Below are 144,179 nucleotides of genomic sequence, written 5' to 3' on the forward strand. Positions count from 1 at the left end.
GAGAGAAGTTACATTTTAACTCTCTTGACTTTATGGGGTTGTTCACTTGATTTTCTGTGCATTCATTGTATATGCTTTCAAGAAACATTGGGTTGGCCAAAAAGTTCATTTGGGTTTTTCTGTAAGATGGTATGGGAACTTTTTAATCCAACCCAATATTTATTGAGCCCTTTCTATATGCCGTCAGGCACCATGAAGGTGCTAAGGATAAAATGATGTATCCGGCACGTATACTTGTCCTCCTGTAACTTGTAACCCCAACTATTCTCTCTCAGTAACCCTTTTCCCTTCATCTGATCTGGGGGCCAGGGCGAGTTTCTTGAGTGCATTCCCCAGTGCTGGCAATCTGGGGTCCTGCAACAGGCCATAAAATGCATGGTATATGGGTTTAATAATGTCAAGGGAAATTTTCAGTTAATCCCTTGGACTGTGGGTACACTCAGGATTCAAAGGCCAGACCAAAACGGCACGAAGAGAAACAGAGAACTGGTAATTATCTGGTGAATTTGGGTCATGTGGAAAGCCAAACCAAATTACTTTAGCCAAGGAAAAAATGATTTTTTTTTTCTCCTCGCATGAATTAGTCGTTTTGGTAAGATTTTGCTGGGGTCTCCCTTCCCCTTTTTGCTTTATTCCACCAGATATTTCCTAGAAACCAGCTCCCTGTGGGAAATATGCAGACAGGACTTAGAGGGAAAGGACCACCATCCACTCACGGGAACCCTGGTTGTATTCCCAGTGCATCTGTAGATAGGAAGGTTGAAGCAGGATTCTCGGCTGGACTGAGCTCTAGGCTGGCAGAGCTGTCACAGACCCAGCCAAGTCTTAGGTGCTCGGATTGTGAACTAGATCTGACAGCCTCTCTCAGCTTGTGAAACAAATGTTTTGAGTTAGATGCTCTCTTATGTCTCTTTTAGTTCCAAATTATCTTATATCATGAATTTGTGTTTCTAAGGCAAAAGTGAATGAAGAGAACATGCTTTAATTTTGATGTTTCAAGTCATTTATTACCCTTTTAATAGAAGGTTTCAATGCAGTCCCCCTCCAGGAAATGGTAATGGAAATTGCCTACTTCCAGGTGTGATCTATAAAATCTCGTTAAGTAGTATAAAGAGAATTTGTCACTTTGTCACCTAACTGACCTTTTACAATGCTGAGACCCACAGTGATGTGACACCCTCCCCAACTCAGATGAAATGCCCACATATTTTACTGTGTTCTCACCAAGAAAAGCCTTCAGCCAAAATTTCAGCTAGTCCAAGTCAATTTTCAAGCAAAGTGCATAACCAGAAATTGGCACAAACATTTGTGTATCATCCTTTCCATATTCAAAAGCTGTCTGAGACTCATTTGATTAAGCATAAAAATAACTCTGTGAATGTCATTAGAAAGGCTGATGAACATTCCATGTCTGGTCCCTTGAATTTGTATTCTGGAGATGTATTATTAAGTCACCGCTAAATAGTTTCTCTTGTAAGAACCTGATCATGCTCTCTAGAGTCTGAAGGAATTATTTTCATATTGAGTTTAGAAGGTTTAATTTTTCTATTTCCACTCAACAGAAAGGAAACAGCTGGTAAATTAAGGAAGGCCGGTATAATTTATTTGGCTATGTGGCCTCCACTGGCTTCTTCGGTTAACAGAGCATCTTTATTCCAATGAGGGTCCCCTCGCTGCCAAATCTCCTCATTAAACTGAGTTGTGATTAGAAAAGAATAAATGACATTTCATTTCATATGCGATTCCTTCCAAACTTCCATACTCCTCTTTAAGTTTTCCTCTTACACAACTTTTCCTTTGCCTGGCATTTCTTCTCCCTGGCAGCTCTTCAACACAGACTGTGCAAAGTTCTTGTCCAGTCCTGTAGACGGCTACTCAAGGCAGCATCTCCTCAGCCCTTCCTTGGGTTCAGTTGTTATCCATTCATTTGTTTCTTCCATAAACATTAATTCTTACACACAACATGGCCTTGTGTTCTTTAGACTCAAGCAGTCACCTCTGAGGATCATGTATTGGTTCAGAAATGGAAACCTCATTTCACTTCCTCAGATTTATTTCCCTGTCATGCGGTGGTGGTGGAGTGCTTCTTTAAAAGTCAGGATCCACCACAATATACCTTGCATGTGGAAGTATATGTTCCACATATGGGCTGATGTTGACTGAAAAAGTGCCGCTTGAGGACCTTGTTCAAAATGGGAATTTTAGGAGCCTAATTTCAGAAGTTCTGAAGCAGTTTAGGTAGAGCTCTGAGAATTCTCATGTATAGCTGACTTTGGTCCCTGTACTATGTAGGGCTAAAGCAATAGAAGTGGTTATGGAACAAGAGGAGACATTGCGAAAGGATGGATCTAGAAGGTAGAATGGGAAGGCTTGACTATTACAGGTGGTGAAGGGAGTGAAGAAGAGAGAAGAGCCTTTATACATATTGTCCTCAGTTCATTTATAAAAACAAAAAGAATGCTTCTCATTTAAGGGATGGAGAAGCTTCCAGAACAGCTTTAATAAAACCATACCAAGGAGTATTCCCTATGTAATTCTTTGACCTCAAAAACAAAACACCAGTTAGAATGCACATTTTTTAGGAAGAATTTATTTTTAATTGAAGGATAGAATGCACACTTTTTGACTGACTGTAAGGAGTTTACTGGAGGTTGAAGAAAGTAAAATTTAATGCTGTATTTAACAAAGACTTTGACCTTTTTCTCTAGTATATGCAACTGATAGCAGTAGACAAGTGGTCACACTGGTATCGCTGTGTATTTGCAATTATCATCTTCAAACAGACATTGTCTGCTAATGCGTTTCTCTCCTGTATGACCTTCTACCTTCTGCAACAGATAGATATCCCCTAATTACCCACCACAACGAATATATTTTTTACCTTTTATTCCCACCTCAGACTTCCACCTCCCCTGCCCCCTCTCCCCATCCCACACTACCCTCAATTTAAATGATGATCTTGAATCCTACTTCATGGAGAATATAAACATCATCAGATAGGCACACCTTTTTTTTTTTTTTCCTACAAATTTATAAACCTACCTGCAGCTACACATTTTTTTTCTTTTTCCCTGCATTGTTATCACAGAGGAAGTATCCTTTCTCCAGTCAAAGACCTTTTTTTTTTTTTTTCAATCTGTTGGGGTCGGTCTGGATCTCATCTTCATGTTTTCCCTTTTGTCTCTTTTTCATTTTAAACTTTTACCTTTTTTACTGGGTCATTTCTATATGGCTGCCTCAAATTCATATGATGAAATCTTAATGCCCAATATGATGGTATTAGGAATTGGGGCCTTTGGGAAGGGCTTAGGTCATGAAGCCTTCATGGATGGCATTAGTGCTTTTATCAAAGAGACTCCACAAGGCTCCCTACTGTCTTACGCCATGTGAGGACACAATGAGAAATGTGCAGTCTGGAAGAGATTCCTCATTTGACCATGCTGGCACTCTTATCTCAGACTTCCAACTTCCAAGACTGTCAGAAACAAATTTCTGTTGTTTGAAAGCCACTCAGTCTATGGCATTTTCTTATAGCAGCTCAAATGAACTCAGATATCTGTCGTCTATCTATCTATCAGGCTCGTGCAAAAGTAATTGCAATTTTGCATTGCTGAACTTCACTGATATTGGAATATATTCTTAAATAAATGTGGTTATGTTATACATCAATTTAATGCACATTTCTTGCTTTATGTTTTTTGCTGATGACTTATTACTTGCTGTTTGTCCTATATGTAATTTAGACTATGGAAATGATGTTAGACAAAAAGCAAATTTGAGTGATTTTTTTATTCGAGTTCAAAATGGGTTGTAAAGCGGTGGAGACAACTCACCAACATACAACGTATTTGGCCCCGGAACTGCTAATGAGCCTACAGTGCAGTGGGGTTGGGGAAGCTTTGCAAAGGAGAGGAGAGCCCTGAAAATGAGGCGTGTAGTGGCAGTCATCAGAACCTGACGATGACCAACTGAGAGCAGCCACTGAAGCTGATGCTCTTGCAACTACATGAGAAGTTGCTGAAGAACTCAACGCTGAGCATTCTTTGGTCATTTGGTGTTTGAAGCAAATTGGAAAGGAGAAAAAGCTTGATAAGTGGGTGCCTCATGAGCGGACCAAAAATCAAAAACATCGTCATTCAGAAGTGACTTCTCTTATGCTATTCAACAACGAACCATTTCTCTATCAGATTGTGATGCGCGATGAAAAGTGGATTGTATACGACAACCAGCGATGACCAGCTCAGTGACTGGACTTACAGGAAGCTCCAGAGAACTTCCCAAAGCAGAACTTGCACCGAAGAGAAAGGTCATAGTCACTATTTGGTGGTGTCTGATCCATTACAGCTTTCTGAATCCCAGCGAGATCACTATACCCGAGAAGTATGCTCAGCAAATCGGTGAGATGCACTTAAAACTGCAACGCCTGCAGCCAGCATTGGTCAACAGAAAGGGCCCAATTCTTTTCCATAACAACGCCCGACTGCACATCACACAACCAATGCTTCAAAAGTTGGACAAATTGGGCTAGGAAGTTTGCCTTCATCTGCCACGTTCACTTGACCTCTCATCAACCGACTACCACTTCTTCAAGCATCTCAACAACTTTTTGTAGGGAAAACATTTCCACAACCAACAAAATGCAGAAAGTGTTTTCCAAGAGTTCACTGAATCCCAAAGCATGGATTTTTATGCTATAGGAATAAACAAATTTATATCTCATTGGTAAAAATGTGTTGATTGTAATGGTTCCTATTTTGATTAATAAAGATGTGTTTGAGCCTAGTTATAATGATTTAAAATTCATGGTCTGAAACTGCAATTATGTTTGTACCAACTTTAACATCTAACATCTGTCAATCATTTCCATAGAAAATGTCTTTTTTGCTGTTGTATACATGATATTACACATATCTTTATAAATCTTGCTTTTTTTAATTTAGCATTATGTCTTGAAAATCTGATCATATATTTCATAGAGATCTGCCTTATTATTTTAACTGTTTCATAGTGTTCATTGCCATGAATACATTCACTGTTATGTAATTGTTCCTCATACTGTGGACATTGATATTATTTACAGATTTTCGCTCTAACAGACAACACTTCAGTGAATATCCTTGTTCTTTCCTTTGTGGACATACATATAAAAGGACTTCCCTAGGGCAGAAGTAAAATCGATGAACCACAGGATATGGGCATTTAAAATATTAATTATTATTGCCCACTTGCCCTTTAATGAACCAGCTTATACCATCCATAAGCAGGATACACATGAGAATATCTGTTTTCCCATACTCTAGTCAATACTTGGTATTACCAAACTTAAAAATTTTGTCAATATGAACAAAAATTCTATCTCATTGTTTTTTAATTTTTCTGCTTATAAATGAAATTGAGTACTTTTTTTTTTTCAAACGCCTTATTTTCAACATACAAAAGACAGCCATTTGTATATTTATTTCCATGAGTTCTATGTTCATATCTTTTGCCCATTTTTCTGCTAGGTTATTTGTATTTTTATACTGACTTACAGGAATTTTATATAGATACTGGATACTTCTACTTTTTTACATTTCGTATTTTGTTTACTCATTTTTAAATTAATTTTTATTGGAGTTTTGTTGCCCTACAATGTTGTGCCAGTTTCCATTGTGCAGCAAAGTGAACCAGATACACATATAAAAATACATTCCTTTTCGGATCTCCTTCCCATTTCCTTCACCTCAGAGCTCTGAGTGGGGTTCCCTGTGCCATACAGTAGGTTTATACATAGTAGTGTGTGTATTAATATGCTAGGCCTAGTCTCCCCGCTCATCCCACCCCCTTCTTCCTCCCTTGCTAACCATAAGCTTATTCTCTGCATCTGTGACTCTATTTCTGCTTTGTGAATATATTCATCTGTACCATTTTTCTAGATTCCACATAAAAGTGATATTATTCAATATTTGTTTTTCTCCTATGACTTATTCTGTATGATGATCTCTAAGTTCACCAACATCTCTGCAAATGGCATTATTGCATTCTTTTTTTATGGCTGAGTAATATTCCACTGTATATATGTATCACATCTTTGTTATCCATTCCTTTGTTGATGGACATTTAGATTGCTTCCATGTCCTGGCTATTGTAAATAGTGCTGCAATGATTGGGGTGCATGCATCCTTTTGAATTCTGGTTTTCTCCAGATATATGTCCAGGAGTGGAATTACTGGGCCATATGATGGCTCTACTTTTAGTTTTTAAGGAATCTCCATACTGTTCTCCATAACGGTACCAATTTACATTCCAACCTACAGTGTAGGAGTGTTCCCTTTTCTCCACACCTCTCCAGTGTTTATTATTTGTAGATTTTTAGATGATGGCCATTCTGACTGGTGTGAGATGATACCTCTTTGTAGTTTTGATTTGCATTTCTCTAATAATTAATGATATTGAGTGTCTTTTCATGTATTTGTTGGCCATCTGTATGGCTTCTTTGGAGAAATGCCTATTTAGGTTTTCTGTCCATTTTTCAATTGGATTGTTTGTTTTTTTGATATTGAGCTGCACAAGCTGTGTTATATTTTGGAACATATATAAAGATATAACATATATATCTTTAACATATATAGGTATATATGTATCTATAACATATATAACATATCTATCTTTATAACATATATAAAGATATATGGGGCTTCCCTAGTGGCTCAGTGGTAAAGAATCTACCTGCCAATGCAGGAGACATCGGTTTGATCCCTGGGTTGAGAAGATTCCCTGGAGAAGGAAATGGCAACCTGCTCTAGTATTTTTCCTGTGAAATCCCGTGGACAGAGGAGCCTGGCCAGCTACAGTCCAGGTGTGTATACGTGTGTGTTAGTCGCTCAGTCATGTCTGACTCTTTGTGACCCCATGGACTGTAGCCCGCCAGGCTCCTCTGTCCATGGGACTTTCCAGCAAGAATGCTGGAATTGGTTGTTATTTTCTTATCTAGGGAATCTTCCTGACCCAGGAATTGAGCCCACATATCCTGCATTGCGGACAGATTTGTTACCATCTGAGCTACCAGAGCAGCCCATGGGGTTGCAAGAGTTGGACACGACTTAGCGACTAAACAACAACCACAACTACAACATGAGGATATATATGCAGATAGTGAGAAAGCGAACTTCGGATATATTTGTAATGGAGAGGTAATGGGGTTTGCTGATGAATTTGATTGGGGCATGGGAGAAAGATATCAAAAAGAGCTTAAGTTTTTTTACCTGAGTCCCTGGGTGAGTAGTGGTATCATTTCCTGATATGGAGAGAATAGCAAGTTTAGGGGAACAGGATTATGAAGACTTTCCCCATTTACTCTGATAATACAGCATAGAAATTAAGAGAAAGGCCTTTGGGGTCAGACAGGCCTGGGCTCACAACTGGTGTTGTGTTTTAGGGCATTTACTTCATCTCTCTGGACCTTGGGATCCCTATCTGCAAATTGGGTGTATTAATAATATCTCCCACATAAGGCTGTTGGAATGATTAAATGTGACTATAGATGGACATGAGTTTGAGCAAGCTCCAGGTGTTGGTGATGAACAGGGAAGCCTGGCGTTCTGCAGTCACTGGGTTGATACGACTGAGTGACTGGACTGAACTGAGCTGAGATGTGAGGTACTTAAGCGTTCAGGGCAAATAGGCAGTACCCCCTCTATAACTCTTATCTATCCATTATTTTGAGAGGATCCCACAAGGATGCCCAATGTTCCTTCAGTTGTCACATTCTTTGATTCTGTTATCAGTGTGTTAGATTTGGAAAACTGATACAGCATCAACGTACAGGTTAGATGGGAATGGGGAGATTTGTTGTTGTTTATTTGCTAAGTGTGTCCTACTCTTTGTGACGCCATGGACTGCAGCACACCAGGCTCCTCTGTCCTCTAGTATCTCCTAGAGTTTGCTCAAATGTATGTCCATTGAGTCTGTGATGCTATGAAACCATCTTATCGTCTGCCACCCCCTTCTCCTTTTGCCGTCAATCTTTCCCAGCATCAGGCCGTTTCCAATGAGTCAGAAATGGGGAGATATGGAAGTGTACTATAGCCACAGCCCTTAGCATACGGCTGTGGCGGTGCCCTATTACTGACCCCACCCCCGTTACCCGGCAACAGTTACCCAGTACCATTAGTAGTCCTGCTCCGCCATTGGTCCATGCCTGTCAGAAGACCCCTCCCCAAAGCAACCAGCTTCAATGAGCAACCGCTAGTGGTCCTCCTCAGTCACTGGTCAGGGCCACAGTGGGCCCCTCCCACAAGCAACAAACTGTCAATGAGCGACCATTAGTGGTCCCATTTGTTGGTGGAATAGTGGCCCTCAAGCAGAGAGTGAGGTAAGAGGCAGATCCCGACTTTCTCCCCTGGGGCCCCCAGCTCATCGGGCCCTGGGCCAGCAGCGGAACTGGTGTTTCAGGGAGCAGGCTGGGACTGCATGTTCCAGCAGCACGCGGCCCGCTGGCCTTGGCTCAGGTCTTGAGGGAGCGGTGAACCTCTCTTCCATCCATGTCTCTGTGACCTAAGGGCAGCAGAAGTCTGCCTGGGTCGCAGTCTGTGGGATCTGGCCATCCCCCACCTCCCCTCCCCGTGGGGTGGCCTGTGGAGTCTGAGGACCAGTTGGGTCCTGGGCACTGCTACAGTTGGGCAGGGTCTGGGGGCCTGGCCCTGAGGAAGCTGCCAACTGAGATCTGCCTCCTCTTAGTTAGGACTGGGCCATCGTGGGGTGAAAGCTGTGCCTTGGAACCTTGCCCTTTCTTGTTAGAACAGAATAACATTTGTTTACTGGAGGTTTACAGGAACATCATTACCTGATCATGACCTGACCTCAAGAATAAAGGATCTGACAGGAAGAAGTTTACAACCCATGTGCCTCCATCACCTTTCCTAGAAAAGGGCTTTGCTGGAAGCTTGTGGGGAGTTCAGGGATTTTTAAGGCATGAGCTACAAACCTCCTTGCAGGGCCTTGTTATAAATCTTTCTCTGCCCCAAAGTCGGAAGTTTTGGTATCGCTTGGCCTCATTGTTCATCGGGCACACGGACTTGTGTTTCAGTGACATGAGCAGCATGCAAGCTAAGTTACTTCAGTCGTGTCTGACTCTTTGTGACCCTATGGACTGTAGCCCACCAGGCTCCTCTGTCCATAGGGTTTTCCAGGAAAAATACTGGAGTGGGTTGCCATGCCCTCCTCCAGGGGATCAAAACCACGTCTCCTGCATCTCCTGCATTGCAGGCAGATTGTTTACTGCTGAGCCACAAGGGAAGCCCAACAGGAGCAGAAATCACTAAATTATTCTTCGAGAGACATCAACAACAGTGGTGTGGGAACAGAAGGGAGGGAGGAAATAGAGACCATGCTACAGAGGAAACATGACAAGATTTGGTAAATGATGAGCTGTGAAAAAAAGGATAAGGATACCTGACTTCCTAACTTGGAAAAGTTGGAACAGAATCATTAACAAAGGTAGGAAGGCCAACATATCAGCTTCCCAGGTGGCACTAGTGGTAAAGAATCCACCTGCCACTGCAGGAGATGCGAGAAATGAGGGTTCGATCTCTGGGTAGGCAAGATCCCCTGGAGAAGGAAATGGCCACCCACTCCAGTATTCTTGCCTGGAAAATTCCATGAGCAAAGGAGCTTGGCAGGCTACAGTCCATGGGGCTGCAATACAAAACACGTATAATACATAGGAAAGCCAAAATACAGAGTAGCCTTGGGGAAAGGGAAAGACACCTTCAGTTTGAATTGAAGTACTAGCAATACTAGAAGTTAGGTATCAAGTAGAATCATGCCTAGTATACAGTAAGTGCTCAATATCTATTGAATGTTTTGTAGATCTTCTGGGTAAGCACTGTCTGATAGAAATACAATGAGAGACACAAATGTAAGCCATGTGTCATTAAAAAATTTTCTAGCAGTCACATTTAAAAAAGTAAAGAGAAACAGATGAAACTAATTTTGATAATATATTTTACTTAATGCCAAAATATTATTGTGCCAACACTTAGTCAATATAAAAATACCAAAAATACTAATATATTTTCACGCTTAGTCTTTGAAATCTAGTACATGTTTTATACCTACAGTGTATCCCCATTTTGACCTGCTGTCCAGTAGCTGCTGTACTGGACAGTTCTAGGTGGAGGTGATTGTCAGTGGGTTATAATGACTGAATTCCAGAAAAGAGATCAGCCTAGCATCGTCTTCATGGCAGAGAAAACCAGATGACAGGATGGGCTCTGTTAAGGGAGAGAATGCTAGAGGAAAAGTGAACCCAAGGCAAAATGGGATAGTAATTCATTTTGTAAGAATTCGACTTCTCCATTGGATTGCTTGGCCCCAGAAAAGAGATGAATTAGTAATACTGATTCAATCCACGTTTTCTTGAATTGCCCTCTTGTTTTCTCTACTATTTGAAAGTATCTTGTTCATATATTTGTCTACTCTTCACCTTCCTCTTATTATAATGTAAGTCTTTTTTGTTCATTATTATATTCCCAGGATAGTATTGCTCATATTAGGGCTCAGTAAATACCTGTGGGTTAAAATCCAAATCTCTGCCTTCAGAGATTTACAATATGATTGATAGACAAGTGTTCCATAGAAGAAAAAATAACATCATGATAGATTAGTAGAGAATTAAAGTCCCAATGAATAGTACTGCTAACGTGAGGTCCAAGAGTTCAAAAGAGATAGATTTATAGGGTTTCAAGTAGCCTAGAAAGACAGAGATGAAATATGCACTGTGTCTTTAATGGTAGCTAGCCTTTGGATATTTAGAAAAGAGGGGCATATGCAAAGATGGGGATGAATAGAAATAGTTTAGTTGTAATAGATTTTGGGAAAATGTAAGATATCAAGTTGTAACAGTAGCCACTGAAGTTTCTGAGAAGATGTACAAAGCAGAATTTTACAAATGGTCTATAAAATGGATCAGAGAAGCAAAAGCTGCTAGGCAGTTATTATAATATCCAGAAGGTGATGAGATTTGGATTGTGGTGATGCTTCTGGCGATAGGCAGGAGAAGAGATATGAGAGATGTTTGAATAAAGGCCTTAATGAATTTCGTTTTGGACTAAATATGCGTTGGATGGTCAAATGTGTTGCTAAGGACAGCGCCAAGTTTCTGAACTTGGTTGACTGAGTGATGGTGCCATAAACTGAAAGTTCCAAATGGTAAATTCCTTTCAGGGGTGGGGGCTGAGGGAGGAAAATGGTTGAAGTCAAAATGATGGAAGCTATCCAAGTGGAAATTTCCAGTAAGCCTTCAGATGACTAAGGGATTCAGAAAATGTAGGCACTTTCCAAAACGTCTGTTCTTTTTGCCTATATACAAAGTGTTTACTTTATGTGTTTCCCTGTGGCTCTGTTGATTACATTCTTAAGTGTGGTTTGAAGCGCCTCTGGCTTCAAACTTGTATTTGTTTTGGGCATGGTTGGAGTAGAGTGCTAATGAGCACAAGGTCAGAGGTTTGATCCCCAGAAGGGCCAGTTCATTTCATGGAGAGGAAAGTTGTGTTCCATGGTTCACAGACCTTACTCTTAAGCCTGTCTGCCTGTCTCTAAACTATGCAGCATGGGTCCCCAGAGGGCCCAGTGAGAAAGTGTGAGTGGTTGTTTGCAAATCATTAAAACTACTGGAAGAATGGCTCCACGTGGGTTTATCTCGGGTGCTCCTTCAAAAAGCTTAGTCTTCCTTCCTCCCTCAGCTCGTGGGACAGAGATCAGATTTTCAGAGGCAATAGCCCGACGAAATGCACATGAAACTGTCCTGTTGATGGCCACCCACATCTGTTTCCCACATTCATTTACTTCTTAGGTAAAAAGCAGTGTACTGATCCAGGAATATGTGGTACTTCAGTGCAAGAGTTTACTTATGAGTTTTGGAGTTTTATATGTTTGACTTTTAGAATTGGCTTATTAATACTATACAAATAAACCCTGGAGGGCTTGAACATGCCCCAGAGCCTCTAAGCAAACCTTTCACTGACTGATTTTCCTTATCTTATCCAGCTGCTTTTAGCTTGCTATGTATTCTTTCTGGGAAATACAACTCTACAGTCAGAATTCTTGCAATGGTCATACAAGGATACAGCATAGAATGTGCTGTGTTTAAAAGAGTGATGGTCTCCACAGACAGCCGCTGGGCAAACCCACAGAAGGCATCTTCCACAGAAGTGTAGAGTTGCCAGCATTTGCTGGGATAGCATCTGAGGTCTGTTTCTGTGGATACTGCATTTTCAAAAATCAATCCCAGAGATTCTCAAGTTGCTTTTCCAGTGACTGATACACCCCCTGGGTCCTGCAGGAGCAACCCCAAAGAGGATTCGGAATAATGTTACACATACAACGAAAGATAAAAACTAAATTCTCACAGCTTAAGAAGGACTTGAGAATATATTCTCTTCTCTTTCAGGGATGTGTTTGCCTCATGAGGGATATTTCTATTATTTGATATTATGGAAAATGGAAAAAACTGAGAAGTAAGAGACCAGGCCATCTAATATCATTTAACAGCAATTGCTAAGAATAATTGTGATGACTTAGAAGAATATGGATTGGAACAAATATGACTAAAAGTAAAAGGCAGAATAATTGAAGTTGTGTGTTGAAAAAGCCAGTAAAACTGGTTGAGAAATTATTGAAAAATACAAAGCCAATGGAGATTTTGCATGATGACAAATAACTGACTTATTTGCATTGTTTCTTTGAATTACTTAGATTAAATGTTTTGGTATTATTTAGGAAGGGCCTGAAAATACCATATAAATAGTTAAAAATCATTATATGGAAAATCTGTAGCTGTGCTGACTGGGATGGGCTGGGCTAGGGAGAAGAAAGAGAAAGGATTAAAGTGACACAGCAAGAAAATGCTAGACTTGAACTTTTACATTTGCTTTTGTAGTAGAAGGATTTTTTTTTTTTTGGCTCAAACATTACTTTCCCCCTGAAATGCTAAGTCAGAGTAAAATTAGGTGAGGAGGTGGTCACTTGTTCAGAATAGTTGGGGCCAAGAGAATTGTGCCTTGAATATCTTGTATCCTTATAAGTACTGTCATTCCTAATAATAATAATAGAAGTAGTGACAACAGAAGTATCAACAAGAACTGAGGAGCAGACCAGTGCTGGACTGTGCCAGAGTTTTCAACCGTAGAAAAACCAAAAAGATGAAAGGAATGAATGGAGATGATGTGATGTTTTCCATAAAGATTAATTTATTAAATTTAAGAAACTGCTCTTAAGTCTGAGATTATATTCATGTCATGTTTTCAAATGATTCTCTTTGAATCACATGGTGGTAATGATTGGTTTTTTAAAATGTCCTTACTTTAACCAGATAAAGACTTTGCCATCCTGTTTCAGTTTCTTGAAAATTTTACTCTTATTTTTGGAAATTTTACAATTTTGAGAACCCTAGAAATTTAGGAACTGTTACATGATAGTGTTTAATCCTCAAATAGCAGTAAGAGGTAGATATTGTTGTTGTTAATACCATTTTACAAAAGGGAACTGAGCCTCACAGAAGTTGTTTGTCTAGAGAACCCAGCTAGAAGGGTCAGAGCCACAACACACACCCACATCTGCCTGATTTTAGCACCCATGCTTCTTACCTCGGTGTGATTCCTGCGGGTGTTAGTTAAGGTCCAGAGAGGGGAGCAGAAACGATTCTAGGTATTTTAATCAGAGGATATTTAGTACAGGTGATGGGAGAAATAAGTAGTCAAATAAGAGAAGGGAGTCAATCTAGAGATTAACAAAATCAGGAAGTCACAACCATCTCTAGAACAAGGGAGACACAGAGAGGAAGTCATGTTCCCATCTGAGAAAAACCATGTGGATGGATCTAGGTCCACCGGGGGGATAGAGTGCTGCTCCAGGTGGGAGGCCAAGACTGCAGTTACTGCTGAAGATGCTACTTGAAGCAGAGAAAAAAGGGAGGAGACCCCTGGCTCCTTCCTTCTTCCTGATCTCTATTGCTGTCAGTGCCTCCTGCTAGCCAAACCTGCCTGGAAATCACAGAAACAGGAGCTAGAAAATGTGAAACAGTGCAGATAAATAGAATGTTGGGAAATGGATATGAGAGCAAATAGATGAACATACAGTACATTCTAGCATACATATATATTAAATTATTTCACTGTCTCTTTTATTACTGCAGTGAAGACTAGAGATACCAGAAGAGACTTTTCAATATTAACTAAGAGAATGGCTCAGATGGTAAAGAATCTGCCTGCAGTGCAAGAGACCCAAGTTCAGTCTCTGGGTCGGGAAGATCCTCTGGAGAAGGGAATGGTTACCCACTTCAGTATTCTTGCTTGGAGAATTCCACGGACAGAGGGGCCTGGCAGGCTACCGTCCAAGGGGTTGCAAAGAGTCAGACCTGACTCAGCAACTACACTTTCACTTCAGGAAAGGAATGGAAATGTTTCCATTTCCAAAAGATCTTTAAAGGAGAGAGAGACAGAAAAAGACAAAAAAAATAGGGAGAGAATATTGGTCCTGGAGTAACCCTATCTGAATATTTTAGATTCTAGAAGAGTGGCTGAATTAGAAGATCTGGGCCAAATAAGGTGTGGGAGTACAATCCTGAGTATGATTTCTGCCTCTCTTACTGCTGTCTCCTTCCCTCTCTAGGAGGACCCTTTCTCCATCTCTGTTTGGATCACATCTTTTGGGCACTTGGGTTTGGGAAGGAGAGTTCCGTGTTTGTAGGATGGAATGGAGGATTCAGCCACAGCACTCATGTAGAGAAGTTGCTGTGAATACAGACTAGGAATCCCCCAAATTTCCATTTGGAGAGCCTCTCCCCAGTGTTCCCTCTAGTGGAGGAGTTTGGGGACTAGTGGGAGCCAATGACTTCAATAAATGCAGTAGAGTTAGAAAGTCATAAGACAGTTACTCTTAACTTGCCTGGGAGTAACCATTATAAAGAGAAACCTCCCTTCTAGGCCACATTTCCGACCTTGCTTGAAATCCAAGGTCGAATTTTACTTCTGATGTATTGCTGCTATTGTCTCAAATCCAATTTACATCTGTTTCTGTTTTCAGTGATTGCTTTATTCTTTTCCAAATCATCTCATCCCATCACAGGGTGAAGGAAAGAACATTTAGAAAACAGATGTTGTATCAACCATAACCATTATCCTTTATTGGATCCCAAAGAGGTTTATCTTTATCCATAAACAGGTGAGGAAGATACAAGCTTTCGGCTCAGCTCTACACTAAAATGCCTCACTGGGAAGAGGGCAAAGGCTCTGCCATCCATCTGTCATCATGACTCAGGTAGAATCATAAATGTTGTATTCAGCCCTATCATACCCAAAGCTCTCCTTTTTATAGCAAACATTTTATGATATACTCTTTAATATCCCAAAGTGAAATTCATAGATAATACATACACAAGTTCAACAAAAATAAAAGTGATGCCTGAACTGTAATATAAAGTAGAATGAAAACAGTTTGTAGCAAAATAACATGCATTGCAAGATAGAAATGCTAAGGCTCAATTCTATTAGAAAACATAGTGGTCAGATATTCACCCCATGTGGAAAATTATGAACATGACAGCTGCAAGATGACTGATACAGGTAGAGAATGAAGAGATTCAAATAGCACAGTTAGCACTGACATCAGTGATGCTTTTTTCTGGAACAGTGGGCAATGTTTGATAAAGTTCCAAATGAAATAAGTTACCACCTTCCACTTAGTTTACAATGGTAGCATTCCTGGAAAATTCAGTTTATGTTAAAATCATGCTTAGGTAATTATAAATAGGTTTTATCATTTGCATGAAGTGTCTGGAACTCTAACCTCTGCCCAATAAATATCCATAATACCCCCTAATCATTGTGATTGACAACCCCAAATGTCCCTGCACATTTCTAAAATGCCATCTAAGACTAGAACTATACCCACTGGGAATCCCTAGAGTGGAATAATTAAGGCCTTTTTGAAAGACAGGGATATAGAAACTAGGAACATGGACTCTGGGAGTCTACATTTTTGTCTGTGGAAGCCTTGCTTCAACTATGTTTCTTGAGACCTCACTGACTTTGACAAAATGTCACAAGAACAGTAGGTGTATTGTTGCCAGAGCCCTTGGCAAGATTCTTTGTGATCAGTTTCTAGTTTTAGTTTTTTAGAAAGAGTTTATTTCTGAACTGTGTAAGGACTCAAGAATACCCTTCCTGGCTGAGACTGATTTACCCTTGGGTATTATCTGCATGATGGGAAGGGCTATCACAGAATGACCCTGGGATGTGGACTGTGGAGGAATGGCCGTAGGTAAGGTTAAAAGCCTGGTTAGACATATTGATTATTGAGCAGAAAAGCTGATTTACCTTAAGTTCATATTCAAAAATAGTTTATCACTCAAACGTCCAATTAGCTCTGTTTCTGCCTCGTACAACCAAATATGAACAAGAATGTATCTGTGTATGGAACTGTCTTTGTGTCTGGATTGGGGCATGAATGATGAAGTAGTGAAAACACATGTTTTGAGGTCTTCAAACCCAGCTTCAAGGCTGCTCTGCCTGTCTCTGAGCTTCAGCAAGTTAAATAATGTCTTTGAACCTCCATTTCCTCATGTGTATAATAGGGTTCATAATAGTGCCAAACTCATAGGGTTTTTATAAAGACTAATGATAAAATATGTGTGAACCCCTTAGTGTAGTGACTGATCCATAGTTAGTACTCAGCAAATATTAACCATTGTTGGGGTGGCGATAATTTGTCACTCACACAGATCTTATAGGAAGGGAAAATATAATTTTTAAAAAGAGACTATAATTTGACCTTGATGATCTTGAAAGGAGGCAATTCTTTTGTTTAGGAAAGAAACAAGTTTTGGGCATATGCAATGATAAAAGGCGAGCTGGCCTGCCCCAGTTCCCACTATGGGCAAAGCTGTGGTGGAGAACTGTAGTAGAATTTTCTTGCAAGTTCTTTCAAGAGGGGAAGATGAAGGGTTGGATAGGAAGTAATTTCTGGGAGAGTTTGCAGAAGAGAGGAAGGGAACTTACTAAGATGACAGTTATGTTTGACGTCTTTCTGCCCTCTGCCTTCACCATCCACAAAACTTCTGATGAAAAGGCTGTACCCAGACGAGCCACACACATGTCACATCTGTACACAATGCACTTAGAAGCTTATGGTCACAGGAGGCGTGATGCTGAGCACAAGCAGAATGAGGAGGTTTAGTCCTCCCGTTGGTCCTAGGCAGAACCATGGAGACTCTGAATGAGTGAAATTGGGTGTAGTGGTGAGCCCCATGTGGGAAAATGATACAGGAAACTTTAGTAATATTATTAGTTCCTTAAAATCAAGTGCAAAACTTGTGAGCCTTTTTACATTTAGGTAAATTTCCCAATAATTCATGGAGGGTTTAAGTAAAGGGAAACAGAATGAGATGCTTTCAAACAACAAGAGGGAAATTATCAATACTAATTTCCACCTGGTGCTTCCACAAATGCTACTGTGAGTTTGATATTCACAGTGTCTATTCAGTAAAGAATTAGATTTATTGAAACAAAAATTCAGTGTTGAGAGATCACATTCTTATAACATCTCTCCACATGGGAGTGTATTAAATGCTGCTTGTATATTATGTACCCTGCATGATAGAAAAGTTTTTCCCAAATGCTTTGTGTCATGGGTTATAACTCACTGTTGGATTACAGTGAGTGGGATGGCTTACTTAAAACTGCTTTATTGTTAATGGATCTATTGTACAATTCATACATCTCTTACATAGTTTATACAAGTTCTTTGAAACATTTATTTTTAAATATAACCTGTAAATTTTGTAAGATATCTCCATTCTGGTGTATGATTAGTTTTATTTTCTGGGTAAGTTTTCATGTTTTATTTGCTGCAATGATCTTAATAAAAATGCTACATTACAATAGAATTCTTAAGGAATGACACATTACACCAACATTGTCCAAAAGAACGAATTAATCAAACATGATTAATTTTAATGTAACTACTAAAGAAAGATATATCATTTTATTATGACGCTCTAGCCATACATTTTCAAAATATGCTTATTAAACAGTAAATGTCAGATAATGATTCAGTTAGTTACATTTTTAGAAGTCATTAGGATCAATATTCCTCTGCCATAAATGAATTGAATAATAATTTCAAATACAGAGTTAATTTAATAAAAAATATGTTTTGAACTAAGACAGATATAGTGAATGACCAATCATTATTTTCTGGTTTCAGAGTAGCAGGGAAGATTAATTCAGTGTCTGTAAGTTTACTTATCACACTTGGCCTATAAATGTGATAAAAACAAATGAAGCAAAACACACGATGTAATCCCAGGTTTCAACTTCATTAGCTCTTTCAGCAAAAAGAGATCTGACATAGTGCTTGGGGCCTTTGTATAAACTGAATACAAGCTGCATGATGTTTGAAAGTTTTTGATATTTGAATAGACATTTTAATAATACACAGACACAGATAAGAGATGTGAGTAGGTGGCTTGAGGTTTCAGAGTCCCTCCTGCAGTGTGTTTAGCAGCAGGTACAAGATAAATACCCAAAAAAAAATCAGATTAAGGGATTAACAGTAGTGATTTTGCTATGGGTAGGTGAGTGGGGCCAGTGGGTGGTTTGGAAGGGATTTTTGAGCTCTTCTTTCATTTTTCCTACTTTTACATCAGTGCATTTAGGCCTGGGCAATTAAAAAAAGGGCATATCCTAAGGAGAATGAAGGCCATTTGAAGGTGACAGGTGAGATTCAGTAGAGGTTAAATTGGAGAAACTATATCTTAATTTACATTTCAACTGGGCAGTGACAATTGAATTTTTGTGTTCTCTTTTTAAGTGATTTTTTCTTGAAAGACCTTATCAATGACAGTTGAAGAATGGGGAGAAATGGGGACCATGTTTAAGATCAATGTGGCTTCATAAATTAAGAAAACAGGTGAAATGTATGTTTTAAAAGAGGTCCCTTTCATTTCAGGGTTTCAGTTTGGTCAGTCCTCTACAAAATTTTGAGACAGATACTAAATGAATAAGGACTAAGAGGAAAAAAAGAGTTTGAAAACTTCCCTGGGCCTCTGTCTCATCTATGAGAGGTTCTCTACAAAAAGTATTGCTCCAGATAGGATTTGATTGTTTAAATTTGTATCTTTATCCTGTACCACACGCACTTAAAGCTCAGACAGTCATCTCATCTCCTTTTTTTTTTTAAATAGAAATCACACAAAAAAGATATCTATGTATCAGTTTCTAATACCTAACAGAAAAGTCTTTTAAAATATTAACGTAGCAATAAGCAAATATGTACTATAGGATTAAACACTAGCATAAAAAACAAACAAACCCAAAACAAAGAACCAACAAAATTTTCTCTTGTTTTCTGCCCCTTTCAGATTTTGGACTTTACGAGCATTGCAGGAGAGGGGCATGAAGAATCACACTTATTTTATTTTAAAATTTGAAAATAAATGATGCCATAATGATGCATAAATCAGATTATTCTTTCAAAAACATCGATGGGAAAGCCCAGGTGATTTGAAGGGAAATGCTCTTTCTTATGAAGAAAGCCAAATAGGATCTGTCTCTAATAAATTAGTACAATCTTTTAAGATTAAAAATAGCAAACACATTTTTAAATAGTCTGATTATAGCTTCAACAAGTCAAACATACATTTCTATCTAGCCTATAGTTTTAAAGAATCAGTCTATATGGGTTTAACTTATCATCCCTTATTCCAATATAAAAAAAGAAGAAAAAAACAAGTCATTTTTGAACATTAAGATATTCATAAAGACTGTATAAAGTAAAAACAAAAACAAAAAAATCTTCACAGATTGTTAGCCATCTCTTTCAACGATTTCTCATAAATTCTTCTCTGTCCTTATCAGTAGATAACCCCCATCTCAGAAGGAAATACTTTCCAACACTTCCCAATGAGATCAGTGATTGCTTTTATGAGAGCTACTGCTCTTTGAGATGTTTAGGTGAAGGGAGAATATCTTCTATTAAACCAGTCGACGCCAAAGAACTACTCAAGGGGGATGTGGCAGAAGCTATTTTTAGCAGGTGAATCTATGCATTTTTCTCTTTGTTTTTATTTTCTCCACTTGCTGAGTATGTTTTAGAGCAGAGAGTACACACACACACACACACACACACACACACACAAATCAATGAATAACTCAATCATCTTTTCAATTCTGCCGTTTGCCTATAAGGTCTTTTTTTTTTTTCTTTTTTCTTTCCCTTCTATACTCCATGCTCCTGAATCAAACAACATGTTCAGATTGGATAATATATTGCTAATTTTGTTGAGTTTGAGAGCCAACAAAACAATGGAGCCTTCTAACTTAAAACAATTTTCATCTTCAGCCCTTGCACCCCCAAACTCACAATTTGGTGAACAGTACACTACTTGCAAGTGATAAAAAGTTGAAAGGTGGTGGTGACTAGACCTAATGCTATTTTCTTATGCCATCTAGCTATAGAATTGTTGTTTTCATACTTTAAAAAAATATGTCTATGCTTTCTTTTTTTTCTTTTTTTCTTTTTTTTTTTTTTAGTCAAGTACTTTCTTAAAGAAACATTAGCACCACATTGGCATAGCTGGCCAAACAATAAATGGGAAAGCAAAATGTGCTACATCTTCCGTTTTAAAGCATTCTCCCAAGTGCATAAACTAGTAACAGAAACCCTGAAGCCACAGTGCATGAGATGGTTTCATCTACACAAACATTGACATTCCAAGGAGGGGAAGGATTCTCCAGGGACACCAGGCTTTTTTTTTTTTTTTTTTAAAGATTTTTCAAAGAAGCGATTTCTTCTCAATATTCCATTGGACTCTTAGGATGAGTGTGTGTGTGTGTGTAGGGTGAGTATTGGGAGAGTTTTCCCTTATCTCTAGAAGAGTGGATTCTAATGGAAAGATGCTTTCACTTTTTTAGTGGGTCTTCTTCATTTTAAAATGTTCTAATAATGCAATTATACTATTTGGGGAACTGGGAACGGACATTTGACCTAGGTATTGTGTTGTCAATTAAACTGGAAATCAACCCATAAATTGAAAGCTCACTCTTACATGTATTTATAGTTCTTTTGCAAATATCTTGATATTGCCTCATCTTAAAATTCTAAAGTAAAGCTTACAAATTGAGCTGTAAGATTTTTTGTGCTTCCTTCTGTCAATACTGGGTCATTCTGCTGTACTGTATAGTGATCAGCTGGTTTTTGGAGTTGACAGCAATTTGACTTCTAGTTTTAAATCATTTGAAAATAAGACAGTGGGTTAGCATAATTAGCTAATTTTTAACTAGCTGATTTATGATACAGTTGAATAGGACTGTGTGTTAGAAAAAATTAAGAAAAGTAATATGGCTTTCCATATTTAAGCTTTCCTCACTGGAGTATTTTTGGTTATGAATAGAATTATTAGTGAATCAAATAAGTCATAGACACTCTTAGAATTAACATATTCACCTATGTCTGGAAACATAAGTCTGTTGAAGGTTGCATGTAACATGTTATTGGTAGTCAGTAATTTAAAAAGGTATACACTAGGAATAAGAAATAAAAATCAGAAGTGCCATTTTGGGAAAATGTATCCATTTTCCCAGTGGATCCACAGAACCCATATGTCTAGAAAACAGATGAAGAGCAAAACCGCCTATGGTTTCTTTTACATTGTCCACAGTGATCAGAACATAGTTCAGCATGCTGGAGGTGCTGAATTCAAATAACACTGTGGACTGAGGTTAAAATACCAGTTGGCTGAAAGGGACATCCATTAAAGAGGCCTCTTTTTGCATAAGTTTGGAGATACAAGAAATCTCTTTTTTTCTGGCCTCTGAACCTTGAGGTGAACCAGTGGAATGAAAACCAAAGATGCTATTTTTGTTTTGCATGTACACTCTCCAAGAATAAAAGGGATATAATTTACATGAAATAATCAAGTCTGGTTGCTTTTTACCAAAAAATTCTAAGGCAGATAAAAAGATATGAATGATGAATGATTTGTTGTTTTAGTAAGAAAACCTTGATATATAGACAGGAAATATTTTTCTAGGTCAGCACGGACTTGTTCTTATCACTGGGTTTTCTTGATACCAATTTTCAATTGAATGGATAAGATACATCCACAGAGGACTAGAAGCCACTCTTCTAAGCAGACAAGAGTTATGAGCTAGAAAATTTCTAGCTGTGAAAGAAACTTTTGTCTCTCAACTTGCAACTCTGGTTAAGCATGTTTTTGTGGAAAAAAAATTTAAAAATATATGTTTATGTATATACTTCCAAGGATAAGAACAAAATACATTCAGGAAAGTAAATTTGTGACTTTTTACTAGTTATTATTTCAGTATTTGAAATCTTGGGCTTAAAGAGAGGAAATAACTGTGGCTTTCAAAACGAATAGTCTCATTTATGATATTAAAATAAGTATTATTAGATTGGGTTTCCCAGGTGGCTCTGTGGTAAAGAATCTGCCTGCCAAGCAGAAGATGTGGGTTCGATCCCTGGGTTGGGAAGACCCCCTGGAGGAGGTAGTGGCAACCCCCTCCAATATTCTTGCCTGGGAAATCCCATGGACAGAGGAGCCTGGTGGGCTATGGTCCATGGGGTCACAAAGAGTAGGACACGACTGAGCGACTAAACAACAACAAATTATTCGATTATTAGTAAATGCCTGGAAGAGTCAATATGTGCTAACAAAAGGAGTAACCATTCTTTCACTTGTAGAAATCTGTTTTTCTCCTTCTTTCTTTTCCTTTCTCCATTTTCACTTTATATTTATAAATCCAAATGCAGAATTCAAAATCAAATTGTAGATGCAAATGTTTCTATTTTGAAAAGTGTTTTAAAAGAGATTGAACTGTTAGCTTTTAACAGATAGTTAGTTGGATAGCCTCACTGACAAGAACTGGCATGTCAAGAGCATTCAGCTTATCAATTTTCTAGCTATGCTGTGAATGGGTTGTTTATAGAATTCTTTGCATCCTAGCAACTCAAGGGCTCTGATCTTGATGCCCTCATAGCAACTCAGGATAAAAATCTGGAGCTTTATCTTTTTAATCCTCATACCACCCCTGTGAGGTAGGTAGATTACATATTGCCCCCATTTTGCAGATGAGGAAACTGAGGCACAGAGAGGTGAAGTGACTTGCCCAAGGTCACACAGTGGTGAGTCCATGGCAGAGTCGTCAGATGTTTGTTTCTTCAGCGAGAATAAGAAACCAGGATTATTAAACTCCTAGCCTTCTGCTTTTTCTACTCCTCTCTGGACTTGCCAATCAAATTTGTATCAGTGGACTTGGTGTCTTATTTTCCTTGGAAGCCATAATTGGGGAGCTTTTCTTTCCCAAATGTTTGAGTTTTGAGTACCCTTCCCCTCTGTGTAACCTTTGGCTCCAGGCTTCCTCTTCAGTTTTGCTTTCACCTTTTACCGTTTTGGCCAGACTCTTTCATATAACAAACTACAAAATAGCACCATTGTACTAAAAAACAGAGTTTTACATACTGTTTGATATATCCTGTAATATTGATACGCTAAATTTACATAGTGCTCTATATGGAAGAAATAAAAAGAGAGAAGTACTGATCAGGTCACACACTAACTCATCTCTTGAAGGAACCACTCAGTTTGAGACTTTCTATGCTTAAAACATACGCCTAAAACGATTGGCCTCAAAGTTGTAACTACTTGCATCTTTTAGCAAGATGTGGAAAAAATAAAGCTTTGTGTCTAAAATAAATGCATCCAACTTATATTTGGTACAAATGCCACAGATGGGATCTTGTGGGTTAAACACTGGTGTGCTACTTAACTGCTTGCTGCTGCTGTTTCGGAGGCCAAATTCAGCAAATATAAAGGTGATGGAGAGGGGGGCGGGATAGAGGAACAAGGTTTTCAGACACTGTAAAACAAACAGCCTGTGTTGCGTAAAAAGAAGTGCAAATAAAAAAATTAATAAACACTTAGACAAGCCTGCTGAATGAATGTCTCTAGCAGCCAAGATTCAGAGATAAATTTAGTGCAACTGGATCTATACAACACCCATGCATTTGTGGCTCTTGAGAGGCAGGGACTAAGATCTATATATATATTTTTTCTCTATAGAACATTATTGATAAAGGATCAACAGCAATCTACCAACTCCAGGGTCATTTTTGCAAGGTGCAAAGCTTTGAACAATCACTCCTAAAGACAATGTTGGAATGTTTACTCGTTTCACTGGGGGGAATGCCCATCTTCTGAAATGTTATCAAACTTGTTTTTGGTGGGTCTTCTGGTGTTTGACCGGTGACTCGTGCAGAGCGAAGGGTCCTGCCGGTGGCGCATCATTCTTCACTCTTTGGGGAGGTCCTCCTACATCCTGTAGTTCTTGCTTCCTGCACTGCCTCTGCTTGTGTTCTTCAAATGTACTTCCTAAAAACATGGGAGAAAAAGTGACATCACTTGGATGAATTTTTATGTACCCAACCCATCTATTTCTAACACTGGGTCTCAACCTTCATTCCTTATGTCTCACCAGTCAGTTTAATAGACAACTTGGGCCAGGGTTTTCTGAGAAAGACATAAACAAGTGGATGGCCTTGGGTTTTTCATTTAGACAAACCTCACTAAAGCTACTTCAATTTACCCTTGATGGCATGGGGACCACAAATTGCTTTGTAATCACACAAAAATATGTGTTTATTCATCTGCCACTATCACAGGTTCTTTGGCAGGAAGGGGATCCTTTAAAATCCAGTCTTCTGGCTTGGAACATCTTTTCCTAGTGAGAAAAAAAAAATCATATGCTGGGATCATCCTCCATTGTTTTATTGCTTTTTGTTCTGTTTTAGTTTCTGTAAAAAGGAGATAACTTTTCACTTTCTTCTTTTTCTCCTCTGGAGAGAGGCAGAGGTTTTGAAGTAGAATATTGGGAAGTTTTGTACCAGATTTGGAAACTACAAAATCACAGACATTCTGAGCTGTGCTCAAATCCTGGTTCTTCTATTTTCTAGCTATGTGAACTTGTGTAAGTGACAATCTCCCGTGTCTCAATTTCATCCATTAACTGGGATAATAATAGTTTCTACCTTTTAGGATTAAGGATTAAAAAATTAGAACATAAAATCACTTATAATAGGCCTTGAACACCGTGAAAACTACATAAGTATTACCAATTGTTATTTACTATTATTATTATTATTCAATATTTATTGGAAAGGAACTATTCTTGGATTAAACATTCTGGGTTCCTTGTTTTGGTGCTACCATTCACCTATCAACAACCATTCTGTTATCCAAGGAATACTGAGTTTTGCTTAGAATAGAAGCCCTATGATAATAGGGACATGTCTCTGCTCACTGTTACAGCTCCATGTCTACACCAGTGCCCAAAACATTTCAGGTGCTCAATAAATACCTATTGAATGAATATAATGAACCCTCTGATAATGTGCAGGATCAAGTCATTATACTTCTTCTGTAATTATTATTTTATCCTTGAACATACTTAAGTAGCAACATTTATTTAGACAAATAAGCTGCAAAATAAAATCCAGAAGGAAATGACATTTACATGCATAAACATCAGGTGCGGCTTCTCTTGATTTTCCTTCTAGTCAGGAGGCCCTGAGAGAAGGACGTAATGGATAATCATTGGTACAGAATGAGTTTTAAGGATTCCTTTTTCCCAGGAACATTTTCCATCCAGACCAAAACCAAGGGTTCTCATCACAGGCACTGGAATCTCCAAATCTTTCCTTCTGGCTAAGGAAATGATCACTCTTCCAATCATTGTTAGACATTTAAAGATCATTGTGAGGGACCTTGGAGATCACTCAGACCTGAGAACTGGAGAGGGTGAGAAGCTGAGGCAGAGTCAACTACTAATCACTGGAAATGATACCTTTTGACTCAGACCCACAGGGATTTGATCATTTTTCTTACACATATTTTCAGCTCTACCTGGAACATTAGAGTTATCACCAAGTCCTTTATAAAAGCAAGTTAGTACTTTGTATGTTGATGGTGAAAATAGTACCATTACACGCCAGTCAGGATGGCTGCTATCCAAAAGTCTACAAGCAATAAATGCTGGAGAGGGTGTGGAGAAAAGGGAACCCTCTTACACTGTTGGTGGGAATGCAAACTAGTACAGCCACTGTGGAGAACAGTGTGGAGATTCCTTAAAAAACTGGAAATAGAACTGCCGTATGACCCAGCAATCCCACTCCTGGGCATGCACACCGAGGAAACCAGATCTGAAAGAGACATGTGCACCCCAGTGTTCATCGCAGCACTGTTTATAATTGCCAGGACATGGAAGCAACCTAGATGCCCATCAGCAGACGAATGGATAAGGAAGCTGTGGTACATATACACCATGGAATATTACTCAGCCATTAAAAAGAATTCATTTGAATCAGTTCTAATGAGATGGATGAAACTGGAGCCCATTATACAGAGTGAAGTAAGCCAGAAAGATAAAGACCAATACAGTATACTAACGCATATATATGGAATTTTAAAAGATGGTAATGATAACCCAATATGCAAAACAGAAAGAGAGACACATATGTACAAAACAGACTTTTAGACTCTGAGGGAGAAGGCGAGGGTGGGATGTTCTGAGAGAACAGCATTGAAACAGGTATACTATCAAGGGTGAAACAGATCACCAGCCCAGGTGGGATGCATGAGACAAGTGCTCAGGGCTGGTGCACTGGGAAGACCCAGAGGGATGGGATGGGGAGGGAGGTGGGAGAGGGGATGGGGATGGGGAACACATGTAAATCCATGGCTGATTCATGTCAATGTATGGCAAAAACCACTACAATATTGTAGAGTAATTAGCCTCCAACTAATAAAAATAAGTGAAAAGGAAAAAAAAATCTTATACCTCCTGAATAGAAGGAGGAAAACACCATTGTGTAAAAATGTTTATTAAAATATCTAGCTCAAAAAAAAAAATATATCTAGCTCAGTGGCCACTGAAAAAAAATCTTTGTGGGAAGAAGATGGGCATTCGTGTAGGAGAGCTTGAGATGCTATCTGTTTACAATCCTGGCACTTTCCCCTCTAATATACAAATTTTACCATGTTCACTTGACATGCATTTGTTGCTCTACAAAGCATCTGCTGTTAAGCTACCGGTAAAGTTTTTATTTCTAAACTTACACCTTATTCTGCTTCCTTAAAGCAGTTCTCTGGAAAATGGAAGAAAGACATGTAGCGACAGAGTGGACATACTACTGTCCCAAACTCCTTGAAACATTTCTGTTCTGTTCTCAGTAGACCCTGCTGACGGTATATGGCTCATCAAACCCCCATAATCACTATTTTTAAGGATACTATTGCTCTATCTGACTAGTAACCAAATTAATTAACAGGACTAAAAATACCCTAATTTGGGTTTTAGCCTCTTTTTCTGTTTACAAGGCATGACAGCTTAGAAAAAGGATTTTAAAGAATCTGAATAAAGCCCATTCTAAGGAAACACTCGGTTACAAGTAAAAAGAAAGTATGTGAGGTATTTAATCTCCAGTCTTCTTCTCAAGCCAAATTAGTCACAGGCTTCCAGAAGAAAAAGTTCAGGTATCTTCCGTACCTCTCTCTTCACATTCATGATCGCTGTAGCAAAAACGATTGAGGTTGGTTTGGCCAACCACATAGATCTTATCCCTTTCCCCAATTCAGAAACTCTTTCTTTTCTCTTAAAGCAGAAGTATAAGGTGTAAAGTCTGAGTGGAGGGATCTTCTGGGCTCTTTCTGCTGGGTCTGTCTCGGCATCACAGCCAAGTCCTGGGCAGAAACTCACTCGATTAAGCTGACACTGCTCCAAGTAGCATGGTTCCCATGCACACAGGCGTATGATGGGGGCCATTCAGAACCAGCTGGGATGGCGTCTGGTTTGCATTTGGCTCTCTGCCCAGGCTCTCACATGTGACTTCTTTGTTGCAGACAATGACAGTGACAAAACAAAAGCACTCAGGATTTAGTCTCATTGCATCTGTTGCTTTGCTCATTGTTTTAATTTAATGACGCGGGCCCCCCTGGACAATGGGTGCAAGTGGAGGCCTGCGCGGGGCAGCCGTCGGAGCTGGCATCCTCCCTCCTCAGTGTGCTTCTTGAAGGGGTTATGAAACTGCCCCACATTCAGCCAAGCAAAAACTTTTCACTTCAACAGCCTGTCCAAGACAAACAAGCCAGCTAAAACCGTTTCTAGTATGCAACTAGACAGATTTTTTGAAAGGAAAACAGTAGTGAGTAAATACTGTTTCCTATTGACACCAGAGAAGGTAAGATTATTTACAAAAAAAAAAAAAGTTGGTCCTCAAGCTCAGTGGGGTTGGCTAAGGAAACATACCCTCTGAAGGAAGGGTTAACTGACTCATGAGCGATAGGTTTGCTAGGGGTTAATTTGTGATATACATTATTACACAGTGTATGCCATACACAGATATATAGGAAGTTGGAAAATGCCATGAAGGGATCATTCACATTCCCCCATTATCTCTTGGTGATCCTAGCTCTTAGTTCTCCAGTGGAAAACTGTCCACAAACTTTTTAAGTTCCCTGAGAGCTAACGACAATGGCAGTAATAGTTATCTTGATTAAAATTTGCACGCATTTTACAGTTTACACAGTCATCTCCGTGAATCCTCCCAACAACCTCAGGAGATGAGGTTGTTTACATTGGTATCATTCACAGTCTGAGGCTCCTGAAGATTTAGTGACTTGCTTGAGGTCACATAGGAACAACTTGACAGACCTAGAACTAATAGTAAAACCACCTATTATTTTCATCAAAGAATAACAGTTCTACCAGTTGAACATGTGTATGTGCTGGTCACTGTTTTATAAGTGTTAATTGTAGACATTTTATTATTTAATTCTCATAGTTCTCTCAGAGATGGGTACTAGTGTCTTACCCATTTTACCTTCATGAAATATGAATAAAAAGCAACGTGCCTGATTTCTTACAGTGAAGATGTAACCATGTTTGGGATTTGTATCAGTCGCTTCTGATCCTGGAGCTCACCAGATAGATACTCGACCATGATGCTTCCCAAAGAGGTAGACCAATATCTGGTGTTGCAAAACGCAACAGTAATTGATAATGTCATGAGTTGCCCATGATCCCAGATGGTGGCAGATGCTGGTTTAGAGGGTAAGGCAAGACTCTAAACTAGGGACGTGGGTACCCTCCCTGATCCCAGTGTGAGCTGAGTCCCGTTTGTATGCTATTAATGGAGATCTAGTAGCACAATATTCATTTAGCAAAAGCTAGCCCTGTGAATATGATTAGCCCTTACTTTCTCCCCGCCTATCTTTGTGAGACATTGCCTGAGAGGCAGAATCTAAAAGGATGATAATAGCCCCTTTAAATTTTAGGGAGGAAGCAGTGATGTTTTCAATAGACTATGTTTCCATCTCCACCCACTACAAACAAGTTAAGTATTGTATGACATAAACGCTAAGCCTGGCACCCTATAAAAAATGCTGGGAAAATACTGCCCATCATGGAATGTTAATAGCCTATTGTACAGCCTAAAGTTCTAACTCAGCATTGACTTTCTCCTAAAAAGGGCAAAATAGAAAAAAAAAAAAAAAAAAAGGCAATGGATGATTGAAGAGATGGCCCAGATGTCAACCTGTTGAAAAGGATGTGCCCTGGCTATTTTGCTGGCTTAGCCTGGAGACATGTGAAATATTGGATGATGATTTAGATGTCTCAGTATCAACTTTGATATCATTATTTTGGGGGACTGCAAGTCCAAATTCCAGGAGAGTGAGGTCAGTCTTTCATCTCTGGGAGCCACGTAGAGTGAGTGTCATGAGATCAACTCAGTGCTCTGGGATGTGACTTTTAAAACCAATCGGGATGGGGAATACATGTAAATCTATGGCTGATTCATATCAATGTATGACAAAAATAAAAAATTAAAAATTAAAAAAAAAACAAACAAAACAAACAACAAGGTGCACTTTTCAAGAGATGTATGCTCCTGGTAGAGTAACGGCCTCTTCAGCAAAGAGATAGGTCTAACCGTCTGGGCACAGGGTTGGTCTGCCCAGCCCCCTTTCTATTTATGTTTTTCTAGAAATGACCTCACCCTATCTTTTATGTGGTTAGAGTGGGAAAGGACATTTTTTCCAACATGATCGTCTCCTCTGACCATGCAAGGTAGATGGGTCCCACAGCCCCCTCTCAGAGCTCAAGAGTGTAGTGGGGACACCAGGGCAGACCCAATATCTGGGAAACCCAAGACTTCTTTATTGGCCATCTTTGGCTCAAGGACTCCTCAGAGGCTTTGCTGACTTTTCTTTAGATGGTACAGCCATCCAGGATGCTTGTACCGAGTCATCTCTTCTCGGCTTCACTGAGGTCAGACTTGCACTTGCATTCTGCTGACTTACTCAGGCTTTCCTGATCCTCTCCTGCTGCTTTTCACATGGGTATTTTCCCTCATCAAACCCTTGCTCCTGTAACCCAGTCTCATACATATTTCTCAGAGAACCTGGATTTATATACCTAGCTTGGATCCCAGCTCCCAACACAGAATTGTGTGACCTTTGACAATCGCTACACTGTCCTCTCCTTCTCAGTTTCCTGTTCTGTAAAATGAAAGGGTGGAGTAAGAGCACCCACCTCATAATGTTGTTATGCTTCCATGTGATCACCCTTACACATTTACCTACCGCAGTGGTGTGCAAGAGAGCCAGTTGTTTCAAGGACCCTTGGTTTAGCTCTCATTTGTGAACGTGATGGCAACAGCTGTCTGTTCTGGCTCTGTGCTGTCAGAATCCACTCTGGGTCTGCCTTTGTTAGAGCACTGACGTGTTGTGGAACAAATTATCTAAGTGTTTGCTTTCCCACTAAAAAGTAATCTCCTTGAGGGCAGGTAGCATGGTCCCTTCACCTCTATCTCCTCCTTGGATGTGTGAGCAAAATGGCGAACCCGGAAATGCGTGTTCCATTGATTTGCATTTCCTGCAGGAGCGGTGGCATAGAGTTCAGGTTAACGGCAGCCTTACATGGCTTCCTACTTCCTGCTGCGCACAGAGCCCATCCTGTCTTGGAACTTAGAGGTGGCAGGCTGCAGTACAGTAAGTATCAGTGAAGAAATGCAGAAGAGAGGGCACAGTGCATGGTTAACATGCGGCAGTCCACCTTGAATTTGGATTCTGGTCTGACCACTGGTTAGGGCAAGACCTTGGCAAGACATCTAGCCCCCTTAGTCTAGGTTTTCTAATTGTACAGTGTGGGAGGGGGCGTAATTATAACATTTACCCTTTAGGCTAATGGTGAAGATTAAGGAAGTGATTTGTGAGAGCCTTTACCTCAGGGCATGTGCCTAATAAATAACAGCTATTATTATTGCCTTTTTAGAAATAGTTCCTGTTGGGAAGGCACACCCCATGCTCGAGTACTGCCCTTTCTCCGATTGGGGGGTAATAGTTACTTGTTGGGTGCCCAGGGCACCCTTGACCGCTGCACTAGCAGATGCGTAGCTCTTGTTTCTAGTGACAGGTACACCCCTAGGAATCCCCCAGTCTAGGGAATGTGTTTATCCTATAATTATTCACAGATTATCCTGTCTTGGCAATTCCTTACTTTTCAAAGGATACCACCTGACTCTGTTTGAAGTATTTTTGTCTGTGATGTAACAAATCACTACCAAAATGGTTTAAAAGCCTGAAAAAAGAAAAAGGAAAGGGAAAAAAAGCTGAAGGGTATTTTCCCTTGCTGGCAAGAGTTATTTATGTTGCCTTGAATAGTCTTGAAGGATGTTGTAAAATACTCCAGGGCTGCTTAGGCTGTTGATTTTACGGGCAGCCTGTTTTGTTAGCTGTTTGCGTTACATTTTTAAATTAAAAAAAAACACACAACACTTTGAGCACACTATCTTTCCCAGAGGGAGTTGATTTTAGAATTGCTGAAAGGTTCAACTGTTGTGGTATTTAAAAAAGTGAAACACCAGATTCTAGCAATTTTACTGATATGTGCTAAAGATTCAGCATATTTTTACCTAAAAACTGGATTTGATTATTTTTTTCTCGTTAGCCTCCAAAATAGCATTGTTTCATCTGACATAAAACATATGTTGGAGTCCTTAAACTCATGTATGCAGTAATTTATATTCTAATATTCTGGGGAGATGTGGGGCTCAAGGTTGTTACCTTTTGGTATCATTTCAATGCAATAGTGATGAGTTCAGAGATTAGTAGGAAAGGGCGTTACCCTCTTTCACTCATGCTTTGTGTGTGTGACAAATCTGGGCAGAACATTCAAATACTGTGTTCTGAATTTTCCTCCTCTGAATTGAGAGAAATTTTGCAAGTTTGGAAGGCTCTTCTGAACTTTTAGGATGAACAAAATAACACCATGACAAGTTAAAGTGATTTGCGTCTGTTTGAGGTTGACGTGAGTCTTCAGCATATAAAGTAAACGTGCATGGTGCCAGCCAGTGCTTTTCCAAGACAGAAAATGGCACAAGAACAATTCATGTGTGTATACAGTTTAAAAGAAAATCAGAATTGTGCCCAAAGTACTTTTACTTCCCTCCTAGTGTTCTTTGAATAAGGAAACAAGTATCATTATTGACAGAGACAAACCAGAGCATCCAATAGTGGCCTTGGTCATTCAATACTGACAAAATAATGCTATGTATTTATCGATTCCTTTAATATTTTCCATTTTTTTCTAGCCCTCCAATGCCTCATGAATGATTCAAGTTTGCCACACTCAGATTGTGACATAAATATCACATATTCTCAAGTCTACAATAGGATTCCTTATCCAACCCTCAACCTGCCATAGTCTTACTCCTAATCATTTAGAATTTTTGTCTTGCCATAATTGTCATCTACAGCTGTGAAAATACCACATCATATTTTCATGGATGGCAGAGCTGGCTGGTCTTTGATTACATGACCTCTTGGAGCTGACCAGACAGAAAGCTCCATGTGAATGTTTATATATTTTACAGAGAATTTTGTAAGAAATTCTGGCATGTGAATCCCACTGTGTGCACGCGCACACACACACACACACACACACAAAGTAAAGAGAAAATAATCTTTCTTCCAAAACTAATTGCTGTAGTTAACTACAGATTGTAAGTTACCACCAAGGATATTTGGAATTAAAGTTGGATGGACCTTTAGCATTCTTATTTCTATCAAACCTCCACTTTTTCAAAAGACTTAGTTTTCTGACCAAATGGATCTGAAAACTATAATCTCATCAGTGAATAAAATAGATGGGAATCTTTGGAAATGTTTTCTAGCTCTTATTACTGATGGGGTAGTAGCCCATTGAGCTATGGTTGAGTTCCTCATGTGGTGAGAAGTTTCTTTGCTGCTCTCCATTAGTACCAGACATGAGCTCATATGCCCATTGTCCCACATCTCTCATAATTTCCTTGCTGTTATCAGTTTCCATTTCTCTCTACTTGAGTTTAAATGTAAGTCTATATTTCTAAGCCATCTCTTTTGTTTGCAAGATAAAAACAAGGTGGCCCTAAGGGTATTAAAGTGTTAGTCGCTCAATTGTGTCTGACTCTCTGTGACCTCATGGGCTGTAGCCCACCAGCTCCTCTGTCCATGGAGTTCTCCAGGCAAGAATACTGGAGTGGGTTGTCATGCCCTCCTCCAGGGGATCTTCCAACCCAGGGATTGAACCCAGATCTCCCGTATTGCAGGCAGATTCTGCACCATATGAGCCACCAGGGAAGGCCCCCTTAAGGGAGTTAAAGCAGTCCCATTAAAGAAGGAGTCCTAAATAGATGAGTATCAGGGAACGGTACTCAGATTTCAGTTAGAGCTCTGAGGATGAAAAAACTGACTTTGACCTTGCAGATCTGGAAATTTAATGACCACTGAAAAATTTTTCCTAACCTTGCCTGGTCCTTCTTTAAAAATGGACTTATCTTGCCTAGGCCAATATATATTGTCACTGATTTTCAGAGGATTCAGGTGCTGGGCTTTTAATCACTGGAGAATTCTATAGTGGATATTTAGAAACTCATAAAGGCACTCTGCTTCTTTTAAAACAATTTATCTTTATTTTTATTTTTATAATTATTTTCTATTGGAGTATAGTTGCTTTCTAATGTTGTGTTAGTTTCTACTGTAGAGCCAAGTGAATCAACTATGTGTATGCATATATCCCCTCTCCTTTAGATTTCCATCCCATTTAGGTCACCACAGACCACTGTAAGTGATTTATCTTCTCATTGTCAGCAAAAGGCTTCCACCTTAACTCTAGACTATCAGTTTTGTCCTGGATTAAAAATCAGCTCTCTGTTGTCTAATAAACATTGCTCAAAGCCCTATTCCCTTCATACAGGCAAGCAAAGAGAACAGACCTCATCTTCCTCCATGGTGTGTAAGTGGACTTGAGAAATGGCAAGCCCTATTAGTTAGGAAAACATCGTTTCCTGTTGGTGCGGGTGGGAGGGAGAGGGTCAGGAGCTGGAGGGGAGAGGGAGGAGGGGCTCTCCCGGAGCTTCTTTCTCTGCCTCCTTTTCCACCCTTACATCCTAACAGCACGCACATGAGAAGCTGTATGAGGTTTTGTTTGTTTTCAAGAGATGTTTGAAAGAAGATCAAATGCTTGTGAGAGGCACTGAATCGGCAGCCCTAGAAACCGAAATGTCCCGGAAGCTGTGTGAGCCCGGAAATATCCCACATTTTTATTTATTTTGGCAATTTTACTTTAAACTAGTAAGGGCTGGAGTTCATGCTACAATTAAATTTTCCTCAGGCACTGTGAAATGAAAACACATATTACATTTGATTTTAACTGGTTGAGAAAAATGGTGGTTTTCTGAAAGTTCTTTTCTACAACCTCAAAATAAAAGTTAACAGTTCCTCATACAGGACAGTCGAACTTCCATTGAAGTTGGAATAATTCATAGAACTGGGGTTCTCTGGGTTGGAAGGGGTCTTAGGTCACTGAATTCTCTTTCTCTTATCATGTGCTTGAAAGACACTACCACATCACTGGAAAGTGTTGGTAAGCTTAAGCTTGAAGATTTTGGTGACAGGGGACTTACTTCCACTCAATGAGACCTATTTCTTTTTCAGATGGCTCTAATTTTAAGAACTAAGAAAAATAATATCAACTAAAACTTTAATAGTGCTTACTATGTGCCAGGTACCATTTTAAACACTATAATTTATATTTGCACACACATACACAATCTCAATAAATCCTCACAACTCTTATGAGGTAGATTCAATTATTACTCCCATTTGGCAGATGAGGAATCTGAGGTACTGGTAAATTACATTATTTTCCCAAGGACATACAGCTATTAAGTGAGATAGCCAGGGTCTGAAACCAGGCAGTCTGATTCTAGATTCTGTACTCTTAACCACTATGTTTTGTTGCCTCTCCTATCTTTATCATTCTCCTTCATGCCTTGTACAGAGGTTTACATATCGTGGGGTACTCAGTAAAAATATTTTTCAACAATTTAAGGATCATGAGTCCTTACATATTCCTGTTAGTTTTACACACAATCATCAATTTGCCCTAAAAGAAGCAGTTGAAACAGAGGGCTTTTAAATTATTATGAATACTCTGCCTACTACAAGAAAGCATTGAGGGGATGAATAGGGAACATGACATTCACTATAAAGTACTCAGCTGGTTTCCATCTTTAGCAATAAGTCCTTGAATGAATTCAATTTTGGCTTGAGTATAGCAAATTCCAAACATGCAAAACTTGTGCAAGCACAACTCCTCCGCCTTCCCTCTTTTACTCTGCACTTGCGTTACTGTCTTAGGCAAGGACGAGAGGAATTATTTCATCTCAGCAGTGCTACCCTGGTGGCTCAGACAATAAAGAATCCACCTGCAACACAAGAACCCTAGGTTTCATCCCTGGGTTGGGAAGATCCCCTGGAGAAGGGAATGGCTACCCACTCCAGTATTCTTGCCTGGAGAATTCCATGGACAGAGGAGCCTGGTGGGCTACAGTCCACGGGTTTGCTAAGAGTCAGACATGACTGAACATCTAACACAGATACAGTGCTACTTATGGTCTATTTCCCTACCACTCTTCCCCTCCCTATCTCACTCATTTGTCCATCCATCCTTTCATTCATCATTATATGCCATGTATCACTAGTGCTTGTTTTAATAGTAGAAGGGAGGAGATGAAAGACAGCAATAGATTCTTTCTGTTTACTTAATTTATGTTATTTAGAAATCACATGTAGGCATTCAAGATGACTGCTTTAGTTAATATAACCCATTGCAAAAAGAAAGAAAGTGAAGTCGCTCAGTTGTGTCCGACTCTTTGCAGCCCCATGGACTGTAGCCCACCAGACTCCTCCATCCATGGAATTTTCCAGGCAAGAGTACTGGAGTGGGTTGCCATTTCCTTGTCCAGGGGATCTTCCTGACCCAGGGATCGAACCCGGGTCTCCCGCACTGCAGGCAGATGTTTCACCATCTGAGCCACCAGGGAAGCAGCGTTTTAACTAATAGTCTGATGGTGAAGCATTCTTTAACTGGAAAGTTCTATTGCTTTCTTTTCCTTTTAAAGTCTTTGCCTTTTTTCTTGAATGAAGTTCATTATTGGGTATAATTGTCATTTATCCCTGTGTTATAATGGCATTGATCCAACCATCAATGAAAAAGGGAAGGGATAATCCTCTAAGAAATCCCACAGAACATCGACTGTTACTTTTCTGCCAAACTGTGGTCCCTTGAAAAGCCATCTCAGTTTGAGGGTTACTCTCAAAGAAACAGTAGGTGTTGGCTTATGCTTGAGGCTTATATCTGAGGCTGGTTCCAAACCATAGGTGTAATAGCAGGAGAACTGGGAGTCTCCTGAAGAAGGTGGCTGGCCAGATGGGCTCAGGCTCCAGCCTGGCTTTTATCTGTTCTGATAAGCCAGGACCCACATTGCAACCACAACAGAAGTGTCTTGGCTCCCATACGATACTCTGACAAGCTCGTGATCAAACTTTTTCCTCCTGGCTTGAGACTTGGACATACCTATATATCATATATCCTGCATTTTCAGTGAACCATGGACAAAGGATGATCCTGAAGTAGAAAGCACGGCTGGGGCAAGAAGGACAGGTAGAAAGGATGTTCCTTTATACCTCGACATCTTCCAAGGGGGCTATTTGGATGAAATGCTTCACTTCTTACCCTGTGTCATCATTTGCTTGGCTGAGCACTTCTCTCTTGCCCCCTCCCTTAGCTTGCATAATTCACAATTTGAATGATCTCGAGACTTTTTGCTTTATTATCTATGAAGATACTAACCCTACTGCTTAAATCAAGGAAACTGAAGGAGGAAAGTCTCTAAGACTCAAATTCTGTGATTCTACCTGGCATTTCTTTACCCTCAAGAAAACTGAGTGCTTTTGTTCTCATTCGCTCCCATCTTTTCCTTTTGGAATTCTTTCTTAGTCTATGTTGATTTTGTGCTGCTTTCTCCTGGCCAGAAAGAGGGTGTGGCTTAGAAACCAAGCCATTTTCAGCCATTTCAGCCATCCTTCAGCCATTTATAGATCTCAGTATCTTTATCTTTAAAATGAAGGGATTGAAGCAAATGATTTGAGTCCTTTTGCAGCCCTAACATAACATGGCCCTGGTATTTCATGGAACATAAAATCATAGGATTTCAGGTCTAAATATCTAGTGGGGGGCTGTGTGAGGGGGGAGGGGGCGCATAAGAGAGAGACGTTTATAGGTGATAGAATCATAGGGCAGTAGTCAGACATCAGGAGTCTTTGATTTGGGGCTGACTTGTGTTCCCCCCACCCCCGCCCCAAATTCACAAGTTGAAGTCCTAACCCCTAGTACCTCAGAATGTTACTGTATTTGGAGATGGGGTCTTTACACAGATAACTTAAGTGAAAATAAGATCATGATGATCATATTTTAATCCAATATAACTAGTGTCCTTATAAGAAGAGGAAATCTGGGCACAGAGATTTGTACAGAGGGAAGATGATGTGAAAACACAGGGACAAGAAGGCCAGTTCCAAGTGGAAGAAAGAGACCTGAAACAGATCCTTCACTCACAGCTCCCAGAAGGAACCGATCCTGCCAATACTCTGACTTTGTACTTCCAGCCTCCAGGAATGTGTGAAAACGAATTTCTGTTGTGTAAGCCACCTAGTCTGTGGTGTGGTACTTTATTCTGGCAGCCCCAGAACATTAATACATCTTTCATATCTGATTCCAAAGTGCACACACAAAAAGTTCAGTGACCTCCTTTCATAGGTAAGCTCTCGGGCCTCGCGGGCCTTTAGGCAAATACTGGGTGCCCTTTGGCCCGGGCTTGACTAAGAAATGCAGGCTCCAGTCACACTGCAGGGAAGGAAATCTGGGGATGTTTATGACACAATTCAATCTTGCTGAAAATTTGAGGTTAACGTTTAACTCTGGACATTTATTGACATGGAAATTCTTGTAAAATTCACACAAAAAATTAAAATGCATATAAAAACCTTGATTTTTATTTTAATGCTTGTTTTTCTGTGGGGAAGGGAATATTGCTTTATTTCCCTCTTTCGTAATTTTTGTTCATGTTTTCATTCTTGCCACTGTCTTTGTTTGGATTTTCCCAGGCATTATATGTTACTTTTCCATTTCTCCATGTTTATCAGCCACTTCCTACAACAGGTTTCTTCTCCTCCTTCTGTCCCACGCATTCTCTAGCTCCAGCTGGCCTACTTTTCTTCATTTCCTTTATAGCATCTCCCACTTTTCTCTCTTGCCGTCTGCTTCTCTCTCATCCTCCTCATCTCTGTCTTAGTCTTTCTTTCCTCCATGTTCCTTTCTTGCCTGTGTTCAGTTCCTAGCTCCAGTCTCTCTCCTCTGCTCTTTCATCTTCCCTTTCATCTGCTGACTTCCTTCCGTCCCCTCCTTCTGTTCCCCTCCTGGGTGTTTCTTTGGCCCACCTTTCCTTCTCCTCTGAGACTTCATTTTCTTGTTGGTAGATGGGGGCTGATACTGTAAACATCACAAAAATAATTGCATTGAGAACAGGTGATCCCCTTGGTGTCCCAGAAGACAGAGCCTTTGAATGCCTTGGCTCCATAGATGCAGAAGACAGCACTGGTGTTGGAGAGGTGTCTGGACCTCAGTCACTATTAAACCTGCCATTCCAGAACTTAGGGACTCATCTCTGACACCACCCACCCCCTCCCAAAGTGGAAATTGAAAGGCATTGGGTCACCTGGAATGAGAAAGATTTAACCTGCCTCTGCTCACCTTGAGCACACTTCTCAGTAACATTCACCTGAAAGGTATGTGGGGCTTGCTCCCTGACACATCGACAGGCTCCCGTGTTCTCTCTGAATCAGACTCTGCCCAGTCTCTTCCATCACTCAGGGTGGCTCCCTGGGGTCACATCTCTGCTGAGGCCCCTGTTCCAGCCTCAGCTGCAGATGAGGACCAGGAAGCCACAAAGGTGCCATTATGAACATCTTGATCTCTTATCATGTGCCCTCTGCACGATGCTAGTTTTGACTCCAAAGATTAAAACCACTAGTTGGTTTTTTTCAAAAGAGTCCCCAGGGAAATCTGAGAGCATTTAACTTTCCTTATTCATTCTTCCTCATTTTCTTCACCTTCTCTTTAGTTCTCATTCTTTCTACTTAGTGATGAAAATGTAATCACTTACATACATTTGTTCACCCATTCACTCACTCAACAAAGGTTTATGAAGTGATCAATGTGCATCAGATGATTTACATATTTTTGATGGCATAGACAGTACCTCTAAGGCTTGTTTAAAGTCTTGCTGTTAGTAACAGACACCTGCAGATTTTGATCATTAGAATTTTCTTGCTGTTCTTAGAGCCAAACTGAAATTTCTATTTTTTTCCTCTGTGTTTGCCACTAAATGTGAATTTCTATTAGTTCCAATTTTAGAGTGTTATTTTTCTTTGCATGTTTACAGAATACCAGGACTTGAAAGGTCACATGCTTTGTTCATACAATTATGACAGAACTTAACACTTGTCTGACACTTACTTTGTGCAGGAGTGTGGAAAGCATTGCATGTGCATTAATGACCTGATGAGGTAACTGGTACTGCTATCCCATCTTTACTGATAGTTTCATCAGCAAAGGCTTGGGAGGCTACATTCTTTGGCCACCAGCTCTCAGCTGGTGATTGGCAAAGCTAGGATGTCAGTTTTGTCTGATGCCAAAGCCCAGGTTTAGTCACTCTTCTCCACCAACTTCTGGTGATCAGATGGGCCACAGCAGTGGAAGGGAGAATTTACCATGTGGAGTGATGGAATTTACAATGGAGCTCTTTTGACCCTATGAGCCAGCAGTCTATGAGGGTGTGAATTACTATCCGGCTGCTAGAGGCTCAGCCGCATCACTCAGCTCTCGCGAAGCTGGCCGACCCTCCCCGCCACCCCTGGCGGGCTTACCTTCTGAGCCTTGGGCATGTCGGTGTGGCGCTGGGCACGGACTGAGCGGGCCGCCTTGGTGGGCTTGAGAGGCGCGCAGTACATCTCCAGCCTCCTCAGATCACAGCTCCGGAAGCAGCACTCATCCACTATTCCCGTCTGGGGCGCCCTCCGACTGCTCGAGCCGTACCCCGTGGGCTTGTCTGTTCAGATCAAACAGAGGGCCTGGCTTTAGAGTGGGATAGTACGCTGTGTTCACGGCGACACCCAGCCCCTGAACACTCCTCTCCCCACGCCAGGTCAACCTACACCTTTACAAGTTAGTCTTCTTTCGAAGCTCCTCCAACAACTCCTGACCCTCCCAGATTTTTCCAGATTCCAGTATGCCTCCAGGAGTCAGTGCCACGCTCATTGGCAATAGCTCATTCATCATTCATTTATTTGTGTTAATTGTCCTCAAATTCTTAGCCACCTGTAGTCAAGGATCTTGTCTATGCCCAATCCTCACCACTCCTCATATATTGGCTTAATTGGGAGGCTGCTAAGAATATTAATTAAAAGATCATGTTTTCCACTTTTTTAATCTTTTTAGCAAATCTGCATGGTTTTCGTGCACAGGATGGCCCCAATGTTTGTTCTTTGTCTTATCTGCTTCCATTATAACATTCCACTGAAAATCAAAGAGGTTTTAAGTCTGGGAAGGTCTCATCACTTAACTGATGTGGAAACCTAGACTCAGGGTTGGGAATGACATACTCAAATGACAAGTCATTCAAGTTTCCTGGGCCTCAGTTTACCCATTTGTAAAGGAGAGTTAATATGTTCTTTCTAATCATCGCTTGAGGATTACATGGCATACAGTATGAAAAGTACTAAGTGCATCACTTGACACCTAGTGGATCCTAAATATATGTTAGCTTGCTTTGAGCATCACTTTCTAGGATCATATAGGATCTGTGAAGAGACAGCATTGCTACTGACTGCATCCAGAAGCTTTAGAACTTGAACTGATAACAATACCAGTGTGATAGGACTTCTTCTCCTATCACCTTAGAGGGACCAGAACCATCAGCTCTGTTTTCTTGTAGAATGATCACTAGACTAAGAATGAACTAAATGTCCACCTCTCATTTGATTTTGATTGCCCAGAGGGAACACCATGAATCAAATTTCTTTTGATATTTGCAAATCAATTAGGCCTCTTTACTTGGCAAGTAGGTTTTAGTTTGATTCTATTTTGTTTTGTTTTGACTTGGACACACTTTCCCTGGCTCTAGAATTAAAAAGAGGGCAAAACAAGTTTATATGAAACTAAATTAAAAACGTACTTGAATTCTTTGTAAACTTTTTGTCATAGTAGAACTTTTGTTACACCAAATCTTGCGTATACATCAGTATACAAAAGAGACAAAAGTGAAACTGCCTTGGCTTATGCAAGAAAGCTATGGATCTTGACTTTCTCTGCCTCATTTTTCTCCCTTGGGAGGTGGAGGGCCTCAGTCTTCTTCACTGATGTCCAGGCTTCATGGAAGAAAATCTGTGAACCATTGACCCAGAAGGATCCAATCAGTCGATGTGATGTATGTCCAATCTCAGTTCCTGACACAGAAGACAGCATTATATTTTAAACAAAATTCTTACATTTGTGTAATGATGCTGTACTTCAGGATGGAGTTTTGAGAGTCAAAATCCCCATATGTATTTTGAACTCCCTAGTTGAAGGAGATCAGACCCACGGTCATGGCCTGCTACCAAGCTAGTTTGGCTGCCTTGCAGCCCAAGGGGCCAGCCATTCGTGGAATCTTCTGAGAACCCAAATGTGTTCCTGATGCTTGGCACTAGAACACGAGGATGCCTCCTCCCTTTAAGACAGGTTTATTGTCATTCTTAGGGCAGCTGGGGATAGAAACTCAGCGAGGGTTCCATTGTGGTCTCTCTGGGTGGGGTGTGCTGCTTTTGCTCAGGGCAAACCCTGTGGGCTCCTCATGGCTGAGGGATTTGGAAGGGACAGGCAGCTGTGCCCAGCTGGAATCTCAGTGGTGCTTTCACTTGCATCGGAGGATTGTCCAGCACAGAAGACTCTCTGCCTCTGCTCACCAGCCGGGGCAAACCAGGACTCATCTAGTTCCTTGAGCAATGTAAACAATGCTTTTTTGCTGTTGTTGTTTTGTTTGTTTGTTTATATAATATTTTCCTGTAACTATAAATTAAGGACAAAAATGTGCTTACATGGTTTTTTGTGATCCACAAAGGACTTCTACATACTTTTAGCTCAGTGGCCATTTCAAGAGGCTGAAGCGGTCAGCCAGTGGAGAGTAGCTGATACACTTTGGTTTTCTCTTGGGGAGGGAGAGAGGGGAAGGTGACTCAGTCTACTTTGAGGTAACTGTCCCCATCATCCACCACAGGTAATAATTGCTTTCTGCTGAAACAATACATTTCTTAATGGGATATAACTGAGGTTCACTTGTTGGATTTGGAATGGTAATTTGAGGTTTAGAGGTAAAGTGGCAGGAGTGGTTTCAGAAACCTTCAAACTTGGCTAATTTAGAAATGACTAATTTCAAAATTCATCCTTATGGGTTGAAGATGGGGAAGGATAATCTCTGTGATCCTAGGACCTACTTAGCACCTCTGTTTTAAGTATCCCTTCTGTTTCCTCCTGATGCTTCACAGGTTCTGGAGCTCCTTGCATGCCACTGGAGGAAGACTCTAACCTTCATCTGAGAATAACATTAAACGTTGTGTATAGTGCATATTCCCTTCTTTGTGACTGTCGACAGGCATGAAACTCACCACAGGTCTGTTTCCTCTTGTGAGACAGAAGGTAATCCTCAGCAGAGCAAAAAATAATAGCACACACCAGGCGTCTGGTTTGTCACCTCTTAGATGAGCTCAGAGTTTGACACGGCCCCGTCTATAAAATAGCTGTGCTTTTTAGTCCATAGATCAGTGAATTTAGGAACAGAGAAATTTAGGACTCTTCTGTAATGCTCTAAAAAGAAAGTTTACCTTATGTCTATATCTGTTTTTTAATATTGTTGAAATATTATAGGCTTGGATTTTGCCATAAATGTAACTACCAGTTATCTCTAACCACTGCAGTCCTAGAAAGATGCTTTGTCTATTCATAATGTCTACAATGGACTAATTGTACTTCATTGAAAATATATGAATATAACAAGTGTTTACCTTGCCTTTTAAAGTTTAATTGATCCTTTGAAGTATCTTATAGACTTGATTTCTGGTTCTACATCAAGATATTTAATAACAACAACAAGAAATTTCTCACCAATTGAGAGGCCAGAGTTAGAGGGTCAAAGTTTTTCTCTTTATCTTCAAATGCCTCATATTTCTTATTTTTCCAGAGCCAAAATAAAGATATTTGTTGCTATGGGCTAAAACTAGGAGCCTGATGCAATGTGGTTTTCCAGGAAAGCAGTAAAATTATTTGCAACAATATCAATTTTGAGAAAAGTAGAGATTTTTAATGATCTCAAAATTGCACCTATTGTCAGTATGGGCAAGTTTTAAATGAGATGGAATGAACTGTTTTAAAGGAATCCTTATCTTTAAAAACTCCTCATTAAGCACTTGTTATCAATAATTGTGCTCCAGTGGGCAAAATTGTTAGACGAACAGGAAACAAATGTTGGATTAATATAAGAAAAAAATGTTTAACAATTTGAACTCAAAAGTGTTAAAAAATGGGACTGACTTCTTTTAAAGGTAATGAATGTCCCATTGCTGGAATCAGTGATGTAAATAAAGGCTGTATGAACACTTGTTAGAGATCCTACGAGCATATTCCTATACTGAACAGGGTCTGACTGCTATGGTCCTTTCTATTCCAAACATTCTGCAATATGTAAAGAAATGGAGAAAACTCATCAAGGCCAACTAAACATTCAGTATGATTGGAAGCCACTTACATTGTCTTCAAGAAAGAGGTCCAAATATTTTCTAAGTTAGAAGGTTAAAATTTGTTTTCTATTTGTCACCTGAGTTCCTGAAGATGCTCAAACCATTTTTCTGTACTCAATACTATAACAAAAGACAGGTGACTGGGATAATAAATATTTTCTACAACTAAGTATACTCCCAGAGTCCTGTTACACCAACATTTTTATGAAGGATCCATATACTTCCTCAACTGTTAGAGTGAACAAGTATGTATAGAATTTCACAGAATTTTCCTTGCTGATGAAGTACTGACTTTGGAAATCTATGTATTTATGTATTTATTTTTCAGTAGATTTGCTCCAGAGCACGCAGACCAAAGGCTGCTTAGCAGACAAGTTGGCTACCACCTGACTAGGCCTGAGTCTTCCATAAGCTGACACAAAGTACCATCACAGTGCTCTCCTCTATCCTGAAAGTTGGCCAACAGACAGGATTCCAATGATTAAACAGCTGGCTTCTATAATTATAGCACTTCCTTTTAAATAATGCATGGTCAGTGGAGTAATTCAATAATCTTCAGGGCAAACTTGCTAGTTATAAGGCTTTGGGGCAGAATTGTGGCATCATCAAAACCATCCCAATTAGCTAAGTGTCACATTTTGTCATGGATGCAAGATGCTTCCCTCCATCTCTGAAGGAGAAGGGGTAATACTGAAATTAAACTGGGGTCATCACTTCTAGAACAAAGAACTCTGGTCATTCATCATTGGTAAAAGAAAAAACCAGTACTGCCTTTATTGGTGCTACATAAACTGGTGTTTCTTATAGCTTTCTGAGAATGTAGTTGGGACATTGTACTCAACTTTAATTTCCTTTAAAACTTTGCCTCTCGGTTATTGGGACAGCTTTCCTTTAATTATTTTAACTATGTCATTAGAAAGAAGAGACATTGATTTGAAGAATCAGTATTTAAATAATGAAAAGAGCAAACATTTTCCAAATAGGGAAATATTCAATTCTGAAGACATACACTTGTTACTCTTTGAGTTCCAAGGACTAAAACTGTTCGCTAGAAATTGCTAAAAGAGGGAAGTTGAAAAGTTGATTGTGTTTTGAAAACAGGAAAAAAGTAAGACAGTTCACATACAGAGTGAAGCAAATCAGAAAATCAAATATTGTATATTAATGCATATATGTGGAATTTGAAAAAAAATTGGCACAGATGATCTTATTTACAAGGCAGAAATAGAGACATAGACATGGAGGACAAACCTACGTATACCAAGGGAGAAAGTGGGGGTGGGATGAATTAGGGGATTGGAGTTAAGATATATACATGATCAGTACTATGTATAGAGCAGATAATGAGAACCTACTGGATAGCACAGAGAACGCCATTCAGTGCTCTGTGGTGACCTAAAGGGGAAGGAGAGCCAAAGAAGCGGGATTTATGTGTAACGTGTAGCTGGTTCACTTTGCTCTACGGCAGAAACTAACACACCATTGTACAGAAAGAAGTAAGACAGTGCAAGTTGTATCTTCAGGGCTACTTCTAGAAAATTCACCTTTTTGTGTCTGCTAGAAAATGCACATGGATTATTAACTAATAAAAAAAATTTGCATTTAACTTTGATCACACAATCAAACACTGCAGTTAATATGTGTAGAAGTCAGACAGTTAGGTTTCCTATACCAACTATCTATCCAAAACCTCTAGATGTTTTTAAAACTTAGAAAATTCTAAATTTACACAATTTAGAATAACACAGAATGATTAGCTTCTTAGGCAACAATGCTCCATGGAACCACCTTATCTAGTAAAAATTCATCCAGGTAACATAATTCTGCGTGGGATGCTAGTAGGAAAGTTGGGTAAAATGTAAGTAATCTTAAATTTATCTCCATGTTAGCATTTTAACTGCTATGTGCATGTGTGGAAACGTGAGATTTGCTTCTCAGTCTTTCCTGTTTTATGGCTTTATGTGGGAAAACAACTCCTTTCATGAATTCCTAATATAAGGAAGATTGTGATAGGGCCATTACCTAGATCCCAATTGAAATACATTCTATAGTCAGTATTTCCTGAGTTCATAGGATTTGCATTTAAATTAAAGCCTTTTGATGAGTCAATATTTGCCTTTAAAAATTCTACAGAAATTATACTTGAATTGAAACAAATATTGAGATATATGTGGTCATGTACTTAGTAAAGATATGGAAAGATGCCTTCACTGCTGTTAAGACTATCCACATCATAATGCATTTAGAATAGCAAGGGTCTATACACACATGTACTCAAACACATATTGGGGAATTAAGTACCTGTCAGTATCAAGACTATTGTCAAAATATTTTGAAATTAGGATTGTTTTTGAAGAAATTTTTCAAAAATATATACCTATTGCCTGCCTCATATGTTGCTTGTGGACTCTGCACATTTCTGCCTTTTCTGCAGGTCTTTCCAAGTAGGACTGGCCTTTGGCATTTATAAAAGCGAACACTGAGAAAATGTCCTCTTTTCTATGAAAGGCATGTCATAAACTTTTCTTGAAAACCTATCAAATTGCATCACTGATTTCACTTTGGCCTGTGTTAATTTTTAATTGCCAGTGTTTGCTGGTCCCACTACTTCTCAATTGGACGAGGTCGTCTTTTCTAGGAATTGTGGTCCTATTAGACCTGCCACCACCCCCACAACCCAGCAACTCATTCCCAGCTACTAAATCCCCATAACCCCAAAGACCAAAGTCTTCCCATTACCCAATCAAGTCAATGTTTGTGTATCTCTGGGCAGAAAAGGAATGAAGCAGAGCTCGGTGAGGCTGCTCCTCTCTCCAAATCTGCTTTTCTTTTGGAAGCCCCAACTCAAGGGCAGGTGTGAAACCAGCGCTGTTCAGTCTGCCTGTGTCCCAAAGGCCAGGGAGCTAAAGCGTAAGGCCTGCGGGCAAGAAAACTAGAGACTCAAAGAAGAAACATTACTGTTTTAGGGCTCTTTGGAGAAATGGGCCGACAGAGTGGGAAGCAACTTGATGTATTACTTTAGCCTGAGACAATGCCCTGGAGGGCGAGCGTCTTGCCAGGTCAGCAGAATTTACTAGTTTAGGTTTGATTCCAGGGCTTGGAGGAGACAGATGTAGCCAACAAAATTATACTTTGGCAAGAGAAATGCTTTGCTGGACAGAAATGTTGTCCTAAGGGAATGGTTTGGTTTATCAATGTCTAAGGTAAAAGATAATCAAATGCCAGGAGGTCATTTTTATTTTTGAATTATTTCAGTTGGGCCTGCTATATAACTTAGCTACCATTTTCCAGTTACATAGTTTTCATTATTTAGGACATACTGCAGGATTTGAGTATGATCTGCCCGTGACATCTGTCATACCAATGAAGGAGGCAACATGTGGCTAAAAGCACAGGTTTTGGAGTCAGACAGATCTGGAATCTGCCACTTATTCATCATTCACCTTGGGCAAGGCTCCAAATCTTCTAAGACTCAGATCCTCTTATGTAAAAAAGACTGTTGTGAAGGTTAAATGAGAATGTATGTAAAGTGTTTTGTACAATGTCTGGGATGCAATAAACTCCATTAGTTCCATTTTTTTTTTTTTTAATGAGGAACTGAGCCAGAGCAATTGTTTTTTTTAATTTGTGTTTGTTTATTTGTGGCCTCATGACACAGCATGAAATCAGGGATTGAACTTGCACTCCTTGCACTGGAAGTGCAGAATCTTAGCCACGGGACCACCAGGGAATTCTCATAAATGTTAGCTGTTATAATTACTATTGTTATGGAATTGAGTTGGTCAACAGGGCTAGCTGGGCAGGTATGCTCCTCCTTTCTTCCTCTTAAAAATGTGTCTTTCCAAAGTTTTGTTAAGAGATGGCTTTTCTAGATAAAACAGGACTGTTCTCCATTAAAGTGAATAGTTTTAATCTGGAATAGGCACTTTACAAGAACGGATCCTTCAACTGAGTCAAACAAGTTATATGGGCTTATCTGGAACTCTTGTTACCTTTGATTTCTCCCAAACAATCCACTCACTAAAATAATTGGTTTTTCAGCATTAGTAACTATTTACTTATTTCAAAACAATGCTGCAAGGCATGGGATGGGTGTGGACAAAATACATGGTCAGAAGTAGTTCCCCAATCACTTTTTTTTTTCTTTTTATTTATTTATTTTTTTTTCTGTGGGTTTTCACTTTTTTTTTTTTTTAACCTTTACAAATTTACTTATTTGGCTGGACTGGGTTTTAGTTGTGGCATGTGGGATCTATTTCCCTGACCAGAGATTGAATCCAGGCTTCCCTGCATTGGGGAGTCTTAGCTACTGGACCACCAGGGAAGTCCCCCCAATCACTTTCAACCAATGTATGTATTCCTCCCTTCTTTCTTTTCTCTTCTTCCTCTAGATCTTCTCATCTTCTGTTATCAACAATCACTAACATTCTTTTTCTCACTGGTGCATTTTAGGGTCAAAGCTCATATTATGCAGAGTTCATAGAAGGGTAAGAATTAGAGTTTAGTTCCCTCTCTGAAATGACTGAAATTTAAGGCTCCCTTTCCTGCCAACCATACTTTGGAAATAAGCAGCCGCCAGGTATACAATATCATCAGTCCCACTTAATCACTACTCCACCTTGGACCCATGCCTGAATGAGATGAAAACAGACAAAACAAAAGAAAGAATAAGAAGGGATGTTGAGGAATCACATACATGGACCTGAGTTATCTCACTTGTTTGACAAAGACTGTGACGGAAATTGTAAGATGAATCCGGCTCCAATGTGGAGATTGTAGCCATGCCACCACCAGCATTATCTCCTATACTTACACTGGTATTGTCAGTTTACCCTTTCAGATGTGGGAAGAGAGGCCTCTTAGGCAAAACATAAGGCATTCACGAATAGAGGGCAACGCCCCTCTTCCTGGTGCCACAGGAAGATGAATCAGCCAAAGGGGTATTAAAACACATTCTCTTTATTTTTAGTTTCACTCTAAAGTCTATCATTTCTCTTTTCTTTTCAACTTGGCACCTGCCCCGTGTTCTCAGGGGCCCTACTCCCCATCCGTCTCCTCGCCCAGGCCTCTGTGTTTTGCTCCGGGTACACCTGGAGGTTTTCCCAGGGGTGGGTGTGACACGCTCAGCATGGCAGGTAAAGGGGTGGCGGCTGCCAGGGCGGCCTGGCGTGTCTGAAGGGAGAGTGTCAGGAGGCGGAGGCCCTGGAGGGAGAGGCATCCGGGCCTGCATCAGGGAGTGAGCTGCTGGAAAACGGCCTCCACGGCAGCAGAGACAGCCCTTGGCATCACTGCAGAGAAGCAACAGCCAGAGTCAGCGACAGGTTGAACACAGGAGAGAAGCCGGGAGGGAGAGAGGGAAGGAGAGGTGGTTAGAGTGTCACAGGATATAAATAACTGCGGTGTGTGCACTTCAGTGCCAGTTGGGCTGTATGTGATGTCCCTTTCATGCTGGTGTGTCAGCAGCGTTGTTCCTGAACTGAAAAGGCCTGGGGAGTGTTTCTATAGCACCTAGCACTGTGCCATATGCAGAGAGGAAATAAGAAAGCAGGCAATATGGTATACTGAAAACAACATTGGCTTCCAGCCGCGGATTTTTTGTGCAAACTCACAAGTCGCACAGATTCTCTGAGATTCAGTTTTCTCATGAAGACAAAGTACTGGGTAACATCAAGCAGTCCTCCTAACAACGTGACTCTAAGGATTATCTAGATGGCCCCGGGGGCCCACTTTTTAATCAACAATGCATATATGGCACATAAGTGTTTTTCCCTGAAAGTGTAAGTCGCTCAGTCATGTCCAACTCTTTGCAACCCCCTGGATTATACAGTCCATGGAATTATCCAGGCCAGAATACTGGAGTGGGTAGCCTTTCTCTTCTCCAGGGGATCTTCCCAGCCCTGGGATCGAACCCAGATCTCCCACGTTGCAGGTGGATTCCATTACCAGCTGAGCCACAAGGGTAGCCCAAGAAGGCTGGAGTAGGTAGCCTATCCCTTTTCCAGTGATCTTCCCAACCCAGGGAATCGAACCGGGGTCACCTGTATTGCAGGCAGATTCTTTACCAACTGAGCTATGAGGGAAGCCTGCTTTTCCTTAATAATAGAGAAGAATCTTCTGAAGAAAAGTTTGATGAAAGAACTAGGACTTTCCTCTTTTTCAGGTTTAATTTTAGACAAAAACAAGATTGATATTTCAGATTAATTTAAGAGAAGTAGGGATCAGCATTGAGTATGATGGAGGAAAACAGAGGAAATGCTCAATATAGAGGCGGGTTTGGGTAAGGAAAGGGAACAAGGCCCTGTTGGGACTGCAGAAGCCAGATCGAGGCATGATACAGGGGGGAATTAGGAGGCTAAGAAAGGTAAGAGTCATCTGCTGGAGCTGTTGAAACAGAAACAGTTTCCATCTCAAAAACTGAGATCCTAAAGGTTTTGAGGCATGAGGAAGTGGCCTCGCTTGTGTGGGCACTTAGAAATTAGAATGAGTATGAGAAAAGTCTTTCTAGAAATCACTGGACATGGTCTTTTAGCATTTCACAAAGCTGTATCTTCTAAAGGTAAGTGACTAGTCCTAGAAGGGTTGTTAATATTGTTGACCAGAGCACTGAACTTCCTAGTATTCAGTATGGGTAACACTTTATTTCACTGGTTTCCTGAGTGTCTGTCTATGGTATATGAATCCTCTGTGTGATATTCAATTCCTTCCTGGGGGGACAGGTGCAGAGTCCCCAGAAAATTCCATCTACAATTGCATGGTATTTTATCTGATAACATGAATGGGCCTCCAGACAGGTCATCATCTCTGTCATTGGTATCCAACATCTGCCCAGAGGACAAAATAAAAAGTGGACCATTATAAATATGGTTTTACAAATGCTACACTTTTATTTATTTATTTTTTTTTTATAAATTAATGTTGAGGTTGTTAAAATTTTGAAATCTGTACAGGGAGTTCTCAAGCAAGTGATAATATTAATATGATTCATCCGAATATCAAGCAAGTATGCAGACTGAGGCTGACTGCTTCCTTTGGAGAGTGATTATATTATCTAGGGGCTTCCCTAGTAGCTCAGCTGGTAAAGAATCTGCTTGCAGTGCAGGAGACCTGGGTCAGGAAGATCTGCTAGAGAAGGGATAGACTACCCACTCCAGTATTCTTGGGCTTCCCTGATGACTCAGCTGGTAATGAATCCATGTGTAATGGGGGAGACCTGAGTTACATCCCTGAGTTAGGAAGATCCCCTGGAGAAGGGAAAGGCTACCCACTCCAGTATTCTGTCCTGGAGAACTCCATTGATTGTACCATTCATGGGTTCACAAAGAGTCAGACACGACTGAGTACTTTTCACTTTCACTCTCTTTCTTTCTATATTATCTCAGAAACTTTCAGCTAAAATCTGGACTCATCCTACCATTCTTTATTTCTTTTTTTTATTTCTATAGAATTTTGCTATTATAATTTTCTTCCCTCCTCCTTAATGTTTACTTGCTTAAACATGACTAAGACTTCAACAGTTTTCCTCAAATTATTGTATTTTAGAAGTTTATGTATCTTTGGATATGATAGCTGTCCTTAACATTGACTTCAAGGTCAACTAAGAAGTATCTTAGTCATATGACAATCACAGAACTCAGTTTAGCCACCCCACTTCTCCCAATCTCTTTCCCTACCCCCAAATATTATTTTTCTGAATTGAGCAAGTGAAGTATGAAAAAAGAGAGAGGTGTGGCTAGGTTGCGACTCATCTCCAAGCTAAATCCTGTTTTGATCTTTACTTCTTCTGGGATCAATATCATGTCTGTTATTTCCAAACCTCATTCAATGCTTTTAGCAAATATTATTATCAATCAAGAAAAATATCTGCTTCTCTTATTTATGTTACTAACGGAAAACATTTTCAGCTTGTAATTTTGGCTGGAGAAACCAAACTTTTTCATTTTTATTTTTTCTCACATACTCCAACACACTTGTGAATGACCCCCTCACTCTACTCTGGGACCACACTCAGAGGCAATGTCCTCCTGGCCTTTGAGCCAGTCACTCACTTCTGTGAATTTTCTTTCTGAGAACTGGAGACAATTGCCCCAGAAGTCACTTTCCAATTTATCACAGAACCTGTCCGTGGCTGCAGAATTAGTTGGCCTCATTAGAAGCAAGCAACGTGAGGCCTGATGTGTCCTACAGCTGCAGAAGCTCCTTTGTGCAGGGACACTGGGCCAGGATAGCTGCTTGTGGGATATTTTATTTCCCTCAACACTTGCCTCCTGTCTGCTCGCTTTGGCTCAGGTCTGGGTTTGGGAAGCCTGCATGAAGGCACTGCTGATGCTAATATTTGGCATGATTGTTGTTGTTTAGTTGCTAAGTCATGTCCAACTTTTTTGCAACCCCATGGACTGTAGTCTGCCAGGCTCCTCTGGCCATGGGTTCTCCCAGGAAAGAATACTAGAGTGGGGGTGCCATTTCCTTCTCCAGGGGATCTTCTCAACCCAAGGATCGAACCTGTGTCTCCTGCATTGGCAGGCAGATTCTTTACCACTGATCCACCATGATTAGCTCTGACCTAACTCTGTTAGAAAGTCAGGGCCCAAGTTCAGGGGCAAAATACACAGTTGTCAAACAAGGTAGCCTCTATTCTCTCTTTCCAGCCTGCAAACAAGTACCTGCTTCCTTATAACCCTACAACTAGCCTCTCACATGTCTGAGAGAGGAGAATATAAAATCCAGTGACCTCTTAATGGGTATGGTCTCCATAATCACCACAATGTCAATTAAATACCTATTTGTATAATATTTGTTAAACTGCATGTATAAACCTTTAGGTTGATGAGAAGAAATGATTGTCAAGGTCTTGCAGCACCTTCTGTGTAATAGGGATGGGAGGAGAAGTGAAGCGTTTTGATTCGAGTAGCAGGGATTCTGATAAGAGAATGTAGAGAGAGCTACATCCTCATTGTTGGATGTCAGTTCAAGTCTTTGGCAATGATTTTCACAAGAAAAAGTGACAGGAAAAAGAGGGCTGTTGCTTTAGAAATATTTTAATCTACTTCTAAAGACTCGCTAAATTTATTAATTTTTCTTCTCAAGCAACTTCTTGTCTTCCTCTTCCTCCTCCTCTGCTCCTGGTTCAGGATGATACTCTGAGAAAGGTACTTGTGAAGTCCTAGTCTTCCCGTATCTTCTCAAAGAACCAGTGCTCCCGCGGCCCACTGAGATCTGCCCTCTACAGGCATTTCCCGCGGTCAGACTATGAACCATCATAAATTCCTTGCATTCTTCAGAACATCTGTGCCTTCTTTTGCCACATCTTTTTTCCTGGTACTCAACAGGCCACAAATCACCCTGGACTTCTTCTTCCAGGCTGTTGATGTCTTAACACTCCCCTTTCAAATCAAATTCCTCTCGTCCTTGGCTGTGGCTCTTGGCTTTCCAGTCTTCTCATCTCCCCCATCTGGGTTAGTCATCTGTGGCATCACCACCTGTGGTTCTTCCTCCTAGCCTTCTATCTGGCCTGAAATGATGCACTTCTTCAAGTGTCAGAGTTACTACGCAGACCATACTACCTGGTTTGATGCTTAGTTAAGCTTCCTTTCCTTGGTTTAAACACAGTGGTGCAGACAACATCTTCACGTGCAAGAACACTTGAGAACACTAAAACTTAGAGGCTATTGATTAGCTAGTGAGAAAGAAGGAGCTATACCAAGACCTAAAGGTATATGAAATGAGGTTTGAACCTTTTCTATTAAACACAAGTTTCTCTGGAGATTGAAAGGGGCATTTCATTCTTCTGTCCATTTTACGTTTAAACTTATTTCTTTCACATTTAGAACAGATGGATGCCTTTGCAATAATATATTACCAACAGCTTCCCTTTGTTGAATGCTTTCTATTAAAATTGTATAGTAAATATTACTTTTCTTGTCTTATTTCATTTATAGCCTCTGCATGGAGTAGGCATTATTACTATATCCATTTTACAAAGGAGGACACTGAGGTTTAGCAAGGTTAAGTAGCTAGTAAGTTACCGAGCCAATTCACCTCAACTTGGGATACCTTGAAAGTGGGAGATTTCGCAGGTAAGGAAAATTTCTGAAGCTGATACCATTACCGGGATCCTCAAAGGCACATAATGCTAAAATCCATGATGGATGTGGGGAAGACTATCTAAATTAGCCCACTAACTCCAGTGTTAGAGCTCATGAGGCAGACAGAGGTTTAGCCTAGGCATTCCAGAGAGTGCCAGAAGGAATGTCATGCATGGCTTTTGCCCTTGAGAAAAAAGTCTGGGCAGCCCTGTGGTTTAAGGCATGGCTGGGTGTTCACATCTCACCCAGTACACTGCGATTCTTTCCACTTTCAAAAGGGGTAGTCAGCTCTGTCATGCAGCCAGACCATCTTGTTTCCAATCCCCTTGAATTGCACAAAGTCATAACAACTTTAGCAGAAATTGAAAAGAGAAATGTTAACCAGACTCTTGCTATCCCAACAAATCAAATATCATAATTTAAAATTTTTTTTTAGTTTTCACCCAGATGCATGCATCAGTTTGACACAGGTACGTCACAGCTTAAATTCAAGGTAGCATTTTTGTGTTTTTTCACTTTTTTTTCATTTTTGTGTTTATATTGTAGGCATTTTTCATACTGTTATATAATCTTTATAATTATAATTTTAAAGCTGAAGAATATTTTCTTGAGTAGATTTGCCACCATTTATTTTTTAAATCATTTTCCTGTAGTTAGACATTTAGGCTATGTCCAGCTTTATCACTATTTTAACTAATGCAACAATAAGTGTCTTTGTGCACATAACTTTCTACTTCTAGATCATTTGTAAGAATAAATTCCCAAATAATATTATCAGACAATCCTAATTTGATGAAAGCCCACAGTTTCTCATAAGGACCAAAACAGAGAATTATATCCAGATTTCCCCCCAGGATTAGAAAAGAGAGCATCAAGGTGGAGCATAAACAGGAATCTTACCTGCATCCCATGAATTAGAATAAAAGAACCAATTTCTGTTTTCAATTACTAGTGCAGTAATTGAATTGCAGTTTCCTAGTGCGTCCAAAAGTTTGCCAAGTAGAAGAAATACCAGGAAAAATGAAATTGATGACAAGAGACCCTGGTTCTCAGTTTTCAAAATCACCAAGTACCTATATGAGTTTTCTTCTCTGGGGTGGGGGAAGGGGATCCCCAGAAGCATAGCTGCTGACAGCATCACACCCCCGCAGGGAGCGGAGGAGTTTGTGGTCTAAATAGCAAAGGCTCTGCTCTCAGGAGCCTTCTGAACTCAGGTCCTCTCTGGAATGCCTTGTTCTGCCCAGCCTGGAGTCTCTCAACCTGCTTTCAGGGAGTAATACCCCTGACAGCCCATCTGACTCCAGATTTGACCACATCTGTCCTCCTTTTACTACATTATTCCTCTCTTGCTTATAATCATTCCATCACAAATGTTCATTGAACACCTACTATATTCTAGACACTGCTCTCAGTCCTGAGGATAAGACATGAACAAAACAGACGAAAATGGGATCACAGGTCACCATGCCCTCCATGACCCCGGTTCCTATGACAACCTGAAAGGAAGCTATAGTGCAGAGATGCTGACTTTAGCAGTTCAAACACCACTGCCCAGAGTGGCTGGAGTCTGAGTCTAGCAAGGGAGTTTCCTTCCAGTCCCTGAGAAAACTCTTGTCTAAGGGTTTCATTCCCGCCAACCTCTTTGCTATGGTTTTTCCAGTGGTCATGTATGGATGTGAGAGTTGGACTGTGAAGAAGGCTGAGCACCGAAGAATTGATGCTTTTGAACTGTGGTGTTGGAGAAGACTCTTGAGAGTCTCTTGGACTGCAAGGAGATCCAGCCAGTCCATCCTAAAGGAGATCAGTCCTGGGTGTTCACTGGAAGGACTGATGCTGAAGCTGAAACTCCCATACTTTGGCCACCTCATGTGAAGTGTTGACTCATTGGAAAAGACCCTGATGCTGGGAGGGATTGGGGGCAGGAGGAGAAGGGGATGACAGAGGATGAGATGGCTGGATGGCATCACCGACTCCATGGACAAGAGTTTGAGTAAACTCTGGGAGTTGGTGATGGACAGGGAGGCCTGGCGTGCTGCAATTCATGAGGTTGCAAAGAGTCAGACACGACTGAGCAACTGAACTGAACTGAACTGAACCTCTTTGAAAGTGCAAAATGATTGTTTTGTGCATCACAAACTAGCACCTCATCTATACATTAGTCTTTATTTTCTGTTTTATTTCAAATGGTAAACATTCTCCACCCACATAACTGCCTCCTAATTCCCATGAAAAGACCAACTTCAGGTTCATATGCCTGTGGGGACTCTTGAAGCCTCCAGGGCCCAAGGTGACTCAGACGTCATACAGTGGGTGATTACACAGTGATACGTATCAGTACTTCTGAGGTTGTGCATCTATCAGTATCATCCAGAATTCTGGTTAAAACAACACTGTTGGGGTCCACCCTCAGTTTGTGTATCAGGAACTGTGAGCTGGTGCCTGAAAACCTGCATTTCCAAGTCTTCAGATGATGCCCTTGTGTTTCTGGTCTCCATGGGATACAGGCATCTAACATCAGGATGTAATATATGACTAAGTGGTGGAGCTCTGGTTAGGAGGAAAGGGCCAGTGAGGACCGACATCCAGAGAAGGACCCCTTACCCTTTCAAGACTCCATAAAGACTTCCTATCTCTTTGGATAACTGGTTAATAAAGGTAACCATATGTTAGTCTAGTAGCAGATCTAGTTTTACTGCAAGAAGGAAAAAAAAATCATAACCCTCCAAAGTAAGAAACTACACTGAAACACAAAATGCATGTTGACCTTTTTCCCTTCCCTGCCTTTTTTATCTGCACAGCCTGTGTTGTTCTGACTGCAGCTAGCACCTGAAGACAGCAAGCCAGTTTGCGGGGAGGGAAATTAGAGCCTTAACAAATTCGCTGGCCACGTGGAAAGCTGGAAACACAGGGACGTCCTCTGATATGGAAAGCTGCCTTTTCTAAGGATCAGGTTCAATTTATTTTTATGCTTCCAAATTGTCAGGTGGGTATTCAAGCCAGTCTGCTCAACTGTAAAACTTATTTCTAGACGACAGACCTCCCAAGGATCCACATCTATCGTTTCTATGTCCTCACCCTTTATAACCTCCCAGGCTAATGCAGAGAAGCCAAACAGGGGTGGGGTGGGTTTTTGGCACACTCTCAGGACCACATCATCAAAACCTCTTTTCACGGGTCATTCAAAACTCATGGCAAAGGAGTGTGCAAGGGAAATACAGAACCAGGTGGTTAAATCTACCAGAGGGCATCCAATTTTGCAAAAAAGAAAAAATCATAATTTGTTATTTGTCAGTCAGGCTACACATACACATCAGCATTTCTTGAGCAAGTGTCAGGATCAACCCTGCTGAGGAAACAGGGTTAATTAATCCAACTGCTTCCATGCAGACGTGGCAGGAAGAGGACAAACGCTGCTCTATTTCTTTGCCGAGCCCTTCTCATGAGAGCGTCTGTGAGGCTCCCATAGCTTTAAATCAAATGGTGCCCCGCAGGCAGGAAATCCATATCGGGAGCAGGGGGAGGAAAGCAGGGGCCACTGCTGGCTTGGCAATTATAACCTTCCTCCAGGTCCCTGTTTCCATTTCCCTTTAAAGAAGAAGTTGGGTTTTTAATGATTCCCTTTCTAGTCACTTCCTTCCCGTTGCCTTGCGAGGTCATTTCAGTGCACGCCTTCTTCACAGATCTATTTCTGGAAAACATCAGAGGGAAAATGACCTCATTCACTAATTGGGAAGCCAGTTGGGTATCCCCAGGGTTGGCTGGTACTTCTCTGTTGAGGGGTCTCCCCACCCTCCCTGGCTGTTACTTATTAGCATCCTTTGCGTACTGAGCACTCCATCAAGGCTGAAGGAGCTTGGGAAGAGGTAGAATACTTGGTCTAGCCCCAAGAAACTCAGAAGTTAATAAGAAATGTGAACCAACAGGTCAACATGAGCGCAGAAACTTAGTAGAACTCTAGCACCAAACAGGTCCTTAGAAACCCTCTAGTCCAGAGATGAGTTTTGGTAAGAGGCCTGTGAGTCCTCTGCATGGCGTGTAATTATGTGTGTTTATGGATTTTCCTGGAGAGTGGAAATTCAGACACTCAAAAGGTCCCATGATCTGAGGAAAATAGGGAAATACAGGCCCAGGCTTGCAGGGAAGCCAGTCGTGTTCCTGTTTTACCTTTCACAAACATCCAGCTGGCCTGCACGGCGTATACCAAGTACTGCAGTCAATCTCGAAAGACACCAGAGGATCTAAGACCCCGCTTCAGCCCAGTGTTCACCAAAAAGCCACACAAAAAGCTCAGGAAACAGCTATACATGTCATCCCATTAGAGAGTCTGAAAGTTCACCAGCCTGTTCAAGTTTGTGAGAGATGCTATAGTGAAGAAACTTATCTGATGGTACTGAAGTCCACTTTCCCTATATTTAATGGACCATTGGACTCCTATTTTCCAGAAATGTCTATCAAATTCCTAGGGAACTAAGGCAACCATATCCTGAAATTCCTTCCATTTATCACTTCTTTTGATTAAAGCACATGAAAGAGTCCTTTGGAAATGTCAATAATTTACTAAGGAATAAGGCATTATCTATAAATTAAATTAATCAATAATTTACCAAGGAATAATGCATTATCAGGCTTCCTTTGTGGCTCAGTTGGTAAAGAATCTGCCTGCAGTGTGGGAGACCTGGGTTCGATCCCTGAGTTGAGAAGATCCCCTGGAGAAGGGAAAGATTATCCACTCCAGTATTCCAGCTTAGAGAATTCCATAGACTATACCCATGGGGTCACAAAGAGTTGGGCATGACTGAGTGACTTTCACTTCACTTCAATGCATTATCAGCCATCGACATCCCAGCAGAAGTGAAGTCTAGGTCTAGGAGAATAGCCTATAAAGAGCGTTGGTTTGCTAATGGGAATTGGTTCAGAATAGCAGACAACTGCTAAACTGTAAGATGTTCAGAGCTACCCCCACCTCTTGGGAAGCTTTCTCCTTGGGGAATCTACCACATAGCCACCATCTGGACATCTATCATTCCATTGTTTCTTTCAAAACATTGATCAAGATTTGATTGGGTTCTGTTTATTTATTGCTTGACTTGTACCTAGCCTCCTTCCTCCCCACCCCCACTGGAATGCAAGATCCATAAGATTCTGTTCACTGCTGTAGCCTCAACACCCACTGCAGACCTGCAAATAGTACAAGCTTAATGAATACATTTTGGTGGTATACACTGTGTGGACATGCTACTGAATGAATAGAAAAATTGTGATTTGTTCACTGCTGTATCCCCTGTGCCTTTCATTAAGGCTCAAAAAGATGTTGAATCAAATGGTTGGACAGAAGTGGTTTGCATTGCTTATCATGCTCAAACCATGCTTGTGGGTATTGGGAGAAGTGAGTGTTATTCAGATTCATATAGGATTGATATAAATTGAGATTCCTTTCTCAGTGACTGAAATAATAGAAGGTTTTTCAGATTGCACGAAGGCAGGAAAAAGATTCCCAAGCATTAGGAGGTAGGATTACAATCTCAAGTGACCTTTAATAGTGTAGAAGGGGGTGGTCATTAAAAACAGGAAGATGTTTAAAGTGAACAAAAATGGGCTCCGATTGGCAGAGACAAGTACTACAGCAAGATAGCTGTGGACTCTGAGTGAGTGAGAAAGTTTAGCAACAAAACTGTAATATAATGCGGACGTATGTCGAGAATTATAAAATGAAAGCCTAGAGAGTAATCTTTCCACAAAACTTGGCATTGCTGAGGTTTTAATTAGAGTGGGAACTCAGATTTCATTCTCCTATTTTAAGACTCATTTGGAGAATCTGGAAAGGATCCAGATAGGAGTAAAAAAAAAGATTAACTAGGTGGAAAATAGAATGAAAACTCAGCCCCAAAAAGGAAAGACTAAGAGGTGACTTAATCTTCACCACCAGGTATAATAAGGGTTATTATTACACGGAGTATTCCTTCTCATCTCCACTGAGGACTAGACAAGGGTAAACAGACTTGCGCTGCTTTGAAAGTGTTTCCACTTTAGCATCAGGAAGAATTTCTTGATTGTAAGGGGGAAACATGCCGACCCAGTGTGCTGTGGGAAGCTGCCCTGGAGATCTTTAAATGTAGGATGACAACCATCTGCCTCGGAAGGCTTAGATAGAAGCAGGGGACTGGACCTAAGGACCTCTTGGCTTTCCTTCCATCTTTGATTCTGTGTTCAGAATCCCAGCCACTAAGCACCCCATTCTACACTAATCCTCCATTCCCGTCATAAGACAGACCCCACACTGTCAAAATCCGAACGGCTTCCCCCCGGGAGGAGCTCAATTGTTCTCTCGTGAACAGGAAGGAAGCTGATAGTGTTGCTTCAGCTGCTTCCCTCCTCCAGCCCCCACAGAGCGAGGCCAGCTCTGGTCCTGATGGGCCTCCCCAAATACTGGGACGGGTCTGCTCTCCATCTTGTGTGGGACTGGAAGATGTGCATCCAGTTGGAGACAGTTGATACCTCCAAGAATCAAGGAACACCAGAGCCGCCAGACATGTCAGAGCTAATCCAGTCCAATCACCTGCTGCTCAAATGAGGAGACCTCAAAAGCTGCAATGACTGTCTTCAGGTCATTCAGCCAGTTCTCTCTGCTTGGGACTAAAATATACACCTTGTTTTTCCTTATTCCACAGTGGCTCCTCTCTAATTGTTTGTACGCTAGTTGGAAGGAATATTTTAAATGCAGATAGAATGTCTAAAACCGTATCTGCAGTAGCTTAACTGTAGGTGTAAAGATAGGAAAGGAAGAGCAGAAACTCCTCTGGCAGGTTACGGATACCTGGGAGCATCATTCAGCTGGAATGAGCACACACAGCTCACCCTTGGTCTCTAGTAGGTCACCGTCTCCTGTCAGTGAGGTCAGTGGACCAGGAATATTTTAAGGCTTATTCCACTGCAATATGTTGTGATTCTGTGATTTTAAATTTTTGTTACAAAATAATAGTGAACAGAAACTCAGTTGCTGGGCTAAAGGAACGAGTTTGGGGGGGAGATTATTTGTGATGTAATCAGATAGCTGCTCAGTTTATCTGAGACTCCAAAATGGCAGTTTTCTTTCTTTTTATTTAAAAAATAACGTAAAAGTTTTATATTGGGGTGGGGGATGGCCAAGCTTCAGCTGCCACCTGTGCAAAGAAATTTCCAAACCTGTTCCTCTGGACTGTCCTCTCTGAGCTTTGGACCACCACCACTCATGAGCCTGGGGATTATCTTCTGAATGCCCCATTATTATTCATTATCTCTAGAACCAAAGTGAAAGTCCTTGTCATTAACAAAAGTTAACCAAAGTCAAATATTCCTCTAGACTTGCCCATGTCTGCACCATCATCCTCTTACTTATCCAGACCCAAAATCCTACAATCATCCTTGACTACTTTATCCACCTTTTTCCTTTTGTCCAGAGAGGCAACATATTGTATCAAGTCTTCCTTTATCATAGCTGACAGATTTCCCAATTTCTGCCCATTCCCACTATTCCTGGAAAATTCCAGGCACTCATGACTGTTCTGTCTCCAGCTTTTTTTTGCCCTTGTTTATCTTTCAGATGAGCTAGAGCAAATGAGGCAGGTGACAGAGGATTGCAGTTTCAGAAGTCAAGAGCGATAACTGGGAGTGGGAAATAGCTGGAAAGCAGACTGTGGCAGGAACTGACTTGGGGGAAGCTTGGCACTGCACATCTTCAGAGGTTGGGCAGTGTGTGGATGTCCCACAGAATGTGGGAAGGAGGTCACAAGACATTTTGTATAGATATTATAAAAAACTGTAACCTAAGTAGACTACAAACTTGGGGACATCTGATTTATCATTTAATTCTTGAAACAATTCTATAAGATAGTAATTCTGTAATAATTTCATTTTTCCCATCTTACCAGTGAAAATACCAAGTGTTAGAAAAGTTTATTGATTTGTCTTAAGACCATTTACCTACTAAGTGGCCAAGCCAAAATTCAAACTCAGGTCTGCCCAAGCACTAAATCATTCTACCATAGTAATCCTGCCTAGAGCATCTTAGAGCATTCTCAAAGAGGAACTGAATATGAAACACTAGAAAATAAAGCCTAGTATATCTCTTAATCCATTTACTTGATACAGCAGTGTGGATAGTACCAAAAGAGATATATTTTTATTTACCCTTTTCCAGAGTGACTTGTCACATTATTTTGCTTGGCCTAATAAATAAAGTTATGTGAAAACAAATGATCTTTCCATTACAAAAAATATACTCCCTCCCTCCATCATTTTAGGCTCCTTTTTAAGTTCTGCTGATCCTAATTGTCATCTCTTAAGGTGCTGAGAAGCTTGTTAATTGCTTTTGCCTTGTTCAACATCATCTAACAAAGGCAGAAAGGAAAGGACAACTGAGGATAAAGTCATTCTCTTGGGTAGCCATTCATTTGCTCTAATACAATTGGTTAATGGACAGGGCATGAAATTGCTCAAGAAACATGGCCACCAGGAGTTTTGTTAATATTTTCTATACCCAAGTTTAAATAGTTTAAAATAATCTGGAGTGAAGCCAGTCTCATATGCAAGCATAATGATAAAAATAATAATAAATGTTAGCTGAGCATCTACTATGTGCCAGGTGCTAGTCTAAGCACCACTGGTCACCTCATATCATCTCATAGGAACAAAGAGAGTGTCCCTATACCTGTGCTTGATAGCATGGAAAGTAGTCCAGAGATCACAGAGCTCATCAAGTAATGCTGCCAGGACTGGCATCTGGATCTGGCTGATACTAGATCAACCTTTGATTCTGTGGTGCATAGATGAGCACCTAAGTGGTATGACTTGTATTTTGGGGTGGTCCTTCTGGCAGGAATTCCTACTCATTGCTCAATACCCATTTTCCCTCTTTTCATAATAACAGAAATCCTAATTTTTAGCTAACCATGTTTCTCAGACTCCCTTGCAGCTATATATGGCCATTTGCTGAAATTCTAGACAATGGCACATAAGTGAAAGTGTTATGTGATAGCTTCTAGAATCCTTCCTTAAAAGACAACCAAATATATATATATATATTTTTTTGCTTTTTGAAAATCTTGCTGACTGCAATGCTGTTCCTAGATGCTCCAGGAGCTAGTGTGGGCCATACAGATGAGGCCAAAATGTAAGGATGATGACATAGAAAGATATTAATAGAAGGAACCTGGATCCCTTAGGACCTTGTGGAACAGAGCTGATGTTCAACAGCCCTGATCTATGTATCTTGGGGTGTCTGCATGAGAGAGAAATAAATTTCCATGTTGTTTAAGCCAGTATAATCCTAGAACTCTGTTACTTGCAGAGTATCTTAATGATAACCACTTCTTGAATGAACAAAACTCGCTGGTCACCAAATGACTCCTGCTGCCTCGAATGTCCCTATTATAGCTTTGTTCATTTGGATTGTGAGTGAGTGAAGTTGCTCAGTCGTGGCCTACTCTTTGCGACCCTGTGGACTGTAGCCTACCAGGCTCCTCCGTCTGTGGGATTCTCCAGGCAAGGATACTGGAGTGGGTTGCCATTTCCTTAGGGTATACTTATACTGGGCTTCTGGGAAGGAAGGTAACAGACCCCACAGGGTGCATGGATGGAGCATGAGGAGGCATAAAATAGGTAAGCTTAAGATGTTTATAATTTTGTGGCGGGCCTTGGGAGGTGCTGCTGTAGTGGTGTGTGTGAGGGGCCAAGATGGAAGGGACAGAGTAGAGTTAGGGTCTTCCTCACTCTTGACAGTATGGAAGAGGCCTAATTTGTATTTTGTCTACTTAACAGTTTAGTTCAGGGGCTGGTCTCTTTTAGGAAATTCACCCAATTCTGTGATTACACAGAGCAAAAGTTCAGGTTATATAAGAATTGGATAAGTGGTGATGATGACACCTTTGTATCAGCTATACTAGACTGAAACAGGAGAGTCATGGTCATACAAGTAGAGCATTCTCCCAGCACTGCCTCAGTTTCACAGGGAAAAAAGAGAGCAACCTCTGTAAGCAGTTATTCATGAGTGTATTCACTCAGAAATTCATGCAACAAATGTATTTACTGAATACTATTTGGTAGGCATACTTTTGATGGATTAAATATTAGAAAATGTTAAGGAAATTCAAATCTATGGTGACAAAATGACTTCTAATCTAAATAGTCTTCTGCAAAGTTAAAATCCAGTTTAAATACAAATCACTTTAAAAAGCAAACAAAACTGTTAATAACCTACCATATTTAAGGCACCATCCTAAGTGTTGTGGAGTATGTGACAATGGCTGGGTAAGGCAAAGTCCTGGCCTTCACAGAGTTTCTGATTCTGCAGGGGGATGAGATAGCCCTTCATATAAAGCAGAATGAGGTTAAGTGACATAGCAGGTACAGATATAATGAAGGTCAGAGAAGAAACACTGCTGAATCTCCACTCATGAGAGAGACGACTATCTCGTGGATTCCTTTAGTACTCCATTGCTATGGTTTTCTGCTTGCAGAATAGGGGAGGCAGTGGGGTTGTTCTACCACTGATATCCGCACCATTGTAGGGTTTCAGCAGAGGCTTTCTGTCAGGACATTGATGATGGGATTGCTTTCTCAGAAGAGAGATTTTAGGAATTGAAAGGTCTTTTCCAACCCTATAATTCCGTGGTTCTTCTATCTCCATTCTTAACAGAAACTCTTACCATCTGGACTACCTAGAGTTTCTAGGTTTTGTCATATGATATGTATTTGGCAGAAGGAAAATATGAACATGGGTAGTACAGAGACCTCCAAGAGATGCTACCTCATGAATTCTCTTTTTCATCTCTTCCAGTAGAATAGATAGAGGTGCCCAAAAGAAAATGTTCAACAGCATTGAATGAGGGTTGTGAGATGAAGACTTAAGCATTTTGGTAAAGTGATGGATTCTTCAGAACTAAGAAAATCCATCCAGAGTATCTCTGTGTTACAGGTGTGTGTAAGTTTTTACACAGTCGATTTTTTCCCAGGGCTTTTACATTATTCTCCTATCACTGTTTCTTTCCCTCACTAAATTTCATGCTTTTCTTGCCCGTTTCGCTCATTTGTTGCTCAAAGCTCAAAAATCTCCTTATTTTACACAATTCTCATAGAAATTGCTCCATTACAAACAGAAAAGGAGTAGCACAAAGAGCTAAGTGAAACATTTTGGTTGTGACAGGAACCTTATTTGCCTTTTGGCCCCGCTTTCTGGCTTTCTTTGTGAAGTTTCTCTTGCTCTGATGGCCCCAGCAGCTTTTCACCATGAGCGGAAACACAGCCACCAGGCAATGCTCCACTTGGAGACAAATGGACTCCTGATAGCTCTAGGACTAAATTAGATCTGATAAAATACTCTTTTTTTTTTTTTTTTGACTCCTCAATCTATTTTCACCCCTCATTTGAAGGTCAAGGGAATGTACCGTCTAATTTGGAGACTGTGATTATTACCATATGTTGGCAAATACAGATAAAGGACACATTTTCTTTCTCTTAAACTCATTTTGGTGCCCTCAAATTCTACTGATATTTTAAATTTCGTTTTCTCAGTATCTACGTGCTGCTGGTCAGTATTATGTTATTCTATCTGTGGATCTAATTTTGACTCATTATTTCCAATTTGAGTAAGGCTGTAATAATAAATTGGGTAGACTTTCAGAAGAAGGGTCTTGGGTCATTTCTCCTAAACTCCTATTTATTGCAGGCTTTGGGATCTAGGGATACAAAATTGCAGAGGGTTAGCCTTCAAAGAAGCTTCCTATCATCTCATTGTACAAAGTTAATCTACTAGTGCTCATTACTAGTGGTAGAGGAGAGCAAAGAAAAGGATTTTTCAAAAATGAGCAATGTTACTGGCAAGAAAATAAGCTAATGTCAAAATATACATCCTAATGCCATATCAAGTCACAGTTTCATATCTGGAATTTGATCAGTGGTTCCCCACACGTAGTCTAGCTTCTATATTCTGAGAACTCTTTCAGGGAGACCAGTTGGCTCCTAGATAGGGGATTGGGTTCATGAACGAAGTTTGATCAAAACCAGCTACTTACAGACTCCAGCTCGCTTCAAGGACCAGAGAGACCATTGCTTTCCCTTCTACACGATCAATTGTATATTTCTCAAGCAAATAACTGGAATACTGTCTTTTTTAAAAAAATTCTATTTTGCTTGTTTGTAGAGTTGGTAATAAATTTCTAGGAAGCTAGTGCTTCCAGAAGTTTAAGAGCAAGAGACCAAGTTATAGTCCAGTGGAGATTTTATGGTGTCCTTTCCTTAATACCTTCCCAGGACTAGAGGCTTCAGTGTACCTGGAATTTCTCAATACTTGTAGGAAAACAGAGAGGACCAATGAGTCTGACTCCAGATGGAAACCAACATGTCACACAATTTTTCAAGTTGCCTCCCTTGGTTGGCTGGGTTAAGAGGAAAGATTAAGAGCTCAAACTGAACCTAACAGTGAGATTTTCTTCACAGAAGAAATCTAAAACCAGGAACTGTATCAGTGGCAATGCGTGCTGTCAAGAGAAAGAAGAAGAAAATAAGAAGAAAGGGGGGAAAGGAGAAGATGGGAGCTTGAGTAGAAAGACAGTCCTACAGTTGGTAAGGAAAGAAAACTTGGTACTGTAGAGTCTCGTCCAGGCAAATCCAGGGCACAAGGATCTCACCAAACCTCATTCCCCCTTAGCACTAGCATCCTGTATCTTTCTGGCAAAACTCTAAGCACCTAAGGCAGAAGCCCTGTCAGTCTGGTTCAATACTATATTCCTAGAACCTGCTACAGAGTCTGGAGAGCAATAGTTGCTCAGGAAATACCTCTGCACGGAGCACATTTTATTTTAGCACTCAACTCTGCAGAAGTATAATGCTCAATATGCATAATGCTCTTGCCAATTAGAAAATTGTAGACCATTCTACGTGCTTGTTTGTTTGACATCCTTCCAGAAGGCAGAGTGCTGTGTTTGTTGCTCAGTCACTCGGTCGTGTCCGACTCTTTATGACCCCCATGGACTGCAGCATGCCAGGCTTCCCTGTCTTTCAGTCTCTGTTGTCATTGACTATCTGCGTTTCAAGGTAATTAAGGACACACATTAAAAGTATAATTTAATAAGACGATAAGACCTTCTCTTCCTATTGGCTATGGGAGAACAACATCTTGTAGGCCAGAAAAGAGTTGGGTGAAGGAGGAAGAGCATGGGCTGGAATCTGCCAGAGCAGTTTGGCCCTCAGGTATATCTAAGCAGCAAAGCAATTTAAGGACATGGGCCCTAAAAAAAAAAAACAGCACCTGCCTTGCTGAACAGTCTAGTCTGGAAACTGCTAGGTTAGCAACACGTTGTACCCTGTGAAAACTTGTGACTTCAATGTGAAAAAAAAAGAGGTTTTAATTAAATTGGATGTTTTTGAGTCTCCTGCAGGGAGCTGGGATTGGGGGGTTGAGAAGCTGAGAACTTTACTAGAATAGAGGGAGCCTTCTCAGAAACCCTGGAACCCCACAGCCCTTGGTGAGACTTCATCCATGGGTGGCTGTGTTTTTGTCTTTAGCAGCTCTGTTACCATTAGCCTTCTTTTGCAGCCAAGCAGGACTGAACCTGGAATTGTGTTCTTGGTCTGTGGCCTGAGATAGTCCACATCATGCTTTTCCAAATGGTTTTTTAATGAGTTGTAGGTTTTCAGGCGTGAGAGAGTTCCCTATGAGGCCTAAGATTTCTTAGGATTTTTTTAAAAATTGTTTTGAAATTGGAAAGATGATCTTAAGGAGATGTGGTGGGATTAGGGGACATTTGGGGCCTCGGCCAGTGGACTCTGATACTCAGTTCAATTCAGGCAATGTGAATTGAGCACTTGACACATGCAAAGCACTGTCTCAGGTTCTGAGGATTCTAAGGGGAATAAGATGTCAAAGCTGGCCTGAAGAAGTTCACAAATGAGCACATCCTGAACTCTAATGTAGAAAAGATTGGAAAAAATCACTGTAGGTAAAAGAGAGAAGCCAGGAATAGGGAAAGATAAATTCTTGCTGACAAAGTGAGAAGAGGTCTCACTAAGGAAGGAATATATGAACTTGGCCTGAGAGGTTAGCCAGTATCTCCACAGCCAGGGAAGAAGGAATGAAGGGAAAAAAGCAAAGAATAAAGGCATGCTATAGATAGGCAGCTGAAAAGCCAGCCATGGACCATGGGTGCTGGAATTCGCTGCCTGAGAACACTTCAGTTTTGTCTTACTCAAAAGCTATGTGGGAACTTCCCTGGTGGGCCAGTGGTTAAGACTTCACCTTCTAATTCAGGGGCTGGGGGTTCAATCCCTGGTAAGGGATTAGGATCTCACATACCTTGCAGCCAAAAAAAAAAAACCCCAAAAAACCAAAAAACAAAACATAAAACAGAAGCAATATTGTAACAAATTCAATAAAGACTTTAAAAATGATCCACATTAAAAAAAAAAAATCTTTAAAAAAAAAGCTATGTGCCCTTAAATACATTATATACTTCTGGGTGCCTCAGTGGCCTCACTTATAAAGTGAGGAAAATGCGAGAATTCACTTCACAGGTTTCTGTGAGGATGATAAGAGTTGATGTGTATCAGTGCTTAGAATAGGATGGTGCACACCTATTATTGTTCTTTAACACAAATGTTGCTCTAAGCTATCTTCTGGGGCTTATCCTGAGCGACTGTCTGCTAGCATGTGACCCCAACACCCGCCTGGATAGTGTCTGCTCCTGCAAGAGTCCTCGACATTCTGTTTATGTGCTTTTCCACTGACTTGGTTTCTCTACCCAGTGTTTCCCCAGCTATCAAAACCCTATCTATTCAAGGTCTATGTGAAATATCAGATATGACTTCCAGACAAAAGGGAGTAAACTCATTACACTTTACAGGCACTGTGGCCAATTTTTGGAAGCTCCCTTTCTGAAACTTTCCATTAACCAACACTACTACTGACCCTCTTGAGTGATTCCTGAGGTCTGGGGAATGTCAAGGTTTTCCCCCCTGTCTCCCTAGAGGGGAGTGCATGTACTCGGGGAAGGGCCCGTTTGTTCTTCTGCTGGTCCTAGATTTCCCTGAAAGGTGACAGCCACAGAGAAGGAACAAGGTGAGTTGGCCACCTGCACATGCCAACGTTTCACCTAACCCAGTCTGAAGGCCACTGCCACCTCTGTAAATAAGCCAAGACTTAGAGCTCTTCATGAAGCTCCTGAGAACATTCTAGGCCAGCCTGTTTTAGAATGGGAGAGTCTTGCCTTCTCAATTTTGAAGTTTGTTCCACAGTTGAATCTGAGAAATCACCCAACTGGTTAAAACATTTCCCATCAAGGGGTCAACCAAGTCAGAGGTCAACATTAGCCACTGAGTCGGGCTGTTGGACAGAACCCCAAATATCCGATGGGGAATGCCAGGACACGTGGGAAGAAGCCCTTCCTATTCTATGTTTACCTAGCAGTCTGGGAACAAATTGACGTTCAGTCTCAAGTTTCCACAGCCCACTGTGTCAGAGAGCCCAGCGCAATGCAGTGCTCAGCAGAGCTTGAGGACTGAGAGCTGCTTCTCGAGTCCGGTCTCTCCAGCCTGGAGAATCTGGCCTGAAGGGGTGGGGGAAGGGAACCAGAGGACCCAGCCACCCACCGTGCGATTCCTGGGTTTTGATGAAAGAAGAAATGATTGGCTCTGACACTCTTGAGTTGCAAGATCCAAATGTATTTTGACTGTTTAGAAGAACCAAGGGCTCAGGTTTCACGGGAATGATCCCACTCAGGACTTCTGACTTAAAACCTAAAGCCGCTTGGCTTCTCCGTGGTGAACGCACAGCAAGTGCCGTGAGCAAAATGACATTGTGATGCCTGGGAATTGCACAACTGCATGATGTCAGCCTTCTGATGGGATCTGGGCTGTTGAGCAATGCCACTTGGAAGAGAGTGGTCACACACAGAAACCTGTCCAACGGTTCTAAGAATTTTATATCTTTAAAAATATTCAATAGATGTCTTTATGTGTTGGAAGCCAGGCTTTCAAAATCCCTGATTAGTGTTTTTCCAGAAATCTCCCCCTGAATCTTGGGTCAGGCAAAGAATTTCCAGTTGACAAGCTAAGTTCTCTTTAAAATATCCCACAGTGAAACCAGAATTGGGCATTTGAAGTAGAGGAGGAATCTCCCAGACTGGTCCCTGCTTATTACATCTGCCCTTTCCTCCCAGTTCTCTCTACCTATAGCCTGTCTCTTTCTCTCTTTTTATCAGGGTATAACTGCTTTACAATGTTGTTCTAGTTTTTACCGTACAGCAAACTGAATCAGCCAGGCTTATTCATAATCCCCTGTTTCTTGGATTTCCTTCCCATTTAAGTCACCACACGGCATTGAGTAGAGTTCCCTACAGCCTCTTTCTTAATGCTGAGTCTGGAGTAGCTGGCATTAAGACCTTGCATGAGGCAAGGTGGGTGGACTCAGGTAAGACTTTTTCCGTTGCCTCACCCTAGCAGGCGGGAGACACACAGTCTATTGCATTCCATTGCGCCTGGTACAGGACCGAGGTACCCTGCTGCTCCATCCACAAACCCTCGTCCCAGGATGAACCTCGCAGACAGCTTGGATGGGAAGCTGCCATTTCTCTCCCTGGCCCTGGGAAGAGATGAGTCATAGACATAAGCAGAGGACAAGGAGCTGGCTAAGTAGGCCTGCAGAGCTGGGATCCCTCTGCATATTCTTCCCTCCAGAACGAGAGAAAATGATCGCATATCTGACCATGTTCTCAGTAACTGCAACCTATGGTTTGGGACCCTTCATAGAATGATCTTTTACTTTATCCCTTTAGCCATTATGCTTACTAACATGTTAATAGCTGAGGATTCACATGTACACAGTAACTTGGTAAAGAGTCTCCTTTGTGAAAAGGAGAACTTTGGTAATAGATCGTGGTGACCTTCTTGAGAGGTGTCTGAGGGGAGAGTTTTGCCCTTTTTGAATTCCTAACTTTGATAGTCAATTTTTCCATTTTTTAAAAAAGGTGTGTGTGTGTGCGCGTGTGTGTTCTAATCGGGACGGTATGGAGAGATCCTAAGGAGCTGATAAAATATGAACAAATGTACTTCAAAGACTAACAACTAAATTCTAAACTCAAATGAGAAGAGTGTCTTCATTTAGGGAAAATCAGAGAAAATACCACAGGGAGGAAAAGGTATCAAATCTAACTGTTAGCATGTCATAATATTTTGTCAGGAGTTTTTCCCTCATTTCTGTTCAACTACCGACTTTCAGCTAGCATTAATCTTCTAATCAAAAGGGAGCAAATCTATTTATAATTGACATAAATGATAGTCCTATTTATAGTTCTCTTTGGCGTTCTATGTTTCTCTGTGGGAGATTTTCTCTGAAACAAAAGCCTACTTTCTGAAGCAACTGTGTTCCAGGGACAGCCTTGATCATTTCTGTTGCCCGAGAGATATATTTAATTAACCTCTTATCCTTACTCATGGGATGGTGGATTATGAGAAGCACTGACCAATAATATAGCTATTCCTGCTTCTGCCCTTGTAATTCCAGTCCACAGAAAGCACACATGCCCCAAAAAGGAACGGCTGCAGAGGAAGCTTTCGAGGAGGATGCAGGAATTGAATGCCATCCTGACTAACTCACTTGTAACCTCAGTATGGACTCCAGTCTAGATCAGGTAGGTATTTCACTCAGCTGTGTCCAGCTCTTTGTGACCCTATGGACTGTAGCCTGCCAGGCTTCTCTGTCCATGGAATTTTCCAGACAAGAATACTGGAGTGGGTTGCCATTCCTTCTCCAGGGGGGTCTTCCTGACCCAGGCATCAAACCCAGGTTTTCCACATTGCAGGCCACCAGGAAAGTCATTCAAACAACACTTCTTCAAATTATCTCTGGAAGCTTGTAGCTGGCCTTGATTCCCTGAGCATTTTGTGATGACTCCATGGGTTTTATCTAAACTGATACTCACAAAAAACCCTTTTGGGAGGCAAGGAAGGGCTGACTGTACCCATTTTACAAGCAAGAGAACTGCCCAAAGGTAGCCGGGTTATAATCAACAAAGCCAAGTCTCTGCAGGTTCTCTTCACCTCAAATTCAGAGCTTCTTCTGATATCTAATATCTCTTCGGTAACAGAAGAAATATTATTGAAGTATACCCAGGCATTCATAGTTGGATTTCTGTTTAATTCAGAAAAATCTCTGTTTTGAGGATTTCTTGTGCTGAAAGAAAAGGAACCAGTGATGCCCATGTTCTTTGTGTCAGATCCTATCTGGACTGGGGGGTACAGAGGATCAGGTGGGAGGGGGAAACGCCTGACTCCAGGTAGAATTTGCATTGACCTTGCAAGGGAACTGTCCTTGAGTTGTCCCTGGACATCAGTTGGAAAGACTGGTTCAGCAACTCCACAAAAGAAAGGGTTCTTTTATGAGCTTTCCATCAACTCAAAGTCAAAGCACTTTGTTTGCCCTTATTTCTGGCCTCTCTCTGGCAATATAACTTAACCATACCTCTACCTAGTCAAGAACCCAGGCAGAGAAAAGGGACATAAAAGTGAAAAATTCCACCTTACTGTTAAACATCAGTGGAAAACCTCGTAAGATGGTAGATAGGGAGAGGAAAATGAAAATCCTTGGTCTTCATTTGTAGACATGATTTGAAATTGGCCATGTTCTGGAGGAATAGGGGGAAAAATACCATATTTGTATTTATTATTTATTTTATTGCTGTCAAATTAGTTTGATGATGACTCCTACACATGGGTAAGTGCTACATTCTTAAGCAGGTTGAAGACAACCTTAAGGCTAGTTTGATGTCATACTTTGAGAATTTCATAGGTGCCCATTAATATTCGTTGTCTCTACTTTGGCTTCCCTGTTTCAGTTTTCTTGATTTCTAGCACTATCCTGGGTACACAGTTGTCCATAAGACACTGCTGAATTAAATTACACTTAAGAAGAGTGGCTTTCTTATTTTTTAGTCCACAGTTTACAATGATCATTTTGATCAAAATGGTTGGATCCATTTCTGAAGTCACTGAGTTTTGACGTCATAATCTTCTAGCTTGTTGACAGCTCTTCTGCCAGGGCAAGAAGGACTGAGAGCACCTTTCTGGGCATGCAGTAACTTTAGAAATAGACATTTCTGTGTGTAGTGTGCAGAGCTCTTTCTATTTCCTGTTTTTTTTTTTTTTCTGGGGCATTTGTGCTCTACCTGGCGCTGGCTCAATTCACTCTTTCAGCCGGGCCCCCAGGAATGGATGGACTCCTGTAATTCTGACACAGGATGAGCATACAAAGGGTTTGCTGAAGTTCCTTGCGAGACACGTGATAGTGATTTAATTTGAAGATCATAGCAGCTTCCAACAAAAAGGATCGTGTTCTGTTTACCTACATTCCCTCAGTAGTGTCCTTCAGATACAGCGTTTCTCACTCCCTACTTGAAAATGCCTAAAAGTCGACAGGAGTCTTCCAACTCAGCCGTGCCTGCCTCTCAACTGAGTTACTGCCTTCTTGTGGGTACACACAACTACTACGGGCTTGAAAGGCCAAAGGAAAATGGATAACTTAATTAATTCCATGCAAACACAGCCTGTACCGTCTGTGTACAAGAGAGTAGGTGGGACTCAACAGCCTTCACCTTTGAGGCGCTTTTAGTTAACTAGATGGCATAAAGCATGAATACCCAATTAAAAAAAAACACACACACAATATAGGATAGAGTATGTGTTGTTAGAGGAATATTATTGCTATTCAGAGGAAATAGAGTTAACATCTGGTAGAACATTTTACAGAGGAGGTGACATTTAAGAGAGGAACAGAAGGAAAACTCAGGAAAATAAAATGTGTGGTAGTAAGTCATCTAGGTCGGATATTGGCTATCAGAGCCATGCAAGTCACATAAAGGAGTGAAGTGGACCAGAATAAGGTAATAGAGAATGGTGAGGATTTGGGTAAAGCAGAAAATATGTGCCAATCTAGAGGAAAGAGTCATCTAGTAAATATTGACAGATAATTCAGTTTCATGAAAACACTGTATTTGCCAAACAAAATACTTTTGAAGACTGGATATCACTTACAGACTGCCAGTTTGTGAACACTGCTGTAGGGAAACACTAGTTAGACATTAGAAACAAAACATTACAAACAAAAATACATTTGGGAAGTTAGATAGAGGCCTTGTATCGAATGCGTTACCATCAAGCTGGGGAGTTTGGATTCAATTTACTTAGCCATGAATGGTCACTGGAAATTGTTTAGAAGAGGGATAAAGTGATTAGGACTGTGCTTTAGGAAGATTAATCTCATGGGTGGGATGGCTGGTGTCAAGCACTGTTGGACACAGAGCCATCACTGAGGAAGTTGTTGCAATAGTTTTGGTGAGTGATGAGGGGGACCTCAACAGTGATGGGAATGGAAGGAGGCACACATGTGTAATCTTCCAGGGAATTGGTAACAGCTGTTCTGGATCTTGGTGCAAAACAAACTACAATGCTACAACTCTCTTTGTCTGAAGAGTTGGGTTTGATGGTCTCCACTGTCCTAAACACTCCGAGTGATTGTGCAACTTGTCCATCGCTCTGGCTGGGAAGCTGGCCTTTCCTGCTTTACAAGGTCACTGGCCAAAAACTCCACTTGCTCTTGAAGAAGTATCTCTTTGATGATCTCTAAATTACTGAATGTCCAGTTTTTCAGATTTAGGTTTCTTTCTTCACCAGCAGGATTTTCTTGTCTTTTCAATGCTACCTGAACTGTACTTTTGCTATATTTGAGGAGAGCTGCAGATTTTGTTAAAAATAAAATGTGTATCTTGTTCATATGCATTGGCAGTGGCTATCCTAGTGCCTGGGTGACAGGACACAGGCAAGAATTGAGTGTTGAACTGAGTAAAAAAAAAAGGATATATGATTGGTATCCAAAGAAGTCTTGCATATCTGGAACATGAGGGTCATGGATTGATGTATGCTGAGGCCATAAGGGTACATTGAATAAATCAAGCCTGTAAGGCAGTGGTCCCCAACCTTTTTGGCACCAGAGACTGGTTTCCTGGAAGACCATTCTTCCATGGACCAGGGGGTGGGGATGGTTTCAAGATGATTCAAGTGTATCACCTTTATTGTGCACTTTATTTCTATTATTATTATTATATCAGCTCCACCCTGTATCATCAGGCATTAGATCTCAGAGGTTGGGGATCCCTGCCCTAAGGTATTGTGATCAGCTGGAGGGGTACATACTCCACTTAGAAGGCTCTAGCCTATAGCTGCCACTCAGGAGCACCAGCCAGCAAAGTTAGATCACCCAGTTTTTCGAGGGAAGCTGTTAATCTTCGTCTCTATTCAAAATCTCTTGATTTTCAAAATTTCAAAATTTGAAAAGCTTATCAAGTAGATCAAAGAGAATGTATTTGTTGACTAGGTTCAGGTGGGATGGGAGTAGGGTCTGGGACCATTTGGTGACATCTGTTCTAGAGTATTAACTCTATGAGGGTAGGAGCAATGCTAACTCTATGAGGGTAGGAGCAATGCTAACTCTATGAGGGCAGAGGCAATGCTAACTCTATGAGGGTAGGAGCAATGCTAACTCTATGAGGGTAGGAGCAATGCTAACTCTATGAGGGTAGGAGCAATGCTAACTCTTTGAGGGTAGGAGGGTAGGAGGAGCAATGCTAACTCTATGAGGGTAGGAGCAATGCTAACTCTATGAGGGTAGGAGCAATGCTAACTCTTGGAGGGTAGGAGCAATGCTAACTCTATGAGGGTAGGAGCAATGCTAACTCTTTGAGGGTAGGAGCAATGCTAACTCTATGAGGGCAAAGGCCATGCAAACTCTATGAGGTAGGAGCAATGCTAATCTAATTGAGGTAGGAGCTGCTAAACTCTTGAAGGGTAGGAGCAATGCAACTCTTTGAGGGTAGGAGCAATGCTAACTCTTTGAGGTAGGAGCAATGCTAACTCTATGAGGAGGAGCATGCTAACTCTATGGAGGTAGGCGCAATGCTAACTCTTTGAGGGTAGAGCATGCTAACTCTATCAGGGTAGGAGCAATGCTAACTCTTTGAGGGTAGGAGCAATGCTAACTCTATGAGGGCAAAGGCAATGCTAACTCTATGAGGGTAGGAGCAATGTAACTCTTTGAGGGTAGGAGCAATGCAACTCTTTGAGGGTAGGAGCAATGCTAACTCTATGAGGCAGAGCATGCTAACTCTATGAGGTAGGAGCAATGCTAACTCTATGAGGGTAGAAGCAATGCTAACTCTATGAGGGTAGGAGCAATGCTAACTCTATGAGGGTAGGAGCAATGCTAACTCTTTGAGGGTAGGAGCAATGCTAACTCTTTGAGGGTAGGAGCAATGCTAACTCTTTGAGGGTAGGAGCAATGCTAACTCTATGAGGGTAGGAGCAATGCTAACTCTATGAGGGTAGGAGCAATGCTAACTCTTTGAGGGTAGAAGCAATGCTAACTCTATCAGGGTAGGAGCAATGCTAACTCTTTGAGGGTAGGAGCAATGCTAACTCTATGAGGGCAAAGGCAATGCTAACTCTATGAGGGTAGGAGCAATGCTAACTCTTTGAGGGTAGGAGCAATGCTAACTCTTTGAGGGTAGGAGCAATGCTAACTCTATGAGGGCAGAGGCAATGCTAACTCTATGAGGGTAGGAGCAATGCTAACTCTATGAGGGTAGGAGCAATGCTAACTCTATGAGGGTAGGAGCAATGCTAACTCTTTGAGGGTAGGAGCAATGCTAACTCTATGAGGGTAGGAGCAATGCTAACTCTTTGAGGGTAGAAGCAATGCTAACTCTATGAGGGTAGGAGCAATGCTAACTCTATGAGGGTAGGAGCAATGCTAACTCTATGAGGGTAGGAGCGATGCTAACTCTTTGAGGGTAGGAGCAATGCTAACTCTTTGAGGGTAGGAGCAATGCTAACTCTATGAGGGTAGGAACAATGCTAACTCTATGAGGGTAGGAGCAATGCTTACTCATTCCTTTCATCATTTCATGTTTTGCTAACTAGAAGGCACTCAATGAGTCATGTGAACTGGAATAAAATAGGGGAGAATTATTCCTGTCTGAGTCAAGCTTGGGGTTGTCTGATTGATATAATTTTTTAAATTGCTTACTAGGACTTTATTTAAGATCCTTTTACAATGCTGATTTCCTGTGCAATTTAATCTGGAGTTCACATGATATTAAGTATCTCATAATAAGTTCAATGAAATTCTGCAGGGACCCAGTTATGATGCCATAATAATGAGAGATTAGAATGAGAAAATGCATAAAGGTCCAAGTCCAGAAAAATCCACTGTGATGCCAATTTGATAGCACAATGAATATGATAGCAAAACTATTATCGTGCAAGCCTTTGGAGAACCACATTGAGGGATGTGATTATAAATGGAGGCCAGTACATATTTTTTACTTGATATATATAATGAGTCCTTATTTGCTATTATGAAACCTCTTTGAAGGCATGGCTACATCATCCCTTGGGTATTGCTTAGGACAGAGCACATGACTAACCAATAATGCTATAATGAAATTGATTAGTTCATGCTATAATTTTATATCCATACATTTTACTAAAGTACTGAACAAGAGCAATGAAAGAAGAATGCTAATAAAGCAACATACATGATCCACATCCAGTTAGATCCCTTAAAAATTTTTACAGATTTCCACGAAATAACAATAAATGTCAGTTCTGGAAAGGTCTTAGAAATTATCTTGTCAGCATTCTTTCAATGGGTAGAGTGCCAAAGAGTCAGGGATATTGTTGTGTTAAAATGCTGTGGGTTTAAGTCTAAATGAATTCAATATATATGTGTAAGCTAAGTCCAATGCCACCTTATCCTAGCATTGAATACAGTGAAGACGTGGCAGGTACTTACATTTTAAGAAAAATGTTTGTGAAAAAATATCAACATTCTATCCATGGCTTATTCCCCTCCCCCACCCCTGGAAAATTGTGAAAAGAGACCCCAATAATCCCATTTCAGAAGCAGACTGTCTTGGTTCATCCTAATACCATTGTTCCAGTGGAAACATGAAGACCCATGGGACTAATCACCAAATTTATCAAGCTATTTCATGGAAGAGCTCTGAGTAAATCCAAGATTCCCTGACCCCTCAGTGCAAATCCTCCCTTTCTTTTAGTGTCATTCAAGGAAGAGAAGTTACAAACTGGCCTTCTCTCACTTCCACCTACCCAGCTGAGGCATCATGTCTTTCTGAGGAAGCCATGTCTTTCAAATAACCAGACCTTCATTTATGGTCTCCTCCCGGGGAAACAGCCCAGCTCCAGAATGGGTCTAGTGAAGGCTATCAACTGGGGAACCAGCTGTCCCTTTGAAAAGCAGATGTAAAGTTTACCCCTCACCTCTCAGTAAGTGACAGAAACCCATTTTTTCTTAGTTTAAAACTATTTCTCTTACATCCCAATGGGAGTCCTAATGGAACTAATCAACTTGGAGTTAGAAGAAATAATACTAGAACCTGGCTGAGGATGACAAAGGCAGGAATATGATATGAGTAAAACACATTTCTCCCCTCAATGCAATTAGAAATATTTTTTTAAAGGACTCTTGCTTGGCTGTTCTTAAAAATGTAACTATTGAAAAAGAAACTGGCAAGATCTTAAGGCCTGGATCTGAGTTCCTGGCCCCAGTGATGGGTTTGGAAACTGCAGCCACAGCAATTAGGAGTTCCAATTTCCAGTTCACAGAAGGTCAGGCCATGGGGTTATGCGTGGAGCAGTTCTATATTTCCTCTGAGGAAAGGCTCCACCAACTTCAGAGGATTAGGACTTGATACTGTCGAATCAGCGTATACATTGTTAACCATCACAAGCAAGTTTGGCCCCAACACCATTTTTCAACTCCTTAGTGAAAGTCCAGATCTGAATATTTTGTGTTCTCTCTCTTAGATGAGAGAGAGAGAGAGATATCAGTCAGCAGGTATCTGCTATTTCCTGTGATTCGGTAGACCAGGGCTCCTCAAACCCTCACATGCATAAAATCTCCTGGGTATCTGCTAAAATGCAGGTTTTCTTTTAATTAGCTGAGAATAGGGCCCCTGGTTCTGAATTTCTAAGAAGCTCTCAGTTGGCTCTGAGCAGCACGGCTCTGGATCCATCTACACTAACCTGTAGTTTTACCATGTGACACTGTGACATTTGTTAATTAAACCCAATTTTCCCATCATTAGTAAGAGATTATTTCTTGTCACAAAACACTTTCCCTGGCCTTCAGTGAAGTCTGGCTTCTTCTAAGAAATAGACTGTTTTGTTTGTTATTTTAGCTATTTTTGCAGGGGAGCATTGAAATCATTTTTGTTGATTGAAACCAATTACCGATGGAATGACTTTAAGACACTAAGTGACCAGTGCCTACTTCAGAACCAGCCAGAAATAAGCCCTTATGTATCTTTAGCCTACGTTTGATGGTGGTTGAGAGCAGTGTTACAGAATCTTTGTCTGATTTCTCTGGTAAGGGAGATCTCCATAATTGCATGCAAAGTACTGGTAATCTACAGAAATGTCAGCCAGATTTGTGGCACTAATACTTTTACAAGTCTTAGGATTCATATGTTTCAGGGCCCTCAGGATGTCTCTCTTAAAGTAACCCTGAAATAATGCCTACAGTGGGAGTAGGTCATAGATCTTCTCAAAATCTGTCCCCAAATATCTGTTCTACAGTGAGAGGCAAGAATCAGAGAAGGACACTTTGGAGAGCCAAAAACGTTTCTATACCAAATGGAAAGAGTGGAATTACAAGGTGAATGAAATTAGCTGGCAGTGGCATCTATGCCTAAAACATAACCATCCCTTTAATAGAGAACATTTGCTGTGCTTGACAAACTCAGAGTGAAATGGTTGGATCCATAGGAAGGAACATGCTGAAAATGGTTTCAATATGATCCTGCTTTTTCGCTCAATAGCCATTGATTGAGGGTGTCCAGCCAAAAACAATGAGAAAATGAGCCAACAATAGTCTTACCCTTTGACCATATTAGATATAGTTGCAGCTGAAATTTGTTACATGTTTCAGGAATAACAAAGCATCCATATGGAACAAATATTTGGCAGTATGGCAGCTGATGAAACCAGGAAAAATTAGACAAATTATCAATTGCTCGCTCCCAAATTACCCCAAAAAAGAAATTAGATCCATTTCAGTAGCTTTGCTTTCAAATTTCTTCATTCCATGAGTCACCAGTACCTTCTGCCAAACTAAATATGTCTATGAACGGCTGGAAACTTTAATGGAAAGAAACATAAAACTCAAAATACGTAGGAAAATTTAAGCTTCTTCATGGAAGGCCTTCATGGAAGACTAGCAAGTCAGGAATGTTTAGAGACAGAAATAATGCATCAAGAATACCTTTTGTTTTGGGTAGCTTCTGGGTTAACAAGCAATACAAAATGCATCAACCAATCAACTTGCTGATGTGACTTTAAAATGGCCTCTAAAATGGAAATTAGTTCTTTCCCTTTTTGTTTGTTATAAGCCTCCAAACCATCAAACTACTAGAGTCTATGAAGATCCATAGTCCTACAGTCAGATTGATCAGATTTGGGATAAAAAGACTTGATAATATTATCCAAATGGGTGATAGAAATTGGGGAAAAGTTCTTATGAGTGGTTAAGGGCTTAACTTTTCAAAGACTGTCCCAATGCATGACACCAGAAGAATATGACATAGCTGTTCACTTTGAGTTTATGAACTGTGGTTACTAGTGCTGCCTTCACGATGGGTTTATCAAGGTTAAGTTTAAAACATCCAGCTATGCAAAGAGCCCTAAACAGAAGGGTGAGGTGACTGAATTACAGTCCTGGCTTTCCCATCAGCATGCCTTGTGACCTCATGCACGTCGTGTTTTTTCTGGATTTTTGTTTCCCTCATCCGGGAAGCGGGAACACTGAACCAGATTGCTCTATACGGTTCTTTCCAGCTCTCCAGTTCTTCAGTTATACTTTGGTAAGGAGAAAGCACTTGTGTTCCCTGAAGGCTGGTGCCCTTGTTGTTATACCTACCTTGGGATTTATTTGCCAGGAATATATCATTTGTTACATATCTTCCCTGCCTGCCACTTCTCCTTTTAGTATGCTGCCTCAGTTGAAGTAAGAAAGAGGAATTGAATGGAGGTTCTGTTCTCAAAACCATTCTCATAGGTGAAATCTATTTGTGCGGAATCCTATGATAGCTCTTGAAAATTCCCTGCTGACTAGAATTAGCTTACTGTTGTTCTAGAAGTCTTCACTGGGGCCACAGTTGAGGAGTCCCGCAGGGTGACACCTCAGGGAGCTTTTTCCTTCTACACCTTCAACCTCAGATTCACAATGGCGGCAGTAGCAAATGCAAAGTCATGGGGTATAAACCCCTGGGGGCCGGTAGAAGGAAATAGCTTTTGGAATGCCTTTTTAAACATCAAGTCCAGGAGTTTTATTAAGTGTCCTGCATGCTGCAGAGGACATAAAGAACTATTAAAACTTAGTCTCTGTTTTTTTTCTTGAAAGCACTCAAAAGACAGAGGATGAGAATTCATGGCAGCAGTAACCAGTATTTGACCGTGGTTTTCTACATCAAACATTGTGTCTCTAGGAGTGGTTGTATGTGAAGCTTCTGGGCTAGAAGAATCACATGTTCACAGGTCCATATGGTGATCAGACTCAGAATTTTTATTTCACCAAAGCCATGCTCAAACAAAAAATTCAATTCTTCTAAGTCAGACCGTGATAAGGAAGCAGTTGAGGTGGACAAAGATACTGAGAGCACAAAGATACTTTTCTGATTACGGAGTATATTCCCTCTGCTGAGTGTTGCTTTTTTGAGGGTAAGCAAAAATCACCAGTAGCTGACTTGGGAGAATGGAAATCTTTTTGCTTACGTGTGGTACCTCAGTGACTACCTAACCACTATCTGGAGTGTGGTAAAGTGATAGGTTCCCCCCCCCCTTTTTTTTTAAAATACTTTCTCCAATAAGGATATAAACAGTAATACTAAGTATTCTGAAGATCCATTAATAGACTTTTGGGTGGTCTAAATTCAAAGTGATAGGTGAATAGAAGATACCAGCATGCTTTTATTTTTAATTAATTAGGTTGAGAAGATACACCGCCAAATTAACTTTTCTAGACTGTAATTATTGCAGAACCATTGAACTAATGGTTCAAAGCCACTAAAGGCTGTCAAACCACTATTCAATTCAGTCCACTAATAGTGACATATTTGGATTCTCTTTCAGTTTCCAAAGCCCCTCTACAGTTGAGCCCTAAAAGAACTCTGTGGCATAGTATTTTTACTCTTATTTTAAAAGCGAGGAATATAAGGCCCAAGGAAATTAAGTGGCTTCTCCAAGAGCATACAGCTGTTAAGTAAGGGGGCTGGGTGAGCCTCAAATGTGAAATCTCTGATTTCCAAAGTAATACTTTATTGATCTGTTTCTGCTTTCTGGTGGGGCTGTTTATAGATAATAAAATGACTAAATGACACTCAGATAGGAAAGACACAAGCAGGAAAAATGAGCCAGGCTTTCACTCTGAATTGAAAGCCTTTGACCAAGAAGGGAATAGCTACAAATACTGAAGTCAAAGAAAAACCACTTTTTTATTTCATTTACTCCAAGGGGTCACACTCAAACTTCTAAGCACACAATGTTGCTCATTTCTGCCTTCCCATACTGCTGTTACTAAAATAAATGAGTTCCCTAGCTATCAGACGAAAAGGAGGGCTTGTAAATACCTTTTTTTTTTTTTTGGTAGCCTATAGGAAGAGAGCTTTATTCTCAGAAAGAAGCTTTCAAAACTCCAGTAATTCTTCTCATTTCTTTACTCTGGGCAATGAACCATGGACCCCATTAACCAGTGACTGATAATTAGTTTGTGTGTCTCTTACACTCACGGCTTTCCCATCTCTCCAGTTGCTTTTTTCTGGAGCCAGCTCTAGTCCAATAGTCCTCAACAAGGTGTAATTTTGCACCACTCCCCTCCCCAGGGGATTTTGACAACACCTGGACACATTTTTGATTGTCACAACTTGGAGGATGGGACTTCTGGCATCTAGAAGGTAGAAGTCAATCAGATATGGTGCTAAACATTTTACAATGCACAGGACAGTCCCTCTCCACCAGCAAAAAACTATCTGGCCTAAAATGTCAATAGTGCTGAGGTTGAGAAATCCCGGTGCCGATGGCATTGCTGGGGGAGGTGAGTAGGGAGCGGGAGAATAAAGTAGAATTTTAAGACATGCCACTTGGTCTTACAAAAGGGCTGGGGCTGGAGGCAGGAAGGGAGGAGGAGCGAGGAGGCTGAAATGATATAGTGTCCCCAAGTCAGCTGAATCCAGAATTCCCACCCTTGGCGCTCCTTTCCCCAGTTTCATAGATTATCAGGAGCTGGTTGCATGTAGGTTGGCTCAGCACAGACTTTCTTCATCACTTGCCTCTGATGAAAGACCCATTTCATCAGGGTAAATGGTACAGAGGTAGGACCATCTTCTCACAGAACTGACTCACAGAATTGACTCTATGACTAACCCATTCTGAAAGCTTAAAAGACCCTTCCAACAGCCTTTCTAGTACCTCAGAAAGACCACAGGTGAAAGAAGAAAAATCTGAAGAGATTTCATAGAGCATTTGCTTGGAAATGTGCAAAAAAATCAGGTGCAAATTTCTTTTGGCTTAGGGCCGTCAGAGAAATCTCCAGAAAAGAAGCTGATCCAATGACTCGTCAGGCTGTTTCAGATTTTCCAGGAGCACAGCTTTGCTAAGTCATTCCAAAGCAGTTCTACCCAAGTTGACATTGGAGAGAGTGACCAAAGAGTCAGAATAATATAATATATAATAAAACTCTAAATCATGACCTGAAGTGGATTTGGAATTCCCCAGGCACACTGAAAGGCTGAGTGCATGGTATAGGAAAAAGGCAGGGAATACCTTTGGTTTGTACAAATTTCTACAGCAAGGGAGTAACAGTCTCTTACTCTCTGAATTCTCTAACTTCAATCTCAGGAAATTTATTGGAATGAGAGCATCACCAAGATCTATGTTCATTTGGATGAGACTGACTGAAGGCATCTCCTGGTCATTTGAAATTTACCAGGTAACTTAGACATAAGCTTGGTCCATCATAGATGAAGGTGGAACACAGCATGAAATCAGGAAACAGAATCAAAAGTATCTCCTCCTTCTTACTTCTGCACTAATTAGCAGGGGCATGACCTTAGACTTGTCCCTTCTCTCTGAGTTTAACTTGTCATGTTTGACTAGATTATTTTTCAAGGGCTTCCAAGCTTATAGCAATCTTCAATTTTACTTTCTGTGAACAATTAGGTAGTTTTATTACAGAGATATATACTTAATCAAGAATCAGGTTCTTGGGTATCTTCCCAGGGACTTCAGCATGCCCATTCTCTCTCTCTCTCTGTTTTGGCATGGAAACCCTTATCCCTGCACAACGCCTGAGCATTTGATGCAAAAAAGGTTTTCATTTAAAAGACTGTGTGGTCTCTGCTGATTGCACAACTTCTTTTTGTGTCCACACTGCTGCTGATCAAATATTGCAAAGCCATTAATTACCTTCGGACAAATGCAGAGGGCCATGTGCAAAAGTTCTGGGCAATTGCATAAAGTAATATGCCAGATGTAAAGTAACTGAAGGATTTTTCTTGGTATTTAAGGTTCAGTGAAAAAATAAGAGGGGCAGCTATGCCAAGAATGAAAAGCCAGAGCTTGCCAAGTGCTTCTTTAAGGGGCTTTAGCCAATGTGAGACTAAACAATGCATTAAATAGGCATACAACTTACTGCACTTAAAGAATCACACGTCAAATAACAGCTCTTTGCTATGTTTTAAACATGATCTCACATATAGATAAAGACAAGTGAAATGTTCTGTTGTCATCTCCTTAGTCTAACAGCTAATAAGGCCTGGGGACTTGAACTTTCCAGGCAACCAAAAGTAATTCTTTGTGATGTAAGAGCTTGCTGATGTTCCATGGAGAGGTGTAGGATGGAACTCTGCCAGGGCAGCAGCTCAGTACAGGAATGATTTTTTGCCACCAAGGTTGTCAAAGACTCTGGCTGCATAAAAGGGCAAAGGCTTCGTAGCCCATCATGAAGAACAATGAGCAATCTCCTTGGGAGAAATTGCCTGCCTGTTAACAGAGTGTTTGATTCTTTGGTGTAGGCTCTGAAATCAGAAGAAAGTCACCTACAGGCTTGAGGTTGGCTCTTTACAGAGGCCTTGAGAAATACTGGCACGGTCCATGATGTCTGGCCTAAGTATACAGAGACGCAGTGGTTTGGAAAACACCAACACTCTTCTGGATCCAAAATGGAGCTATGAGCCTCCCAGCCATGAACATCTGAGACCTTCCAATACTGATGGTCTTCAAGCAGCTGGTTGAGAGGCACCTGCCCCGGTGGGAGCCTCCCAGCCAAACCTTCCACAGCTCCTTTCATGGTCAAGTTGGGGAAGACACGTCCTGCCTGGCCCACTCCCATATGCTGCCTTATAGCCACTCCTCCTTTACCATCTCTCTTATAAAACCCAGAGAGAGAGAGATGTCTGGTCCAACAAACAGTTCTTCTTCAGCAGGTCTTTGAGAAAAAAACAACAGAACTCGTAGCTACTAGGAAAGAAGCACTGGAAGTGTGGTGGCCAAGAAAGAAGAAAAGTTGAAGTTGGCCAGTGGAAGGAGTCCCCCGGATCATAAGAGATATCCTTATGCTCAACAGGGAGCTGCAGTGTGCTATCTGAGTGGAGCCCAGTCTGTGAAAGCAAGGGACTCAAATGGCAGCAGCCTCTAATCGAAGAAGCTTTTCTGGTGCAGCCTGAAGAAATTCTATAAATATTTCCTAAACTGTAGGGTCGGTCATTCCATGGATGTCTCCCTTGAGTCTCCTTTCAAAGAAGTTCAGAATCAACTGCGCCCCCAGGGGTTTCTGTTCCTGCTCTCCCAGAAGATGCCAAGGCCTTTTGGAAGCATATCTCTACATTGCAACACTATGGGCCTTTAAGCGATGTGAATGGGCAGATGGACATGCTTCTTGGACACAAGACACCTTGACTTTGTTTCTGGATCCATCCAGTAAGGTAAATCACAAACTCTCTGGGTCTCACATTTCTCACTTGTCCAGTAAAGCAATGATTTTTACCTTCTAAGACTGGGGTAAAGACATAGTGAGAGAGTTGCTACAATTGGATTTTGAAAAAATGAAAATGCTGGTCAAGCATAAGACATCCTTTGTGCTACTGATACTACTGTAAGTGTTCCCATTAGCAACAGGTTTTATCAGCTGCCCCTACAGAGAGAAATAGGTTTCCCTGGTGGCTCAGATGGTGAAGAATCTGCCTGCAATGCAGGAGACCCGGGTTTGATCCCTGGGTTGGGAAGATCCCCTGGAGGAGGAAATGACAATGCACCCTAGTATTCTTGTCTGGAGAATCCCACGGACAGAGGAGTCTGGCAGGCTACAGTCTACAGGATTGCACAGAGTTGGACATGACTGAAGCAACTTAGCACACATTGAGGGAAATGAGTGTGTAATGAATTGGGCTGCCCAGACCTTTGCAGTAGACTCTGTGACTGATCCCAGAAGAGAATAAATAAGTATAATTGTTAATGTGTTTATGATGCTTCCCGTGCCAGGCAGTATTCTAATTTAATATGTTCTAACAGATTAACCAGTTCTGTGAGGTAGTGCTTGTTTTGGGGATGAGGAAATTAAAGAACAAAGAGGTTAAGTGACTTGCTCGATGCCACCCACCAAGTAAGTTACAGAGCTAGAATTCACATCCTGGATTCTTGGCAGTAGAGACCACACTTGGCCTTGACTCCTTCCCTCTCTTGCTTCTTGTAACTGTTTATCGGGGAGAAGATGGTCTTGAGGCGCTTGACCATATCAGAAAAACGTAAATTATTGCATTTGCAATATTGCAATATTTTCTAAATTTGCACAGAAATCATCAGTTTCTTAGAAGTCCCTTGGTTGCCCAGACTAGTCCTCTTGGGCATATTTAAAGAGTAGTAGCCACTAGTGAAGGTCAATATGAAAACTCACTGTTGCTCTTTAAGCATCTCTGTGGCCTGTTAGCTTAGTGGTGCTAATGAGGCCAGGGCCAAGGTCAAATCCCACATGTTCCAATTAGCTTCAAAGAGAAAGTAACAGCCAGTGACTGTACCTCTAACTTTGACCAGCTGTCACACAAATGCATAGCTGGAGGTCTAAGGGTTGCCAAGCCAAGGAATGCAAACGGTGTAGCTCAAACCCAGCCCCACTCAAAGCAACGCTCATGGTGGCTGAGTGTGTCTTTGGATGTCCCCAGTGCTGTACTCTCTTTAATTGGATAGGTAGTCTCCATAGCTGGGAAAAGGCTTTTAGTCAAGGTTTAGAAGACTACAGATTCAATCTGCCCTCTAATTTATAAAGAGCAGCTAAAAACTGACCTACTTAACTGGCCTCGCTTTCAGGAGACTGGAAAAATGTAAAGATGAGAACTGTCAGTGAGTCCTTCCTAGCAAAGAACAATGGCCATCTGTTTTCATGAGGTGTGTGCTCCTTTGGCCAGATAACTTGCATGTATTTGGTCATGTCTGAGCTTCTATTCCATCCCTGAGGGGTTGGAACTCAGCTTAAAACAAACTAAAACAAAGGCACTGGCTTGTCTTGCTTTAAGTAGGTGGGGTCCCCTATCTGGGGATGAACAGAAACTATGTGAAGAAGATAAAGGAGTCTAAAACGTTCTTTGGTCACTATTTAAATCCAAGATTCTCCTTTCTTGAATAGTACCAAATCCTTGTTAATTACAACCTAGACTATGAGTCTGTTAAAAGTTAGAAGAGGTCATTTACTTGAACAAAATCCCCTTGTTTTATAGACAAGGACATTTTGGCCCAGGAAGTTTAAATGCCTGCCAAAGTCATACAGCTAATGAATGACAGGTCTGGGAGCAGTTTTCTGAGCACTATATTTCAAATGAAAGAAGCTTGAGTTAATAATAATAACCTCAATCTAGGAAGGTTGTTGCAATCAGTAACAATGAAATTCATTGCAAAGTTTTACTTAAACTCTTTATAAAACAGTATGTTTTAACACATGAAGAATGCCATTCATTTATTCAGACCTGTTCTTAATAAGTATGCATTGGAAGTATATTTTATAAAAGCTATAAATCTGGACTAACCAAAAGGGTATCCAACTTTCCTTTCTAATTGATTTACTTCTCCTTTTTCCCAGACCGCAGAGATAAAGCATATACAGTTTATTTAAGGGACTGTTTATAGACTCTTAAAACTAAAAAGGACCCCAGAAACTCGCTTTCTTTTGGTTGCTCTTAATTGAAACCATTCAAGGTGGTTGGTTGTCTGTCAATTTTAAAAGTATCTTCAAGGAGAGAAATTCCACAAGCCTCTAAAGCACATGTTAAGATGGTTAATCACCATGACTGTCAAAAATAGTATCTATGGCAAGCTGAACTTCTCCTATTTCACTTGAAGCTCTTTTCCTCTTGTTCTGTTCCATGCCACAGCAAGGTTGTGACAAACTGCTCTCTATGAGGCTCCTCCATCAATCTGGAAAGATAATAGCTAGCTCTTTCCCAATGTGCCAACTCCATTAGGCCACCATTTTTCTCCCAAGACTATGAAAGTACGAGACTGGTTGACATGCTCTCATACTATGATACATAAGGAAGAATCAATACTTAGCTCTTTTATTGCATGTAATGTGTGGTGAAGCTGTGTTAATTATAGAAGAACTTTTGCACTTATGCTGGGAAGATGGTCACAAAACAGATAATCGAGAAGGTGGCACGCTCTGTGCTCTAGTGGAACTTAGGCTTGTAGAGAAATAGGAGCTCGTTTAGAACATTGGGTTGATCAATACAAAATTAAGTGTTACCAAAAAAATAAAAGTTATTCAGGATAGTTTTGTCTCTTAATAGGGTTAAAAATTCCCCTTGTTAAATATTCTGGCCCAGTAAAAAAGATAGATACGGAGGTAACATTTTTTTAGATGTTTTCATTTCAAACTAAGATCAGAAACTCCCTTCCACAGTTAAAAAAATACATACGTTCAAAATGGATTTGAAGCAGCTTAAAATGAAGAACGCAGCCACAATAAAACTTTGAAAAGGGTAAAAACAATAATAAGAGTCAATTGACAGGGGATAGAGGTAGGGGAGACTGCTTTCCTCTAAAAAGTATTTCAAAGGCTGTAAATGCTTAGAGCTGACTTCTTCACACAGAGTAAATCTCAAGGGACAAAAAGGAAACTCAATAAAATTTGTTGACAACAGTTAATGCCTTTAAGAATAATTGGCTCAGACGTGAAACGGACCATCAATGTAGCTTAGGGAGGATCTAAATGCCGCCTCTAAGTCATTGTTGGTATACATTGTATTCAGTTGAAAAAAGATAAAGTTTTATCAAATAGCTGGGTAAATATGAGGCAAGAAGTACCTGACAAACCTAATTCTTGATGATTCTAAAGACTAAGATCTCAAACAAGTCATGCCATTGCATTCAATGGGATTCAGTTCAATTCAGTCCTGCCAGTTCAACAATCAAACTTGAGCCGCAGCTATATCAGCCAGGCATTGAGCTAGATACTGGGATTCAGTGGTAAATAATCTGGCCTTTGGTATCAAGGAACCCATTGAGAGGGTAGATCTTGGTCAGCTGATTTTAAAAATGGGAAAAGTATTTAGGAAAAGCATAAAGGATTGCATTTTTCCTCCATGATTATTTTCCTCTCTGATACTTGATAATACTTTTTTTTTTTTTAACCTCCTAACTAGACTGTGAGTTCCTTGAAAGCAAAGTTAATCTCTCATTCATTTCCAGGTATCTCACTCATGCCTTGTACAGTGTCTTACACATAGCAGAGGTTCCATCAATGTTCTGAATTTAACAATTTAAAGGGGTTAACGTCTCTTGGGCAAAAAGGCTAGTCCAGTTGACTAGAAAATTGACAAGAATACTTTTGTGCATGAAAGTTTATGTCAGACAAATAATTTACATTGCCACAGAGTTCTATAAACCAGAACTTATGAAACCTAGACTCTCAATAATAAAACACAATTTATAAAACCACTTTCTATCCAAAGTTATATTCTATATATGGCATTAAGAGTTGCCATGTAGAACCTTCCCCTTTCAAATTAAGAGAGAATTAAAACACATTTGTAAAATTTGATCATTTGAATAATAGAATGCCTTCCAGTGAGTTGAAATCAGTTTCCATCATAGTTATCCAACACCCTTAATTCTTTGTGTGAACATATATAAGTATCAAAGGGTAACTTGGGATCAAATTATTTTTTTTCTTTCTCATTTTCTGTCATTTAATTATAAGCATCACAGTCATAGAAAGATCCAGTTTTCATGCACTGTGCATGGATCCTGGAGCATGTCACATCAAACATGGCAATTCAACCTGGCACATAACCCAAGACACTTGGGGACTCGGCCATCACCTAGTGAACTGGATAAAAAGAAATGGCACAAATGGATTATCAAAGCAAAAAAAAAATCCTCTTGGGCATAATAACTGAGACCCACTTATCCATTTTTTAAAATGTGGCTCAGTAGTAGCAAAGTAAAGAGTAGTGACAAGCCATCGCCGGGTGATGTCGATGTGACACATTTGCCTTCTGCCAGATACTCTGAAGGTAAAACGGGTCTGCTATTCGAAAAGCACTCACCAAATGAACTCATTCGTCTGCATAGAAACAGAGAATGGGACAGAATTGCTCTATTGCCAGAAAAATAAATGAACTCACTCAAAGCGTTGGCTGGAAACAGAGGGTGGGAATTTGCTCATTCAAAGAGTAGAACGCACTTCTCACTCTCTGTCACTAGTTGTTGAAAAGCTATTTGTCACCAAATCTACAATGAGTACAGACCATCAACATGCCTACCAGCCTCTTCCTTCCCATTCTCCCTACCCATCCCAGAGTGCTACACTCACAGACCACTCCTTCCAGTCTCTCTCTCACACACATACACCTTCCTGGGAAGAGGAGAGAGACTGGAAGTGTGAGTCATCACAGGAGCTATTCAAAGCCTAGTGGGTAACTGAGGTAAGCTGTCTACACTTAAGCCACATGAACCTCTAAGAATGATTCACCGTCCTGAAGACCTGCGTGTCCGTTTCCTGAAACTCTCTAAATTTGCAAAGAATTAAACAGAACGAGCATATGGCTTTCCATCACTCAGTGTCCTGTAACACAGACGAGCCAGATGCCTCTGAGGTGTGTTCTCTAAGTGATCCATTCCCTCAGGCAGCAGGGACTCCCGTTTGTGTTTATTATTTATCTGCAAGCGTGGACTTGGCTGTCTACTTTTTATTGACTGTTGACTTTTTAATCACCTGAGACCTACTTCTGGAATAAGTGACCTTACACTTGTCAGAAACCCTTTTCCAGATGGAGGCATCACTGGAGAGCCCCAGAGAAGGGTGACATCAAAGGAAGGCAACAGCGAAGACTCAAGGTCAGTGTGAACCGAGGGCAAATGAACTCAGCGTTTCAGTTTGCATTGAGCGAGAGCCTGTGTCTTTGCAAATGTGCCTTTCGGCGATGTTCACCTTCTGCCTGTTCGGGGTGATTTCATATCACATGGAGACACCTGGGATGTGCCCCTTTGCCAAGTCCACCTTTCTAGTTTCCTCCAAGTGACCTAGCACTTAAAACATCCCTACATGTTCACAGATGTCATTACGTGCACCCACAGATCTGGAAAACCAAAACTTCAGTCCCCCAGGGCCATCTTGTCCTGTCTTTTCCCTGGAAGGAATGGAATAGTGAGGGCAGAGCAGAATAGTTGCGGGAAAGCCTAGCGGGAAGTAGTTAAAAGACAAACTGCTAAGGAGGAAAATTCCATCCAAAATCTGCAGAACGTGCCACGGCCCCGCCGAAACACTAGGCTTGCATTAAGGTGAGGAATCTCGGAGGCCGAGGATGGCTGCCAGCCACAGGCAGTCATTCAGTTCTTTGCACACTCCCCACGGTTGTAAACCCACAGAGCAGTGAAGGGGAGGCTACTTACTGAAATAAAAGCCCCTGTCTCCGCACACGAACTGGAGAGCATCCACCAACTCAGCCCCGCAGAGGGTCTCGGGTCCCGCCGTGGCAGAGCTGGTGAAGGCGAGCAAGCACAGGGCCAGGTAGAAGAGATGCGAGGAGGATGTGACGGGCATCTTCACCTGCTGAAAAAGCAGAAGGAGGGTCATCTTCCTCCTGGGTCCGTGCCAGGGCAGTGCGGCCAAGGCAAGGGTGCCTTCACCCCAGCTCTGCATTCCTGTTATTAATCAAAATTATCCCCTCAGGAGTGCAACAAGGTGTGTGAGTGACTTCTGAGCAGGTCTTGGCATCATGCTATCTGACTTTAATCCTCTTGCTACTGTGAAACCTTGGGGAAGTCCTTCTTGAACCCTTTCTTTATGGGTTCCTATTACAATTCAATGAGATAAATGTCCTGAAACATTTAATGTGTGAAGGTGAAAAATGCTCTTATTGCATACCACTCAGAGATCCTGGTAAACCTTTGGAATCATCAAAGCTTAATTTGTGCTCAGTCCAGACTTGGGACCAGATATGTTTTATTAATTTAAATTCTCTCAAATTGGCCATTCACAGATGGCATGTGCATTCATTACTGACCAGAATATTAAATCAACCAGAACGTCATTCCCCAGCTACTGATTAAAGAGAATTTACTGCAGCTGAAAAAGAACTTGTGAAAATACTATATATCATTATAGCTTTTTTTTTCCACTTAAGAGAGGCAGAGACAGAAACAGAGGGAGAGAAAGAGAAACTGAGAGATTTCTTACCTGCTGAATGTCAGCAGTTAACAACTACAAGTAAAAGTTAAAAACCAGGAACAGGAAACATCTGAGAATTTCAGAATGAAACTGGTTTATGGTAAGTAAACCCGACTCCTTTTGCATTCTAAAGCCCCTTGTGTCAAGCTCAATATCAGATCAACACACATGTAGAGAGTGCCTTCCACAAACAGGGAACTGGGCTCAAAATCTGCAAAAGGCTTTTTTATTTTTTTAAGTCTCAGGAATTCTGACTTCATCTGTTGGAGGGACTTGAGTGTCACTGTATCCTTTTTATAGCAGAGACCCCTGGTTGGCTTGACTTAGCCAGTGACAGCCAACTGTCAGGCCTGCCAGAGGCAGGATTCCTGTGGCTCAAGTCTCCATCCTTGCTCTCAGCAGTGAAACAATGCAAAGGTGATCATTAATTTTTTCCACATTGCTACTTGTGGCACAAAGATGTGGTTTCTTCTAGGAAGCCTCCCAAGGTGAGTAGCTTTATCCCTCTCGGATGCATTTACTTTCAGCAGCATCAGCAGAGTCAGTGACAGGATGTTAAACCAGGGGCCCTATCAAAAGGTCATAGAGTTAAACTGGAAACTATCATTATGAAAAGAAGCTTTTCTGAACCTCCCAGTGGTGGCAGGTCCATTCAACTCCATCACTTTCAAAGAAACAGGCTCAGTCATTTATTTTCCGACCACCTTCCTTGCCCTCCCTGGACTCTTAATGGCTCTCTACATCAGTGGCAAAGTTTGCTCCATCACTGTAATTAAGATTTCCATTTTTGTGGCCAGACTTTCAGTTCAGCAATTGGGGAAAAAAACCCTAAACCCCTGATTCTCGTTAACACAACGTAAATATTTAGTTAATGCTTGTAAAACAGTTGAAGATGAAAAGCGTCCTCTATTTGCAAATCATCATAGATAATAGACATAAAATAGAAGAGGAGGTGAAAGCTTGATGGAGAATTTCTTCCATTTTCTCCATAGGACCTGTTCATGGAAACCGTCCACCCCCACATAGCCAAAGCCACAGGGACTGCTAGAAACAAGTCATCCAATCCTCATCTTTCTTAGTTATAAAATAATTGGTGGGAGTTTTCCCTTTCAGTATTTCCAGTGGAAATCTCAACAAGTCCAAGCCAACTGGACTTCCTTGCCCTTTTCAAAAGAGAACACTCATAATTGATCTTACAGAACATACCCCGCACTCTGGCAACCAGCCAGTTCTAGAACGTATGTTATTTTGCCAGTCCTATTTCTCCATCGCTCCCGTCTCTGTTGAGTTAATGGTGAAGCTTAAGGCAAAGCACCTGCAACTGTAGATGCCTTCAGGTTCTTCAGTTGTTGTGAAACCCAGGGGAAAAGGAACTCAACTTAAAGTCTTAGGGAACTGAGAACTTTACATTAGATGTCAACATTATACTTTTAATAGCTATTTCTTTTGTATAACACATTTGAAATCAGCAATACCTATCAGTCTCTGGCATTTAAGAACTTAAGATTTATTTTTTACAGATTTCCCCCTTTTCTTTCTTCTTTTTTCCCCCTTTTTACTGAGTTATGTTCTCAGATAAATATCAGCACTTATAGTTCTAGGACAAGATAGAACCTCTAGTGCATTTTCTTTTAGTTCAGGAAACAGTCCATCACACCCACAGAGAACCAGAGAATTTATCACATTATGTTCCCCCAAAAGAAAACAATAAAGAACTTGCTTAGGAGTTAAAAGTTTGAAATGAGTGGCCCCATATGTTCATCATTTCCTTGGCCTTTTATTTTTCCAAACACAAAAGAAATGAAGAGAGAGAAAGGAGAGATCTGAAAGAAAGAAATGAAAAAAGAACTAGAAAAAGAAGAGAAAAAAAAATTCCAGAGCACTCTTTTTCAAAAATCATTCACAAATCTAAAATTTTAAAGACCTTTCTTTTTATCTTAAATAAATGGAATATCAATTGGTTCCAGATGTCTGGGTTATAATAAAAATGCCCAGCAAAACTTGAGGGCAATAGTCATAAGAAAATACTCACTGTAGGTGTAACCATTTTTGTTTGTTCCAGATCTTTTACAGCAGGTCAGGGTGGGTATTATGAGACTGATGTGAATAGGAAACTGAGGACTTAAAAACATGTGCTGCTTTGTGGGTGGGGTTTATGAAAGCATCTAGTTACATTTGGACACCCAGGCAGGTATGCTAGGAGCCGGGGTGAACTGCCTTTTGTCCATACAGACAATAAACAAATTGCACGGCTGGGATTTGAGTCAATCTTTTCCTCCCAATCAAGCCACCGATTTCCATCGTGTGCCTATTGTAGCCAGCCTGGACAGGGACCCAGGCTCTAATCCTCCCCTGTGCCCTCTTCCCTCTGACTCAAACACTTGGAAATATCTTGAGACTCACAGTACAATCAGCTTGTGAGCTCTGCCTGGCAGACACCTTTACTCATTGAATTACATTTGAAAGAACCACGTAGCTCCCTGAAACCACTTCCTGCTCCAAGTACAGGAAAAAGCAACAACTTATGGCTAGCTAGCTCTACTTCTGAAAAGTTCAGCATACACAGCAAAGTTCATTTGGAGTTTTCCAAACTTGTAATTAATGCAGAGATAACACTACACAGTCCCTTTTAGGATCATCTAAGCGGGGAGACAAAATCCCCAGCTGTCAGACCACATAGCATATGTGTATACTGACTTCATTTCTTTTAAAAGCAAGGTAGCCAGTGTGCATCTTGGCATCTCAAGGGCGGCAGGATCAGGTGCCCGACAAGGATGTATTCTTAACTCCTAAGCCACGGACTTGACTAAGAAAAGTCCTAGTGGTGGAGTACTTGAAAGCAGCTGGACTAAGCGGTAGGGATGTACCATGAATTGAGCCCACAGGCAATTGCATCGGGGAGCCAGTGACAGCAGCTTAAAAGTGCTTGCAAATTGGAAAAATACAAGTCTTGAAAGATATAATTTTGCTGAGAATGGAAACTTGAACTAGGGCCAGTTATTGGAAAGGAGAAGTCAGTGCATTGACAACGCTAGCCAAATTTACCTAAAGAGACTTTACAATCCCAAACACAAAATCCGAGTTTTACAACACAAAACCCCAAGTCCAAACTTCGCCCCTGAGAGTCCTCTTCAAAAGAAAAAACTTGGAATAGCAGTTGCTAGAAAGTTTCCGCTTTCCATATACAGTGTGCATTTGTTTAAATTATCCGAATATGCAAGGTCAGCAGGAGTTCTTAAGGAGTTCTTTTTCAGAAGAGCAAATGAAACTTCACTCTAACTCTGACTCTCTGGGCATAAGTGCAGAGAGTTCCGGGACCTTAGCTCCAAAGATCGTATTTAAAAGCTTTAATATCATTTAAAATGTAACTCTTTGTATGTGGCATGCCTTATAATCAAAAGTCCTGGCAAGTTACACACACACACACACACACACACCACACACACACACAGTCCTACATACACATGAACATGGTCTTAAAAATAAAACATCTGCACCTGCAAAAAAAATCCAAAAGTTCATATCCATGCCCTATAGCCCTTAACCGTAGACCGGATTTAAAGGAATCTTCTATAATGACACCACTCAAGCCCTGAAGAAGTGGAGGATTTAGCATAAGTACCTTGCAATAGTTTTTACTCATACAGATATCTGTGCAAAGGCATTTATCTCCCGGAGCTATTTTTTCAGATCCCACAGAATTGCATATTCAGCAATTTATAAATAACTCCCAGTGCCGAAACAATGAAAATTCTAAAGTGAAGAACATTTCTAAGCAGAAGCAAACAGTACACAATTTAAAGAAAATTCCCCAATGACTTCAAAGAGTAAGAAATATTTACCTTCAAGAAATCACAAAAGCAGCACTTAAATAATTGGGTTGGAAGACTGCTGATTTTTCCCATTGCTTCTGAAGTGCAAAGTCTGGAAATGAATTGGTTAGCAGGAATAATGAGGCAAAAAGAAATCCAGGGAGATGGGAGATGTTGAGAGCAATGTCACATTTCAATTTTGAGGACTTTATTCCATTGCGCAGGCTCTATCTGCTCTGAATTTAGCAGTGACAGTGAGATTTAGCAAACAGAAGAGGGATTTAGAGAAAATCCTCACATTTATCTACAAAACACAGACACTGTAGACAGGAAACAGCTGGGGGAACGCTTGCCTTCTCTCTCTCTCCCTCTTCTGGCAAAGTTATCGAGTAAGGACTTTTTTGGGCATGGTGACAAATAACATCATACCTTTGCATTTTAAAACTAGAGCACAGAAGCATTTTTTTCCCTTAAAAGAATGTGTGTTAGTGACAAGAGGAGCAGACATTAAAATACTGATGTTGTCCTCTGATTAACTTTCTCCCGGGCACGAAGACACACACATCTGCTAATACACCTTACCAGTATGAAAGGAATATTCGTGGAGGATGGGCGAGCAATTTTATATTCCAGAGCCAACACAAAATTTAAAAAACAAGAAATGAAAAAAAGACCATCTCAAGCATACTCTACGATTTTAACCCTCAAACGACTGGGGTAAACTAGAGTGGAGGACAGCGCTGGGATGACCCCTCGTCCTAGTTGCCAAGTGAGGGGAATGATCTCATTTCCTAGAACCTGGAAAGGGGCGGGCAGCTTTGTAATTGGCTCCCCTCAGGACACTGTCTCATGCTTTTTGCCCACGACAGGGCAAAGATTTTGCTGAGCTGTAAAGCCAACTGAAAAAATAAAATCGAATCTTTTTCTTCCTTCCTCTCCTCTGTTGCTTGGCCCCCACCCCGACCCCCACCCCACCCCAGGGGAAGGGCATCTGAGGGGCAAATGATTTTCCCATTGTTCATATTTTTCTGCATAACTTGAACCTCTGTGTGTGTGTGTGTGTGTATTTGTGTGTGTGTGCACGTGAGTGCATTTTCTTTCCCCCATTTTTGTGTATTCTAAATAACACCAGCTGGCTAGCAATACCCTCTCAAGGGTTATGATGTCATTCAAATCTCTCAGCTGGATGAGTGGCCAGCAACATGGTCCAAGCCAGCTGTTTTGCTATTTATAATGTATACTTGCCTTTGCCATTGAGGATCAAGTTGTGATCTTTTGTCGATAGAATTTGTACCAATTTCTCATCAGTTTTGTGAAGGAGGAGATAAGAAAGTGGATTATGAAATAAGATTGCAAAAGCCCAGGTTAAACATCCCACTTTCCCTGGGGTCTATCGGGGCATGGTTTCCTGGAATGGTCAGAATAGCCGGGACTTTGCATTTCTCCCTCTTGATTCTCAGGGGACACAGTGGTCCTGACGCTTCGACTAGAAACAGAGGTCTGCTTGAAACTCTTGTCTGGGTCTTTACGGCCATGGCTAGGAAGTTGTTTGCAGAGGTGGGTGCCCTCAAAGGAAAACCTGATTGGTTTTGAAAGGGGGTTGAGTTTGCTCAAGCCTTCTCTGTGATTAAACTTGGGGCAGTGTTTACCTTCGAGAAAGACAAGTTAGACATGAGGCGTGATGCCATTTCAACAGTGCACTACATTCAGAGTTCAGTGAGTGCGTACCTACTGTGCGCCCAGTTATACACGTCACAGGGGCTTTCGATGAAGCGGCAGAGACAGAGGAGAACAGTGCGGTCATGTGGTGGGATGTGCATGCGGTGGGATGTGCTCTTTTAAAAATGTGAGAAGTGCACACTTTCTCTGGAAAGACAGGGAAGTGAAACTACTGAGAATCCAGGATGGGGGAGGAGGGGTGTGTCATGAGAGGCTTTGAAGTGCAAAGTTGGGAAGTTTCAGGGGATGTGGTTTGACCTGAAGAGTCTAGAGATACGCATCATCAAGAGGTAGGCTGGGGGGCATCTTCAGGTGTGGGGGCAAGTCCTGTACTTTGAGAAGAATCCAAGACCTCCTTTCATGAGGCCCGCTTCATGCATTTACCTTAGGAATTGTTCACTAAAAATCTGGGGTTTGGGTTTTTGTTTTTTTTCCTTCAGCTCCAGCACATCACACCTTTCGTGAAAAAAGCCCAGCCACCTCTCATGGACACTGAAGGTGCAGAGTGTCTCACGGGTTGAAAGATCTCCGATTTCCATGCCTGCAGAGTCTTGGTGATGAGTGCCTCGCTCCACCACTGGGCATCTTCACCGGTAGAAGGCCACAGCGTACCCATTTTAGTTTTCACTTGTTTGAATCATTCCAAGGTGTCCTGGGAGCTCACTGCCCTCTCCAAGGCTCCCCCCTGGTCTGATGTGCTATCCAGGAGCGCCATGTGCGTGGATCACCTTATCCCCAGCCGTTTCGAGGGAAAGGCTGCTTCGGGAGACAGAACGCACGCCGTTCCATCTGACACAGGGCTCCTGCGCCACCGACACACTGACTCACAGTCTCTTGGTTTTATAACCCCAATTACCCTTAAAGAATAATTGGGTTTTAATTTATGTCCTAGTTTTTATGTCACAATCAAAAGAAAACTGAAATTTCAGTGAGTCGTAATTATCATCAGCTGTACTGTGGAAACATTCCGATGTGAGCTCTCAGTTTCCAATAGGGAAAGCAATTTCCTGAAGTGATTATTGTACACTTCAGTGCGGAGAATGGTCTAGATTTCTGGGTAGGGTGAGCAATCATTCCTAAGGAAATGCCCATTTTCTTGGCTAATTCCAGGAGTCAGCCTGAAAGCCAAAGGGCAATAAATGTGCCATGTGATGACTCTTTAACGACTGAGTCCTGCACCTGTTTAGGAGGAAAAGAGAGGAAGGCACCAGAGGGTCCAAAGTGGTAGTAAATCTAAGCCTCAGGAAGAGTTCAGGTCAAGAAGCCCTACTGGAGAGAAACACACAGGGTCGTTCTAAAATTACTGAATGATTATGTCGTCTCCTGCCTGGAACAGCCTGACAGTTAGATTTTGGAATGGTGTGCCACCAAAATAACAAGGATGTGCTTATCATGAGAACATCCACTCCTGGAAATGCGGAGATTCACAGCTTCACCTTTTGCATGTGTAATGCCTGTGGGATATAAATAACTCTCCCCTAAAGCCTTCTTCTTGAGTAGTGTATTTGCATAAAGCTGCGATCTCAGACTTCTGACACCTTTCTTTAAAAAAAAAAAAAAGGCTGTTCATCTCCTTAAAGCACAGGCTGCCTGAGATTCACAGAAATGGGAGGTGCTGGACCTTCCACGCTTTTTGCTTGAGCCACATTTCCAGTCTTCCCCATGTCAACTGCAGAGCTGCCCATTCAAAAAGTCATCTCCTATCCACGTGTGATGGGGAAGACTTACAGCTTATTTCATGAATGTCTGTGCTGACTCCTGAGAAAAGCTCAGGATGAGTATCTGGAGGTAAGAGGACTTTGGAACCAAATAATGGGTGAGGTGTAAGGTTCTGGGGCCATCCAGCAGGCAGAGGACTTGGGGTAAACTGCTGGACCTATCTCTTGGCTCACGGTTTGTGTGGTGGGTTGGTCTGGGAGTGTGTGGTCCAGTTTCTAAGATCAAGATCTTGTCAATTCATAATGTAAAACTCCGAGGAAAAGGCTAGGTCTCAAAAATACAACATGCTGCCGAACAAGGGGACCAATGTCAGCACCAGAACTGCTCAGAAGCAGCTCTGTGAGCCCGCAGAAAGATCTTCAGCTCAAAGGAACAGCTTTAAATCCTTAGAGGCGATTTTCCCCCACAGCTAGGGAAAACAGTAATAGGGAGAAGAAATCCTCCCACTAGAGAAATCAATGCTTTCTTTTCAACATCAAACTTGGATCTTATTTCTTCTAAAATGTCAAAAGGGCAAATGCTGAGAACAGTCAGAAGCAAAACTTCTGTGGTTTGGGGAGCAAAAGAATTCTCCGTAATGGCAGACGAGGAGTCACTGCATGGGGCGAGGATGGCTTGGTGGAGGGAGAGAACCAAGGGCTCACCACAACTGCCCCAAGTTGAAAAGAGAGTAAGGAAAGGAGACACCAGCTCCAAATTTCTGGGGCAACTACCCAAAGAGCGCTTTCTTTTGGAATCGAAAAATGTGCGCGCCCTCTAGTGGGCTGTGGGGAAACTGCCACCGCAATCTTAACCGTTGATGCGTGGAGTTTGGTAGGCGTGGGGCGTTTTGAAACGTTCTGGGTTCAAATATACTTTAAATTGCATTAATCTTTTGAAACAAATAAGCTAGGTATTTAATTCACTCTAGTTTTTTAAAAGATAAGGGTACTAAGAGGAGAAGAAAAGATGATAAACTTTATGAGAGCACGGATGCTCTCCTTGACTCGACTCCCAGCGCTTACTCTTGGGCTCCAAATAAGATTTGTTGGTTGAATCCAAGTCTGGAAAATAATGATAATGAAGGTAAACTATTTCACATAAAAAGGCAATAAACTCTCTGAGAGCGAAATAACCAATTTCTCCATTTTATAAATAAGAAGAATGAGGGGTGGGGGAGTGGTGAATAGAAAAATGACTTGTTTTAATTAACAAATTTAGATTGCACGCTGAGCTCAAATCCAACCCCTTGGTCTGTTCTCCACTGTTTCTTCCACAGCAGTGTTCAAAATGTAGGTTTAACACTGATGGTCAAAGACATGGCATTAAAGAATCATGTAAGAGTGGAAGTGGTTCCATTTTTAATTCTCTTTCTAGCCTGAATTTACTGAGGGAAAAGTCTGTTTGGTACATATCTGTGTTCAGTGCCTGACAGTTGCTAATCACTTTTTTTTTTTTTGACAAAACAAGAATAAACAGACAAAACAAAAGCAAAAAAAATGAATCTTAAGTCACAAGTCTTTGCATGCAGTGGTTTTATCCAGAATTTAATAATACTGTTTTGTGTTATTCCTTTTTAATAATACTTTCTCTTTAGGACTAGTGATGCTGTTTTTGAAGTAGGTATTTTAAAGCTTAGTTTTAAAATATGTTTCTAAGTCTTAAAAAATCAATCTAAGAAAAGATATTTTTAAAGTGAGTAAATTATGTTACAAATGGCAGACAGTTACGACAAAAAGTGGTATTACTTGGTGTTTGAATTCTGATGTTTGGGCATCATTGTTGTGTAACATGCTATGTGTTAGAAAAAAAAAAAAAAAGAAACATAGCCACAATGAAAAAAGCAGGGAACAAAGACCCTGTATACAAAACATGCCACCCTATAAATGTATTAATTATGTTTCCTGAGGTATGAGTTCATGTCCAAGGTAATAAAAATGGTCAAGTCTCTTTCAGGCAGAGGAAACATGTTATATGGAAATGAGGAGATTCTCAGTGTTGCTGTAAATATTTATTTATCTATTTGAGTGCACCGGGTCTTGGTTGCAGCGTGAGAACTCTTAGTTGCAGTATGTGGGCTCTAGCTCCCTGACCAGGGATTGAACCTGGGCCCCCTGCACTGGGAATGCAAAATCTTAGCCACTGGACCATGAGGGAAACCCTCCTAGTGTTGTAATGTGGGAGCTGAGGCTGAGGGCATGCTCTCAGACTCCTGCATTGTGGAGGCCTTTATGGTCTCTCCTTTCCCCATCAGTAGCCTTCACAGACCTGCAAGACTAGAAAACAGTCTAATTCCCTCATGATTCCCTTGTAAACAAAGATCTGTATGTAACTGAATCTGTGATTAATTCTGGGAATGGCACAGTGCCTCAAAGTAAATAGGCACCAGCAGACCCGGGTTACATTATAACCCAGGTCAATCTGAGTAGTGCTGGGTAAGGGGAACGAAGGTGGAGATTGATCACCCAGTGGTCTTGCCAGAGATTCCATTTTGAATGATTTAACTGTGGTGTTTATCTTTGATAAGCAGATTTTAATGGAAAAAATGAAATGATTACACTTGATAAAGATTCTCCACAATAAAGATTGAGGCAAAAAGATCTTATTTCTGGTGAACTCTGAACTTCTTGGAAAAGCTGGTTCATTAGAGCATCCCACTCTTTCTCTGGGTCAATTAAGGCAGTTTTATCATCCCCTTTGAGAGCAGGCCACACAGCCTCTAGCCTCAATTCTTTACTTGAAGGTGGCTGCTGAGAAATGTTTCAGATTGCTTCCTGTGAGTGTTCCTCAGTAAACAGAAGTGTGAGTAGTCAATTGAGGAGGAGACAGAGAATCCAGGGGAACCCTTGGAAATGACCCGTTTGGGGAGCATATATCCTTGGAGACTGTACCTCATCCTCTGCCCAATTGAGGGTTCAGTGCCGTAGAAGCGCACACTTTGCTCTTCTTTATAACACCTTGGTAAAGCCCTCAGCTTCTTCCAGAGCTCAGAATACATCTTTAAACCCAGTTACATTAGTCAGAGTTCTCCAGAACAACAGAATAAATAGGATCTATCTACATATCTATCTTTCTGTCTCCTCTCTCTTTTTTTAAATTTAATTTTTATTGATGCTAATGGTAAAGAACCCACCTGCCCATGCAAGAGACATAAGAGATGCAGGTTTGATCCCTGGGTTGGGAAGATCCCCTGAAGAAGGATATGGCAACTCACTCCAGTAGTCTTACCTGGAGAATCCCATGGACAGAGGAGCCCAGCGTGGGCTGCAGTCCATAGGGTCTCAGAGAGACACGACTAAGCGACTTGGCGCGGCACAACACGTATTTGATTTACAAAGGTGTGTTAGTTCCCGTTACACATATGTCCATTCTCTTTCAGATTATTTTCCCGTTTAGGTTGTCATGGAGTACTGAATAGGGTTTCCTGTGCTATAGAGTAGGTCCTTGTTGATTATCTGTTTTATATATAATAGTGTGTATTTATTAATCCCTCTCTCGATCAATATATTTTAAGGAACTGGCTCATGTGATGAAGAGGTTTAGCAAATCCAAACTCTTCAGGATAGGCCAGAAAACTTGAGACTCAGGAAAGAATGGCAGTGTGAGTCCTAAGGTGGTCTGCTGACAGAATTCCCTCTTCTTTCAGGGTGATTGGTCTTTTCTATTAATAAAGTGGCTAACTTGATGAGGCCCAACTTCTTTATGGACGATAATTTGCTTTACTCAAAGTCTACTGATTTAAATGTTAATCTTATCTAAAAAACACCTTCACAGAAACGTCTAGAATGTTTTCTCACACATCTGGGTACTATGGCCTGGCCAAATAGACCCATATAGCTAACCATCACATAACCATCACAATACACTCACTGGTCCTCCCTCCCAAAAACTGAGCAATAAGGATAGGTGCAGAAAAGCAAACTCAATTGATTACATCTCCCAATCCTCAGTTTTCCTCCCATACATTAAACTTCAGATCTTGGGCTTACTGTTCCTTGGTTGTTGCCAAAAAGAAGTCACAGCAAACTTGCCTTGACTACATCATTAATATTTTATGAGGATTCTGTTCATTGGTGACGAGTTTTGTTTCTTCCTACCGCTAAGGGAACGGGTGAGCACGTGACACTCGGGCACACCCACACTCAGACCACTCAAACACACGCACACAGTCACACATGTGAGCATCTGTGCTTGACCTCCCTAGACAATAAGAAGTGTGTTCATTCCCTTACTTGAAAAATTGCAGTTTTGATCAACGGAAAGAAGTTTCAGGCATAAGGTGGTGTTTGGGGTGGGGTGATGTCCTGCTTTCTGCCAAATGGAAGGAGACGTTTCTTTCCCATATCCTTTGTTCCTGAGAGACCCACTCTGTGCCTGGTCTAATGGGGGGGGGGTCCCATGCCCTTTGAGTAGCAGGATGACAAGTGATTTTAACTTTTTATTTCATACTTTTCTGCGTTTTCTAGTTGTTATTTCTATTTAGCAGGTATTACTTTTATAGTCAACAGTTGTTAAAAACATCATGATTAGAGCTATCTGTCCTTAGTATTAACTGAAAATGTAGCTTATACGTGTATGTTTATGTGGATGTATGTTTAGTGACTTAGTTTACCTCTTTATTCTTCAAAACTTAAACCTCTACGCTTAACGTCTCTGACTTGGCTTGTTTATGTGGCATCCATATGCGCTTGCTCATCAAACCTCACCCTCATTTCCCCTTCTTTCCTTCGTCATGTCTTTGTCTTTGAAGTTCAGCTCTCCCTCTCAATTTGCCCAGCGTTGTTCTAGATTGGATTGATGAATTCCCGGATTAGTGCATGGGCTTCTAACCAGCCTTCCCTCATCGAAAGAAAGTGAAAGTGATAGTCTCTCAGTCATGTCCTGCTCTTCGCCACCCCGTGGACAGACTCCTCTGTCCGTGGGATTATCCAGGCAAGAATACTGGAGTGGGTTGCCATTCCCTTCTCCAGGGAATCTTCCCAACCCAGGAACTGACCCCTGGTCTCCTGCAATGTAGGCAGATTCTTTACCATCTGAGCCACTGACGAAATCTAGCCGATTCAGTTAGTTAGAATCATCTTCTTCAAACACCACATTCATGTTACACTTCCTGAGAGTCCCTTGGTCACATCTAAGTCCCCTCCTGCCACTCAAAACACTCAGCAGCCTGCTCTTGCTGATACCCGTTATGGCTTCTTCTCAACCCTGTTATTCTTCAGCTGTACATCCCTTGCCCCAGCCTAGTGTTCGGTCTTTAACTGGTTCTTACTAAATATTTGTTAATTAATAATGATAAATGGAAACAGTGACAGGCTGTATTCTCTTGGGCTCCAGAATTACTGCAGATGTTGACTGCAGCCATGAAATTAAAAGACACTTGCTACTTGGAAGAAAAGCTATGACAAACCTAGACAGCATATTAAAAAGAAAAGACATCACTTTGCTGACAAAGATCTATCTAGCTAAAGCTATGATTTTTCCAGTAGTCATGTATGGATGTAAGAGTTGGACCATAAAGAAGGCTGAGTGCTGAAGAACTGATGCTTTCAAATTGTGGTCCTAGAGAAGACTTGAGAGTCCCTTGGACAGCAAGATCAAACCAATCAATCCTAAAGGAAATCAGTCCTGAATATTCATTGGAAGGACTGATGCTGAAGCTCCAATACTTTGGCCACCTGATGCGAAAAGCTGAGTCATTTGAAAAGACCCTGATCCTGGGAAAGATTGAGGGCGGGAAGAGAAGGGGGCAACAGAGGATGAGATGGTTGGATGGCATCACTGACTCAATGGACATGAGCTTGAACAAACTCTGGGAGATGGTGAAGGACAGGGAAGCCTGGAGTTCCGTAGTCTATGGGGTCCCAAAAGTCAGACCCCTCAGAGAAACTGAACAACAGCAACAAATTATTGAGTATATATTATATTCAATTCTTTATTTTATATTATTTAGTGATCTCACTTAATTCTCACATACCTCAATTTCCACTTTTGTTTTAGAGTGCCTGCTGCTGTTTTGGAAGCATGTCAGATTCTTAAAAATATTTGTTGGGTGAATGAAGAGAAAATTGAGTTGGGAAAAGTTAAATGATTTGCCTGATGTCTGATGGTTAGTAAATTACAAAGCCAGGATTCAAGTTCAGTTTGGTCTAATACACAGCACTGCATGGGAGATGGGTAATCTCTTTCAATATTTTGTTGTACTCCCTCCAACATTCCCCACAGTACAATGTTGGACTTTCTCCGGTATTCACTAAGGGGATGATTAATTCTAAACATGAGCTTAGAATAATTGTGAAGTTCACTTTCAAAACAGGCAACCTGAAAATTTCAGAGATGAGCACTTAGGATGGAGTCTGGTTACAGCCATGTTGGGAACATTTTTAGGGTCACAGCTATGTTAGAAGCATTTTAGGGGAAACTATCAATGAGAGACTATACCTACTGGTCCTCATTCCTACCACTTCTAGCCTCAACTACTGCCTCAGAATACATAGAGAGGAAATCAAGTCCCTGCAGATTTTTCTCTGTACCTTGCTGCTTTTAATAAGGCAAAGTAAGCAACCAAAGCTCAGAAAGAGACAGTTACTCTCCAGAAACAAGATATACAAGAGTCTAAGCCAGAAGCAGGCAGAGCCTGTTTCATAAGCTGAAAGCTACTTATCCTCTTCAATCACAGTAAGAACAAAGGACAGATTTTCTGGGGTGTAGTGTTCCTAGAGTTTGTGATGTGGGCAATGGCAGTAAAATCAATTCACACTTTTCAAACATCAATCAACTGAACCCCACTCTGATTTAGATAAACTTTGTTCTGATGAGACATAAAGAGTTTGACTTTTCCCACTCTGTGACAATTTATGCTCTACTTCTTGGAGCCCTAGAGGCTAGGGCAAGCTCAGTCTTTGGTGTCTATTCTTCCTTAGGTTAGGGAAGACTCCACAGGTTGTTGTGGAAGAGATGACATAGCTAATCCACTCTCAATTTGCTTTAGAGCTGGTACAGCTCGGGGGTCCTCAAAAGCTATTGCATTGCCTCTCTGGCAATTCCCAAATGGAACTTATGATCAACTGGGGACAGTTCCTAAAATCTGACTGACTCTGCTCCAAATTCAAGATAGGATGGTTTGACCAGGTTATATTCTCACTGACTAGTATTTTAGCCTTTTGCTCTCAGTCATCCTTTGCGTTTGTTTTGTTTTACTGCTCCCTTCTTTCCCTGGCTATTGGATGCTTGCTGAACTAATTCCTTTTAATCAACTGCTCTCTGGGTTTACATCCAAGATTCTTTGCAAGGAAAATGGTGACTTCAGATTTGGACCTTGCTGGGGCTAGAGCACTGCCAACCCAACTGGCAGGCTCCTTTTCAGCTTGGGTTCCCATCGAGGTAGCAATCCCACTTTCTGGACTGGCCAGCTTCTCTGCAAGGTGCCAAGGCTGTTAAACTCACTCCACTGCTTTGGAGAGCAAGAGATAATCCAGAGGCACTTGTAGCATCTGCAAAGTTTGGAGAGAGACTGGGACTGTTAAGTGAGGATATCTGTTGTTCCCAAAGGGCTATAGAGGTCAAGTCTTCCACTATCTGGACTTCTCTGACTTACTATCTTTTATGGATTTTGCAGATGAGACAAAGGTTTGCCAGGTATTGCCCCCATGGACAGCCTCGTTGGGGCAGGGGACTCTTGCGATCCAAACCCAAGTGACTCTCAAGACCCAGACACAAAACAGACAAAACATAAACCCCCAAACTCCTGGCGGAATGAAAGGAATCTGTTCAGTGGGAGAGAAGAACCAAGAACAGACACTAAGTGCAGTCAGGAATAACCAGACAATAGCAATCATCAGCAGTTAGCACCAGTGCTGATAAATTTGCATTTTTATGCTTTATAAATAACAATTCCGCAGGATCTTCACTGAGTCCTTTGAAAAATTTCAGCAGCAACCATGTCCCAAACAGGCCAAACCCAGGGCTGTGTGATCCTACATAAGAGAGAATTTTCTTTGTGAAGGGAAACCATTTCTGAAACACATGACTGAAAGATACAATTCATGAGTTGGGGCAGTCCAACTAGCCATGCTAAAGCTGGGGTCACACTCGACTAGAGGAAGCATCATTCTCTTAGAACTACTAAAGCGCTGCCTGGGGAAGAAGTTTACACAGCTCAGTGTCAAGCAATTTGGTTAAGTCCAGAAAATGGGCAGGAAATGCAGGGCTGGGCTAACATGGGTGCCCTGAGCTAAAGCATGACCTTAAATGGATCTATTATTTACTTTCTTAAATACATATCATGTGGCAAAATCTTGCCTTATACAAACCAGCTGAAGTGTGTGATGTAACTGTGTTAACACATTTTTATAGTCCTGGAAGAATGCTACAGGATTGGGTCTATCAGTAATCATGTAAAGAAGCCAAGTATACATTCCAGATGTTCATTATGTCCTAATCATTCGCTAGGAGCAAAGTAGAGGCTTTCTTCTTGCTCAGGAAGTCTGATTTTAGTAATTGAGACAGAGACACACTGGAAATCTGATACATTTGGGATTATAAGGCTAAATCCCAAGTTCCAGTTGGGTAGATGGATGTGTGCAAACAAACATGTGAAAAAGAGTGGGAAGAAAGAGAAAACGAAAAAGAGTAAGCCAAGGCAATTCTATAGGACCTTTCCATCTGAGGTCTGTCTTTTCTTGTTTAGCCTCACAGGGCTATGCTCATTTCTACTGTCAAACAGCCTTCGCCGGAAAGGTCCAGGGGTACGGAAAGTGAATGCAGATGTAGATCAGCTTGAATGGATCACTGAGTAACTGACCTTTGTAGAATCAGACCGTTCAATGTCCTATATGGCCCGAAAAAGATGCTTTTATTTGTTGAGTTGCTTACATTTCAAAATCTCCTCCAGAAGGAATTAGTTCTAAGCAACCTCTACTGAGTCCTCTTAAAAAGTGTTCAGACTTTTAGACCAGAGCTATCTGCCTCACAGTGTGCTTTATCCTGGAGGGTAGTGTATTGAATCACGCTAAGTTTTTGGTTGAGGTTATTATGGAGTCAGTACAATTCCCAAGCCCTTTACAATCCAGCTTAAACTGATCTTTGTGAACAAAGGTACCTCATCACATAACTTTGTCTGCCCCTCTGGCCAAATTGGGACCTACTTACTACACATGCTTTGCCCCATTTGACCCTTTAGTTCCTGATGAAGTATCTTAAGTTGAAAATTTCAGCACGTTCATCTTTCTCAATCTTTCTGCCATCTCTTCGCATCTCCACTCCTGCACCAGCTAGAAGTAATGATTCATCCCATCAACTTCCATATCTATTTGTCCCATGTTTTTTTTCTCTTATATGCACTTATGTCATATGAAGATTATTATTCATATATTTACTCCTTCATTCATGAAATAGTTACTGAGCATAATATGCAACGGGCTAAGAACTAGAAATACAATCTATGTTTTTCTACATGTATTCTTCTACCCAGCACCTGGATTAATTGATTGTAACCTTGACCCACTTTGAAAAAAAGGCCTTTTAGAAACACGAAGAGTGTGTGTATTGTGGGTGCTAATTGTGGGCTTTAACTAAAGAACATGAGCTCCAAATAATTTTTTCTAATGCAGGGTGACTTGAGAGATGGTAGTTAATTTAATGTTGAAATAAGACTAGAAATATAAGAATCTAGAGGCTGTTCTTTTTTTAAAAAAAATGAGTATGCAAAAATTACCTGTTACAACAATCATGGTTTAAAGCAGCAATAATAAAAACTAACATCTCAAGTTGCTTCAAATCTCTTAGCTGGCAGGATAAGCTTAGTGTTATAAGCTGAATCAAATGTTCTCCTCATTTGAAACTGTAGTTCCTATAAATTGAAAGCACAGAGGTAGGAAACAAATATCCAAATGTTCTTGAAAAATGAGCAAGCAAATGGATTAAGAATAAACCTCAGCTAACTTATCTAAATGCTACAGATAAAGATTTTACTATATTTGCCTTGAGCCAGATAAGGTTTCATATGCTTGCCTGGCAACATTATAATAAACACAAGTAAGGCTTCCAAAGCGGCCTCTGTGGTCTGAAGTCCACGTGGAGTAGACGGCTCTCCAGTGTGGATATTTGTATCCCAGTTGACGCCCTCCTAGTTAATGATCACCCCAAGTCAAAATCTCTTACGTTATAAAATTCAAGGAGCTCAAAAGCAAGCGTCCTAAAAGACATTCCCTTTCTGTGTTGGCATCAGGATTGTAAGTTTTACCACATCATGTCAGTTTCTGATCCTATGTAGGTAGCAGATGTGATTCTAATTGAATGTGGTGAGTGTTCATGAAACCTCTGCTGTGTGCCAGCTCCCTTGGCAGTCACTATAAAGACACAAGTACATGACATGATCCATGACTTTGAGGAGCTTGCTATCTTACTTTAGAGACAGTAAACACACACACATAAATCAAACATGATACAGCCGTGAAGTGGTTAACACATGATCAGTTTCTAAATTATGTGATTATTGCTACATGTGTGCTCCTGTGGTGCGCAGAGAGTGGAAAATGGACCCTTGACCTTCCCTGGTGAGCTTACTCCATTTCTCTCTCTGTTCACTCACCTCCTTTTGTGGATCACTCTTTCAGATCTTCTCTCCTTACCCTAATTCTCTACAACCTCCTCACTCTTAGTTGAAGACCTTACTTCATGTTTCATCAAAGACATAGGAGCAATTATAAGAGACTTTTGGCAAGCTTATTCCATAATACCTATTTTTTTTTTTTTTTGGTCTTATACTCTTTTCTTTCCTGTTAGTAGACATGAAGTTCCATGCTTTTAGTTGAGGCCAACCACCACTTGCATCCGCTTTTGTCTATGCAAGGACCTCACTCTAGAAATCCCTGCCCCTCCTGTATTTCTGCTCTCTCTCTCCTGCATCCTTCTCATCAGCACATTAATATTCTGGCCTTTCTCCCATCTTGATTCTACTTCCCCATCCAGTTGCCACCTCATTTCTCTCCTTCTTTTTACCACAAGCATTATTTTGTTGCATTTTTTCCCACTTAATTTTTAAAAATTATTGTCATGGAGAGCAGGGGAAATCACAGTTTATTAGCACTAAGGGTTCTTAAAGGTCTGGTTCCAACTGGATAGAAATAAAACGTTTAGGGAAAAAGAAGACAGCTCTTAAAATTAGGTACAGTAAAAGGAAAATTGAGATAAAATCAATGACTTGTGTACCACAATGAGACATCACAGCCAATAGCCTAGCAAATAGATTAGTGCCCCTAAGCTTCAATTTCTTCATTCAGCTCAGATTTCTTGGAGTGGATGAACACTGAGAACACAAATTATTGGTGAATTAGGTACTGTGATTATAAAACTGATTTATAGCAATAATTTAGTCTTTTGGTAGGGAATAATTTATGCTGTAGAACTGAACCAAAATTATGGTAGATGTAGGTAGACAGCTATTCGAGAAAACTCATGGAAAGTCAGAAGCTACAGTAGACAAAGGTTAATTGGTAAACTGTCAAGACGATTTTTAAAACAGTTGACCTGTAAACATCTAAATGAACATGAACTATTTGATAAATACATATCTATCATCAGCCTCAAAGACAAAGGCAATCAATATCATCGTTTCATCTTACTGGAGCACTTGGAACTTTGAAGGGCCAGTGACCATGACCATCTTCTCCCTTCAAGATCAAACCTTGTTACTTGACATAACAGAAGAAACTACAGCAATGAAAATCCAACATTTAAAATAATCACTATGCATATTTTTGCTGGGAGGGATAGGAGAGGAGCAACAAGAACATTAGAGCTTTATGTTCCATGTTTCAAGACAAGAATCAGGAGTACAGTATTGATAGACTCATGGAACTTTAGAATTGGGAGGGACCTTAGAGACCATCTCAGGTCTAACTGCTTATTCATTTAATATCTGATTGAAATGGAAAGAAGATCTAAGGAGGGATAGTGTACAGAATGATGAGGTACAGTGATCCCAACTGGGCAAGAGAACAAGAATGAAAAAAATGTGTATTTTTGCTACATATGTTCACTAGTATGTCCAATTCTCTGACTACTAGAAAACCAGTAGTCATGTATGGGTGTGAGAGTTGGACAATAAAGAAGGCTGACCACTGAAGAATTGATGCTTTTCACCTGTGATGTTGGAGAAGACTGTTGGAAATCCCCTGGACTGCAAGAAGATCAAACTGGTCCATCCTAAAGGAGATCAACCCTGAATATTCATTGGAAGAACTGATGCTGAAGCTCAAATATGTTGGCCACCTGATGTGAAGAGCTGACTCATTAGAAAAGACCCTTGCACTGGCATCAGTCTTTTCTAAAAATTGAAGGCAGGAGGAGAAGGGGATGACAGAGGACAAGGTGGTTGGACGGCATCACCGACTCAATGGACATGAATCTGAGCAAGCTCCAGAAGTTGGAGATGAACACAGAAGCCTGGCATGCTGCAGTCCGTGGGGTCACAGAGTCAGACATGACTGAATGACTGAACGACAACATGTTCACTAATATGGCACTTTGTAGACAAGTCAAAGGGTGAACAGAATGGCTTCTTGCACATATTGATGGGCACCTGCCTGGAAAAAGCATTTCTTCTGGATTTGTGTGCCTCAGAAAAGAAAGGCAACACTAAAAGAAAGGAAGTTTAGAAACATATTTTTGGATGGATAGGCCAAGCTTAAAGATGGTCTAGATGGGGAGTAGAAGCATCATGTGAGAAAGAGTAAATAAACGTCCCCCAAAGTAAGTGTCACCAAAGTTGAGACAAGACCTGGGTTTAAATCATAAGAATATCACTGAATAATTATATGGCCGTAGCAAGTTATTCACTCTCCCTGAGCTTCCCTTTCAACAATCCCAGGATGAGACAGACTGGGATGGGAATCCTAGAAGCATCACTGACTGTGTGTGTGACCTTGGGCAAATTATTCATTCTCTGGCATTCTACTTACTTATAAAATTGGGATATGAATACCTACTTCCCAGATTGAGCACACAAAAAGTGCCAATAGACTAGATGTTATCAGTGGGAGGATGTTTGTACATATTTAGTATTAACAATTGGCTTGTAAAATTCTCCAACTTGGAAAATATTTTGTGCTATCTGCATACAGAGTTTGTCTAATGACCTCTCCTTGGAAGAAAAGTTGGGTCAAGGTCAAGGTGACCTGTTTCAAACTGATTTGGGTAGTCCCAAATTTATTTAAGACTTGAGGAATAATCCAGCTAACATGAATAATGTAAAGTTCTTAGGAAGTATCACCTACTATGAAATTTACCACCTCTTTCATCAAGCCATAGTGGAAACCAAATCTAAAAACTCAACCTAAATAGCTACCCAGAAGAATTTCTGATTATGAAATTGTATTCAAACTACAAGTAATTACATTGATCTTTCTGTCATATCTACCAGCTGTGATTTCGAGAGACATGACATCAAATGAGTATTTATCTGATTCTAGTGATTTAATGATGGGAGAGTTGCAGCTATAATCTTTGTTCTGCCATATTGCCTCTCTAGACAATTAGCTGAGGTGAAGTGCGGAGCATGCATAAAGGTTGGTCAGAGGAGTCAAGGTGCAGAGGCTCAAAACCTCTTTTTTCCATCTGCTAGAGGAAAACAAATTCCCTTGAAAATGCAAACAACACTGGAAAGATTACCATTTACCCAGAGCTTAATAGGAATTGCTTTGATGTTCCAAATAAGGCTAATGGAGGTCCTCATACTTTTTGGCAAGAACAAGTGTTGCTTTTCAACCCTTCCCAAGTCATCACTGAAACTTGCTTCAGAGACCAGTTTCAGAAACAAGGCTACTAACTTTCTTCTAAAAGACCACGTGGACTGACTTCCTTATGCTTTTGATCCCAGGTCTTGCGTCACCGTGGGGAATCTCTATACTTCTCTATACGTCTCTTAATGTGACTTACTCTTCTGTGTCTCTTCTGCTGTTTCCTCTGGAACTCATGACATGTCATCAGTAAAATCCCCTATTTCTTCATCATCTTCTGCTTCCCCTTTTTGTTCTAACAGACTCCAACCTGCCTCTCCAGGACAGTGGTTTTTTCCCCTAGCCTTCTCTTGGGACCATTTTCTTTTTTTCATGTCTTTCATGAACAACAGGGACAAGACATGATGGATTGCATGTCCCTTGGGGCTTCCCAGTTGCACTAGTGGTGAAGAACCCGCCTGCCCATGCAGGAGACACGAGACTCAGGTTCAATCCCAGGGTTGGGAAGATCCCCTGGAGGAGGGCATGGCAACCCCCTCCAGTATTATTGCTTGGAGAATCCCAGGGACAGAGGAGCCAGGAGGGCTACAGTCCATAGGATCTCAAAGAGTCAGACATGACTGGAGTGACTTAGTTACTTCATTTTTGCTCTCTCTTCCCTAAGTTAGTCCACTTCCAGTTCCTCTGGACCACAAGCTATCAGAATATGCCACCTTCTTTCCCATCTTGTTGCTGTTATCCATTGTCTTCCTGATCATTCCCTTTCATTTGCTGAAGATTTATTCTCTATATTGTTGAGTTCCTTTCCACCATTGTTCTGACGCCATTCTTGAGGACTTCAGCATTCATATGCACAGACTATTTGACAACTATTTGACAACTTGGCCTCTGAAGTTCTTGACTTCCTTGCATCATCTTCCTCCATCATCTTCCTTCCAATCATCTGTTCCTCCATGTTCATACCTTAGTCATTGTTAACTGAATTTCTTCTAGCCTGGATAACTCAGTCCATAGAATGTCAGACTTTCAATCTGAGGGCCCAGGGTTCAAGTCCTGGTTTAGCAGTCAGTTGTGGTTTTGCCCCTTACTGAGGTTACCAAATATTATCTCATGAAAATCTCAATGCTGAAGTGTGCTTGCTTCTACCTTAAACCAAAGTTCACTTCAATTTTACACTGATTTTTGGGATACACTAGATAAACATGGTCTCAGGGAAGAAAAAAAGGTTTGTCTCCAAAATCTTCATTCCAAGTACCTCACTCCCTACGAGACATCTTCTATCTTTCCAGCTCACTTATTTTAGTACTCTTACTCTAACCATTGTTTCTCCCTTTAGTATCTCTAGTCCTTTCATTCTACCATGTTTTCCTGTCGATTGTCTCCTTATGCCCTTGCTTCCCTCTTTACGCAACTTAAATTCCACGACACATCACTTGAATCCATTCTCTTGTGTTCATATACCTTGTCCATCTCCCCTCCCATTGTACTTGTCTGGCTAACTACTGACTCCAAATTTCTGTCAACTGCACCATACCTGCACCTGGGCAGCTGAATGTGGCCAAAGAAAACACATAATCAGGTGAATAGCCTCACTTAGATTTTTTGACCTCAAACATCAAATCAACCTTCAGAACTGAACTGCCTGGAAATCCATGACATTTCCAGAAATGATGTGGAGAATACTGGGGGAAGGGAACAAGACTACAACCAAAAAACTGGGTAGAATTTGGATGAGCGATTCAGAAGAGATGATGGGCTGTGGGCTAAGGAGTTGGTCACAGGGATGGAGGTCAGAGCATACTTTCCAGAAATATTTAGGAGATAGAACTAGCATGATTTGGTGAGTGAAACTGAACTTGGGCAATTAGGTAATCAGCTTTGTTCACATCATGAGTCATTGGGTAGAAACTAGAAACAATGCACAAATGAAGTCATTTTAAATTTAAGAACTTTATTCAGAGTGCTTCACTGGGGGATTGAAGGGAACTTCTTCAGATGGCCATTCACTTCTTTCTTCCCTAACCATCTTTCTATAAGCGTCCTACTTCAGACTTCTCCAAAATGGTCTTTGTAGCTTCTCTCTACTCCTATTTTTGTTACTTTTACCCTACTGCACTTTACTATTTACTGTCTTCAGTGTGAGGGGTGGAGAGATGATATTAACCTCTATTAGTTAAAAAATTATTTATTTAGAAAGAAAATAAATTCAAATAAAACTAAGTAGAAAGTTAGAGAATATGCTACTTCCAGTTTGGAACATTTCCATTTCCCTATTAAGTGACAGAGTTAATAGGCAACTGGATATAATAAAGATGTACACCTAGGTGTTGTATCTATTGTTTTTGCCCACCTAGAATTCATTAATCCACCTGTTAACAGCATTCTGATTTTCTCTGAAAAGTTACCCCTTTCCCACCCCAGGAGCCTCATCATTCTCCATGTCTTCTATCATCCCACGCTTATCTCTATTTGTTTGTTTTATTTGTTAATTGCTTATTCTTCTAATGGGATATAAACTCCATGAGCCTATGGACTTTGTTGTTTACTGTTGCATTCCCAGAACCAAGAGCAGCATTTGGCAAGTAGTAGGTGCTTCATTTATGTTAAATAAATCGGTGCCAATTTGGTCAAGGTTGACCTGACTTCTACCTTCAGGGGTGGTGATGTAACTAAAGCTTAGGAAAAATTGTCATATTCTACTTCATTGGTGACAACGATTACTTTAGAATGGACACGTAAACCACCATGGCCCCAGAACTGTAAGCATTTGCTTTTGGAGCTTCAAGGGGCTTCACAGGAGAACCGGGACTACAAAGTCATCTCATAAGGAAGCAGTGCTAAGAGACAAAAAGAATGAGACCAAGTCCTGATGACATTACTTAAGATCCTGGATCAAGACAAGCACATTACACTGAGACTAGACATTCCACATTTTGTTTAATTTTGTTCAGATTTGCTTAAGTTGAATTGCATTTTCTGCCACTTATAACCAAGAGTCCTGATGAATACAGGTTGTAACTGAAGTGTTGTAAATAGATGACATCACCAGGACAGAATAGATAGTGTGAGAACAGAGCACTGGAAACACCTTATTTATGGATGAACAGAAGAAGGAGGCTAAAAAGAAATGTCAGAGCAGTATTAAGCTCACAGAAACCAAATAAAGAATTTTAAGGAAGACAAGAGGTTAGCAGTATTGAGCTCAAACTCAGCGTATACACAAGAGTCACATAGAGGGCTTGCTCAAGCACAGATTGCTGAACACCAACCCCGAGTTTCTAATTCAGTAAAGTCTGGGTGGGGCCCAAGAGTTCAAGTCTTTAACAAGTTCCCAGGTAATTCTTTTTGCTGGTCTAGGGACCACCTTTGAATAACACTGCTATAGAGATTTTGAATCAGGCAAGATTTGATAAGGGGAAGGGAGAGCACTGTCTGTGACTGTGTTGTGGCAGGCACTAGAAGGTGCGGGGAATTAGGATTGCAAGGAGTGGAGGCAGTGAACTTGATGGTTTTTTCCAAGGCATTACATTATTAAAGCAATGAGAGAAGGGAGCAGCTAGAGAGAGTGACTGGGGAAGCCTCTTTATTTAAAGATGGGAGAGATTTAGGCATGTTTATTTGCTGAGGACAAAGGGTTGTAATGGAGCCTGGACAAGCTGAAGATACAGGGAGTGAACCCTAGAGTAATGAATTGGAGAGGACCAGAGGAAACAGCTGGGGTCCTCAGGTGGAGAGGCTAGTAACTGAGGAAAGGGGATGGAAGCAGATGTGGAGAGGTTTGTGGATGTAGGATCTCCTCTTTGGATTACCTCGTTTTCCTTCTAAAATAGAAAAGAGGTTAATGTGCTTAGAGCAAGGAGAAAAGTAGAACGGGAGGCTTAAAGAGGAAGGAGAAGATTTAAAAGAACTGTTGAGAAAAATGAGAAAAAGTTGACTGTGGACAAGTAGAAGTTTTATTCAGAGCATCAGGGGCCCAGCTGTGGTTGCAGTCCATGATTATAGAATAGAGGGACTTCCCAGCAGAGCTTGGCAGCGCTGGTTTAGGAGCAGACGAGGCAGACAGTGGCATTCATCCAGGATAGGGGTGACTTTCCTTCTTGTTCTTTTAAAAACAATAATACCTCCATTAATTTGTGCTCCGGGAATAAAGCTCTTTACTATGAAAACAGGCAGTCTGAAAAACAAAAACATGTCCATAAATCACAAAGGCAGAACATTTGTAGCCTTATGACAAAATTGCTCAGCACACAGCTTCTTTTTGTCCTGGACCAGACCTTTGTCTAGATCAACATGTGAAATCTCTGAAAAATATCTTCTGTCCTAGGTCCCCTTGACCTAATTCAAGGGTCTGACATCTCCTATTCTCTTCAACTCCATCCCCTAGCAAACCTGGAAAGGATGTGATCATCACTCTGCTGTTGCCCTTTACAGATTGTTGGAAGCCTTCACTTTGTGTATTGCTTTAGTCAAGATTATGCATATTCAATGCTTTTGCTCCAGTTGTGGAAGAATATTGGACTTACCTTTTAAAAAAGATGTTTAGATGTCACTTTAAAAGAGGAGGGGTACAGGTGATGGAGATGGTATGTCTGATCTCCAGGGCTCTGTATTGCATCCATGGGTGGGCCTGGCACAGAAAATGCTCAACAAGTGTCTACTAAATGAATGAACAATGATTAAATAAACAACAAAAGTAGTGGTGAGTTGGAGTGGGGGTGGAATTGAGGTGAGGACGGGAAACAAGATTGTTGGTGGAAGTGAAAACTATCTCAACCTTTGTAGAGGGTACCTTTTAATGGAGTTTCCTCAGACGTCAACCCTGAGACAAAGATTTGAGGGCAAGTGATTTGAGATGTGGGTCTAAGAAATATACATACTTATGTGTGCAGAAAGTACCACTGGAAGGGTGAAGAAGAAAGTGGAACAGTGATTCATCTGGCATGGAAATTTGGGGTGAAAGAAAAGGCAGACAAGGTGAAAGGGAAATGTGTGTGTATATATATATATATATTTTTTTTTTTTTCTTTTTACTATAATCTTTTGTATTGTCTGGGCTTCCCAGGTGGCACTAGTGGTAAAGAACCTACCTGCAAATACAGGAGACATAGGAGACTCGGGTTTGATCCTTAAGTTGGGAAGATCCCTTGGAGGAGGACATGGCAATCCACTCCAGTATTCTTCCATGAAGAATCCCATGAACAGAGGAGCCTGGCAGGCTACAGTCCATAGGGTTGCAAAGTGTCAAACATGACTGAAGCGACTTAGCACGTACCATGCACTCACTGTCTAATTTTTAAATATGTTCATCTAGAACATATTTTAAGAAATTAAATTTTCAAGCAACTTGTAGTTGTGTGTGTATGTGTGTGCAGATAGTAGTTAATAAAATAGAAACCTCTTCGCCTACCTCCAATCCCACCTTCTAATCTCAAGGGAATTGAATCTCAAAGGATTCCAGTAATTTCCTGGGGCTCTTAGATGTCCTCATGTTGGTATGATTCCACTTCAAGACAGTCATAAAAGTGACTTAACCAGGTGTTATATTTCTGTTGCATTTTTCACAGGTCTCTGCATTCCTGGAACCAAAGAAATGGTGGTTGATGAATGTTTTTAAGACAAACACAAACAACAAGTAAGTTCTGGCACAAACCAGATTAGATATTCTTGATAATACACTGCCAGCAGAAATGTCATCTTTGGGAAAATCTTTTGAGTGGTCATGATACTCTTGGGCAGGGAAGTCAGTCCTTAGTGGCACTCGAATGTCTCAATTATTTGGCTGGGCTGTGCCTTGTCACAGAAATGTCTAATTAACGTAGGTCTTCATTTTGAGAAACCAGTGCTTTTTCTGTGGTGTGTTAGAGGGATAGAGGAACTGGGGTTGGGGTGGAGGGGATAGAGGAACTAATTTGCCCTCATGAAACTGCTGAACCATTGATGTTTCTTCTGTTTTCTCAGCCTCTCGGTGGAAAAGAGGATTAATCAGCTAATTGCTCAATTTAATCAGTGACAGGCAGCCACATTCAGAATAGACTGCCCAGATGAAATGGTTTAGTCTTTGGCAGGGAGTTGGGGAAGAGGTACAAAATTCCCATTTCTCTTAGTTGGAGCCATTGAATAACAATAGAAAAGATCATAATTTCTCATCAAGATCATAGCAACAACAAATCCTAAATGCTCTCCCTTTCTCCAGTCTTGCTACTTTTAAAATCATCTACCAAGATGTGGTCATAGTGATCTTTTTAGAATGTGGATATAACCCACATTTCATTTCTTGAAATCTTTTCATGACTCCTATAAAGTAAAACACATTCTACTAACCAGGATGCTCAGTCTTTCATGGTCCAGCCCCTGCGAACTTTTACACCTACATCACCTACCCTTTCTCACCTGTGTGTGTATTTTCAGCAGTGCCTATGGATCTTTATATGCTGCTCTTGTTCTCTTATATTTCTAAGCCCAGAGATACCTTTCCCAGCCCTTTGGGTTCCTGTGGCCCAGTTAGGATCCTACTCTATTATAGTATTTATTATGCTATATTGTAATTTCTTATTTCCTTATCTATAGCCTTTATTAGAAGGTAAAACTTGTCTAGATATAGACAGTCCCTTATCTTTATATTTCCATGCAGTCGTCATTCAGTAAAGGTTGCTTACATAGACTAACTGCCCTCTGTCCCACTCCCTTCAAGAGCCTCTACTTGAATACTTCAAGCTTACCACCTCTGTAGATGTCGAATTCTACTCTTAACTATTTTAACGACTGTTAAGAATAGTGCTAAGGAGCAGAAGGGGAAAAGAGAGAAGCTGGGCTGTGGTGCGGCAGCAACAGGGCCTTAGATGACCCCACAGGGGATCATGAAGCTGGGGTGGCCCTTTAGAGTCGGCCCAAGTTGGGGGATGGAGGCTGAGGTTTTATATCCCTGCATAAGCCAGATGTTGCATGCAGGCTGCCCAAGGAGGGAGTCATGACCTTGGGGAAGGTGACTGTTTTTAGCCAAAGGCAATTCCTTTAGAGGCCTAAGAGCTGAGAGGGGTTGGTGGGAAACACTCCCAGCGTTGGAGTGAGTATACCTTTCGGTCCTGGTCCTGTCAGGCGATCTGGGCGGGGCGTAACTGTATCAGTTCACACTCCCACCAACAGTGCAAGAGCGGTCCCTTTTCTCCACACCCTCTTCAGCATTTATTGTTTGTAGACTTTCTGATGATGGCCATTCTGACTGGTGTGAGGTGATGTGTGATTGTAGTTTTGATTTGTGTTTCTCTAATGATGAGTAATGTTGAACATCTTTTCCTGTATTTGCTAGCCATCTGAGCCTAGGTCCAAATGTGAGCTCCATCACTTGCTAAGTGTTCCAATGACCTGTTGCTATATGACAGACCACCTCTGAATTTTCTTTAATTTTGTTTTTAATTGGAAAATAATTACTTTACTATATTGTGATGGTTTCTGCTGTAGATATACATTGTCCCCTCCCTCTTAAACCTCCCTCCCACCTCCCTACCCATTCCCCTCCCCAGGTTGTCACAGAACACTGGTTTTGAGTTCCCTGAAACTACTCCCAAACTTAGTGGCTTCAAAAGCAACCATCATTTATTTATAGCACATATCTGCCAGGTTGGTAGGGGTCAGTGGGGACAGCCTGGTTCTGCAGTACATGGTGTTAGCTGGGGTGGCCCATCTAAGGTTGCAAGTGCCATTTCCAAAATGGCTCACTTACATGGCTAGCAATTTCAGCATGGAACTCTCCACTGGGAAGCTTGGGCTTCCTTATAGAATGGCGCTTGGATACCCAGGAGGAGCATTTCAAGATAACTAAGCAGAAGATCTATCGGCTTTAATAACCTAGCTTCAGGAGCCACAGATTATCACATTGTGATAGAGGGTGGCAATGCTACATTGTAAAAGAAAAAGTGAAATTAGAGCTATTTTTATGGCTATTTTTGGAAAATATAATCTTCCATAATCTACCTTTTGGGCACAATGATTCATATTCATCCTTTATGCAGAATATTCTTATATCCCTTACTCAGAATCCAAGTCTTAACCCATTATGGCATTGGGTACAACCATCTGAGTACCATTCTGAAGACCTGTGACTAAAGCAAGTATAATTTGGGACAGGCATTGAACATATAATTTGGGAAGGCGTTGAATAACCTCATAGACATTTCCATTCAAAGAGAGAGAAAAATAAGAGACATAAAACTGTTTGGGGTCATAATAATTCTGGAATCCAGTCAGAGTCGTATTCCTAGATCCTTGATTAAGGTTCATCTTTCTCCCTGGAATGATTTTCCATGGCACTTGGTTCTACCCTCTGACTCTTGGTTTCATCTTCTGAATTACCCTTTATCTTTCATAAACTGTAGCCCATGTTTATAGCCGAGTCATTTTCTTAGTCCACATCCCAGTCCAAAAGTGTTTTTAATTTTGTATAGTTACTGTCCCTTTAGGACTTCCCTGATGGCTCAGATGATAAAGCGTCTGTTTACAATGTGGGAGACCTGGGTTTGATCCCTGGGTCAGGAAGATTCCCTGGAGAAGGAAATGGCAACCCACTCCAGTACTCTTGCCTGGAAAATCCCATGGATGGAGGAGCCTGGTGCAGGCTACTGTCCATGGGGTTGCAAAGAGTCGGACACAACTGAGCGACTTCATTTTTACTTTCACTGTCCCTTTTAGCAGTGCTTCCACCAGAAAAATGATCATAAATACACTGTGGATTTTCCATGAATCCTATTGATGTTTACCCATTAGACAAAAGTTACACTACAAACCCATTTTAGACAGGTGCTTAATCTTTGGCTCCCTCTAAGTCTTCTGAAGGACATTGCCCTTAAGATTATTGGAAGGCCTGTCATTTAATGAGAGGGTCTGAGATACATGACCCTCATATGCTTGTGTGTGTGTGAGTCACTCAGTCATGTTCAATTCTTTGTGACCCCATGGACTATAGCCTGCCAGACTCCTCTGTCCATTGCATTGAATACTGGAGTGGGTTGCCATTTCCTTTTCCAGGGGATCTTCCCAACCCAGGGATCAAACCTGGGTCTCTTGCATTTTGGGCAGATTCCTTACCATCTGAGCCAACAGGGAAGCTTCCTCATATCCTTCATAGCTTTTTTTTATCTGAAAGGATTTCTGAGCTGCCACCTTAACCGTTCCTGAAGTCTTAATGAAAGGTCACAACTTACACAATTATCACACCCTTTCTTTAACCATCTTTGCCTCAAAACTATTTATAGATTTGAAAATCTCAGAAAGGCCAGCAATGAGAAATGATTTTATTTTTGAAAACTGGCAAACACTGGCTCATTTGTACATATATTCTTCAGCTTCTCTCTTTCCTCTCACATTTTTTTTTTATTTTTTTATTTTTTGTCATACATTGATATGAATCAGCCATAGATTTACATGTATTCCCCATCCCGATCCCCCTTCCACCTCCCTCTCCACCCGATTCCTCTGGGTCTTCCTCCTCTCACATTTTATCATCGGCATTAAGAAGCAAGATGACTGACTTGTCAAATTTTCTGTCACTACCTGATATGGAAATTCTTTCCTCCAGTTTCAAAACATTTTATTCATTTTTCTTTCTGATACCACCTGAGACTCGTTAGGCTTTCACTAAACCTTTTAAGTTTCTGCCCACTGTCCAATCCTAAAGTCAATGCCATATATATACACAGACGTATACACACATTTTTTTCCATTCTCAGTACCAAACTTTCTTTATCTATTGCTCCATAACATACCATCACAAACTTATGACTTATAGTAAAACCAATTATTTATTTCATTCATGAATGTTCAACCTAGTCAGTGCTCAGCAGGACCGTTTCATCTCTACTCCTCCTGGTTGGGGTCGCTCAACTGTTTTGGATGACCCACTTCCAAGATGGCTTATTCACATGACTTGCAATTAGGTGCAGTCTTCCAGTTTCTCTCCATACAGGCCTCTCCACAGGATGACCTGGGTTTCCTCAGAGCATAATGTCTAGGTTACAAAGGCAAGTATCCCAAGAGAGCCGGGTGGAAGCTGTCTTATTTTTTTTTATGTTTATTGTTTCTCAAAAATCATCCAATGTCACTGTGCATGCGTGCTCAGTTGCTAAGCTGTGTCTGACTCTTTGTGACCCCAAGAACTGTAGGCTCCTCTGTCCATGGGATTTCCCAGGCAAGAATACTGCAGTGCGTTGCCATTTCCTTCTCCAGGGGACCTAATGTCATTCACTGTACCATAGTCATAATTTTACCCAGAGCTGAAGTTAGAAAGTGTGGGCCCCGCCTCTTGAAGAGAAGAGTGTCAAAGTCGCATTGTATGAAGAGTGAGGATAATGAGAGATGTTGTTATGGCCAATTTGAAAAATATAACCTGCAAAGGCATGTTATATAACTGTTCTGTGCCTTGGTATTTTCTAAAGTTTAGTACCTGGGAGAAGACACATTACTACAGTTCTGACTAGCATAGAGTAGAAGGAATTACCTGCTCCTTTTATCTTTTTTTTTTGTCTTTTAAAGCTTTTTTTTTTTTCTTTTTGGATATAGACCATTTTTAAAGTCCTAGTTGAATTTGTTAGCATATTGCTTCTGTTTTATATTTCGGGTTTTTGGCCCCGAGGCATGTGGGATCTTAGCTCCCTGACCAGAGAATGAACCCACACCCCCTGCATGGGGGAAGGCAACGTCTTAATCTCTGGGCCACCGGCTAAGTTCCTCCTTTTGTCATTTATACCAGGATTCTGCAAGCTACAGCCCAAGGTCCAGCTAGCCGCATCCCCTCCCCGCCACTCCCCAACCTATTTTTGTTGATTAAGTTTTCTTGGACCACAGCCACACTCATCTGTTTAGGTATTAACTCTGGCTGCTTTCACGTTATAAAAGCAGAGTCTTATGCAGCAGAGACCATATAGCCTGAAAAGACTAAAATATTCACTCTTTGCTCTTTTAGAGAAAAAGTTTGCCAATATCTGCTTTCCACCCTACTCAGTCATAGAGAACTGGAACTGAGAGGCACCTTAGAGATGATCTTGAGTGAATTCCATTCTATGGATGAGGATGCTGAAGCTCAGACAGCGTTAAGTGACTAATCAGAAGTAGAGTCATGATCATTTTTTACTATGCACTGTGCTAAGCATTTTTACAAACATTCTCTCCTCTCATCTGTCGGGAAGGGTCTATTTTCATTTCCAATTTATGCCTAAGAAATGGGAGAACTCTGGTTAAGGAATTTGTTTGATTACATAGTGACAGAGCTGAAATTCCAACCCAGGTCTTCTGGGCTTTAGACCTGTTAACCATGACAGCAATCTTGCCCAAAGGGCAGACTGCATCCTACTTGCATCAGATCACCCAGTCTGTAACTCATTGCACCATACATGTTCTAAACTGAAGGTTCTTGACCCTGGCTATACATCAGAATTACCTGAGGGGGTAGTAGAGAACACAAGTGCCTGCTAAAAATACAAAGCTTGTCTTAGTCTGTCCAGGTAAAGAGGAAACTTGGGGGAGGAAAACTTGGCAGCTTCCGCAGAGCCGGGATCAACTTCCAGCCAAAAACTATGATGTTGAGCTTTTACCTGCATCTCTCTTCTACTTTAATATTAGCATATTTGCAGGGGATCTAAAAATGAAAAAGAAGTGCTCAATTAAGCTTCTTACTTTGAAGTAGTATAACAAGTGTATCTCCATTTTTACACATGGAAGTTGGGTTTCATTTATAGGAGATATGATTTCCACATATATATTACAGGTCTGGTGAGTTACATAATTGGCAGGGCAGGGACTTAATCCTTGTTCTTTGGGGAAGAGAGAAGCTTTCTAATGAAGGTTCTCACATTCACAAATAATAAAGCTTTGTTACAGCTTAGGAAGTGGCTTTTGAGAAATTATAGATTCTTCAAATGTGGGAAGAAATATTTTTTTTTTATTTTCTCATTTTGCTCATTTACTCTGTTACAAAACTCAACAATGTTTTGCAAAATTCAACAGTCTCTTGGATTTGTAAAAATGTATTTTGTAACCTGAAGTCAGATGAGGTCTCCAGCTCCCATAACTGCATGTGTTGCCCTCAGGTGATTAATTACCTTGGTTTGCCCAGGACTGAGGGGTTCCTGGGACATGGAACCATCCTTTCTGAGAATGGGAAAGTCTTAAGCAAACTAGGTTGAACTGGGACAAGTCAGCCTACTGGTGGCCCCAACTTGGATTCAGAACTCAGCAGTTCCATGGACTTCACAGAAAGCTGTCTACTCACCATTTTGTGATCAATTTTTCTCAACCATTTCCTCTTCCCCATCCTTCCCTTTATAAAGAACAAAATACAATTCTCTTTTTGCACAGAGAAGAATTGCACCCACTTTCTTGAAGCCTTCAGTTCAGTTCAGTTCAGTTCAGCTCAGTCGCTCAGTCGTGTCCGACTCTTTGCGACCCCATGAATCGCAGCATGCCAGGCCTCCCTGTCCATCACCAACTCCTGGAGTTTACTCAAACTCATGTCCATCAAGTCGGTGATGCCATCTAGCCATCTCATCCTCTGTCATCCCCTTCTCCTCCTGCCCCCAATCCCCCCAGCATCAGGGTCTTTTCCAATGAGTCAACTCTTCTCATGAGGTGGCCAAAGTATTGGAGTCTCAGTTTCAGTATCAGTCCTTCCAGTGAACACCCAAGACTGATCTCCTTTAGGATGGACAGGTTGGATCTCCTTGCAGTCCAAGGGACTCTCAAGACTTAGCACCAACCATTTCATGGCCCCAAGGCTTCAGCTTCTAGTCCAAGTAAGCGTACATTAACTTTCCTTGAAACAAACACTGTGTGAGTGGAATGCTGTGAACACAGTTTCATCTTGTCCTGTTACTCTTTTTTTATCTCTCACCTTATTCCAAATGGATAGATTTGTGAAGGGTCTTTCTAATTTGTGACAATCTTTTCCCACTCATCACATGAACACCAGTGTGCTTGCTACATGTATAAGAACATGACTTGCTCTTCAGCCTAAGACAAGTTACTTGACTCCTCTGAGCTTGGATGCCTCACCTAGAAAATGAAGTAAAACAAACTGATTTCTAAGATTCCTCCTGCCCTGACATTCTGGTGTACTCTTCACTGTGTGTGTGTGTGTGTGTGTGTGTGTGTGCATATGTGTTAGTTGCTCAGTTATGTCTGACTCATTTGTGTCTGATGGTAGTCTGCCAGGCTCCTCTGTCCCTGGGATTCTTCAGGTAATAATATTGGAATGGGTTGCCATTTCCTTCTCCAGGGGATCTTCCCAGCCAAGGACTCAAACCCAGGTCTCCTGCTTTGCAGGCAGATTCTTTACCATCTGAGCCACTTCATTAAGTTGAATGCAACTGGTCATGATCCTTTTTACATGTAGCCTGAAAATCTCACTACAACATCCTTTAAACATGTACTAATATAGAACATGGAAATACCAGCAAGGCGGTTTCTTAAATCTTTCATAACGACGATGTAACAGTGGCCATTTTGTCTCCATCGGTTCAGGAGTTCCTGCTCCCTGCCCTGTTCCTCCATGGTAAAGGGCTAATTTTCTTTTTTATGGCTGTGAGGCATGTGGGAGCTTAGCTCCTCAACCAGGGATAGAACCTACATGCCCTGTATTGAAAGGTGAAATCTTAATGACTGTAGCACCACGGGACCACTAGACCCCCTAAAGTGAAGTCACTTAGTTGTTTCTGACACTTTGCAACCCCATGGACTGTAACCTACCAGGCTCCTCTGACCATGGGATTTTCCAGGCAAGAATACTGGAATGGGTTGCCATTTCCTTCTCCAGGGGATCTTCCTGACTCAGGGATTGAACCTGGGTCTCCTCCACATTGCAGGCAGACGCTTTACCCTCTGAGCCACCAGGGAAGCTGGTGGACCTCCTAAAGTGCTATTTAGAGAGTTGTTTTTGAATTAACTACTTAGAAACAAAAAGATATATCCCTCCCCCAACCCTCTAACTTCAAAAGTATTGTAAGTACTTTATATAGATTGCAAGAAATTTGGAAAATATAGAAAAGCACAAAGTATGACAAAAATCACCAATATTCCTCCCCTATGGACATAATGACTGGTAAACTTTTAGTGTATTTGGTATTAAAAAAAAAATACAACCCACTGTGCTGTGCTGTTTTATAATCAGCTTTCTTCACTTAGCAATGGATTGCCCTTTCTCATTTTATTGTGAGATTTCTGAGGGCCCAATTATATTACATTTTATAGGTAATCACACCTGATTTAATTAAGCCTCTGACTGGATATTGAGGGTTCCCTCTCAAGTTTTCATAAACAAACATCTAATAAATTACTTTCTCACCAGATAGTCCTTTTTATAAACTTTTAACTTTATATTGGAATATAGCTTTTGAAGCCAACAGTGCTGTGACAGTTTCAGGTGGCCAGCACGTGGACTCAGACATACATATGTATCAGTTCTCCCCTGAACGCCCCTCTCATCCAGGCTGCCACGTAACATGGAGCAGAGTTCCCTGTGCTGTAAAGCAGGCCCTTGTTGGCTCTCCATTTTAAACATAGCAGTGGGGACACGTCGATCCCAAGCTCCCTGACTATCCCTTCCCCCCTCTACCTCCCTGGCAACCATAAGTTTGTTTGTTCTCTAAGTCCATCTCACCAGATATTCTTAACGGCGAATTTCTAATACACAAGTTATATACATTTTTGAATTTTTAATGGGACTTTTAAATTGTCTTCCAAAAAGTGTTCTCAAGTTACACTTCCTCAGGCTGGATATGAGAGGGACTCTTCCTTGCAGCTTTGCCAACAATTAGTCATGATCAGTGATAATACCAGCCAAGGGTTTTGGGCAGTGGCAAAGTCCAGTGTTACAGCAAAACTCTGACACTGCTCTTTGATATTGGTGTGTTTATACAACATCCAAAAATAGAACAAGAAAGCAAACAGAGACGTTGATCATTTGGGGTCATAGTCATCCGCCTAGTATTGAAGCATCTAAACGTACATCGGGAGCTCTTCACCTGGAGTTGATGAACCTTACCCCAGACATTTATCCAACTTAATATGTCTGTTTCAACTTGAACAAACCGATGGCCTTTAAACCAGAGGGCATAGCTGCTCTGAGGAAACTTGAAAATAAATAAAGGGTTTATGAGAAAAGGAGTGAGGGGAACTTGCCCACAGTGAGTGCACTTGTCCCATGGATCAACTTATTTCATCCTGAAAGTATGATGTGGATGTATTTTTAGACCCATTTTATCAATTTTTTTTAGACCTCATTGACAAAATGGGTCTAAAAAAATACCCACATCATACTTTCAGGATGAAATAAGTTGATCCACGGGACAAGGGCACTCACTGTGGGCAAGTTCCCCTCACTCCTTTTCTCATAAACCCTTTATTTACTTTCAAGTCTCCTCAGAGCAGCTATGGCCTCTGGTTTAAAAGCCAGCAGTTTGTTCAAGTTGGAATAGACATCATTCTATTGATGAGCAGGGGCTTCCCAGGTGGTGCAGTGCTAAAGAATCTGCCTGTCAATGCAGGAGATGGAAAAGACCCGGGTTATATCCCTGGGTTGGGAAGATCCCCTAGAGTAGGAAATGTCACCCCACTCCAGTCTTCTTGCCTGGAAAATTCCATGGGCAGAGGAGCCTGGCGGGCTACCATCCTTGGGGACGCAAAGAGTCAGACACGACTGAGCAATTGAACACACATGTTAGTGAGGGACTGGAGAACTCAGAGAAAGCCTGAAACTTCCCCCACAGTCATCCAGCTAATTAACAACTCCCCTGGGAGCTGAGCCATGGTTTATGTTTTTTTTTTTCTCTAAACAAGTGCTGTTCCTCTTACAACACAAAGGCCTTCCTTGAAAGGAAGACTAAGACTGAGATTTAAAAGAAAGTGTAAAGAGAATGTGAGGTTAAAAGCATAACACCTAGTGTACAGTAGGACTTGAATGCATTTGTGCTGAGGGAGTGAATGAATGACCAATATTTCCTTCTGATCAAGTGTCCTAAGCAATAGCAAAGGATTGGGAAGGCTTTCTCTTCCATTGAGTTTTGTCCCAGCCTTCACCCTTTAATTATGGTGCATATTTTCTTCACTCCAAATTGGTTCAGGACAGCTGACAACAGTTTCGTGTGCCATGTCTGGGTGGGAGAAGTGAGCCGAGAGAGGTGGGGCTGAGTGACATAAACCTTCTATTTTTGGTAGGTAGCAAATCAGCAGTTTCATGTGGTTAACTTAATAGTTCAAAGCTAAAATGCTGACATTTCTTTTCATTTGAAGTGTTTATGTGAGCAACAGACCCACTTCCTCTTCCTTTTTAAGATCTTGGGGACACCCTACCCTGTTTCCATGGAGGAGGAGCAGAACAAATTTGCTTGTTCTTGGTATAACAGCCTTTAATGTGACCTGTCATCCAGGCATTGGTTGCTTTGGACAAAGGATCAGGGGAGAGGGATGGGCAAGACTTTGATGGGGGACACGGGATAGATCCAGAAGAGGCTCACCAGGTCGCAACAGCAGTATGGTCTGATCACAGGGCCTGGGATAAGGCCCAGGACTCTAACTCCTAGGGTGGGAGGAGAGTGGATAAGAAAAAAGCAGATGGAGAAGCACGGAGAACAAAGCAGAGTCCATGTATGACCTGAGAAATAATATGACTGTTTAGGTCCAAGAATAAGCCACAGACTTGGGAGTTAAACCCTGGGCAGTGGTGATAGACGGTGACAGTGTTATAAAGCAAATACCCAAGTTGATGGAATGGAGTGTAACCAGGAGAGGGCCATTTTAAACAGGTTGTCCCAGAGCAGTTGATCAGAGAGCTGAAGGGTGGAGATACGCAAACCTTAGGAAGAGCTGCGAAGGAGCAGGCCAGGCAGAGGAAGTAGCAGGTGTAAGGGCCTCGGATGGGACTGGGCTGCAGGTTCTGGGGTCAGGGGAATGAAAGGAGGCCTTTGTGGGAAGAGGGAGGCTAAGAGATGAGGCTGGAGAGATGTCCATGAGGTGGGATGGGCAGAAACTTGAGGATCCCAGTTCAGAGTTGGGGCTGTATTTTAAGAACAATGGAAGGACATTTGAAAGTTTTTCATGATAGAATGGCATGATCAGAATTTCACTTGACAAATTTAAGCCTGGCTGCTGTCTGGAAATTGTAGAGGGGCAACAGAGCATCCAGGTAAGAGACTTCAAAGCTTTTGGGGGAAATCAAAGCCATTCCTCAACTCCTTGTGAGATATCCCAGAAAAGGCACTTGGCAAAAGATCACACTGCTCTTCATGAATATCTAAGATTCATATTGGGATAGAATCATGGACAGAATCAAATAAGAACTATTTGGACACTCTTTTATGAAGATGCATATATGTAAAGGAGATGGAGAAACATATGTTTGGAAAAGTGCCCAAAATCCATGCATCTTTTGATTAGGTTAATTAAGCATTCATTTCATTCACTCACTCTTCCTTTCATACAACAAATCTTTGTCAGCTGTCTGTTCTGTGCCAGGAGCTATGCTCTATCCAGGGAGTTCAGTGGGGAATTAATGGAGAAGATACTTACCTTCCTGAGGCATGTGGTTGTGCTCTAGGCAAGTGCTGTAGGCAACTTTCATAGTTTCCAAGTTCTTAGAGAACTGAGTCATGAAGAAACATGGGGAGGACTGATGGAATTTTACATGGAAAGGGACTTGAGTTCTTCCAGGAGTGGGAGCTTGATGAATATTGGTTGACAAACAGATGATGTTGAAGAAATCATTAAACTTCCTTGATCCTGTTTCTTCCTTTGAACAGGTTAGAAAAGCTGGGTAGGGGGTCATACACTTAGAGTGGCTTCAATCAGTGTTGAATTCCTATCACGTAGAACCTGGATAGAAGGATTGGGTGACATCACCTGAGCAATCGTAACATCGCTAAGAGTAGAACAGACATTACTGGCCTTCTGAATGGGCACAATGAGATCTGTGTTATACTCCCCATGAAGTCATCTTGCCAACAAACTGGACACTAGTCTAGTTAAGCTTCTCCATCTACCCTCCAGCTTTCCAGAAATAATGGACTGGAGGAACATGTTTAGTGCTCCCCAGTGAACAAGTATGAAAGTGAAAGTGTTAATTGCTCAGTCATGTCAAACTCTTTGTGACCCCATGGACTCTTGCCCTCCAGGCTCCTCTGTCCATAGAATTCTCCAAGCAATAATACTGGAGTGGATCTTCCCTACCCAAGTATCGAACCCAGGTCTCCCACTTTGCAAGCAGATTCTTTACCATCTGAGCTGCCAGGAAGGCCCTGGTGCTCCCCAGGAAACAAGTATATAGCCAGACAAATGAAATGCAGGCAATTCTATAGGACAAATGACCTGGTTTCTTTCTCTAACAAACAAATGGTGCAAAAAAGTGCTAGGTTTTGGGTGAGAGGGCAATGCTCTTTTAAGGGAAACTTATCATGTTAATATCATATTAATTTTGTAAAGGATGAAAGTACTATTGGATTTTGCTACAGGCAAAAGTCCTCAGGCATTTTATGCTACAACATGGATGAAGTTTAAAGACATCCTGCTAAGCGAAAGAAGTCAGGCACGCAAGAGGACAAATGTATGATTCTACTTATTCTGGGTACCTATTGTAGTGAAATTCCCAGAGACAGAAAGTAGAATAGAGGGTGCCACAAACTTGAAGAAGAGGGTTGAGGAGTTGCTATTTAAGTGGTACAGAGTTTCAACTGGGGAAGATGAATATATTTCTAGAGATGGATGGTGGTAATGGTTGCGTAAGAAAGTGAATATACTTAATGCCACTAAACTGTACACTTAAATGGTTAAAATAGTAAATGTTATGTTATATTTATTTTACCAGAACAAAGTAAGTCCTCAGGTGTTAGAGATAAATGCTAGAGTAGTTACACCTAAATAGTATAATGACTGGGATATGCTTTGAAACAACCGAGTAAAACAAAATAAACAGAAACCCTGGAAAACAGAGAGAAAACAGGACTGAGAAAATGTGTGTAATTGTTAAGTTGAGTGATGGATAATGGGGGCTCATTATACTGTTCTTTTCCTTTTTTGTACATTAGATATTTAATACAAAGTTTAAAATATATCTATCATGTTTTGGAATGGTGAGGTTAATTTTCTGATATGTTCTGAGCATTATACATATTTTAAGAACTCAAAGAAAAACCCCCCATTATCCTAAGCTGTTGTGGTATGAAATTGAGCATGAAATAGACCCAAGCTTGAGGAGGCGGTGATGGAGGCTGCCTTTTAGTGAGTGATCCTCTTGTGTTATGCATGGTATTCCTGCCACTTTGGTCAGATTGCCAGGAAGAATAAGCACAATTAGATATATCAGTGTTGCTTATTGCTGCCTCCACCTTAGAGTCATTAGCAAGCTTTTAAAAATACTAATGCTCAGCCTCCATCCCAAACTAATTGAGCTAGACTCTCCAAGGGTGGGCTCCAGGGAGCAGTGTTTTTAAAAACGTTCCCTAGGTGATTCTAATGTGCAGTCAAGGTGAAGAACCCCTGGTCTATAAACCACCTGGTACCTAGTTGGTGCTCACAAAATGCTGATGGAAAATGAATATGGAGCTAGTTACCTAGTATTACATGTTTCAGTCACTTGAAAAAACCTTTTATGGAAAAGAATTTATATACAAACTTTTCTCCCCCCCCACCCAGGAGATCCAACTTCCAGAGGCTATATACTTATTTCTTGATCATCTACTAGAGTAGGAGCACCGATACCCAAGACAGTATTGTGGTGGCTGTTAGCAAGAGCCTGAAAAGATAAGAACAGTTTCAAAAATGTTTTTGGGGCATCACAAAACCCCCATTGTAACACAATGCTCTTTGGAATAACATTAAAGAAAAGTGAATTCTGCCCGTTTATCAAAGGGAAAATGAAAGCCCCTTGGACACAAATTTTATTTTGAAGCTGAAGCCTTTAATCAAATTGACATTAAAGATAGGGTCCTTCTCTGAACCGAGGAACGATAGGCAGCATTTGTGATCCCAGTGCGTGGCCGCTGGTATTTAACTCTGTGTTTCCGCTATGTTTAGTTGAGAATGGACAGATTTTCACTAGAGAGAGTTATGCAGAGACAAATGGAGATCTTCCACTGATTCAGTTAACTGAATGTGGTGGAAACAGCCCTCACCTTCCCTTACCTCTGCACCTTGGGATTTGTAGAGAATATTTACAAGGCAAACTGTTCAAACAGACTTACCAAAAAATTTGCTCTAAACTTTCATTGCTGGTAACATTTATGAAATGATAGAATAAATGATCCTAAGTCTTCAGTGTGCATGTATGTAGTGTGTGTGTTTGGGAGTGGGAGGCTCATCTTTTTCTTTTGTCAAAGCCCACCAGAGTAAATAGAGGAGTAGGATTGTTAGATTAAGCAAATAAAAATGCACAATGTCAATTAAATTTGAATTCAGACAAAAGTTTGCAAATATTGCTTGGAATGTGCTTATGCTTAAATGTTGTTTTAAATTTGAAATGCAAATTAAACTAGGCATCCTGTATTTTATCCTATACTTTTACAGAGAAGAAAAGAGAGGTCTTCTTAGATATACTGAATCTAAATCTAAATATTCTATTCAGGATGCCCAGGATGTTTTGGAGGTATGGGTAGTCAAGGAATGTCCAAGAATATGGGCCAAGAGGGCAATACTGGAAGCCAGTCTAAGGAAGTCAGGAAGTCAGTGTATCAGTTAGCAACCGCTATATAATAAGTCACTCCAAAATTATGTGGCTTAAAATAATCATTTATAATTGCTAATGCTTTTGCAGGTTAGCTGTGACTTATCCTCCTAGATTGGACTTGGGTGAGCAACTCCATCTCTAAGTGAAAGTCTGTAAGTTAGGTTGTGTTAGCTCAGCCTCAGGCTATTGCAAGTACAGGAGAGGGGCTGACACAAATGTCTCGCCCATCTCAGGGGACCAGTAGGATAACTTCTGATGATAACAGAGCCACAAGGGAGTAAATGGAAACATGAGAGTCCTCTAAGGCCCAAGCTTGGAGCTAGCACACTGTTATTTCTGCCTACGCGCTATTGGTAAAGCAAGTCATAGAGCTCCAATCAAGGTCTAAACGTAGGGAAGTACATCGCAGCCATGAAGAAAGCATGGCACGGTTGTGCGTGAAGGAAGTGAAAAGAATCAGGGTGAACAACTCTGTTTACCATGGACAAGCACAGAGATACTGAGGTTTAAAAGAAAGAGATGATCGGGATGGGGAACACAGGTAAATCCATGGCTGATTCATGTCAATGTATGGCAAAAACCACTACAATATTGCAAAGTAATTAGCCTCCAACTAGTAAAAATAAATGAAAAAAAAAAATAAAAGAAAGAGATGAAGCCCCTGTCACTTTGAAATCCAGAAAGGACTCAGACATAAGGGGAGGAGGAGCCAAAGTAAAAAACCTGGGGGCTGGGCTACAAAAGTTACAGGGATCTAGATTCAAGGATCATTTGATTTTTAATTTCACCCCGTGATTCCAACATTTCCATGTTTTGCCACCAAAAGTTTTCATGCACTAAAGTGGAGACTTAATGATCTCAGCTGTGAAAGTTAGAGGACGGGAGTATAGTTTGAAGTTCTCTTAAATTTTATCCATGACTCACATGTATTCCTTGCCATCATGCCCACCATTAAATACTTCTTCGGTTGCAGAGGCAAGACATTGAGGCCATTATAAAATCACAATTTGCTTCTATCAGTACTAGTTTGTGGTCAGTATCTTTTCCATTCAAGTAAGATAAACCCAACTTGAACTGGCCCAGGCTGAAAAGGGAAATTACTAAAATAACTAAAAAGGCTGGAAAGACTAGATTCAGGCGGGTTTGGATCCAGGTGCTCATGTGATGTCGACAGGAATCTGTGTTTCTCCACTCCTAGGCTCTGTGCTGGCATCATTCTGGGGCAAGCTGCTGCTTCATGATGTTACAGTGGCTGTTGAAAGCTCTGAATTTACTCTATCAACTTGGCAACCCGGATAGAAAAACCATACCTCTTTTCCTTTAGCTCAGTGAAATCCTGGAATGGAATTTCAGGCTTAATATGGATGCAGTGCTCACCTCTGAGCCAGTCACTGTGACCAGGATACTGATTTGCCAGACATGGGTGTCTAAACCTGGGTCATGAGATTTGGTCAACACCACCTAAGTCATGTGGGCTGAGAGTGGGGAGAAGTGGGAAAATTGAAGTGTGATGACAGATGGAAAATATGCTGGGCAGGTAACAAAGCAGTAGTTATCTCCGTCCAACGGCTGCTTGTTTTCCTTAGAGAAGAAGAGCCTATACCATCTGCCCTCCCCACATCTCCTTACCTCATCCCCCACTGCTGGCCTCCATTTCATTCTGCTTCCGCTGTACTTGCTCTTCAGAAGCATTCAGGAGTCACCTGTCTTAAGGACTCTTGTGCTGACTGTTTGGTCTCTCACTGACACCTATCCTAGACACTTTATTTTGATAGCAATCTGACCCCTCCTCCATCACTTCTGATTTCTTTTATTCTGATTTATTCTTTTTTCACTTTTTCACAGTACTTCTCATACTGTATAATTTAGCTTATTTTTCATGTTTATTGTTTATTCTTTGTATCTATCTTCACTCTTTCCCATGCTATAGCCCAGTAGAATGTCAGGTGTGTAAGGGCCAAGGTCTTTGTATCATTCACTAAATTATCTCAAAACCAACAATAGTGTCAAGTACATAATATGTGCTCAACAAATATGTGTGGAATGAGTGAATGAATGAATAAATGAACCTAATACAGTTCCTGAGAGGTGCTAAATATCACATTAATTTGATAGGAGAAGAAAGGTTTGCTAGGGTTGCAAGTACACAGAACCCAACTCCCCAGTTATGTACCCATGTCAGAAACATCAGTGTTTTCTCTTGAATATGGACAAGACTCACCCATCAGTCACTATCAATAAATGAAGGGTGTCTGGAGACTAGAAAAACACAAGATAGAACTTGGGATGTCAGTCCAGGTGTGATACAAATGCAGAGGACCAGGTACCTTGTCTGCTGATGCTGGCGGCAGCTGGGGGGTTGAGTGTGACTAGGGAAGTAGATGGCACCAAAGTGGAGGTGATGGACATTGAAAGAGACACAGCGCTGCTGTGTCCCCAACAAGGTTGGACCTTAACATTTTCTACCTTGTGGGATAAAGGAAGGAGTTGCCTTAATTGCCTGAATCAAAATCAAAGGGTGTCTTCTGGGCTCATTTTTGTTATTCCGTTGCTCAGTTGTGTCTGACTCTTTGCTTCCCTACAGACTGCAGCATGCCAGGCTTCCCTGTCCTTTACCGTCTCCTGGAGCTTGCTCAAACTCAAGTCAAGCTCTGGGCTCATGCTATGTATATAATTATGAAGCAGCTTTTTTTTTTTTTTCCATTTATTTTTATTAGTTGGAAGCTAATTACTTTACAATATATTGTAGTGGTTTTTGCCATACATTGACATGAATCAGCCATGGATTTACATGTGTTCCCCATCCCGATCCCCCCTCCCGCCTCCCTCCCCATCCCATCCCTCTGGGTCTTCCCAGTGCACCAGCCCTGAGCCTTTATTTGTGCTTGTTTTGCAACAGCTTGTTGAGTCTCTTACTTGTGGGCCAAAGAAACTTCTCAACGTCACTGTCCAGTCAACACAAAGTCATGGAATGTTCCAGGTGTGGGCTCAGAGGTCTTCTTCTACCTATCTGGGCCATTGCTGTGCATTTTTCTCAAACATGAGCATCATTGATTGAGCTCTGGAGAGATCCACTGTCCACTGCCCAAGTTCCATTTGGCTTTCTAAAGATGAATACTTAGACTGATACTATTGAAAAATATTGTAGAGAGAGGGAAAGTGAGGTAAGATGAGCAGTGGGTGAGGTTATGTGCCATCTCTAGCCAGAGCAAGCATTTGGAAGCAAGTGTATTTGAAAGGCCCTGTCAGAAAGGTTACTTCCCAAAGTTTTTCTGGGAGAGCTTCACTTGAACTTCAACAGCAACAAAAATATAAACAAGCTCAGGGTGAAAGCAGAAAGGGTAGTCTCCCAAACTGGGGCTGAATTCACCAGGGATCTTCTGGAGAGCTTAGATCCTTGGCAGTGTCTTTCTTTGCCAGTGACCTTGTGTTTATTTAACTGTCCAGCTAAAGTTTCACTCTGACATTTCAGCAATGAGGCAGAGTCCATGGATTTGGGGTGACCACTCAGAGAGGAGAAAGAGAAAACTGCTGAACAGGGCTGCAGGGAGATTCTTCAGAAAACTTCTGCTTTTTAGGATGTTTTCTTCTTTGATCTTTATTTTTTTTCTTTCTCTCATCACAAGGTGCTCGTCTCTGAGCTCTCATCTTCTCATTCGGGATTTTGCCTGAGATGACTTGACTGTATTGAAGCTGGCAACAGGCTTCAAGGAAGGGGCAAAAAAGCCTGCTGGTTGAAGGGAGGTGGGAAAGACTCAGAAAAGGGCAAAGGATGGTTTGTGTCAAGAGAGCATTGCCCTGAAAGCGGGGAAGGAGTAGGAAAGTATGACTTAAGGGAAAAACTACTTTTTTTCATATGCAAAGGGAATTAAAGCAAAAAATTTCCAGAAATTTTTAGCAGTTTTTAACCTTACAGAGCTGGACAGGACATCTAGAAAGGGACAAGCAGGTGAGAAAGAAAAGACTTCTGACTTTCATTTTATCATTCTCCACATTGTCTGGTTAGGTTATCTTACATATCTACTGTTTATTAATCCAAGTCTTTAGAAAAGAATAATTTAATCCAAACAAACTAAACCATAGGGCTTTGTCTACCCTACATTTACTTACTATGATCCAGGGGAAAAGGGCCTCATTTATCAGATGTGTGTGTGTGTTAGTTGTGTCCGACTCTGTGCAAGTCCATGGACTGTAGCCTTCCAAGCTCCTCTGTCCCTGGAATAATCTTCCAGGCAAGAATACTGGAGTGGGTTGCCATTCCCTTCTCCAGGGGATCTTCTCAACCCAGGGATTGAACTCAGGTCTCCTGCATTGCAGGTGGATTCTTTACTGTCTGAGCCACTAGGGAAGTCAGATGTGTAGACTTGGGCAATTTATTTAGCCTTCCTGTGGTCCATTACCTATCTGGAAAATAGGTTTAATAATAGTGTCCGCATCACAGAGTGGCTGTGAGAGTTCGGTGCTAGAAGGTGTATGAAGTGCTAAGCCCTGGATATCACAAGCTCTTAGCCATCTTGGCTGTCATTAGTATTGTTCAAATTCTGTCAGCAGTCTGGGTTAGTTTGTCCTAAAGAAAGTACACAATGGTCATGACAGGTAACAAAGACCCCTGTGGCTGTGATGGGTGATGATAGTGATGATAAAGATGGTGGTGGTGGTGGTGATGGGCGATAGATGTTTTCTGAATGTCTAGCACATCAGAAGTGGGGGAAGGTCTATGGCCACACCACCCTGAACGTGCCCGATCTCGTCAGAAGTGGGGGACGAAGCAGCTGTTTGGATCTGGAGCTGGAAGAAGCAGCAGAAGGCAAGGTTGATGGGATCACAAACACACCTGTCAGCATCTTAGTAAAATAAATGGTCTGCCTTTCACCACGTCCTGAATATATCTAGATAAATCTGACAGGAATAGAAATTGTGGAGAGGCCCAAGTGGTAAACAAGAAAAGAAGTATTCTTTAATGTGATGAAAAGGTACTCTTCCCCATCATCTTATGCCAGCACTCCCTAAAATTATTTACCTTTCCTCTGAATATGTCCAGGGCTAGAAGGATCTTAGCTACACCTTATGACTTTAGAATCATAAAGTCATTGAATGCTTAAGGACTGAAAGGGACCATGCAGATGAACTGGAAGTCTCAAGTATCAAGCAACAGAAAACACATTTCAAATGAATTTCTAGATTTAAGACATTTATTTATCTCATGTAATAAGAAGAGTTGGACATGCTGAGCACACACACACACAATAAGAAGTTAACAGTAAAGATGGGCTTCAGGTTTGGTTGATCCAGTAGCTCAATCATAAAGTTCAGGTTCATCCTCTCTCTCTCTGCTCTCCCACCATTGCTGTGTGTGTTGTGTTTTTGGACTGCTTTCTTCATGTGGTCATGAGGTATTGTCGGTGGTAGGTAGAGCCCCATGCTTTCTTGTTTCCAGCCAGTGGTGGGGGAGGGGGTAAGGAAAAAAGTGGGAGAGAGAGACACTTCCCTCCAGCCATGGAAAGAAAAGTCCACCTGTGCAATCAGATTGAGTCAATTCAGGATACAGACGCACAGTCCTGGACCTATCATAGTGGCCAGGAGAACGTCGTGTGCTGTAGGAATTTTAAACCAATCATAAGGAAGGGGGATGAAATGATGCGTTAGACCAGGTTTTCCAACACTGGCTCTATTGACATTTGAGGATAATTCTTCATTTCAGGAGCTATCCTGTGCACTGTAGAATGTTTTCAGCATTCCTCATCTCTATCCACACAGTGCCAAGAACAAGGGGTAGAATGGATAGAGGCGAGGCTGGGAGGAGGGCAGGGATTAGATGAGGCAGGATCTTTCAGGGCATATTAAGGATTTCAACTTATATCCTGAAAGTGCCAGGAAGCTACCAAAGGGCATTAAGTAGAGGTTAATCTTAGCTGTGATCTGCAGAAAGAAAAGGCAACACCTGGGAGGAAAAACAGGGGCACCAGTTACTGCAGTAGAGCAGGTGATAAATTATGGCATTTCAGCTGGGGTGGTGGAGGTAGCAGCAGATAGAAATGGATGTGTGTGGGCATTATTTAAGGAGTTACACTAGACAGAACCTAGTGCTGGAGTAAATACGGGGTTGAGGATAGGAAGACACAAGGATGATTCAGGTTTCTGATTTTCTTGCTTCAGTGGATGATATTACCTCTCAGGAGAAGGGGAACATTGGAGAAGGATCAGATTATAGAAGGAAGATCAGGTTCCGATATGTTTGAGGCCCATGTCAGTTATCCAGATTGAAATGTCAAGTAGACAGAAAGAGGTACAGGTATGGTGTTTATGGGAAAAGAATGGGCTAGAGATAATAACTGGAGCCATGGGTGTGATAGGCTCACCTTGAGGAACTCTGACACAGGTAGGCTAGAGATCCTTGAGTCAGGGTAGGAAGGATTCCAGAAGAGGGCTCTGTTTCTTAGTGCCCAGCAGGACTTTTTGAGAGAGAGGGCTGAGGGCTGGACAAGCAGTGATATATGCTGTTGAGAGAAAATGGAAGATGAGGACCTAAAGACTGCCCTTTGTATTTAGTAATAAGGAGGCCATTGGTGACCCCAGCAAGAACCATTTTGGAAGTGGTTTGTTTCGGGGTCAGAAGACAGATTGGAGGGGCCTGGAGAACACATGGGGGAAGACATGGTACAGAGTTGTTCCTCCTAGAGACATCTGGCTGTGGAGGGAGGAGAGGATAACTGAAGAGGGAAATGAGGACCAAGGAGAGTTTTTCTTTGGATTGAAAGACACTCTGGTGTGTTTAAATGGTTTATGGGGGGAAGGGAGCAGAGGTTTAGAAACACAGGAGAGATGAAGATGGAGGTAGAGAGAGAAAGAAATTAGAAATGGATAGTGTAAGGTTCCTGAAAAAGTAGGAGGGCATGGAAGCCAGGCCCGTGAGCCTCAGAAAGGAGGAGGGGCATCTCCGCTACTGTAACCAGAGAAGAGCAGGAGGGACATGCGTGTCGGTGGATTTGAGGGGCTGTGGCAGGAAGTTGAGAGCATTCCTGTTTGAACCCTTTATAGTTACTGTGAGGGCTTCCCAGGTGACGCTAGTGATAAAGAATCCAGCTGCCAATGCACAAGATGCAAGGGACAAGGGTTCAATCCCTGGGTTGGGAAGATCCCCTGGAGGAGGAAATGGCAACCCACTCTAGTATTTTTGCCTGGAGAATTCCATGGACAGAGGAGCTTGGCGGGCAATGGTCCAAGGCATCGCAAAGAGTTGGACACAACTGAGTGACCGAACACACTGTCTACCACATAGTTACCATAAAGCAAGAAGATCAGGGTCTGTATAAAGGACGGGGGAGATTTTCTGCAGATAATTATATTGGGGAAACGCTGTCTAAAGGTCAAGCAATTATCTTCACCAATGGACTTTTCAGGGCCATTTTCACTGTGCGTGTCCAAGAGGAGAATAAACAGCATTTTCCATTGGACCACAGATATTTTTATGTGCACAGTACCTCATGAAATGTTCTAGAAAACACTGGCCAGAATCAGTACCTTCATTTTATGATAGAAGAGCTTAAAACCCAAAGATGGGAATGGACTTGTAGGAAATCTCTTGGTTGGGTGAGTAGGCACGTGGGATGCGTGTGCAGGGACTCCCTAGGTCTTCACTTATGTGAGCACAGTCCCCTCATTCATGAAGGTGCTGTGAGACCTGGGCCCCTGCCACACTGGGACGCTCGGGTTCTGCTTGGAGATATGAGATAGAGATATGGCCATTAAACCTTGATAAGTGAAATGCAAGGATACAAGGCGGGGCTTGAATCTATTGCTCTGAGTCCAACCTGCCTGGAGTCCATAACAGAACTAGCTACGTGTTCTGGAGAAAGTTAACTTGACTTCTCTATGTCTCAGTTCTTCATCTCTATAAAGGGAGAAGTTACGGCATCCTTACTATAAAGGATCATGGTAATGATTAAATAAAATAATACTTATAAAGAGCTTAGAATAGTGTCTGATCCAAGTAAGTGAATCATGCACGTGGGTATGCATGCTAAGTCAATTCCATCATGTCCAGCTTTTTGTGACCCTATGGACTATAACCTGCCAGGCTCCTCTGTCCATGGGATTTTCCAGGCAAGAATACTGGAGCAACTATTGGCTGTTGCTGGGAGGGGCAGCTATGTTCCCTTCCATAAACAGGGCAGCAGATAAAACTACTCTGGCAAAGCAAAGAAAGATGAATAGATGTGTCTAGCAAGGTAGAGAAGAAAAATAGAGAAAGAATAATCTTTCCAGAGGCCCAAATCTGTCTTTGGGACCCATGAGACACCCGTGTCTCTATGATAAATTCCCCTATTAACTTAAACTAGCTCAGCGACTTACAAACTAAGAGACAGAATGAGTACAGTGGCTGAGGCAGGATTTGAACCTTAGTCTTCCAGTTTCTAGTCCTGTACTCTGATTATTCTCATATGCAGTTTGTTTAAGACCTGAGTGTAATTCAGCGAGAAAAATCTCCCAGAGGATGAAAGCAGACCCTTGCAACCAGCAGCAGATTGTGTCTGAGATCAAATTAAATGTCACTGGTTTCAAAAGAGGCAGACTTTGACCTTCCAGCTGCTTCAGCCTGTGTGTGATTGAAGAAATTAAAGATGTCACAGAAACACAGGGTATCGAGGAGTTAGAAATTATTTCAGCCCCTTGTTTAAGATTTTCAACTCAGTGGTTGGTGCCTGACATCATCTAGAAATTGATGGGTAATTCTGGTCTGTTGCGGGTTCTGAGTTAGCCATGAATGCCCATAACCCCACACCTTGGCTTGCACACTTCTCCCTGCCTGGAATGTTCTTCTTTCCCTTTTCTGTCTGTGAAGGGCCTCCTCTGGTGGATCTCAAATTACTTAGGGCTGGAGAATCACCTGGACATGTTTGTTAAGCTGCCACTTCTCTGGACCCTCCCGGGATTCTGACTCAATCAGCCTGGGATGGGACCCAGGAGTCTGCCTGGAGACAAGTGCCCTAAATGATCCAGATGTTGAAAATTCAGGCATAGTCTGAAAAACACTCCATGCTATTTTATTCAGACTTTTTGAAAGAATTTACAGAATTGAGGAACATACGGAGTGGGATTTCTAAAAACAATTCTGATGTGGGGACTAGTTTTTGTTTTTTTTTTTTTTTTTACCATGGGCTCAGTATCCTGGTCTGTAAATAAAGTTAATCATAGAGACATTTCTCTCTTGAGGTTGCCTTGCAGCTCAAATGAGCTCAGTGCAAAACAAGGCAGTTTGTTAGCTGTGACGTCAGTGGCAGTAATTATTTTGCGTCAACACACAAATC

The 144,179-nt window shown here is 41.2% G+C and overlaps 1 protein-coding gene and 1 pseudogene across 9 annotated transcripts; one reads left to right on the forward strand and one right to left on the reverse strand.

Annotated features, from left to right (window-relative positions):
* Positions 1–3,746: 3,746 nt before the first annotated feature.
* LOC122423359 lies at positions 3,747–4,762 on the forward strand (annotated as a pseudogene).
* Positions 4,763–17,969: 13,207 nt separating this feature from the next.
* IGF1 (insulin like growth factor 1) lies at positions 17,970–97,764 on the reverse strand. 9 transcript variants are annotated; one of them, XM_043440196.1, is made up of 4 exons: positions 97,054–97,376; positions 92,434–92,590; positions 40,421–40,602; positions 17,970–24,427 (listed from the first exon to the last, which is right to left on the reverse strand). In XM_043440196.1, the coding sequence occupies exons 1-4, from the start codon at positions 97,114–97,116 to the stop codon at positions 24,368–24,370; spliced, it is 462 nt and encodes a 153-aa protein (XP_043296131.1). In that variant the 5' UTR covers positions 97,117–97,376; the 3' UTR covers positions 17,970–24,367. The 9 variants fall into 9 exon arrangements, with proteins under 9 accessions (XP_043296131.1, XP_043296129.1, XP_043296133.1 ...); XM_043440194.1 differs by having other exon boundaries at positions 92,434–92,593; positions 97,054–97,372; XM_043440198.1 differs by lacking the exon at positions 97,054–97,376 and adding an exon at positions 95,244–95,488.
* Positions 97,765–144,179: the final 46,415 nt, after the last annotated feature.

This window comes from Cervus canadensis, chromosome 21 (assembly GCF_019320065.1).
Source record: "Cervus canadensis isolate Bull #8, Minnesota chromosome 21, ASM1932006v1, whole genome shotgun sequence".
Classification (NCBI taxonomy): Eukaryota; Metazoa; Chordata; class Mammalia; order Artiodactyla; family Cervidae; genus Cervus; species Cervus canadensis.

Excerpts from the sequence above, each read along its gene's own strand:
- IGF1 (XM_043440189.1), bottom strand. The coding sequence starts at position 97,116 with ATGGGAAAAATCAGCAGTCTTCCAACCCAATTATTTAAGTGCTGCTTT. Across the intron at positions 92,594-97,053 it reads GCTTTTGTGATTTCTTGAAG|CAGGTGAAGATGCCCGTCAC; the intron begins GTAAATATTTCT and ends CTGCTTTTTCAG. Across the intron at positions 40,603-92,433 it reads AGACAGGGGCTTTTATTTCA|ACAAGCCCACGGGGTACGGC; the intron begins GTAAGTAGCCTC and ends TGATCTGAACAG.